This window comes from Oncorhynchus mykiss, chromosome 14 (genome assembly GCF_057628025.1).
Source record: "Oncorhynchus mykiss isolate SJ-2025 chromosome 14, ASM5762802v1, whole genome shotgun sequence".
NCBI classification, from domain to species: Eukaryota; Metazoa; Chordata; class Actinopteri; order Salmoniformes; family Salmonidae; genus Oncorhynchus; species Oncorhynchus mykiss.
In genome coordinates, this window is record NC_143035.1 from 14,577,845 (window position 1) to 14,704,140 (window position 126,296).

A 126,296-nucleotide genomic window follows, 5' to 3' on the forward strand; every position below is an offset into this window, starting at 1 on the left:
TAGTTGTGTTTTGTGACATCACCCTCTCATTCATTCACTAGTAAATACCCATATCCTCTATATATACAAAGTATGTGGACACCCCTTCAAATTTGTGGATTCGGCTATTTCAGCCACACCCTTTCCTTACAGGTGTATAAAATCGTGCACACAGGCATACACTCTCCATAGACAAACATTGGCAGTAGAATGGCCTCACGGAAGAGCTCAGTGCCACCTTTCCAACAAGTCAGTTTGTAAAATTACTGCCCTGCAAGAGCTGCCCTGGTCAACTGTAGCTGCTGTTATTGTGATGTGGAAACGTCTAGGAGCAACAACGTCTCAGCTGCAAAGTGGTAGGCCACACAAGCTCACAGAACAGAACCTCCTCGGATGCACCACTCACTCCCGAGTTCCAAACTGCCTCTGGAAGCAACATCAGCACAATAACTGTTTGTCGGGAGCTTCATGACATGGGTTTCCATGGCCAAGCAGCTGCACACAAGCCTAAGATCACCATGGGCAATGCCAAGCGTTGGCTCGAGTGGTGTAAAGCTCAACGCCATTGGACTCTGGAGGAGTGGAAATGCAGTTGGATCGCAGTGGAAATGCGTTCTCTGGCATCTGGCAGTCCGACGACAAATCTGGGTTTGGCGGGTGCCAGGAGGACACTACTTGCCCCAATGTATAGTGACAACCTTAATTTTTGGTGGAGGAGGAATAATGGTCTGGTGACGTTTTTCATGGTTTGGGCTAGGTCCCTTAGTTCCAGTGAATGGAAATCTTGACGCTACAGCATATAATGACATTCTAGACAATTCTGTGCTAACAACTTTGTGGCAACAGTTTGGGGGAAGGCCCTTTCCTATTTATGTATGACAATGCCCCCATGCACAAAGCGAGGTCCACACAGGAATGGTTTGTCAAGATTGATGTGGAAGAACTTGACTGGCCTGCACAGAGCCCTGACCTCAACATCAAACACCTTTGGGATGAATTGGAACACTGACTGCGAGCCAGGTCTAAATGCCCAACATCAGTGCCCGAACTCACTAATGCTCTTGTGCCTGAATGGAGTCCCTGCAGCAATGTTCCAACATCTAGTGGATAGCCTTCCCAGAAGAGTGGAAGCTGTTATAGCAGCGAAGGGGGGACCAACTCCATATTAATGCCTATGATTTTGGAATTTGATTTTCGACGAGCAAGTGTCCAAATTCTTTTGGTCGTGTAGTGTACATACTAAAGCATTCTCCTGTCTGTCATAATTCCATGGTCCCAGTGATGGGTGATTATCTTAGGAATTTGCCACCCAATATATAATGATGATGTGTCAACACAACACCTTACCTCTGACCTACATGTAGCAATAGTCTCATTCCGAGCCATAAATATATGACTCTGGTCCCAGTAAAAGTATTTTTGTATTTCATTAGTTGCTGCTAAAGCTAAAGCAGCAACTAATCTTCCTGGGGTCGACACAAAACATGACATAATACAGAACATTAATAGACAAGAACAGGACAGAACTACATACATTTAAAATATGACAAACACTTTCACTGCTTATTTCCCCTGACGTGAACAGAGCCGCATACAGTGAGTGTACAAAACATTAAGAACACCTTCCTAATATTGAGGTTTACTCTGCCTTTTTTTTCCTCAGAATATCCTCAATTCATCAGGGCTCTACAAGGTGTCCAAAGTGTTCCACAGGGATGCTGGCCCATGTTGACATCAATGCTTCCCACAGTTGTATCAAGTTGGCTGGATGTCCTTTGGGTGTTGGACCATTCTTGATACACAAGGGAAACTGTTGAGCATGAAAAACCCAGCAACATTGCAGTTCTAGACACAAACCGTGCGCCTGGTACCTACTACCATACCCTGTTCAAAGGCACTTAAATATTTTGTCTTGCCCATTCACCCTTTGAATGGCACACATACGCAATCCATGTCTCAATTGTCCCTAGGCTTAAAAATCCTTCTTTAACCTGTCTCCTCCCCCTTCATCTAAACTTATTGAAGTGGATTTAACAGGTGACATCAATAAGGGATCATAGCTTTCACCTGGATTCACCTGGTCACTATATCTCATGGAAAGAGCAGATGTTCGTCATGTTTTGTCCACTCAGTGTAGGTTCTAAATTCCTATAGCTGTCATGTCTATAGGGGGCACAGGGACATGTGCCCCATCAGATTTGTACTGGAAATCTGTTGTTGTTTCTCTGTAATACTACTAGCCACTTAGCAGTTTTATGAAGTTGGATTTAGCTAGACCAGATAGGCTCCCAATCTCCCAACCTCATAACCAGCTACCAAGAAGCCATTTCAGGCCATCAATTGCTTGCATTTCTAAAGTCTACCAACCTTGTCGCGGCATGCCAACTAAGACAATTAGATAAGCTAGGTACTCTAACTTGATTGATAGCCTGAAATGGCTTATTGGTAGCTGGTTATGATGTTGGGAGATTGGGAACCTATCTGGGCTAGCTAAAGCCAACCTCATAAAACTCAATGTGCGGAATAAGACACATTCCTTTCAATGTTTTACCAAGATTTTAGTAGAGATGCATACTTGTTTAATTTAAAAAATAACTACCAGTCAGGAGGATAGAGAGATCAGAGGTATGCTTAGATATGCAGACAAATAGACATATATTTTATTTTACATAGAATTAAGCATGATGATTATGGCTCTATGTTGCAAGAAAAATCATACGTTAAGTTCTGGCGACGAACGAGTAATTACACATGTAAAAGACGGTAATGAGTGGTGATGAGTCACTCAGCCTCTCTCTGTATGTGTACTAAGCACAACCGGAGGATCAATACAATGTTATTCCTTTGATTTGATTAATTTGATCTCAGTGAATAATTGTCGCTATGATACAATATCATTCAATAGTTGAATGTAATTGGACTTGAGAAAACAGAGGGCATTGTCCCATAGGTCAGGAAAGGATATGCTGAGTAGTCACATGCACACAACTCATTCTCCTGGCTGGGTGGGGTCCTGACCAAAGATACATTTAGGCAGGCCTCACGTTCATTTTGAACTCAAAAGCACTCACCACATCTTTGCATATCTACAGTAGGCCTGCCGCCTATATGAGGCAAGGCTGAAGTGGACATACTGTTTGTTCGGCTGGGTACATTGGTGTTCCTGAATTCAGCAATGCTGCATTTAATATGGTTGCCTTTCAAAAGACATAGTGGTTATTTCTATTTGAATTATTCATATTGTTAATGAACAAAAAGTCTATTCATAATCAGTTTTAGACACCTGGAAAGAGATGCATCTGTTATCAGTTGCTATTAGCTGAACTTTGGATTGACCGATAAGGTTACTACAAATTCTATTAGGGATTGTGGTTTGTACAACCTGTCAAACAGGCTTTTATGTAATACAAATCACATTCAACTCTATTTTGTATTACTTGTGCTATAATGATCATAAATTGACAGGTTGATGTCTTTACAACATTTATCAGTAATAAAATATGTCTGTTAACCAATCAAAAATGCTGCTCATAGGTTTATCAGTAATAACTTTTTTATGCATTTTTCTTACACTATAGATTAAGGTTTAACAGGTGCAGAGTATTGCAGACACTAAAGTCATGGGCAACATAATGCATAAATTTAGTACCTAAACAGAAGCAAGGCTGGGGTTTTGACCATCTTATCCAGCTGTTCAGTGAGAGTAACTTATAATTGTGGCCCAAATCTGAGTCTAAGAATAGCATGAAAAGGAACCTTCTGTTGAAACTGGTGAACGTTTGTGTGCAAGTATTTGCTGTTTATCCCAGAGAAGATCAACACCATAAGGTCATTTCCATTGTAATAGCAAGTATAGCCAAGTCACCACTACTAAGGGAAACATGGGAAAGAATAAATAAATAAATCCTCCAGTGTCAACCTTTTGGGGGACCCAACCAAATTCACATAGAAATGTGAGTTATTGATCTGTCATTATCATTGAACGCAAGTCTAAGTAGTGGTATATCTGTTCTATATGCACTATTTAGATGTTTCCATTCTTAAGTTTTTGCTCTTTTACTCTTGGTTTTGTACATTGGCTTCAAACAGCTGAAAATACAATATGTTTGGCTATGGTGACGATATTTTACAGAGGTTTAGATGGTGCAATGGTTCTCTACACCATGCTTGCTTGTTTTGTCACATAAACTGACATTTGGTGAACGATTAGAATTTTAGCAACCAGGAAATGGCAGAGACATTTCTGCATAGTGCACCTTTAATGGTTTGTTACAATTTCCTCTTGGTTTATGGCGTCCTAAGACTCTAGGCTAATACCTCCCTGAATGGCAATGAATGATCGATTCCATTACATGTTCCAAGTAAGTAAATGACAAGTAATTACATGTTTATTACAGTTGTAGAAATAAGTTGAGGGGGAAAACTCCAAAACGGTACGATTATTTTACACATTATTTCAAAGCATGTAGCGAAATTCATGGAACGATACTATTTGGTTGAAATAGAATAACCTGATCTGGCAGGTTGCAGGTACAGCTGGGGCAGGGGCTGGAGCACACAGCCTCGTGCATTCCTGACGTCACCAGGCATATGTTACATACTGTGAAGAGACCAGAATTGTCAGCAGTTGAGTGGAAGAAGCTGAAGCACTATAGGTATGTTATGGAAATATTTAAACTTTTATAGTAGACCTACTGTATTCATATATTAATGTGTATGTCACTTTAAACGTGCTCATATTTTGTTGCTTCAAACATCAATTAAATTTCACATAAAAGGGGAGTGTTCGGTGAAACTTGCTCTGGGATAACCACTGTTGACAGTAGTAGCGTTTACACGGTCCACATTCTCAGTCAGTGTGACATGCTTTTAGGTTGTTAGTTTCGCAGGGGCTGTACTTGTAAAACGATTTCTGTTTGTTCTTATCTCCAGCATTTCCTAGTTGCCACTGGTGTTTACTGGCAAACGGACGTCATTTGCATTGGAACTTCAAACACGGAGTGTTCTAATTTAGTGCCTAGGCTACGTTATAAAAACGACTTCTGTGGCTGAGAGCTCTTTTTGGAGGGAACATGGCTTCAAATGGGATAGAAAGTATGCAGTTAGGGGAGGATCAGATCAAAATTCTGGAGGAGAATTTCAACAAAGTCAGCAAGCATCCGGATGAGTCGACACTCATGTTAATCGCAGCTGAAAGCGGACTAACCGAGGAAGAGACAGCGGTGAGTGTTCACTGTTCAATTATGTTCTCGATGTTGTTTTAGGCCTAATGATAAGGTTACGCTCTCTAGGAACATATACTTTTTCTATGAAGAATACAATGTTGCGAGGAAATAAACTTTGCTGAGGATGGATAGGCTGGAAACGCTCTATAATGATTGACACCACACACAATTGCCAATACTCTAAATTCAGTTAATATTGCAAATTGAAAATCAACAACAATGTCGACAATCAAATGGCTACCTTATTTATCTTGAACAGAAAAAGCAATTCAGAGAGTTACACATATTTGGGAACCTATAGGCTATAATGTTGTTGCAGTGTGCTTTCCAATGAGTTTTTTCTTCTTTTTTTTCCGCGCACCATTGAACAAATAGGCTGCTATGTAGCAAGCCAATTTTCCAGAGACAATTGGTATTTCACTGAATATGCGTAATGGGCCGCAGATGAGAGTGGTCAGCAGAATGATCGTTGTTTTGATGAGATATTATCGACCTCTATTATGCTACCGAAATATCTAGCCTTTATTTTTGTATTCAGTGGGAACAATGTAAACAGAGAATAGCGTGATACGGACAGCGCTGACTCTGCGCGCGTCCACGCCTCTTTGCGCGCCTCATTCGGCTTGTATGCCATGCCAGTGTCACTGTCCCCGAAATAACACGATGATGACATTTTTAAATAGAGCATTTACCCATCATCACAGGAATTCCAAACATTCTAATAATAAATACGAACACCAGTGGTCCTAATAATATTGGGTTACATAATCATGTTGCCAGTTGGATCAGCTTTGGATTCAGTCAAAACATAAATTGTATTAAGTCAATATTTGTTGTTTGACCTTACTCTTGATCATGTAATAACCAAGCTATTGAGTAATTCTACAGCATGACAGAAACGGATATAAAGTGTCATGGTGGGGCCTATCCTTTGTTTGAAGTTATACAGACATCTCTATCTAATAGAATTCCTCTTATGTAGAGGATAGTTATTCTAATTCAGTATTTAAGCTGTTTTATATCCTTGTTGTAATGCACAGTGTTGTTTATTGTCCTTTTTACATAGCCGACTGTAGTTGATGGAGAAACAATATGTTCCGTTTCAGGATTCACAATACTGCCCTACCAAGCAAAAAGGCAGTAACTGCTCATAGCGTGGAACTGACAAAAAGGCTTTTATTTACCTTGGTTTCACAGTAACTTTATGCAATTACTGCTAGCATAACCCACATGTTCTCCAGAACACAATACAATAGAGGCAGGATACTTGTCCACATGATTAAGTATGTATTTAATGTAGCAAAAATGACATCACAAATTTTCAACCAAAGGAGCAGTTACTGCCTTTTTGCTTGGTAGGGCAGCATACACCTTTGGTGTTGTTTTGGAGGAAGATATGTGAGCTGGGTTCATTTTATAGGGAAATTGTGAGTAGGTACTGTGAGCAGATTTTGTCCCACATATTATTTGCATTAACAAATTAAGGATTATCAAGTACAGGTCATGGCAGCCAGTATGACACATGTTTCTCAAAAGGTTCTCCCTCTCTCCTCTGCAAACCGTTTTGGCATGCTCACCCCACTACTGTTGTGACTGCATGTTTCCATCGTGAGTGCACAAAGATGGGAGATGCCCAGCCAACTTGACTGGACAAATGTGGTTCTGGGTGAAGTGAGTACTTGGCCCTCTGACTTCATTTACAGCGGATGTTTTTAACCACCTACTGTTGGAACATGAATTGGAACATGGCGCTGGCTGTTTAATAGTCATTACAGTACCTTAAGGGAAGGGCACACCCTGTTACCACTCCCTCACTAGCATAAAGAGCATTTCCAACATGTTTCTACCTCTTTACAAAGTGTTTTATACCAGTGGTTCCCGTCCCAACCTTTGTTGAACCGTGGCACATCTTGATGGGACATACTATTCTGCAGCACACCTAAAATGTCCCTGTTCATTTATTAAGTGGTATAATGACCTCTATCTCATCTGATCCATACTGCAAATCATCTATTTTCTGTAACAAACGTTTTTTTTTATAGATTAAATAGGGTTAATTTGAAATATTTTCCTTACTCATGATGGCTAATTTGTAGGTACCCCTTTACGAGCATCCTGCGAATCTGTGCCAGAAAGTAGTTCCAAAATAGTTATTTAGTTTTGAACGGTTTGGGCTATAGTCCAGCGGTTTTCTGCATTGTAAAGGTGTAAACACGGACTCAAAGCCATGCTCCGTTTGTTTCTTCAGCAGAGGTTGTGGTATAGCTAAGCCCAAAACAATATATTCATAAATACAAGTATCTGGCTAAACCTAATCAGACTTCCCTGTGCTAATAGTTTTCACAGACCAAATAAAATGCTACAAATGATTTTGGTCATGATGCGCCCATCAAATGATACAAATGTATCAACAGCCTGAGTGCACTGGACTTCAAACAAAGATACAGATGTAACCATGGATGCAACTTTTACTAGGGATCGAGACGGGACGGACATGCGCCCACATTCTGAAATTGCATTTTTGTCCTCCCCAGTTTTATTATTGGAATGTGATACAGAATCTGTTACGGTGTGCTTTAGGATCATGTAGAGCGGTTGGGTAGGCTGTTTGTAGTGTTTTTACGTCTCAATAAAAAAAAACCATAATAATATATATATATTATATACAGTGCCTTGCGAAAGTATTCGGCCCCCTTGAACTTTGCGACCTTTTGCCACATTTCAGGCTTCAAACATAAAGATATAAAACTGTATTTTTTTGTGAAGAATCAACAACAAGTGGGACACAATCATGAAGTGGAACGACATTTATTGGATATTTCAAACTTTTTTAACAAATCAAAAACAGAAAAATTGGCCGTGCAAAATTATTCAGCCCCTTTACTTTCAGTGCAGCAAACTCTCTCCAGAAGTTCAGTGAGGATCTCTGAATGATCCAATGTTGACCTAAATGACTAATGATGATAAATACAATCCACCTGTGTGTAATCAAGTCTCCGTATAAATGCACCTGCACTGTGATAGTCTCAGAGGTCCGTTAAAAGCGCAGAGAGCATCATGAAGAACAAGGAACACACCAGGCAGGTCCGAGATACTGTTGTGAAGAAGTTTAAAGCCGGATTTGGATACAAAAAGATTTCCCAAGCTTTAAACATCCCAAGGAGCACTGTGCAAGCGATAATATTGAAATGGAAGGAGTATCAGACCACTGCAAATCTACCAAGACCTGGCCGTCCCTCTAAACTTTCAGCTCATACAAGGAGAAGACTGATCAGAGATGCAGCCAAGAGGCCCATGATCACTCTGGATGAACTGCAGAGATCTACAGCTGAGGTGGGAGACTCTGTCCATAGGACAACAATCAATCGTATATTGCACAAATCTGGCCTTTATGGAAGAGTGGCAAGAAGAAAGCCATTTCTTAAAGATATCCATAAAAAGTGTTGTTTAAAGTTTGCCACAAGCCACCTGGGAGACACACCAAACATGTGGAAGAAGGTGCTCTGGTCAGATGAAACCAAAATTGAACTTTTTGGCAACAATGCAAAACGTTATGTTTGGCGTAAAAGCAACACAGCTGAACACACCATCCCCACTGTCAAACATGGTGGTGGCAGCATCATGGTTTGGGCCTGCTTTTCTTCAGCAGGGACAGGGAAGATGGTTAAAATTGATGGGAAGATGGATGGAGCCAAATACAGGACCATTCTGGAAGAAAACCTGATGGAGTCTGCAAAAGACCTGAGACTGGGACGGAGATTTGTCTTCCAACAAGACAATGATCCAAAACATAAAGCAAAATCTACAATGGAATGGTTCAAAAATAAACATATCCAGGTGTTAGAATGGCCAAGTCAAAGTCCAGACCTGAATCCAATCGAGAATCTGTGGAAAGAACTGAAAACTGCTGTTCACAAATGCTCTCCATCCAACCTCACTGAGCTCGAGCTGTTTTGCAAGGAGGAATGGGAAAAAAATTCAGTCTCTCGATGTGCAAAACAGATAGAGACATACCCCAAGCGACTTACAGCTGTAATCGCAGCAAAAGGTGGCGCTACAAAGTATTTTAACTTAAGGGGGCTGAATAATTTTGCACGCCCAATTTTTCAGTTTTTGATTTGTTAAAAAAGTTTGAAATATCCAATAAATGTCGTTCCACTTCATGATTGTGTCCCACTTGTTGTTGATTCTTCACAAAAAAATACAGTTTTATATCCTTATGTTTGAAGCCTGAAATGTGGCAAAAGGTCGCAAAGTTCAAGGGGGCCGAATACTTTCGCAAGGCACTGTATATATCAAAAATAATAATTAGGACCCCCCAACTGTTAAAACAAAAGTTGTGCCCCTGGATGTAACCATGTGCCATTTAATGTATTATCTGACCGGCACAAGTGCTCCCAAGTCAAAATGCTATGTGCACTCCACAGGTCACGTTTATAAACTAGTGTCCCAAAAAATTATCAAGATTAGGAAAAGTTCCGCGGCACACCTGACGGGTTTCCACCACTTCCGAATTTGCCCCCATTCATTTTCAACAGGAGCATGCGGAGCAATGCACAGGGGATTGTGGGAAGATGTGCGGAGCGAACCCTGCTAGTGGAGGGATAGAAAAAGTTTAGCTCTGGTCTACTTTATGCAACTTGCACACAGCCATTAACCAATCAGGTGAGGAGCAAATGTTTGCTTGAAAATCTTCCATTCGTGAAACATAGTTCCACCTGTCATTAGTTCCGGGCAACACAACCAAAAAACATGGAGCTAACAGCAATTGAAGAGGGTGAAAGGATTTCCTACTCCAGCTGTCAGAAAAGGGAGTAGGTGTACTAGTTAGAAAGGACAGGTTGTCGGATGACATTATGAAAATATTTCCCCTAAAGAGGAAAACTATCAAGACAGACCGAGAGATAATAGCTATCTAATTAATAAAATGATGCCTGTTTCTTTGTGATGTCTGGGGAGCTGCGAATGCCTGTCTGCAGATGAAGAGGTCCCAGTGAATGTCCCAAGAGAGACTGCTGGCACATCCTTGTATGCCACGGGTTGTATGTGTACTTATGTTAGCAAATGTTGTATCCAACAATACAGTTAAAAGTCACACACAATGTAGGCTACAAACTCATTACAACTGGAGCACCTTCTCCTGAAGGTGTGCTGGGTGTTCAGGCTTATAAAACCTAATAAGTTGACAATAATGAGTATTATTGCTGGGCTGGAATAGAAGTCTGCTCATCCAGTAGAGAAGGAGTGAAGCAAGGTTGGCCACCTCTGGTATGTTTATTCACCCGAAATTATGCTTTAGTAATAATTGCCTACTTACTAAAATGTCTAACATTTACAAACAAGTTAGATTATTTATAATAAATATATATATATTTTTTTTTCAATGTTGATTCATTGAAGTGAAGTCTTAAAAACATTATACAAGATAAACAAGGGTCGATGTTCATTCATCACAGATCACAATTCTGAAATAAAAAGGTGTGAAAGGAATCTGTCTCTAATTTGTCTCAGGATATAAGGCCATGTGAACCCATTTTGCAGCTTATCATAGTGGCATGCATCACCAATGCAGCCATAGGCCTTCAGTATGATGGCATAACTGGCCTAATGGGCATGTGCAATTAATGTGCCCCTTGTCAATGTACATATGAAGCAGAGAATAGCTAAACACACACATAATTTGCATATCGATGAGTTAGCTATATATTCTCAATTTAAAATGATAGACGTACAGTTGAAGTCGGACGTTTACATACACTTTAGCCAAATACATTTAAACTCGGTTTTTCACAATTCCTGACATTTAATCCTAGTAAAAATTCCCTGTCTTAGGTCAGTTAGGATAACCACTTTATTTAAAGAATTTGAAATGTCAGAATAATAGTAGAGAGAATGATTTATTTCAGCTTTTATTTCTTTCATCACATTCCCAGTGGGAATGTTTACATACACTCAATTAGTATTTGTTAGCATTGATTTTAAATAGTTTAACTTGATCAAACGTTTCGGGTGGCCTTCCACAAGCTTCCCATAAAAAATTGAGTGAATTTTGGCCCATTTCTTCTGACAGAGCTGGTGTAATTGAGTCAGGTTTGTAGGCCTCCTTGCTCGCACAAGCTTTTTCAGTTCTGCCCACAAATATCGGATTGAGGTCAGGGCTTTGTGATGGCCACTCCAATACCTTGACTTTGTTGTCCTTAAGCCATTTTGCCACAACTTTGGAAGTATGCTTGGGGTCACTGTCCATTTGGAAGACCCATTTGCAACCAAACTTTATCTTCCTGACTGATATCTTGAGATGTTGCTTCAATATAACCACATAATTTTCCTCCCTCATGATGCCATCTATTTTGTGAAGTGCACCAGTCCCTCCTGCAGCAAAGCACCCGCACAACATGATGCTGCCACCTCCGTGCTTCACGGTTAGGATGGTGTTCTTCGGCTTGCAAGCGTCCCCTTTAACATCCAAACATAACGATGGTTAGTATGGCCAAACAGTTTTATTTTTGTTTCATTAGACCAGAGGACATTTCTCCAAAAGTACGATCTTTGTCACCATGTGCAGTTGCAAACCGTAGTCTGGCTTTTTCATGGCGATTTTGGAGCAATGGCTTCTTCCTTCCCTGTTTTACTGTGGATATAGATACTTTTGTACCTGTTTCCTCCAGCATCTTCACAAGGTCCTTTGCTGTTGTTCTGGGATTGATTTGCACTTTTCGTACGTTCATCTCTAGGACACAGAACATGTCTCCTTCCTGAGTGGTATGACGGCTGCGTGGTCCCATTGCGTTAATACTTGCGTATTATTGTTTGTACAGATGAACGTGGTACCTTCAGGCGTTTGGAAATTGCTTCCAAGGATGAACCAGACTTGTGGAGGTCTACAATTATTTTGTTGAGGTCTTGGCTGATTTCTTTTGATATTCCCATGATGTCAAGCAAAGAGGCAGTGAGTTTGAAGGTAGGCCTTGAAATACATCCACAGGTACACCTCCAATTGACTCAATTAGCCTATCAGAAGCTTCTAAAGCCATGACATCATTTTATGGAATTTTCCAAGCTGTTTAAAGGCAGTCAACTTAGTGTATGTAATCTTCTGACCCACTGGAATTGTGATACAGCGAATTCTAAGTGAAATAATCTGTCTGTAAGCAATTGTTGGAAAAATTACTTGTGTCATGCACAAAGTAGATGTCCTAACCGACTTGCCAAAACTATAGCTTGTTAACAAGACATTTGTGGAGTGGTTGAAAAACAAGTTTTAATGACTCCAACCTAAGTGTATGTAAACTTCCGACTTCAACTGTATATAGAGCCCATTTGCATGGAACTTCCTTCCATCTCACATTGCTCAAATAAACAGCAAACCTTTGTTTAAAAAAAAACAGATAAAACAACATCTCGTGGCACAATGCCTCTCCCCTATTTGACCTAGATAGTTTGTGTGCATGCATTGATATGTATCAATGTATTATGTTTCATGTTTTGTGTGGACCCCAGGAAGAGTAGCTGCTGCTTTTGCTTCAGCTAATGGGGATCCTAATAAAATAACAAAATACCAAATACTGTGAGCCGACTATTTTGTGTAAAAAAAGCAACAAATGATTTATGCACATCAACTATTGATATCGTTTACATTTATTTGACTCTTTATCTCGACAGATGCATTAAATATTTATAAATGATTCAAAATGTGTGTAATGTGTGTAATACATAGCATAATAAGGTCTGGGTGTGAGACAAGGCAAAACAGTCAAATCCAGACATTAAATGCTTTAGAAAATAAACAAAAGAACAAAATTGAAAGCTGAAAAAAAATGGTGTGTTTTAATGTCTACTGAAAGGTAGAAATGGCGTTGCCTCGAGCAGCACCACAGCTATTGTGAGATGCAAGACTATGCTCGCACACATGGGCACGGGTTGTATCCACGCTGTTACAACGTGGCAGCAGCGGGACCTTCGCTCTTCAACTCTCCTAGTTGTTGCGGAAATTGACCCACTATGCTGTTTATTTCGTGCGTCAACATCGCATTGCTGAGTCTACCGTTAGGGTTGGCGTTGGATTTAAAATCAGATTGTATGACTTTCTGGCTGTGCCAGCTAGTGACTACCCTGCAGATCTGCCTCCTGTACATGACTAATCTCAATACATGCCAACCTGCCCTGCATAACGGAAAACACCTAGGGGAAATTGCTTAGGAATCTTAATGTCATTATGAGTTTGTTCAGTGTATAACATACCATTACTTCTCTTCTTCTGTGACTAACGCTCCAATAATAATGCTATTTGGAACTAATACCTGGTGGAACAATAGCAACAATGCCGTGGTGTGACGTCACCTGTCTCTGACACCTATCTTGGGCTCTTTTTGTTTGTTCCAGAAATGGTTCAGGCTACGCAATGCACGGTGGAGACAGGCGGAGGGCCTTCCAGCTCAACTGGGATCAGTGAAAGACTAAAATTGGAGGGGTGAAGGAAACCTCCCCCTCACCCCGTTGCTTCTGACTGATTTGCCACGCCCTTACTGACCAACTCCCAGGACACATCAACCACTCATACCTTCCTTCCATCATTCTCTCTCCTTTGTATCTAAGCTATTTTCATTTAGTGAATGTGTGAAGTGTAATGCGAGTCAATGTTTTTTTGCCAATATAATTGGCATGTTTACATATAATAATAAATAAACAAACATATATTATAAATGACTTAGACTGCTTTCATGCTGCATGTTATCAGTATGAGGGGCCACATGAACTTAATGAGGAAGTACTGTAGGGTACAATGGCGGAAAGGTTTGGAGGGGGGGACTTTGTTGTAAGCCTTTGTTTTGTGCATCTCTCAGCAGGGAGCGGGATAACATTGGGCTTTCATGGGACTATAAAACATGTGAGGCAGCGCTCATGTTATGACACATTCAACAGGAATCAGCTGGCCCTGTAACAGGGACTTGGGGTCGATGGCTAATTTGAAGGGAAAGGCTTTAGACGTAAGCTGGGATCAGAGCAACCAACTGCCAGCAGGTGATGCCACCTACCTGTCGGTTCAGTTGTCCCTGTTTCTAGGATGTCAGACATCCTTTCTAAATATCTGTCTAGGGAAAACAACAGGCAAAGGAAAGAGAGGGAGACAGAAACCACTGGGCACACACTGGCTGAATCAACGTTGTTTCAACGTCATGTCAATGAAATGACGTTGAATTGACGTCTGTGCCCAGTGGGAAGGGAGTGATATCCTGCCAAAGAACCTCGGGTAATGGTGGACTGATCGTGGGAACTGCCTACATTACAAGCCTGATACCAACTCATCAGGTACCTACTTCTGGTCCTAATACAACTTATCTGACAGTCTGTCTGTTTTACTGTGTGTCGTGACCAATAGCTATTTGGCCTGGCTGGCACACACTGCACACATACACACTGTTTTTGTTCAGCTGACTGTGAAAAAAAGAGTCCCACCCACAGAGGAAAAACAAGAGTGTTTATTTAGAGTTGAACACACCAAATGCAGAACATCATCAAGATTTATTAGTTGAATGTACGGGTTACACATAGTATACACCGTCCAACTAAATGTTTACTTGTAGGTTCCTTCTCGACAATGCAACAACAATAAGAAATCATAAAATATAAAAATACGAACACAAAGTAAATTGCTCAGTAGAGTAAGTATAATACAGTATAAGTATAATACAGGAAGCACCATTTATAGTCCAATATTTACACATGTTTTGTGGAAGGGGGGATTGGGGGGCAATTGTTTAAATTGTGCAGTATTTAGGAATCATAATTAGAATCTGGTAGCAGCAGTTGTAATGTATGAATGTATACTGACCAAAAATATAAACACATGCAACAATTTCAATGATTCTATTGAGTTACAGTTCATATAAGACATGGATGTCGATTATGGCAGCCCCCCGCACCTCTCTGATTCAGAGGGGTTGGGTTAAATGCGGAAGACACATTTCAGTTGAATGCATTCAGTTGTACAACTGACTAGGTATCCCCCTTTATAAGGAAATCAGTCAATTTAAATAAATTAATTAGACTCTAATCTCTGGATTTCACATGACTTGGAATACAGATATGCAACTGTTGGTCACAGATACCTTTAAAAAAGAATAGGGGCGTGGATCAGAAAACCAGTCAGTATCTGGTGTGACCACCACTTGCCTCATGCAGCGCTCGCTATACATCTCCTTCGCATAGAGTTGATCAGGCTGTTGATTGTGGTCTGTGGAATGTTGTCCCACTCCTCCTCAATGGCTGTGTGAAGTTGATGGATATTGGCGGGAACTGGAACACGCTTACACGTTGTACATGTCGATCCAGAGCATCCCAAACATACTCAATGGGTGACGTTTCTGGTGAGTATGCAGGCCATGGAAGAACTGGTACATTTTCCAGGAATTGTGTACAGATCCTTGTGACATGGGGCCAGTGCATTATCATGCTGAAACATGAGGTGATGGCGGCAGATGAATGGCATGACAATGAGCCTCAGGATCTCGTCACAGTATATCTATGCATTCAAATTGCCGTCAATAAAATGCAATTGTGTTCGTTGTCAATAGCTTATGCCTGCCCATACCATAAACCCACCATGTGGCACTCTGTTCACAACGTTGAGATCAGCAACCTGCTCGCCCACATCACTCCATACACTTGGTCTGCAGTTGTGAGGCCGGTTGGGGGTACTGCCAAATTCTCTAAAACAACATTGGAGGCGGCTTATGGTAGAGAAATTAACATTCAATTCTCTGGCAACAGCTCTGGTGGACATTCCTGCAGTCAGCATACCAATTGCACGCTCCCTCAAAACTTGAGACATCTGTGGCATTGTGTTGTGTGACAAAACTGCACATTTTAGAGTGGCATTTTATTGTCCCCAGCACAAGGTGCACCTGTGTAATTACCATGCTGTTTAATCAGTTTCTTGATATGCCACACCTATCAGGTGGATGGATTATCTTGGCAAATGATAAATGCTCACTAACAGGGATGTAAACACATTTCTGCACAACATTTAAGATAAATAAGCTTTTTGTGTGTATAGAACATTTCTGGGATTTTTTATTTCAGCTCATGAAACATGGGACCAACACTTTACATGTTGCATTTATATTGTTGTTCAGTGTATATGTGGGTGTGTGTGTGCGTGAGTGAGTGCATGTGTGATAAGGTGTGGAGAATCAGAGCAGGTCTCAGTCCAGTTCAAGTGTTCAGCAGTCTGATGGCTTGTAGATAGAAACCGTTTCTGAGCCTGTTGGTATCAGACCTCATGCTCCGATACCGTCTGCCCAACGATAAGGGAGTGAACAGCTCGTAGATGGGGTGTGTGGTCTCCTTGATGATGCTGCGGGTATTCCTCAGGCACCGTTTCGAGTAGATGTCCTGGAAGGCCCTGGGGAGTCGTGGATGGGGTAATTCCCGTACCAGGCTGTGGTAGTATTTGGAGAGGACCCGGCATTGCATGCCTAATTTATTCAGTCGCCTTAGGAAATATAGATGCTGTTGCGCCCTCTTGACAAGAGTGGTGATGTTTTTGGTCCATGTCAAGTCCTCGTGATGTGGCTGCCAAGGAACTTAAAACTGCTGACACTCGCTACTGCAGTCTCGTTGATGTGGATTGGGGCATGTTCCTTCCTTTGCTTACTGAAGTCAACAATCAACTCCTTTGTTTTGCTGACGTTAAGGGAGAGGTTGATGTCCTGGTGTATCGGAACATAAGTTGGTCATAGTCATGTGATGAGGTAGCCACGCCTGTTTCTGCCCTCGGCCCAAGAGGGAATTTCCTCTTGGTCTCATGGTCTAAGAAGTTGGTTGCTGCCGTAGGAGACCCGGGTTCACAATGCCAGTTCACTTTACCTCCTCCCTATAGTATGACTTGTTATTGTTGAACCACACCAGCAAACATGATGGAATTGGTGTCATGCAAAGCCACGCAGTTGTGGGAGTACAGCATAGGGCTGACTACACACCCCTGGGGGGCCCCTGTGTTAAGAGTCAGTGTGGAGGAGGTGTTGTTGCATTCCTCACAGCCTGTGGTCTGCCCATCAGGAAGCTCCAGCTGAAAGCATCCCTTCTTGCACGTCACTATTAAATCATATGATTTGTGTTGCAGCTGAAAAAAACATTAGCAAAACCATAAAGAAATGGACAATTGAAAAAAATGATACCTCACCGCTCCTGTATTGATATGTACCGGTATCAGAAAGATAATGCTATATTGCTTTTGACATTATTTCCGAAATTCAATGGAATGAAAGGCTTGCTGGAGTGATTGTTAGCATGCTATAAGAGGTCCATGAGGTGTGTGTGGAAGTTGAATGGGCCCTGGTATTGTCTGTTGCTAAGGAGACTTAGCAGGCCTGTGTGGAATCTGTCACCCCAGGACTGGTGAGCGTCAGAGCCGGGAAGATTCACTGGTCCAGCTGGTCCCAGGAACTGACTCCAGAACTTTCCAAACTGCACTTTCCAGGACTCGAGAAGCTGCTAGACGAATACGGTTCACATGTGCATCAATGTATGAGCGAAGATAGTTCTCATAAGGACTTTTGTTGTTGATATTCACTTGACTTGAAATTCAACAAAAGATGCAATTGAGGACGTCTTGGTTTGTTCTTATTGCTAGATTAAGAGGAAATATGTGTTGAGGATGCAGCACATATTTTGCCAACACACTATAAAAAAGGTTAACAACTCGCAGTGCAACATGAATACTGCCCTTGTCACAGACATTATGTTGAGAGCATGCTAGCTACATATGCTAGCTACATTTCTTTGATCAGAGGGTTTTTGCATGCAGCTTTGAATAGTCAAGGATGATATGACAACATCTAACAAGGCCGATAAGACACAGATTGGAGCATGGAATTTGTTTTCATACTTAGCAATTGAGGCAATGAGTTGTTAGGAAAAATATTTGTGCAGACTGAACTTCATAAAGGGTTAATTGGCAAGTTGTTAAAGTAGCTAGTTTCACTCATTAGTGATCTTCATTCACGTGTTTATAATGTGATATATTTACACACACAACTGTTCATTACCAATGACTAAATCAGTAATGAAATGCCTATAAACTACCCATGCACTGTTTATAAACCCTTTATAAACGTGTTGCCTAATGCGTAGCTTAAAATAGTGTTGCAGTTGTCTGCCAAAACCAGATCAGTCGCACTAATACTCTGCAAGCGTAAGCATCCCATCTAGCCGGCGGGATCCAGACTGAGACAGCCTCCCCACTCACAGCCTATCAGTGTCAGAGCCGGCTGCCACGAACAGACAGATAACCAGCAGCAAAGTTCAGAGCTCCTCTCTAGGCACAGGTGCACCATAGGAACTGAGTCAACTAGCGGGAGCCACCGACAGAGAGATTACACACCCCTCCTTTCTCCTTTGCCTCCTCCACCTTCCACTAACCCTCTTTACCCTACAGTCCCAGGTCACGATCATTGGTGGCTTATCCCAGATTAGGTCCCAGTTGGACGCTTGGATCTGCTTTGAAGTCTAGCCTCTGAGATCCGTACGCCTCTCCACTGGGACTCTACACCCATGGCGGCTACACCAACCCTCCCGCACCGTTCTAAATCCACATGACCCTTTTGAAAGCCATTGTGTCCACCTTTACATAATGCTCATATGCGCCTGTAGTTGAACCAGGATTACGGTGGATTTCAAAGTGAGCTCACGGCGCCCTTTGTAAAGGATACAGTGGTCATACAGCGAGGGTTGGCTGCGACGCTGACTCTTTAGAAGGAATTTGAAGCTCCTGGGGCGAAAATGTTATTTTTGAATCAATGTATGTGATTTCACTTTCTCAAGGAAAACACATGAGGAATCTTTACAACATGTGGTTATGATATAAACAGAGAACCCAAAATGATTGAAATGTAGAAACACATGTGGATCCTTTTATCATACCTTTGCTCTCATTTCAAAAGACGATAACACATTCTTTTGGAACGGGGGCTACTTGATCTTGGAACTAGCAAAGTAAAGAAAACAACCCCAATGGACAGAAAGGAGACAGTTTGGTTTGGCCATTTGCTAAAGACAATGAAATGTAATGCTTCGATTTTGTTCGAAAGAGCTCCAAGCACACGTCTCATTGCACATGATTGCAAAACCAGTGGGGGACAAAGAGGGGCCAGTTTTACCATCTCAGCCCTGGCGCCAAACATATTTTAAAAAGCAGAGACCACTTGAGTCTGTACCCATTTATTTTGCTTTTCGCAGGTGCCATTTTCCTTTGTCCGTTGTGCACCAACATGGACCTTGACGGAGAATCAAGCACATAAAATGGCAGGTCTCTCAGAAGAATGTAGTCCTTATTAAGTCCCTTAGGAGCTGATGGAGGTTGAAGGCGTGAGGTCGCTGTAGCCTGCCGGCCTCCCCTTGACACCTGTTGAGAACGCATGTTTCAGAGAGTCCTTTCCAAGGATCTAGAAAACTTCTATGAAAGCAACCAGTTTTTTTACGTAGCATCTTTTCCCAAATGATCGAGAAGATGAACAATATTGAGGCAATGTTACACATTTCTGGGAAGCATCGTTCTAGGTCTAGGAGCTGAACTGTTTCCCAGCATGTTGTGTGGGTGTCAGTAAAGGTGATGTGCTCACTGGCCAAATGGAGTCTTCTGGACATTTGACTGTCCCTCAACTTGGTTAGCAAGAGCTGGTCCAGCCTAGAAGTGGTCTGGCCAGTTTTGGCAGCACAGGAAATGTATGTCTCCACTTTCTTCAACAAGAAAAGGGTACAGCCGAAGAACCCTTTTAGGTTCTAGATAGCACCTTGTTTTCTAAGAGTGTACCTTTCATTCTAGGCACTTACTGTACCTCTGTTGCTTTTGAAGTTGAGGTTGTTCCCTTTGAGATTAGCTAGCTGTAGTAGATGTGGAGTGGTCTCAGCAGTGTTCACTCTGGGGTCTATGTGCCAGATAAGGCAGATGTACTCATACCACAAAGTGTGAGGAGGCCTGTGGAACCACAGAGATTCTAATATTCCTATTTCTACATGCAGGATCACCGTTAAACATTATGAAGCATCAGGAACAACAAAACACCTCAACATTGCCCTCCATCCTGACCTCAAACATCTCCTCTTTTACGGCCATGCCCATTGGAGAGTGTGACACAGAATTATGAAAACAAACAGGCATATTGTTTTTCATATTTGGTCTGGTGTGCAGGCTTGAGAATCTTTTCTAGGAGGCTTGAGCCCAAATATGTGCTGTTGCTCTTCAAGAATTATAAAAATACTTATGTGGCTGTCTGTGAATGTCCCAGGGGCCAGAGCTTTGGACAATAACCCCTATTGTCTCACCATCGTTTTCTCACTCCCAGAGCCACAGCTCGCTACTGAAATAACATGTCAAAATATTGGCTTCCTAGTCCAAGAAGGAGGCTAATTTTAGATCTGGGCCAAGTGGCATGCTTGCGTATACTCTAGTATTTAACAACATGGACTGGGCATGTTTTGATCACATTTTCCACTTTACTCCATTTCCTGGAAGCTTCGGGACCTGGTCTTTGGTGTTGCCAGGCGGACAATGCGCTCATACTGGGCGGTCTTGGAGGAAGGACGTAGTGTCTTCTTGGAGGAGCTCATCACCCCCTCTTTCCTGCAGGAAAATATGAGCACTTACTGTCCATGTCTTTGGGCTAAAGGATGTCTCATCATGCCAGAGTGATAATACATAACCTCCTCTTTCAATGGACAAATGGAAGGGTTAAATGCATCACTAATGATGCAAGTGTTTTAGAGGGGTGAATAGACAGATCTGACTCTGTTGACCCTGATCAACATGTCAGTAAAGAGTTTTATTGTTTATCGAGATATGGATTATGACACATTGTGAAGGTGACATGCCCACCTCTCTTGCCTACAGGCAGCACCCAGGGAACTAAATTCACTTTTTCTGTAATCTCATGTAGACTTAATAGTTTAGTCATAAACTGCACATTTGAAGATTATCAAATATTTGTCTCCAATTATCTAGTAGGTTTATGTGTTAGTCTGACGACTCACACTAAATTCGTTCTGGCTACATACTTTAGTCTGAGACTGCCATCATTGAAGTCATATGTGGTGACGAGGGGCACGAGGGGCGTTGTACGAAACAAAGTCCTCAGCGATTGGACCAATCACAATTAACTCACGTGTGTTCTGGCTATAGCCAAACCTATTGGTTTCTGGACCAATCAGATGGCCACAAATGTGTTTGCATTTTGTGAAGGATCGGGGAGGTACTCAGATCCAGACTCATTGCAGAGATGAAACTAACGTCCATGGGCGTAGTGTAGCGTTTGTCCGGAGCAGCAAGGAGTCTGGGTAGAGAGGCAACGTAATGTGGTGCAACTACAACCACTTGGAACACTTGAGAATAGTTTTTTTCTGCAGCACATTAAGACATGATTTCAATGAGCACAGAAACAATGATATCAGCTTGCCTGTGGCCACACTGACCATTCAATCTCACTTACTGGCAATTGTTGCCTTCTCAATTCAATGAATGGGTTATTTAACAAGGCAGGGCTTCCTGAAAATAACTTTGATTGGATTATTGGTCTAATGTTCCTTACAGATTTAGCTTGATAGCTGAGAAACAAAAAAGTAAGTAGGTAATCTAATACAGGTTCTGAACCTGACCAACAGATATCTCCTTAATTCGAATGGATGTACCGTATCTGGAGCAGTCACCTCCAATGAGGATGCAGGAAATTGGCAAATAGCCTGAACATCATTTTCAAGTTTCATGTTTTTTTAGTCGTATGTACTGGATACACATGGTATACAACATCCAACGAAATGATTACTTGCAGGTTCCTTCTGGACAATGCAGCAACAATAAGAAATAGTCAATGATAAGAATACGAACATAAAGTAAATTGCTCAGTAGAATAGAATAAACATTTTAGCATAAGTATAATACTGGGAAGGCACAATTTATAGTCCAGAATGTACACTTGTTTTGCGGAAGGGGGATTGGGGGGGGGGGCAAGTGTTTAAATTGTGCAGTATTTAGCAATTCTAACAGGAGTCTGGTAGCAGCAGTTGTAATGTGTGGTAGCATGAATGTGTGTGTGTGTGGATGTGTGTATGTCACTTTTCATTTGGGAGGAGTATTTCCTGCACTTGATAGGAGCTCAGAGCCAAATCTCCTGTATCTGATGCAAGCTTTTAGGACAGACCAATATTTAGACTTAGCAGACATTTTCACAATTGTGTAGTGACACTGCACAATCATATGGTAATGTATGGAGCACTTAAATGCTTTTCTTCTTACAACAGTTGGCTCATACTTTTGATGGAGTCATCAATAATGTTCAGCCTGGGTGTAATTAGTATACAATTCCCTTAGGTGTTTCTCCCATGCTGAGAAGTCTCTTTTGTGCTTAGCTAGGTATTGGCTTATTTCTGCTGGAACTGCTTCCAGCGCTGAGTAAGACAGGGGCTCGACTCCTGGTTGCCCCGAGTAAGCATTGGATTAGATCAATGAGAAAATAGACTTTCAAGGTGTGAAATTCAATAGGGAAAATGGCTCAAACATGTTCACTATGAATGGTGATGTAACAAAATAGTATTTGGTTGAACTTTTTTCCACTGATAGTTTTATAAAAATACAATTTACAAGTCTATATCTAATGTCATGAGAATAAAAATATCTGCAAATACTGATACTCAAAAAGTAGCCTACTTACCAAGGTGTTTTGGACTCTTTGTGTTGTACCAGTTCCAGGATCCTACAAGAATGTTTCAGTTCGTTATCACCTGTTCCAATTTATCCTCACAATACAAAGAAAATCAATAACAACGTAGTAGTTATTGTACCTTGCTTTCAGTTCATAAAGAATTCCCTGATGGGCGAGATTGGTTTTAAAATCCTACAAAAGAGAAACTTGTTCTGAGAATACTATTAAATTGGGTTTATGCCCTTATGATTAAAAGAAAGGGAAATTCTCCATAACATTTTGGATAACATAATGATCAGCATGAACAACATGCCCCGTCAAACGTAGCTGTTTTTCCAGATACCTTGTTTGCCTGATGGAAAGGCTTTATAATGCACCAGGTTGAGTTCACCTGCTGGGTCACAATGGTCTGTGTTGTTGATATGACATTAGAAGTCACATGGCAGGACCGAAGTACAGTTGAAGTTGGAAGTTTACATATACAGTGCCTTGCGAAAGTATTCGGCCCCCTTGAACTTTGCAACTTTTGCCACATTTCAGGCTTCAAACATAAAGATATAAAACTGTATTTTTTTGTGAAGAATCAACAACAAGTGGGACACAATCATGAAGTGGAACGACATTTATTGGATATTTCAAACTTTTTTAACAAATCAAAAAATGAAAAATTGGGCGTGCAAAATTATTCAGCCCCCTTAAGTTAATACTTTGTAGCGCCACCTTTTGCTGCGATTACAGCTGTAAGTCGCTTGGGGTATGTCTCTATCAGTTTTCACATCGAGAGACTGAATTTTTTCCCCATTCCTCCTTGCAAAACAGCTCGAGCTCAGTGAGGTTGGATGGAGAGCATTTGTGAACAGCAGTTTTCAGTTCTTTCCACAGATTCTCGATTGGATTCAGGTCTGGACTTTGACTTGGCCATTCTAACACCTGGATATGTTTATTTTTGAACCATTCCATTGTAGATTTTGCTTTATGTTTTGGATCATTGTCTTGTTGGAAGACAAATCTCCGTCCCAGGTCTTTTGCAGACTCCATCAGGTTTTCTTCCAGAATGGTCCTGTATTTGGCTCCATCCATCTTCCCATCAATTTTAACCATCTTCCCTGTCCCTGCTGAAGAAAAGCAGGCCCAAACCATGATGCTGCCACCACCATGTTTGACAGTGGGGATGGTGTGTTCAGCTGTGTTGCTTTTACGCCAAACATAACGTTTTGCATTGTTGCCAAAAAGTTCAATTTTGGTTTCATCTGACCAGAGCACCTTCTTCCACATGTTTGGTGTGTCTCCCAGGTGGCTTGTGGCAAACTTTAAACAACACTTTTTATGGATATCTTTAAGAAATGGCTTTCTTCTTGCCACTCTTCCATAAAGGCCAGATTTGTGCAATATACGACTGATTGTTGTCCTATGGACAGAGTCTCCCACCTCAGCTGTAGATCTCTGCAGTTCATCCAGAGTGATCATGGGCCTCTTGGCTGCATCTCTGATCAGTCTTCTCCTTGTACGAGCTGAAAGTTTAGAGGGACGGCCAGGTCTTGGTAGATTTGCAGTGGTCTGATACTCCTTCCATTTCAATATTATCGCTTGCACAGTGCTCCTTGGGATGTTTAAAGCTTGGGAAATCTTTTTGTATCCAAATCCGGCTTTAAACTTCTTCACAACAGTATCTCGGACCTGCCTGGTGTGTTCCTTGTTCTTCATGATGCTCTCTGCGCTTTTAACGGACCTCTGAGACTATCACAGTGCAGGTGCATTTATACGGAGACTTGATCACACACAGGTGGATTGTATTTATCATCATTAGTCATTTAGGTCAACATTGGATCATTCAGAGATCCTCACTGAACTTCTGGAGAGAGTTTGCTGCACTGAAAGTAAAGGGGCTGAATAATTTTGCACGCCCAATTTTTCAGTTTTTGATTTGTTAAAAAAGTTTGAAATATCCAATAAATGTCGTTCCACTTCATGATTGTGTCCCACTTGTTGTTGATTCTTCACAAAAAAATACAGTTTTATATCTTTATGTTTGAAGCCTGAAATGTGGCAAAAGGTCGCAAAGTTCAAGGGGGCCGAATACTTTCGCAAGGCACTGTACCTTAGCCAAATACATTTAAACTCAGTTTTTCACAATTCCTGACATTTAATCGTAGTAAAAATTCCCTGTGTTAGGTCAGTTAGGATCACCAATTTATTTTAAGAACATGAAATGTCAGAATAATAGTAGAGAGTAATTTCTTTCAGCTTTTCTTTCTTTCATCACATTCCCAGTAGGTGAGAAGTTTACATACACTCAATTAGTATTTGGTAGCATTGCCTTTAAATTGTTTAACTTGGGTCAAACGTTTCGGGTGGCCTTCCACAAGCTTCCCACAATAAGTTGGGTGAATTTTGGCACATTCCTCCTGACAGAGCTGGTGTAACTGAGTCAGGCTTTTAGGCCTCCTTGCTCGCACATGCTTTTTCGGGTTCTGCCCACAAATTTTCTATAGGATTGAGGTCAGGGCTTTGTGATGGCCACTCCAATAGCTTGACTTTGTTGTCCTTAAGCCAGTTTGCCACAACTTTGGAAGTATGCATGGGGTCATTGTCCATTTGGAAGAACAATTTGCGACCTAGCAAATGTCGGTTTTTATGTCGGTTTTGGAGCAGTGGCTTCTTCCTCGCTGAGCAGCCTTTCAGGTTATGTCGATATAGGAGTCGTTTTACTGTAGATATAGATACTTTTGTACCCATTTCCTCCAGTGTCTTCACAAGGTCCTTTGCTGTTGTTTTGGGATTGATTTGCACTTTTGCACCAAAGTACGTTCATCTCTAGGAGACAGAACGCGTCTCCTTCCTGAGCGGTATGACGGCTGCGTGGTCCCACGGTGTTTATACTTGCGTACCATTGTTTGTATAGATGAACATGGTATCTTCAGGCGTTTGGAAATTGCTCCCAAGGATTAATCAGACTTGTGGAGGACTACAATTTTTTGGCTGATTTCTTTTGATTTTCCCATGATGTCAAGCAAAGAGGCACTGAGTTTGAAGGTAGGCCTTGAAATACATCCACAGGTACACCTCGCCTAGCCTATCAGAAGCTTCTAAAGCCATTACATTATTTTCTGGAATTTTCCAACCTTTTTAAAAGGCAGTCAACTTAGTGTATGTAAACTTCTGACCCACTGGAATTGTGATACAGTGAATTCTAAGTGAAATAATCTGTCTGTAAACAATTGTTGGAAGAATTACTTGTGTAATGCACAAAGTAGATTGTCCTAACCGACTTGCCAAACTATAGTTTGTTAAAAAAAAAAAGTGGAGTTGTTGAATAACTAGTTTTAATGACTTCAAACTAAGTGTATGTAAACTTCCGACTTCAACTGTACTTGAGTGTGGCGGGTTGAAACCGTAGTGAGTCTATCTTCTCTCTCAAGACTTCCGATAAAGAATGTCAAATTCAAAGTGATATCTGAGGTCAAAGAATGACTGAAGTATTTATGGTTAGCTGTATTTTAACTCCCAAAATAAGTTATATGTCACCATAAGCCTATATACAAAACTTTGAGCCGCACAGACATTTACAACAAGGGTTTTTATTTACATCACCAGGTGTGACAAAACAGAAAAATAGTTGCAAAAAATGAGTTTTTTGATGCTTAAATGACAGAAATGGTTTGGAGGTCTGTTGTAGTCATGGCATACAAATGAATTGTTCAGTAGTGCACTTCAAACCTGCTTATTTCTCAAGATTATACCAGTAGTTTTACCAGTGTTAAACATGAAAACAAGAAGCACTTTTTGTGCTTATATGTAGAGTTATTCCTGTAAAAGCTTCAATTAAGTCCAAGGCAAAACATTGTTAGCCAAATAAACATGCCTAGACACATGAAAAATTGTACTTTGGCATTTTTAAAATGCTTCAAATAAATATGTGGATGGATTGCTTTGGTTACATAACAATCAAATTGGGTTTAAGAAAATATAACTATGTAGCAAGTTCCCCTTCAAGACGATATAGTCAATACTTAACTTTTATTATGCAAAATAACAAAAGTAATTCTATGTACCTTGAAAGAGTCTTCAACATACTACCTAGCAGCACTGACTCTAAACATGTAACCTACATTGTGCTCTACAGTTGTAGATAGCACTAAGAGAAGATCTTTGATGACCACAAAGCATTATCAATTAAATCCCTATAGGTAAGGATGTTGAGACCATCCTTGAAATATTGTGTCTGAATGTGAAAAACAAGTACATGATCAACTCTGTGCTTTTGTGCTAATGCAATTAATGAATTAATGTAATTGCCAGTAAATGAGTTTGACCATAAGCACGTTGTCAGCTTTTGGCTTCTCTGGAATCATCATCATTCTACAGATGTGAATGCGACCTTTCACTATCATGGTGTCTGTCAATAGAGCTTGTAACTAGTGCTATCAAAACAAATGATGGCAAGCCAGAACAGGGGTAAAATTAAAGTAAGATATCCCCTCTCAGCCAGCGGGTCATTCATACAGATGTAGAATCTTAATTTGAGCCAGTTTGCTACAACAGGAAAATAATCCTGCAGCAACAGGAAATATTAATTATTATGTGGATTATAATTATACATTTTTATAGGAAGTTGATATCTTTTTCATTAGGGCAAATCAAGTCAAACATTTCAAGTGGAAATTACCAACTTTATAAGCCTTTTTAAAATGAAAAATCCACTACAAATGTGCATTTCCTGCTCTGCAGGAAGATTCTCAGCAACAAAATAGTGATCAAATTAAGATCCTACATCTGTATCTGATGACTAGATGGTGAGTCTATCTACCATCCTGCACCATTTGAATGATCAGGTCCCGTGCGTCCTGCACAGCAGAGTTCACCTCCGTGTCCCCCTTCCTGACATGGGTGCCAATGAGGAAGAGCTTGCGCTGGTCCCCCACTTCCTCCAGGGACAGGGCTTCATGGAGCGTTGTGATACTGCAGGCCCCTTGGTTATCCTGGAGATGGAGGAATAACCGGAACAAACCAGAGGTAAGACACTGGAGCAGGTGCAGTATCTCATAGGGATGGAAAAAAAAGAGGCGATGAGGAAAGGAAATGCCCACAAGACTATTGAGATGCAACCCTTTGCCCTTTCTCAATTGTCTTCCCTCGATTCCTCATGTCCTTTCTGCTTATCCCGTTCTTAAAATGCATTGAAGGAGAAGTTCTAGGGTTACTCCCCTTTGCGTTTTCAATGCGTTTTGAGAAGGAGGCCAGGAGAGAGGACGTGATGAATCAAGGAAAGACACTTGAGATGGGAGTCTTATGTCAGTCTCACCTGCTTGTTGGCTAGTACCACTAAGGGAAGGTAAAGGTCGGTTTCGAGTAGCTCGTGGAGATGCTTCTTAGCCAAAGGGAACTGGGCGGCGTCTGAGGAGTCCACCACAAACACCAGCACCATAGCCTTGCACATGTACCTCTTCCAATAGGGCTGCAGGTTCTCTGTGCCGCCAACTGCAAAATATGCCATGTTTTTTTATTTAATTTCTTCACCATAAGGTATCATAGAAGTCATTTTTGTACATTTGTGAAACAAGAAAATACTATGAATACATATTGAGTGATGAACTCATTTGACATTTTTCATATTTAACAGCTTGAATTAAGGTCTCCACTAATGAGACCCATTTCTTCTTATCATGGTCATCCAGATAATTAACAGTTTCTGTACTCTCATCATTGTTATGTGCAGGTTGCATTCACTTTCTAGGAACTCGATCTGCAGGTCCTCCCTATTGATGGACACAGCGTTAAAGCCCTGTGTTGGGGTCACATCCTGCTCCAGACTCCCCGTGGCAAAGCAGTGCAGCAGGCTGGTCTTCCCTGCCCCTTCAAGGCCGAGCACCAGGACTTGCTTTCCTGTGGGCTTCACCTAGGAGGACACGTAATAACAAAGAGACATCAGATGTAACCCTCCAGATGTATAGAGATCACAATGTTGTATCTGTCTCATTATGGCATCAATGAGAGCATGAGAGCACGGGAAGTGCCATTGAGACCATCTCCATTTTGAAGTAGTCGATTTTCTTCTTATTCTACTACTTCTATAAGTTGGTAAACAAACTGAAAGGGTGCACACTGCCACCTGGAGTGTGTTGTTTGAACAGGTATAAAGCCAAGGTTGGCGATTTACTGCCACCATACTTGCTCACAAGTATAATTGAGTTATTCCTTCCTTAAGCCATTGGAAGTCCCACGAAGTTGACTACTTCAAAACGGCAACATTCCTCAATGGCGATGTCCATTCTAAAACATGCTTTTGGGCACTAGAATCATCTATACATCTCTATGGCTGCTATCCCATAAGCAAAGATAAAGTATATAAAGGCAAAAATGTCAGTATTATCTGCAAGTGCTGATCCAGAGTAATGAGTTAATGTTAATTAAAACCATGATACTGGGACATTCTAGAATCTTGCAAATGTCTACCCACACACTCACACATACTACACTGACACTAACACACACAGCTGCTACCCTGTTTATTATATATCCTGATTGCCTAGTCACTTTTACCCCTACCTACATCCACATACTGTATTACCTCAACTACCTCGTACCCCTGCACATTGACTCCATGTCATCTACAAGACCCTGCTAGGTAAAGTCCCCCCTTATCTCAGCTCGCTGGTCACCATAGCATCTCCCACCTGTAGCACACGCTCCAGCAGGTATATCTCTCTAGTCAGCCCCAAAACCAAATCTTTCTTTGGCCGCCTCTCTTTCCAGTTCTCTGCTGCCAATGACTGGAACGAACTACAAAAATCTCTGAAACTGGAAACACTTATCTCCCTCACTAGCTTTAAGCACCAACTGTCAGAGCAGCTCACAGATTACTGCACCTGTACATAGCCCACCTATAATTTAGCCCAAACAACTACCTCTTTCCCAACTGTATTTTATTTATTTATTTATTTTGCTCCTTTGCACCCCATTATTTTTATTTCTACTTTGCACATTCTTCCATTGCAAAACTACCATTCCAGTGTTTTACTTGCTATATTGTATTTACCTTGCCACCATGGCCTTTTTTGCCTTTACCTCCCTTCTCACCTCATTTGCTCACATTGTATATAGACTTGTTTATACTGTATTATTGACTGTATGTTTGTTTTACTCCATGTGTAACTCTGTGTCGTTGTATCTGTCGAACTGCTTTGCTTTATCTTGGCCAGGTCGCAATTGTAAATGAGAACTTGTTCTCAACTTGCCTACCTGGTTAAATAAAGGTAAAATAAATAAATAAATAAAAAACTCGGTACTGGTACACTTTGTATATAGCCTCGTTATTGTTTATATTGTGTTACTTTTTCCTTCAGCAAATATTTGTCTTACTTTTTAACTCTGCACTGTTGGGAATGTCATAAATAAGCATTTCACTGTAAAGTAGTCTACACCTGTTGTATTTGGCGCATGTGACCAATTAAATTTGATTTGATTGTGAATAGTGGAATAATTTAGGCCAAAAACAATAATGTTTCTTGCTTTATCTTTACTTCAGCCTTTTATAGCATAGGCCTACAGAAGTCAATGAGACTGAACTGTCACATCATGTGGTCAGCACAAGCTGACCCACTGCCTGAGAATAGACTATAGGGCCAGGTTACCACTGTATGATGATACAGTCTGGCAACATTATTATAATGTCAAGCTGACCAAGCGACAATAGTCGTTTCAGCCACTCCAGTGACTAATCTGTCACAGAAAAGAATCTATATCGGAGTGCTTACTTATTACATATTTATAAACATTACGACAGACATATGACACTAGTTTCACAATAGAAATGGTAAAGTTCTTTCAAATCTAGGGTTAGTGCAATTTTGGGACATTTGGGACGTCGCTACCTTAAACCCTAACCTTAAGTCCTATTTTTTATTTTTATTAACAACAAATCAATACAGGAAGTACATGGAGGGAACACAAGTATATATGAATAATACACAAAGAACAATTGGGCTAGGGGCGTGGCTAGGGGCGTGGCTAGGGGGTACAATATCCCATTACACACGGACCATAAGGGACATACATACACTTAGAATTATAAGATTTTTTGTTAGTAGAGTAATTAATTGTCTTAAAATATAGTTCAATTTATTTTTGTAAGGTAAGAAAATGTGTTTTGTTTGGAAATGTACATTTGTGACTATGAAATTTGCCCAAAAGAATAATGAAATGAATTACATAAAATGGTTTCAACTTATTTCTATCATAGATAAAGAATCCAAGCAGTACATCTCTCCACAAAAGTGTAAGATCTACATAAATGTGTTCAAATATAAATCTCCTAATGTCTTGCCACAGTTTCCTTACATGAATACAATGCCAAAAAAAGATGCCACATCGTTTCTGGGTGGTCATTACAAAAGGCACAATTTGAGTTTGTTTTTCCTTAAACGTCTTCATATAGTGATTGGCAGGATAATATTTATGAATAATTTTAAAGGAAACTTCCTTTAGGTAAGTGTGTGGCAACATCCAAACTTTTTTTCCAACAGATATTATCAATAAAACCGTTCCAATAAGGCATAACATAAAGGTACAGGATACAATATCCTGCCAAAACAAGGTTCGTATCGCTCTGTTGTTGAATGGACCAAAAGAGATACAAATATTTCATACTGATGAGTCAACAGGGTTAATGGAAGGTCGTTTCCGAGGGTCAGGTCTCGAAACGTTCCTGAATAATAAAGCAACACCTGAGGGAATGGCATCTTAAAACAATTGCAAAATCTTTAGGTGTTACAGGGATCTTCTAAAATGATAAGAATTCATTATAACTAAGTAACGTCAGAATTGGAACGTCCCAAGAATCCCATTTAGACTTAACCAAAATCGAGACAATTTGCGGTGAGGTTACTTCCACTAGCAACCACAAACATCCGTCATGTAGGCGTGCCTCATAATCCCTGAGGTAGCAAAAATAAATATTTTACAAGCACAAGATAAACAAAAAGTAGCCTACCTCTGTTACTACGACTGTTGGTGTTTGTTTTGCGCGTTCTGGTACTTTTTGTGCAGTTTCATTTCTAGTGTCCTTTTCTATTTTCTCTGGTTCTTGCTCTGGCTTTGGCTTCGCCTTCTTTGCCTTTACCCCCGAAGACACAAAAGTCCAGATGACATACCCAACTCCTCCGGTTACTGCGAGAGTAAAACCTACGACCGCAGCTTCTCTGACACCAGGCATGTTAGAAACAATTTTGCGAAATCTTGAAATACCTGCTTCACATGTCTTTATACATCGTGATAATGGTTATTATCTGGACGTTTGCATCCCCGGTCACAGCCTGGTTCTAATGTCTTTGGTTATCGTTACAACAAGTGGATTAGTCAAACTACCTCAACGCGATAGGGGATATCCGGGCGTTTAGGAGCACACAGGAAGGAAGTACAAGACAAGAAAAGATCATGATAGCAGGATCTAGAATATATGGATATATATATATATAGTATAACACATTTCTTTTAAAATCTAATATTCAACAATTTAGCCAGTTGCTACATTACAAACAAACTTGCTATCTTGTCCACGGTGACTTAATCCCTTCATATACAGTCAATGTTTAATTAATTCTCTCATTTCGGCTCATCAATTTGATGGACATGTAGAGAAACCACCCTATGCACACTTTGCGCATAAAATTGTCATGGCTAGATGGGATACAGCTAATCTCAAATTTCCGTCAAAAAGTTGTGTGTATTTCAGCCAAACCTAACCCTTTTCCTAAATGTAACCTAATTCTCATAACCTGCTACGAAAAGTCAATTCTGACAAACTGTATACTATCTAGTCAAAACTATTTAACATGTCTTGGCTGGGGAGTGGGGGAATGTAGCGTCACAATTCCAAATGTAAGACTGAAATACGACTTCAATGACAGAATGGAAAGGAACAGAAAATGTGCAACACCAATGATGCAGAATTGCATCTGAATGATCGATTCTGTTTAGCATTTCCATAGTAAATCCACCAGGCGGCGCTTGATATTAAAAAGAGGGCACACTGCATACAATGCTGATGAGATATTCCTTGACCATAAATCCAGATAAGACTTTCCAAAGCGAAATGTAAGTTAAAAAAAAAACACAAGAAAGCAACATCAGTTTGTCAGTTGTTAAGGAAGCCTATTTATTAAGACAACAATGGGACACACATTTTGGCAAAAATAGTTTGCTTCCATCATTGTAAACAGTTCCTAAAACAATGTCCTAATTATGTACTGCTAGCCAATAATTAAAAAGGTAGACTCAGCTAAGTTGCATTGCCACGAGCAGCACCACAGATAGAGATGAGCAAGATGCAACACTTCACTCTCACACAGTATCTGTGCACGGGTTCACTTCACGCTGTTACAGCGTGGTAGGTAAGGGACCAAAACAGCAGAGAAGTTGAGCAACGTGCTTCGACGCTCTTAGTTGTTGCAGAAATTGACCCACTTTGCTGTGTAGTTTCTGCATCATATCGCCGAGTCTACATTTAAAAACATACTTTTTACTGTAGCCGAAAACAATGCAGGGATACTTTGACATACACAGCTTGCCTCTTAGGTTGAAAACAAGGTCAAGTGATTGAAATTGAGTGGGCAAGTCAAGGAAATTAGTTCACGGTCAAGGAACTGTGTTCAAATACTCAGGCTCAGGGAGAAGAGAAAAAAGTCATTTTTTTCTGCACAGAAGATATGCATTACAAACTAGTAAGACCCCCACACTAGTAAGACCAACACAAACAAGGTCTCTTAGTTCACAGACATTTGTTTCTGCATCTTAAAAGAAAACCTAACCGTGAACAAAGCATTGGGGCCTTTTACTAAATGTATTGCAACTTATTCAACAACCAGAAATTGGATACCATTATTTGTTCGGTAAAATAAAAAAAATAAAAAATGTTATAACCAACTTTAAAAAATGACAAAGCTCATGATTCTGTGAGTTCCGGGCCATGTGGTGGTGGTCACCAATGTGTTGCTCAATATCTGCAACGTTCTCCAGGCTACCAGCCACCCTTGCCTCCCTTTTTCTTCTTCTGAGGGGCCTTCTTGCGGGCCCCTGGCCCTGCAGTGGCAGGCTTCTGCTGTCGCGGAGGGACAACGTTGCTGGCAGCGGGGACCGAGGTGGAGGCAGAGGCTTGGGCTGACCCTGGCCGGGGGGAGGTGGGGGGACTGTTGGCTGTCTTACTGGCATCCCTGGAAACACAGCAAAATGAAGTGATTACCAGCCAAATGAAACACAGTGCATGAAAAAGGTTGCCAACTGAATGAATCTGGAGTCAGACAGATGTATTAAATGTTCAACTATTAGATTCATATACCTTTTTAGAGCTAATGAAAGTGACAAATGATAAGAGACAAGGATGCGTTACTCACAGGTCGGACGCGGCTCCTGACGTGGCCCCCTGCGTGCCTTTACCCACTTGTTCCTTCTTCTTGCCCTTCTTCCTGCCCCGGTAGTAGGTGCGCTCTCTCATGGGCAGCCATCTCTCCTGGTCAGGGTTCGCTGTTTGGTCGTAGTTCTTGGGCAATTTTCCTAAACAGAGGCGAGAGAAAAATAGCAATTCCCCATCCAAATCAGAGATGTTGACTTTATAAACCTCTTAAGGATCTGCCCCTTTGCCCCCCAATTTTCACCTAAAATAAGATACCCAAATCTAACTGCCTGTAGCTCAGGACCTGAAGCAAGGATATGCATGTTCTTGATACCATTTGAAAGGAAACACTTGTGGAAATGTTAAATTAATGTAGGAGAATAACACATTAGATCTGGTAAAAGATAATACAAAGAAAAAAAAACACCATGTTTTTTTTGTACCATCTTTGAAATGCAAGAGAAAGGCCGTAATGTATTATTCCAGCCCAGGCACAATTTAGATTTTGGCCACCAGATGGTAACAGTGCATGTGCAAAGTTTTAGACTGATATAACATTTTGAATTTATATGCAATGGCTCATTGTACACCGATCCCATGGACGTTATTAAGATATTCACATACAACACAACTTGCAACATGAGGACATACCCTTCTTTTTTTTCCTCTTCTTTTTAATATCCCCCTGGCTGTGGAGAGATAATATTGACAGTGAAAGCCTATGTAAAAAATATATATTTTTGTAAAAAAACAGGTATTACGCAGCTTAATTAACACAGCCTTTAATTAAAAGCATTAGGTCTCCTTACCCTTGTTCTTTGGGAAGGTTGTCTCCCGGTACTTTAGCGGCCTTCTTTCTGACGTAGTTGGCGCCATGAGAGTTCTCCAGCTCATCTACGTCCACGTTAAACGACATGCTTTCAAGGGAAGGGAGGTGCTTGCTGAGGCTGGGACAAAGGACTAAGGATATAATAAAATATGCTTTTCCATTCACTAAAGAGTTCTAGGCACTTTATGATATCCCTGGTAAAATCACCTTGACTGTGAATGAGAACTGGACTAAATCAGATGTATCACAACTTTCAGAACTGCAATGTCTATGATAGTGGCAACGGCATGGACTGCTGGATCAATTGCAAGCATTCGTTCCAAATAAAGTTATTATTTATGTGTAGTTTCAAATACAGAGAGGGAAAAAAAGGATACGACTTGGCTTTATCTTGATCGACCAAAGAATAGGCAGAGATTAGTTGTGCCAAAGTGTGGATGTCATTGGTGTTTTGCCTGTGGAGCAAGGGGATGGATGAGTTGTTACACTGAATACCACACGTAGAGCAAGCAGGACATACACCAGCATCACCACTGCAGAACAACAGTAGAAACAGAACAATCGTTAAGAGCATCACTCACTTCCACAGTTGTTCCAGGTCACTGATGGCTTCCTTTTTCCGTCCATACTTCAGCTTGAAATCGGCGGCCTCTCGTATGAGTGCCAGGTGAATAGAGGAACCAGGCTGGGATGGAGGAAGACAAAATGGAATAGTGGACAATGCAGTGTTACTATAGAAACAAAGAGCAACACACACACTCCAGTATTTAAAAAAAGTTACATTGACTTCTTTATAATGTGCTTGTTGACTAATACCTGTTCAGATTGGTAGTGCTGAATAGCTTGGCTGAAGACATCAATTGCGCTGTCGATGTCCTCTTCGTGGTTGTACATCGTTACCAGAGCTGAGATCTGTGAAACAATTTCAATTTGTTAGGAGTGTTATGATGTAATATTCATTCAGAACATTTTTAATCTATGATTAGATGTAGAACAATAGAAGTGTAAGAACTAACCATCCCTTGTTTGTGCTTGAAATCTTCGATCGACCTCAAGATGTCACATGCTTTGGTAACGTGACCTTTGGAGAAGACACCAATGAAGGTTTATTTACTACTCGGTCAGGTGCTCAAACACCTGAATTCTGACAGAACAGGAGTCACTTGCTCATCAAATGACATGATAGCACAGCACTAGGTATCAATTAGTAAGTATACTGTTAAGCACTAATCCAATTTATCATCTTCAATAGGTAGCCTAGTGGTTAGAGCGTTGGGCCAGTAACCAAAAGGTTGCTGGATCAAATCCCCGAGCTGACAAGGTAAAAATCTGCCGTTCTGCCCATGAACAAGGCAGTTGTTCCCTGTTGGCCATCATTGTAAATAAGAATTTGTTCTTAACTGACTTGCCTAGTTAAAGAAAGGTTCAATTAAAAAAATATAAGCCTATTTTCTGCTTGTTACCAACCGACCGAGCGAGCAAAAAAACTAAACAAAAATGGGGATAGGGAAAGACAACCTTACCTTGAGTCAAATAGAGTTGTGCCATTGTTAATTTGATACCAGATGCACTCTCTGGGTGCTGGTCTGCGAAACACTTTAAAAACAGGAACACACACAGCTAGCATTATACATAGAAGAGCTTTCAATAGCTATTTATGTATTTATACATCAACTACACGTATCTCAAGTTAGGCTCTGGTCAACAGGAAGTACCTGAAGTAGCTCCATGGCTTTGGAGTGTTGCTTCTCTCTGCACAGCTGAGCCACCTGGATCAGAACGGGCCGCGGGTGGCCTGGGTTCTGGGACTGGAGGCCTGACGACAGCTTTCTGCACTGGTCCGCCTGTGGGGTGCACGTAACAACTCAGCAATGACCGTTGAGATTCCCAGTCTAACCTGTTCACCATTCTCCCTGGTCTGGGACCAAAAGGCTCCTGAACGGCTTCAACCCCAAAGCCATAAGACTGCTGAACAGTTCATTAAAAGGCTACCCGGACATTCTGCTTTTCACCCCCTACCTACATGTACTTCAATCAATCACCTAACCAAATCTATATGTACATATTACCTCAATCACCCGAACTACCTCGTACCCCAGTACAATGACTCAGTACTCCTTGTATATAGCCGTGTTATTTTATTTAGTTACTATTTTATTTTGAAATATTTGTCAATTTTCGTACTTTTTAACTGCATTGTTGGGAAGGGGCTCGTAAGTAAGCATTTCATGGTAAAGTCTACACTTGTTGGATTTAGCGCATGTGACAAATAACATTTGATTTGACATCAGTATGTAGTGAAATTGTCAAAATAAAGCTGTGAATAAAGAGTGGAGGATAATTTTAACAATGAGTTAATGCATTCAAATCCGATACCTGGTTAGTGTACATAGCCAACAGGGCTTTGTTGAATTCGATGGCTTGCAGCTGCTTCTTGGCCAGCTTGTACTCGACACCGTCACCATTTGTCAGTTTCACCTTCTTCTTAGAGTCAAACACGTTTTGGTCCTGCAGGAGAAAAAGCATAAGAGCAACAACGTCAGCCCACATGGCTTCAACAATAAGAGAACACAGTCAATAACAGCTTAGCCTGTTTCAATGTTTAGTAGTTCCTAGCAGTACGGCGAAGGTTCATGCGTGTATCTACCTTGTTTATTGTAATGATGTTGTTAGCAGTCACAGCTAGAAGTCCCACATCCGATGGCCTAGGAGTCAACAAAAACAGATTCCACTACTCTCTCGTCATGTGCCTACAATAGCACATACAATTGAATGTAATGGCTCAATTGATTCCACTTTGGAGTAACACTCACTTGAGCTTGATGACTTGGTTATAGAGCTGCAGCGCCACTTCTGTCCGACCCTGTAACTGCATAACGTAGGCCATCTGGGAGTGGATGACGGCCAGCTCTGACTCAATGTCCTCCTCAGTTATATCCTGCACAAACCAGACAAGCAAATTATGATTCACAATTTGAAAGAAATAAGACATTTTTAAATCTGTAAGCTCAGCCATGACATTGTGAACTTTTTTTTATTTCACAGGCATAGAGCACTCACCAAATCCTCAGACAAGGAAACACGACAAAGCTCTGAAAAAAATGACAAACAAAAATTGTCAACATTAACCATGAAAGGGCTGGACAAAACCTACCGCACAGCATTACGAATTAAGGCCATGTCTGTAGAATGCAGAATTGCAATTGTCTGTGGTCCTAACCTTCTGCTTCCTGTAGTTTGTTCATAGCCTCCGTGAGTTGGCCTTGACCAATTAGAGTACAGGCAGCGTTGTAGCTCAGCTCATATGTAGTCTCTGACAGGCCAAGATCATCCTGCAAAAACAGGGTGGAATTAAATGTATTATTCAGTGTTAAATTGAGACTCAGGGAAGACGGCTTCAATAACCAAGTGTCTCAGAAGATCAGTACGAATAGAAGTCTGTTCTAATTGGGTGCAGAAGACCCACCGGAGAAGCCTTCTCCCATGTGCTCATAGCAGCCACCACGGCTGAGAGGTTTGTCTTCCTCTCCTCTTCGTATTCATCCTGGGAGTTCCTGATCAGGTCCGTGTAGACAGCCTTGCACTCGTCATAGCGCTCCATACGGTACAGCTATGGTGAGAACAAAGGGGAGGTCAGGGATCAGTACATTGGGCCAGTTTACTGTGGCTGGCAGGATCATCCCCTGAAGGGTAGACAGGCAAGCAGTGCAAACAGCATCTAATGTAATTTCTTATTTTCATAAAGTCTTACCACTTGACCATAGAGTTCTTTGAGCTTGTCTGTTTGTTCTGAAACACCTTCAATGGTCTTCAGAGCACTTTCAACTCTGTTCAACCGGTACTCACAGTAGGCCTTTTCAAACACAATGAGTTCACTGAGGAAGCACAAAGAAAGTGTTAAACATTGACCTAAGGGTACAGCCAGGAGTTTCTCAAACCAGACCAAGAATTTATAGATTTTGCATTGCTACAAGATTATCACTATAGAACATTATGTTAAAGTCACAAGTCATATTCAACATACCTGCCAAGTATTTTTGAATATGTGTTCATGACATTCAGTGCCTCTTTGAAGCTACCATTTTGCAGCAGGCATACTATTTTACAGTGAAGGGCGGTCACGTCTTCCTTGACTTCATGCAAAACTGTGGAAGAAATGAATAATTGAGATTAAAAGGGGCAAACTGCAGTTCTAACAGTAACAAAGCATACACCCCACCACTGTTTTAGTAGAGTTTAATGACGGGGCTGGAGAAATGTAACCTGTCAAATTCATAGACAGTCCTTGCATTTGTAGCTCTCACCATCCATGAAATAAAAATGATCATTTCAACCATGTTGAAGTTATATACTGTACAACGTTGGTTTACAATTACATTGTTGACAAACATTGGAGTAAAACAAGCTTATATTGTGGGTTCTGATGATGTATGACAGTTAAACTATGAACTAAGCTCATGAGGCATGTATACGTTCTAGTCAAGAATCACTGAGTGTATATAATTAATCTAAAAGTATTTATTTAAAAAGAAAAAGTGATGTAGCAATCGAAGATTGGCCCTTAGTGTAGTTACATGCAAAAGTATAATTTTCCTTCAGGTCAGTCACCACCAACGATAACTTAATCAAATCTCAATTTATGGTGTGCAATAGAGAACTCAATAATGTTCCAATGAAAATGCAAATCTGTGAATCACACTTCCCAGCAGATACAAGGCTGCTAGCTACAGGATAGCTGGAGTAAAACAGTGTAGTTGCTAGCTAGCCAGCTAACTAGCCAGCCAGCTAATTGGGACACGTCACTGTGTTTACAACTCAGATGTGACTGACAATTTTGAAATATTATCCCTAGAGTAAAAATATGCTATTACTGTTCTCAATAAAAATCTACACTATGTTCCAATCATTGGGGGATAATTGCAATTTAACAAAAACTACCTAATTAGTGATTAGCTTGATAATAGCTGCATATTTATTTTTTAGCTAAGAGTTGTAACTTAACGTTAGCTCGCTAGCCAGCTGGATAGTAATCATTCAGCCCTCAAAACAACACAGAGCATCTATTCAGATTTGACAGCTACAAACATGTGAACAAGAGTAAAACCCTACTTTTGTTGACAGCTTTGATGGCCCGAGTAAAATCTCCATTCTGTCCACAACGATTCACTTCTGTCCACAGCGAAGCAACTGTGCCTCCTCCACTCGCCATCTTTCACTCCATGCAGACTGCCAGCGGAGGCACAATTATGTTTCTTCCGGATTGATAGAATCACAAAAATGGCTAAATAAAAAAAGTGAAGAACCCGCATGCATTTAAAAAGACAAACATCATAATTAGCAAACGCATTTAGATACAGGGTGTGTTTCAGCATACACATTGATTAGTCAGATGATCTATTATATGTATTATATGTATCTATTATATGTTCTTCTGACTGATGGGTTTCCGCGCATGCGTGTTGCGAAATACAGACACAGCTCTGTGGGTGAAATCGAATTCACGGACTGTTTGATGCAGTACTAGTTAAGGGTGTATTGTTGTCGTGGACTGTGTGACGAGTTTATGTCCTGCAGAAATGGCCGGGATTAAAGGTGAGGAAGTTGCTGTCTTACTTTTAAATAATACATTAATTGGATTGCAACTAATGTAGTCAATCACACATAGCGAGCCAACTAGCTATGCTTTGACATGGTGTGCTGCTACCTAACACTGCCTGAGTGCTAGCCAGTTAAGCTAACTCCCTTAGCTAGCCAACTAATTTGATGTCGGTTTATTATCTGCTAGCTATGTAACGTTAGATAAATAACTAGCTAATTATATAACGTCAACTAGCAAGGACGTTAACTAGGCACTGTAGCTAGCTAGCTAGCTAATAACTTGATTGGTGTTCTAGTTAGTAACGCTTTAGCTAGCTACAGTTAACGTTTGGTAGCTAGATTAGCACCTGGCTAGTTGTGGTATTGATGATGGGCCATTTAACTAGCTCGTGATGCCATTACGAATCGATAAAATACACGTTCGAAACTAGCCTTGTCCTGCCAAGCCTAATGTTGTATTGTTATGGCTAGGCAATTATGACAAGCTAACGTTAGACCTCGCTAACAAGTGCGTTGTCTCAAACCTCCTTTATCTAGTTAACCATCTAGCTAGCTAAGTCATCATGACATGCAGAAGTTTACAAATCAATGTTCTAACTAGTTAAATTAATACACTTTAATACTAGCAGCTAGCAACTTTCTAAAAAACATATATGATAGCTGAAAATACTCTGCATTCCCTCACCCAATCCATCCCAGCCAGGCCCTGAATGTGAAATCATCTGATTTGTCACATGATTATTTCCTCGTTGGAGCTACAGCATTAGGGTCATGGTCAGATGATCAATTATGACCTAAGGAATTAGTATTGCATGAACACACACACACACACAGTTGCTTAGTTTATTTCCCTCTCCTTTCTAGCTCTGATCAGCCTGTCCTTTGGTGGGGCTATTGGCCTCATGTTCCTGATGCTAGGATGTGCTCTTCCAGTGTATGAGTAAGTATCTCCATCATATTCATGTTTCATGCGTTAATGTCAAGTGCACAAGTACTGTATAATGCCTTTCTTGCAAGCTTTTATAATATGATGCTGCCCACATGAAGTATTTTCCAAGTCATAACTGACGGGAACTTCTCTCTTCACAGTAAATACTGGCCCTTGTTCCTCCTCTTCTTCTACATCCTCGCCCCAATCCCTTACTGCATCTCCCGGAGAATTATTGACGACACAGACTCGGCCAGCAACGCCTGCAAAGAGCTGGCATTATTTCTCACAACGGGCATAGTGGTTTCAGCCTTTGGCCTGCCCATCATTTTCGCAAGAGCTGATGTTGTAAGTATACATCTTGGTGATTTTACTTGTGTAGGCTAAGGGGTGTTCGACAACACTTTGCCCTCATACCTGTGCAGTAACAACATTGCGTTAGCTTTGTTGTTACAAGTAATTGCTTTCTAATTGCATACATTTTTGGTGTTACACAAATGGAATAAGGACCATTCCTTATAGGACTGTTGGGCTACATCTTATAGGCTACCATTTGTGTAATAACAAGAAATGCTCAAATCCGTTTCTAAACAACACTTAGAAAAGGGCTGTGATTTGCTCAGTCAAAACAGATTGAAAGTATGCAATGCAGAATTTTGTAACATATGTTGACTGAATTATTTATGTTTGTTGTTTACAGATTGCCTGGGGAGCATGTGCGCTTGTGTTAACAGGCAATGTAGTCATCTTCGCCACCATTCTGGGATTCTTTTTGGTCTTCGGCACAAACGACGACTTTAGTTGGCAACAGTGGTAAAATTGGGGTGTGGGGGGGGCTAAGTCAGAATTGTTTATTACTAGCATTGTTATTATTATTGTTATGATTGCAATTATTGTTTGTTGTTATTTATATGACTGCCCGTCCATAGACACACGAAACCAGTGCAATAATCTGTTTTAACTGTCATGCGGAATGTCAGACTGACTTCAGGTGGATGTGCTGACTTTAATTTTTTGCTCCATGTTTGTGAGTCTTCTCCCTTCATGTACTGTACAGGCTTATTTTTTGAGTGTTGCGATAAAATATTGTTGAGATCATAAATGCCCATCTAATCTGTGCAAATGCATAAATGTCCACCTGGACTCAGATTGACCTTTGGAAGGGGTCTTTGGCCATCGGTTTGGGATTTTTTTCCGTTGTCTGAAGGTTGGATGCTTTTTTTTTTCTGTGACAAAGATATCTTACTGATAAAAGATATGTAACTTTGGGAGTGTGGGTGTATAGTAGTGTGCTGGTCAGTTTCGAGAGGATAGTCTCCCCCTCCAAGTGCTGACATGAAGCTGAAGCACTGGATATTTTGCATGGAGTAAAGGTTGTTTTTGAAGAGCACATTGAAAGCTGAACGCCTGTGAGTTTCTCTCAGCTTGAAACCATTCAATATGAAGGTAGACACAGCATATATTGATATAGTGCATTATCCAATGCACTGTCCCCCATTCCAGTGATCAAATTCGAATGACTCAGCTATTCACCGACATTCATTTGATACAGGCCTCTTGTGTTTGGTTGTTTAGCGTAGTGTAGCATATTCTGCCCCTTTTGAAAATGGTCTAGAAGTCATTGTAACCCTGTGTCATCTTTTCTCTTTGGAATAGAGTCATCAAAAACCTTGGTCAGACAGCCCAGGATTAAGGCTAGCCGGCGTGAAATGTGGCCAACTTAAGATCTAGGCTACTTATAACCTGGGTCACTAATACCGCTAGCCCTAGATTTACCAGGTATCCAAGAGACCAATTGGTTTCAATACCAGTAATTGGAAACCAAGGCTGTACTGTAGTTATATTTCACAAATAAATGTGGATGAACCCTAGTTTTTACCAAGGCATATCATGTTTTGTTCTATATTTAGTACATCCGCACTAAGATGTTCTCCCGTCCTCTCCCTGAAGGAAATTAATTCGCCGTATAGGTCTAAACTACTTTTAATGTGGTCATTGTATACTTGCATTGGGTGTGCTGATATCATACATTCACTCAGTGTAGTTTGCTGTTACTTAAAGGTGTCAGAGGACTGTGTCCTGAGCTTTGAAGTGTGCTGTTACATTTAACTGAACTAGTTGTAGCTAAGCAAGGTATTAAGCATCCGTCACCCCGTGTGCACTGGCCTGTTTAGCTGGGTGGAAAGGTTACGTGTTTAAGATCTCTTTGTTTTTATTTTGCAGATGGAGCAGTTATCTTTGAAAAGTGGTCTCTGGAAGAGGCCCCAAAAAAAAAGACTGAAATCCATCTAAAAAAAAATCCGGAAGTAATCGGCAGCACCGATTCATCCAGTATCTCTTTCTGTCCTACTCAGATTGTGAGTAAGTTTGTCAACTTCTTATTTCCAGTCTTCCAGAGACCACAACCTCCATGAAGATAGTGATCATAATGAAAACCCTTTGGCACCTTTTGTGAGTTTAGCTGAACTTTTTAAATAATCATTGTTACCTTAATTATCAAAGGTAATGTTACAACAAATGGCTTTTGGTGTTTTTGTTATCCTTTTATGTAAGTAAAGTTTAAACTTTCCATACATCAAAACAAATGATAAAATATACATTTGTGCCTACAGCAATGCACTGATGGCATATCTACAGTTTTTGGACATCCAGGTTAGGCTATTTATAGCATTTTGAACCACAATTGAAGTATTAAAGACTGAGTATTGCTTAGTGAAAGTTTGAGAAATGTACAAAGACTTTCAATACCATTCTATCAAACAAATGAACACACACAAACTGCATAATCAGGTCATTCCAGTCATGGGATGGTTTTGTCACTGATCTCTTTTGTGAAAGATGTGTTGTTTCACACAACGGGAAGAATATTTTATTTATTGCCACTTTCTATCTACAACTGTTGTTTTTGAAGGCAGAGGTCAGCATGGGGGTTTTCTTTTCTAAATAAAAGCCTTTTTTGAACATCCTCTCATTGAATGAATTATGCATAAAATTCCTACAATATCAACACTTCCTAGTTGCATTTGGTATGAGATGTTTGAAGAGACTAAATTATTGGGTTCTAACTTGACTACGAAACCTTCAGATCTCGCAACAGGATCAAACCATTGATTCAATCCAGTTGCTTTGATACGTTCTGCACTGGTGTGTGTGTATAAGGTAGAGAATGACATGTTCATTAACCTTCACACATGGAAGCGGGTAGTCAAGCACTAACAGGAGGAATAGCTGTGTTTTGTCTCCCCCACCTGGCAAGGAACTGATGTGAAACAAGGCCGTGCATAAGCTGTGACTTCTTAATTAAAGGCCTCAGACTCAGTGCAGTGATGTCCCCATTGTTGTGCTCATATTAGCATCAGAACTGTAAATGGATCAATGGTTGTTCAGATGGGTAAAACGTCACAGCCCCCCCCCCCAAACATGTCACTAGATAATTATATAGCAAGTTGAGTCGTGGTACAAATGCAAAGCCGAGGAAATTATCTGCAGAGGAAATACTTCCTCTTTAGGAACGTTTATGGATTTTACTCCCCCCGATATAAGATCCAAAATATAAATGTCAAGTAAAGAGTAAGGTACCTGTTTTAAGGTTGTTTACCAGAAGGTTAGTTATGTAAGTGTATATAGCTCCAGGGTGTAGTTTAGATATGCATCCAAAGGTGCCTGCTAGCTACAACTTGTCCGATTGCCATGTTAGATTTCATAACATTCACAGCCTGAGGGGCATCATTTAGGTAGATTTGCATATAACTTTGGATCCTGTACAAACTAGGCCCTGAAAGGTTAAAATCGTCAATTAAATCCTTAGTATATCCAGTGACACGCACTTTTTGGTATTTTTCCAATTCCGTCTCAATGTTAAAGTGACATAGAAATAGCAATAACACCGATAAAGGCCTAACACTTGACCTATGAGAACGGGAGGAGTTTCTCTCTGTCTTTAGGGTGCCACGCAACTAGAAGAAGCTAGTAAATCAGTGGCTTGTTCCTTTGCATCTGACAGTCATGGAAGCTGAACGATACAGGTGAATCACTGTAAAGGAACGAGGGAAGCGGGAATGAGGAGATTTTTCAGAGCACATAGCTACAGCGATGAAGACAACAGTCAGATCCAGTACCTGACGGCTAAGTGTAACCGCCTGACACATGAAAAAGGTAGGTATTGGTAGTTATTGGGTCATTGTGGGACTGGGAGGACTTATAGATCAACTACTTTGGATTATTAGTCTGTTGGCTATTCACTCAAAGAAGAATGCCTGTCATTGCGCAATGAGCATTGGTACAAATGTCACCATAATCAATTGCAAAATGGGTAAAGTGTAGTTCTACAAGAAAAACAGCAATACATTAACAGAGTTAGCTATTCTCAGGGTGAATGATGTCATGATTTCACTGTTTCTAGTTAAGCCATATAACAGGCACCAAGGATTTTACAGGGTTCAAAGTCCAAACCTACTGTACAGTGACTGAGAGAATCATTTGAATAAGTAAGGGAAAGTTGTCCTCCGATGTGGGGACAATATAACAATTCCAGTCACAGGGCCGTTGTCTTCTTTTGGTACAGTAGTGCTGGAGAGGGAATGCATGGGGGCCAGGGAGAGGGAGAGGAGCCTGCAGAATGAGCTGGAGGCTCTGTCCACACAGCTCTGCCAACAGGAGCAGGTCAACATAGATTTGATGTTCAAACATGATCAAATGCTCGGCAGGGTCCATCATGAACAGGTACTGACGTCTTGTTTCCATCTTTTCACTAGTCAACCATAGATGGCTCTTGTCACTCTGTGAAGCTGTGTACCTACAGTATAATTACAGTGTACGTGCTAATGTAATGTTGTGTAATTGCATGGATTAGATGTCATGCAACTTTCTACATCTTTCTAATATTCTACTTTGAAATGGCAGAATGTAGAATCTCAATGCAAAAAACAATACATTCCAATGCTAGTGAAGCTAAGCAAAATTGCCTTGACACATTCCTTGTCAAATCCTAATTCTGTTCTCACGTGTGGGCTTGCTAGCCACATTTATCTACACAGTGGACTTGCAAAAGTATTCATCCCCCTTGGCATTTTTACTACTTTGCTGCATTAAAACCTGTAATTTAAATGTATTTGTATTTCATGTAACAACATAGTCCAAATTGATGAAGTGAAATGAAAAAAATAAGTTGTTTTAAAAAATTATTTAAAACAATAAACAGAAAAGTGGTGCGTACATATGTATTCGCCCCCTTTGCTATGAAGCTCCTAAATAAGATCCGGTGCAACCAATTACCTTCAGAAGTCACATAATTAGTTAAATAAAGTCCACGTGTGCAATTTAAGTGTCACATGATCTGTCACATGATCTCAGTATATATATATATATATATATATATATATATACCTGTTCTGAAAGGCCCCAGAGTCAACACCACGGAGGACAATTAAATCCATTATTAAACAATTGAAAGAATATGGCAATTAAACAATTGAAAGAATATTGGGGGGGGAATTGTAAGGCAACAAAATAGAAAAAATGCCAAAGGGGGTGAATAATTTCGCAAGCCACTGTAGGTGTTATTGGAAAAGAAGTGTAAAATCTCCAGAGTTCGTCAACTGGATGACATGAATACTAACAGTATAATAGAAGAAATGTAATGAAAATTCCTCCCATTTTTGAGGAAATTCTTACAATAGCATGTGCTGAATACATACAGCATCTGTGTCCTTGTGTTTACCCACGTGTTTCTGTTTGTGTGGACTGTGGCCCTCACCAAGGATCTGGTTGTGTTCTTGCAGCAACGGGTGCATCTTGTGGTGGAGGAGAGCTTCAGAGATGCTGCACTGCTGGGCCTACAGCTGGAACAAGTCAACTCGGAGCTACTGCACCTGCAAAGTTCTGAGGTGCAGCTGGAAGGCCTGGTGGAAGAGCTGCACACGGAGGACCTGCAGAGAGCTGCATTGACAGAGGACCTTCACGTGCAGCTGCACAGGTAAGTCTACTGCCCTGCACTGTGGGAAGGAGAAAGTAAATGGTACTATTGTGTGTGTGTGTACCCAAAGACCCCCTTAATGTTTAAAACATAAGACATACTTTTTTTTTAAAGGCAGCGGTATTTAGCTATTTTTTATCCAGCTGTACAAATGGACATACTGTAAAAGTAAAGTCACTCCAGATAAGGGCGTGCACTAAGCAAATAAACATTAAAATTAATGAAACTCCTAACTTTTGATTACCATCTCCTACAAACATGAGCCAAGTGAAGCCGTCCCAACTCTTTTAAAAACACGTTGAACAGATCTCCAACTAGTCAGGTTGTCACACGTCAAATAAACGTTTGGATTTGTGATTTTTAAGTCTGCAAAAACACACGTGCCCTTAAGCATGCTGTGCTATAACTTGCTGACTTTGAATCCCCAGTTTGGAAAATTGGCTGACAGTCAGAATACGTTATCACATCGTGATTTCAGGGGTAGCATTGCACTAGGGGTATGATAAAGGGGAGTTTAACATGAGCTCAGCTCAAACCCTCAAGCTGAAATTCATCGTTTGCCTGTGAAAGAAAAACTGGGGAATCATGGAGAAGTACGTTTTCATGATTGCTTGTACACGAAAATGACCAGGAGGTTACATGTTGGTTAGATATATTAGCTGTTCATGCAACATTCAGGAGGGATGATGCATAATAGATTTTTTTTAAGACCACAAATTATAAACATTTCTAAGCACCTAAGTTAAGGGTCTCTTATGTGTCTTCGGCTGACAGTAAGGTATTGGAGTTGGAAGAGCTTCAGTGCGGCTACGCTGCCAACACCCAGGAGCTGGAGGAGCTGCGTAGCGCCAACCAGAGGAAGGTGCAGGGACTGCAGCGGGAGAACGAGTGCAGCCTGAAGAAGCTCCAGGAGACTGCCGAGCAGTTTGAGTGGCTGTGTGAACAGCAGCGCTACTGGATGTGCTGTGTCAAGAGGTAGCTATGCTCTACCATCACTCTGTTGTCATTGGTTATTTAGCACAGAAAAACGGTGGATAACACCAGATTTAATCTCTGAATGAAACCTCCAGATTCAAAGACTGCCTGTCAGAGGAGAAGGACTCTCTGGTGCAGCAGGTGAAACGGTTGGAGAAGGAGGTAGCAGAGCTGAGGAAGAGCTCAGAGAGCACCACCCAGATGCTGTGCTGCCCCCTAGAGGACACAGTCAGCCAGCACTGTGACAGGTAACAGCAATTTGTCCTCAGTGACCCGAGGCCTCTACCTATAACAACTTGTCTCAGATCAGTTTGTCTTCCTCAGTCATACCATTAACAGTCAGTTATGTGTGCCACAGCAAAACAGGCCCCATAACAGTTCTCAGACATAGCTAATGTGATTGGTAACAACGGTTACAGACACAGCTTTTTCTCAATCCCACATGTCCATGAGAACTTATTCCCTTCCCTTTCCGATTCTGCAGAATGCCCTCTTGGGAATCCGGTAAGATGGCTGACCTGCAAACCCAGGTGGACAAATGGAGAAAGCTGTATGAGGACCTCTTCAGCCAGTTCACACCCCACCAAGTAAGCATAGCCTACACTAACTTTGACCGAACCAATGGCCACGAGTTGCACATCTCTAGTCTTCAGGGGCTGCGTCTTGCTGTGTGTTGCCAATCAGTGAGTTTGTTTGCTTGCTGGATTTAGACTGACTACAGACGGGAGTTGTGCTTCACTGGTCTAAATGGACATGGCAATAGTAGGATCTGGAGAATCGTATGAACCTTCATTTCTCGGGCATGGATTTCTGTCTGGTTTTCTCAGTCAGTCTGTGCTATGCATGGCTGGGTTCCAGGCAATGGGGTGCTCTTCCAAACCAAGGGAATGAGATGACTAATGACTGGAGGAGGTGTTTCCCAGTGGTCTCTGTGCTTTGTTCCCTTTTGACCAGCTCTGGAGTGCACATTTTGAGATAATTATTCTGATTGAGTGCAGATGATGCAGGCTGCAGTCTCTAGTGAGCCTGAGAGAAGAGGAAGTTAGCCGAAGCAATAGGGACTGCCGGAGGAGACGTATAGGACATGAGACAAGTGACCATGCTAAAATGCATTACCATTTTATGAATTATATGGTTGATTCACACACCAGAGAACAGACTCGTGTTATGACTCTTACATTTGAGGGAGATAAAAACATCATACTCTTCCTTACATGAAGGTTTGGGGAGGGAGCAGATGTTGAATTTTCCAGAATATTCTCACTGTAAATTGTGTAGGCCATGTGTGTGTGGTTTATGTTCATTGCCTTTTGGCCGGACTCACCTATAGTTTACTTTGTATTCTCAGGGGGGGCACGTTGTCGACGGATACCAAAAACCTCCTTGAGGTCAGAAGACCATGAAATCCATCTATTTTTCTTCAACCCAGTGGAGGCACTCCTAACTTTTGGCTGTTTGTCTCGCTACTCAACTGTTGCTGAGAACCACACAACCTCACTGTTCTATTGCTGTCATTGTTTAAATGTCTTGAAACCACTGCATGACCATGACTGTACTGGAGTGTGATATGCCACTTTGTTACAGTCTATTGTCTATATTTTGGTATGAGTATTAGTGTTCTCCTATTTGGACACTTTCCTGTCATTGTCTATTTTTTCAGACACACTGGTGGAACATAGTAAATCAACAAGTAAAAACACCTGAGAATGTCTGTTTTGTTGTTGCTCTGCCAATCCGGATGATGACTCTAGCTGATGAGCAGAGAACCACAACACATGCTAATGTTTTGTCCTGGTGAACATTCCTGACATTAACTCCCATTTACAATTAACCAGATGTGGGATTAAAAACACAACTCATGTAAAATATACTCTCTGTAAAATGTACATAGGTTCAGAACTTTTGTGAAACGGCACAGTTAAAAAATACATGGCAAAATGGAAATCAAACTGGATGCGCTTTAGCGATAGATGGTAGCTGAAGGATGGGATTAAAAACAAACAAGGGAACTATTGTAAAATACGTTGTCTGTAAAGTGTGTGTGTGTGTAGAAGCCTAAGTGGTCTTGTCCATTAGTTTACTCCAATTAGAAGGCATGGTAGGTTTAGGGGGAAAATAATAAAGGAACATATATTTTAAAAAGACGTGTGTGTGTATATATAGTAGCAGTCAAGTTTGGACACCTACTCATTCAAGGGTTTTTATTTTTACTATTTTCTACATTGTAGAATAACATTGAAGACAAACTATGAAATAACGCATATGGAATCATGTAGTAACCAAAGTGTTAAACAAATCAAAATATATTTTAGATTCTTCAAAGTAACCACCGTTTACCTTGATAAAAGCTTTGCACACTCTTGGCATTCTCTCAACCAGCTTCACCTGGAATGCTTTTCCAACAGTCTTGAAGGAGTTCCCACATATGCTGGGCACTTGTTGGCTGCTTTCCCTTCACTCTGTGGTCCAACTCATCCCAAACCATCTCAATTGGGTTGAGGTCGGGTGATTGTGGAGGCCATGTAAACTGATACAGCACTCCATCACTCTCCTTGGTTAAATAGCCCTTACACAGCCTAGAGGTGTGTTGGGTCATTGTCCTGTTGAAAACAAGTGATTGTCCCACAAAGTGCAAACCAGATGGGATGGTGTATCACTGCAGAATGCTGTGGTAGCCATGCTGGTTAAGTGTGCCTATCTGCAATATTAAAGCTGATCTACCCCCTAAAAAAATTTTTGTTGGAAGATGTCTGATTCATTTCTATATCAACCACAACAGGATTCAACGGCTGCCATGTGTGAAGTCAGATGACCTGAAGGTGTTCTGGAACGCGAAGGTGTAGCCAAGGATGAACTATGTGTGGCAGCTGGAAACTAGTTGAATTTGCACATAATAAATAGTTAAGAACTCAACCATGCAGAATCCAACCTGGGTTTATTAATGGTACCATTACAGGTATTACCAGAATAGCATATTTACGTTTGACCTTAGTCACAACCAGGGAAAACACATTATATACATTCAACACCAGGATTTATCCATTAAAAAAGAGAATTTTGTTATGTGTGAAATGAATGTTTGTCTACTGACCTGCTTGTCTAAATATTAAGTCCTCACCTAGGGGTTATAAATAGAAATGGCTGAGTCTGGGAGTTGTTCGATTCTTGTAAAAAGGCCACTTTATAGGTACACAGGGTCCATGTAAGGAATGCCTCTACGTGCCTCCTCAGAAAACACTCGTTCCTGAACTCTGGGTCTAACAAGCCACAGACATACGACTTCTCACAGAGGTTTCTTGCTTACGAAAGAGAAAACATTGCCAAAATGTTGAGTCCTGTTTGATTCTGCACCATCTTACAGATGAGGTTTCACCCTACCCGAGGTGAAGGTTGTTTACTGAAAGTCCATCCATGTTCTCATGTTTGGTTAGACCAGATTGATTACTATGGATGTTTGGGGGAATTTGCTGTTGCTCTCAGAGGAAAAGAGGAACTTGTCGTTTGCTTGTTAATGCAAAACAGAGTGGAATTATGTGGTTGTTTGACACCGTGTTTAGAAGGATATGTAAATGTTTAACGCTGACGTGAGTAAACACACACAAGGGGTTAGGTGTCAGGGTTTGGAGAGGGGCTGCACGGCCAGACTGACGCCCACGCTCACCACGCTTCTATGAACAGGAACATCTCCGCGACACAACACTACCAAAACAAGATGTTATTCTAAATCTAAAACTCACAAGGACATCGCACGAAGTGACAACAGTTTCTCTGGAAAAACAAGTGGCTCAGTCATTTGAGGATAGTTCTAGTGTTGATGTCGAGTGTGCTAGAAGAAGTAGTCCTCCACAACCCCTAACCCTCAGCAGCTCCCTTTGTCCAGCTTCAATGAGCGCTCTCCAAAGGAAGAGGACAGGGGCCCCTTCAGAGCTTCGGGGTGCAAAGGGAGAATGGGTTCGGGTTGGGGGGGACTCGTGGCTCGATGGAGGATTATTGACACACCGTTGACCCCTCGTTGGCGAGCGACAGCAGCTTATTTTACAGCCAACGGGGTGACCAGGGGGTCCAGACGCCCGCTATGTGTCAGGCAGCCAGGCCACAGGGTGCATAGGTGAAGTGACAGAGCTGGTTATTACAACCATCAGCTGGTGGGGAGGAAAGTCTCCCTTTACTGCTGTACAAGATGTATGTTAGCACACCTCCAACTCTTCTAGTGTGTCTGGAAGACAGATGTGCTTTCTACGTTTCACGCAGATTACCGTAGGCCTACTTTTAGCACAATTGGGTATTTACCCTGGCAAGAAGTAGTGCGTGATATTACAGCTAACATGTTTCATTGTTATAAATTGCCAATCTCGCGTATGGTCAGTAAATCACAAGAGAATGTGGTGTTATTTTCGAACTTTAAGATGCCTAACAAAAAGTCTCAGAGGTTATAACCATAGTATAATAGTAGGTTACCAATAGTCTGCAATTTAGCAGGAATGTATGATACATTCCCTTACTTCTGGATTTCTAGTCCTCTAACTTTAGCTTGTTATAATCCTTTTGGATTCACTATGGAGTTGTACCCATCCCTCCATATTCCATTCCAGGCGTTGAGTAACATATGAGACACGTTTGGAACCATGTCTACTACTGTTATGTGCTATGATTTCAACTTGCATTTGAATGTGAAAACAGCAAGGTATCATTCCATCTGTCTGGCACCCATGGAGGATACAAGGTGCACCAGGCTTGAGACATTTCCCCCTGCAACTTTAGGAGCCATCTGTAATCTATTTTCTCACAGGGCCTAAATACCTTAGTGCCAGGCAGCTTCTGAGGCATCATTTCTGCTCAGCTGTGTTTCTTTTCTTTTTATCTTCCCTAGCCTCCCACTCCTGATACCCAACTGGGATTTTTTTTCTCAACCATAAAAGGAGGAATGAAGGGAAAGGCTGCTAAGTATCCTGGGAAAAAAGCTGAAGTTTCTGTCTTATCGCTCCTCTCCTTTTCCTTTTCTTCCTCCCTCTCCCTCCGCTTGTCCATTAAAACAAGTTGAGCTACCTCTCCTACCACCTGCCCTGTCTTTAGGAAAATCTATCATGGTGGTAGTAAGGCCTCTTCTCAGGGCCCGTTAAATCAAGATGGTAGTCCACCAACCTGTGGAGCATTGATGAAAGCAGGAGGATACTGGGTATCAACGCTTCACTGGGATGACACAGAGCATTCACAAGCATTGAATAACCTTTTTTGAACACTGCGCTGTTACACATGCCAAATGTAATGTTGACATAATGTGTACAGTAGTAAACAAGCCTAAAGTTGTTGGTATACTTACGCCTCTGTCTGCCATAGGGCATGAACATTCATTTATGGGTTACTACTTGTAGAAGAGAGCCGAGATAATAGCTGTGATAATGACAATATGGTCAGCCAGGTCGTAAGCCTCAAAAGGACTTCAGTTGAATGGCATGTATGTGGCATAAACTCCATCTGGCTAGCAGGAAAGACATCTGTACAACAACAATACGAGGGGCTGTTCCAAAAATGGTCACGCCAGTAGAGGTCTCTCTTGCACCGGTGTTGCTGTCTGTGGAGCTCTTTGGCAGCCGTTGAGACATCTCTCAAATGTGTCTTCAATTATAGAGCTCTGCTCCACACCATCCACTGAATCGGAATGCCAGTTGAATTCAAGATAACCCAGGATAAGATTTTATTTGATCTCCCTCATAAATATCCAAAAGGTGCAAATTCTATTTGGACATCTTGATACATTTTGTTAAGCATATTCAAACTTATGAAGGCACTATTAAAAACCCTTTTCCCTTTAGCTTACTGATGACGTATGAGAAAACAAAGGAGTTATTTGCTTTATGGAAATAAATAAAGTATGACAGAACATAATATACTTATTTACCCTGTGTACACCAGCTGCCTGATAACCTCTTAGTGAAGTTGAAGAGAAAATTAACTTTGTGCTCTGAGTGAGATTCTTCAGCAACAGGGTGCTCAGATGAAAGGAGGGTATCAGGACACACACACACACACACACACACACACACACACACACACACACCTCTCAAACCCCCATCTGCAATGTTATCACAACATATCCCACCTGTCTACCCCTGTCAGCTGGGTTGTCTGTCTCTCTATGGACGGACACCTTCTCAGTCTGCTATGCTCATCTTTTCAACACACACAGTAGTCTACTCCCCAGCAGTAGAGGGGGCCTTGACTGGCCTGATGACCGTATCTTCCACCACAAGAATGAGGCCTCCCCTTTCGCCCCAAAATGAGGTATGACAACAAACCTTAAAACATTTGCAAAACAATTTGAAAACTTGAGCCTCCCTGAGTCCCTGCATACTTGCACGATGCAGCCCACCCTCTCCCCGAAAGGCATTCAAAGGAAGGCAAGGGAGCCCATTTCCTTTATTGGTCTCCAGAAAACGGGATTCAACAAACTTACTTCCATGCCTTCACACGGTTTCCAAGAAGTATGTTTTGAATAAATCAAATTAGTGGCACAAAATATGGTGCGTGACACAATGACCATGTTAACAATGTGAAACTATGCATGTCATTACAGGGCCGGAGAGGTGGGGGCGGTGGGTGTGAATTCTCCTCCTGTTGCCCCTCTCTGCCACGCAGACGGGGGACTTGAGAATTGAACCATCTGTGTCTTTCTGTCTGTCGGCCTGTCGTTAAGCAGTCTGTAACTCAGCCCAGCTGTCAAAAATGGAAAAGATGCTCTAACCCGATTGGCAAGAGAGGTACAGAAGAAGAAAGAAAGAGTAAGAAAAAAAAAACATGAGACAAGGCAGATGCAGATGTTACTTTCTCTAAGCCATGTTAACTCTGGCTGGATCTCTTCCATCATTCACGTCTGGTACGCGCTGCGTTGACCCAAACAAACCTCTGTAGCAGATGTCAAAATCCTGATCCTTGCTCGGACAAGACAGGAGAGTGTTCAGTTTTGCGGCGGGTAGCCTAGTGGTTAGAGCATTGGGCCAGTAACCGAAAGATTGCTGGGCCAGTAACCGAAAGATTGCTGGATCGAATCCCCGAGCTGACAAGGTAAAAAACCTGTTGTTCTGCCCCTGAGCAAGACAGTCAACCCACTGTTCCCCAGAGGGGTTGGATTAAATGTGGAATAAACATTTCAGTTGAATGCATTCAGTTGTACAACTGACTAGGTATCCCCCTTTCCCTTTCTGTCTTAGACATGTTGACACTAACCGGGTCATCAATAGCTGAGAACATAAAAAAACATAAAACCCTCACCCCATTTACTTCTGAACAGTATTTTGTATCAGGGACTTGGCTAGCCAGTAGTAGAGGTCTTCTCGGGTCCAAAACGTGAGACCCGGACCCGAGGACAATCAGACCCGGGCCCGAGAATAATGAGCCCGAACCCGAATAGACCCGACAACAGCAAGACCTAGACCTGACGGGCCCCGACGGGTCGGGGTCTAGACCCGAGTGACAGAAAAAATAATGTTTGTCAGCCAAGTTGCTCTTCTGGTTAACAAATACGTCTTTATCAGGGCTGGACTACTGCATTTGAGACCCTGGGGCACCGGCTTACTTCCTGCATGTCAACACACAGTGCAGAGAGAAAAAAAAGAATCACTGCTCTTTCAACCATTTAAAACCACAGCAAAATTCAAAATGGGAATACAATGTCCGATGATATCACTGTGCTTCATCTAATAGCAGAACCACATGACCTGGATTGCAGTTGAGATTACATTAAAAGTACATGGTGCTTTGATGCACCTGTACTGACCTCGCCTTCTGGAGGATAGCGGGTGAACAGGCTCAGGTGGTTGTTGTCCTTGATTATCTTTTTTGCCTTCATGTGACATTGGGTGCTGTTGGTGTCCTGGAGGGCAGTGTTGCGTTGGGCAGACTGCACCACCCTCTGGAAAGCCCTGCGGTTGTGGGTGGTGCAGTTGCCGTACCAGGTGGTGATACAGCCCAACAGGATGCTCTCAATTGTGCATCTGTAAAAGTTTGTGAGGGTTTTAGGTGCCAAGCCACATTTCTTCAAGATTTGCCACTTTGCCACTCTGTCTGTGTGGGTGGAACATTTCAGTTTGTCAGTGATGTGTACGCAGAGGAAGCTTTCCACCTTCTCCACTCTGCAGTCCTGTCGATGTGGATAGGGGGGTGCTCCCTCTGCTGTTTCCTGAAGTCCATGCTCAACTCATTTATTTTGTTGATGTTGAGTGAGAAGGTATTTTCCTAGCACCACACTCCCAGAGCCCTCACCTCCACCCTGTAGGCTGTCTCGTCATTGTTGGTAATCAAGCCCACTACTGTTGTGTCGTCTGCAAACTTAACGATTGAGTTGGAGGCGTGCATAGCCATGCAGTCATGGGTGAACAGGGAGCACAGGAGGTGGCTGAGCTTGAGCCCCTGTGTCTGAATCACGCCCTCTGCAACTGGGTCCTGGACTTCCTGACGGGCCGCCCCAAGTGTTGAGGATCAGCAAAGTGGAGGTGTTGTTTCCTACCTTCATCACCTGGGGGCCCGTCAGGAAGTCCAGGACCCAGTTGCACAGGGCGTGATTCAGACACAGGGGCTCAAGGTTAATGATGAGCTTGAAGGGTTCTATGGTGTTGAATGCTGAGCAATAGTCAATGAACAGCAGTCTTACATAGGTATTCCTCTTGTCCAGTTGGGATAGGGCAGTGTGCAATGCGATGGCGATTGCATAGTCTGTGGATCTATTGGGGCGGTAAGCAAATTGAAATGGGTCTATGTGACAGGTAAGGTAGAGGTGATATGATCCTTGAGTAGTCTCTTAAAGCACTTCATGATGACAGAAGTGAGTGCTACGTGGCCATAGTCATTTAGTTTAGTTACCTTTGCTTTCTTGGGTACAGGAACAATGGTGGCCATCTTGAAGCATGTGGGGACAGCAGACTGGGCTAGGGAGAGATTGAATATGTCTGTAAACACACAAGCCTGCTGGTCTGCGCATACTCTGATGGATGTTGTCTGGGCCGGCAGCTTTGCGAGGGTTAACAAGCTTAAATGTCTTACTCACGTCGGCCACGGAGAAGGACAGTCCACAGTCCTTGGTAGAGGGCCGCGTCGGTGGCACTGTGTTATCCTCAAAGCGGGCAAAGAAAAGGTGTTGGTGTCCACGATGTGACTGGTTATCCTTTTGTTGTCTGTGATTGTCTATAGACCCTGCCACACACGCCTCATGTCTGAGCCGTTGAATTACGACCACCTTGTCTCTATACTAATGATTTGCCTGTTTGATATCCTTGCGGAGGAAATGACTACACTGTTTGTATTCTGCCGTATTCCCAGTCACCTTGCCACAGGTAAATGCATTGGTTCGCGTTTTCAGTCTTGCGTGAATGCTGCCATCTATCCATCGTTTCTGGTTAGGGTAGGTTTTAATAGTTACAATGGGTACAACATCTCCTATACACTTCCTGATAAACACCATATCAGTTTATTCGTCAATGTTATTATCGGAGGCTACCCGGAACATATCTGAGTCCGCAAGATCAAAACAATCTTGAAGTGCGGATTCCAATTGGTCAGACCAGAGTTGAATAGTCCTTAACATGGGTACTTCCTGTTAGAGTTTCTGCCTATAGGAAGGGAGGAGCAAAATGGAGTCAGATTTTTCGAAAGGAAGGCGGGGGAGGTGTCACGGGTCCCCCCGGTACTAATGCTCAATCTGTTCACCAGTTCCAGAAGTCTACGTCACCGGCTTTCTAGGCTTAACTGAATGAGATTCCTTATCATGAACCCCGGACTGTCTTGTCTGATTACACACACCTGGTTCCCATTTCCCCTGATTAGTATGTTATAAAAAAGAAAAGTCCTCTCACTGTCAACTGAGTTAAGTTTCAGCAAACTTAACATGCGTAAATAATTGTATGAACATAACAAGATTCAGCAACTGAGACATAAACTGAACAAGTTCCACAGACATATGACTAGCAGAAATTGAAAAATGTGTACCTGAACAAATGGGGGATCAAAATGAAAAGTAACAGTCAGTATCTGGTGTGGCAACCAGCTGCAGTAAGCACTGCAGTGCATCTCCTCCTCATGGACTCCACCAGCTTTGCCAGTTCTTGCTGTGAGATGTTACCCCACTCTTCCACCAAGGCACCTGCAAGTTCCCGGATATTTCTGGGGGGGGGGGGGGAAATGGCCCTAGCCCTCACCCTCCAATCCAACAGGTCCCAGACGCGCTCAATGGGATTGAGATCCGGGCTCTTCGCTGGCCATGGCAGAACACTGACATTCCTGTCTTGCAGGAAATCACGCACAGAACTAGCATTATGGTTGGTGGCATTGTCATGCTGGAGGGTCATGTCAGGATGTGCCTGCAGGAGGGGTACCACATGAGGGAGGAGGATGTCTTCCCTGTAACGCATAGCACTGAGATTGCCTGCAATGACAACAAGCTCAGTCCGATGATGCTGTGACACACCACCCCAGACCATGACAGACCCTCCACCTCCAAATCAATCACGCTTCAGTGTACAGGCCTCGGTGTAACGCTCATTCCTTCAATGATAAACGCGAATCCGACCATCACCCCCGGTGAGACAAAACCGCATCTTGTCAGTGAAGAGCACTTTTTGCCAGTCCTGTCTGGTCCAGCGACGGTGGGTTTGTGCCCGTAGGCGACGTTGTTCCCGGTGATTTCTGGTGAGGACCTGCCTTACAACAGGCCTACAAGCCCTCAGTCCAGCCTCTCTCAGCCTATTGCGGACAGTCTGAGCACTGATGGAGGGACTGTGCGTTCCTGGTGTAACTCGGGCAGTTGTTGTTGCCATCCTGTACCTGTCCCGCAGGTGTGATGTTCAGATGTACCGATCCTGTGCAGGTGTTGTTACACGTGGTCCGCCACTGCGAGGACGATCGGCTGTCCGTCCTGTCTCCCTGTAGCGTTTTCTTATGCGTCTCATAGTACGGACATCACCTTGGCCATGTTCTGTTATAATCTCCACCAGGCACAACCAGAAGAGGCCTGGTCACCCCTCATAGCCTGGTTCCTCTCTAGGTTACTTCCTAGGTTCTGGCCTTTCTAGGGAGTTTTTCCTAGCCACTATGCTTCTACACCTGCATTGCTTGCTGTTTGGGGGTTTAGGCTGGGTTTCTGTACAGCACTTTGAGATATCAGCTGATGTAAGAATCCATTTGATTTAATTGCAATTTATTGCCCTGGCCACATCTTCAGTCCTCATGCCTCCTTTCAGCATGCCTAAGGCACGTTCACGCAGTTCACGCAGAGCAGGGACCCTGGGTATCTTTCTTCTGGTGTTTTTCAGAGTCAGTAGAAAGGCCTCTTTAGTGTCTTAAGTTTTCATAACTGTGGCCATAATTACCTACTGTCTGTAAGCTGTTAGTGTCTTAATGACTGTTCCACAGGTGCATGTTCATTAATTGCATATGGTTCATTTTTTTTAAACATTTGTTTTTAAAATTTCACCTTTATTTAACCAGGTACGCAAGTTGAGACAAGTTCTCATTTACAATTGCGACCTGGCCAAGATAAAGCAAAGCAGTTCGACACATACAACGACACAGAGTTACACATGGAGTAAAACAAACATACAATCAATAATACAGTATAAACAAGTCTAAATACGATGTGAGCAAATGAGGTGAGATAAGGGAGGTAAAGACAAAAAAAGGCCATGGAGGCAAAGTAAATACAATATAGCAAGTAAAACACTGGAATGGTAGATTTGCAGTGGAAGAATGTGCAAAGTAGAAATAAAAATAATGGGGTGCAAAGGTGCAAAATAAATACATTAATTAATTAAATACAGTAGGGAAAGAGGTAGTTGTTTGGGCTAAATTATAGGTGGGCTATGTACAGGTGCAGTACTCTGTGAGCTGCTCTGACAGTTGGTGCTTAAAGCTAGTGAGGGAGATAAGTGTTTCCAGTTTCAGAGATTTTTGTAGTTCGTTCCAGTCATTGGCAGCAGGGTCTTGTAGATGACATGGAGCCAGTGGGTTTGGCGATTGAGCAAACATGGGAAACAGTGTTTAAACCCTTTACAATGAAGATCCGTTGATCGTGTGAGTACCTATGCGTTGGTGCAGCTGTTATGCTGCATGCTTTATATACTGTGTATTACGGGTATTGTGAGTTCAGTGAGGTTTACCCTCGCTCTTTTGTTTGGGTACAGCCCAGTGTCTTTGTATACGTGCTTGTTTTGGGTGTATTAAAAACCCCTATTGTGTATTGTGACCTCGCAATACACAATAGCGGGGTGAACAGGCAGTGGCTCGGTGGTTGTTGTCCTTGATGATCTTTTTGGCCTTCCTGTGACATCGGGTGCTGTAGGTGTCCTGGAGGGCATGTAGGTTGCCGCCGGTGATGCGTTGTGCAGACCTCACTACCCTCTGAAGAGCTTTACGGTTGTGGGCGGAGCAGTCACCGACAGGGTGACAGAGTGCTCCGACAGCCCGACAGGGTGCTCTCGATTGTGCATCTATAGAAGTTCGTGAGTGCTTTTGGTGACAAGCCAAATTTCTTCAGCCTCCTGAGGGTGAAGATGCAACACTGTCTGTGTGGGTGGACCAATTCAGTTTGTCTGTGATGTGTACGCCGAGGAACTTAAAACTTACTACCCTTTCCACTACTGTCCCGTCGATGTGGATAGGGGGGTGCTCCCTCTGCTGTTTCCTGAAGTCCTTGCTCGGATTTCATCAACCTTGTTGTCAAGAGACTGGACATTGGCGAGTAGTATGCTAGGGAGTGGTGCGCGATGTGCCCGTCTCCGGAGCCTGATCAGAAGACCGCTTCGTTTTCCCCTTTTAGGACGTCGTTGTTTTGGGTCGCCGGCTGGGATCCGATCCATTGTCCTGGGTGGAAGGCAGAACACAGGATCCACTTCGGGAAAGTCATATTCCTGGTCGTAATGATGGTGAGTTGACTTTGCTCTTATATTCAGTAGTTCCTCCCGACTGTATGTAATGAAACCTAAGATTACCTGGGGTACCAATGTAAGAAATAACACATACCACAAAATACTGCATAGTTTCCTAGAAACGCGAAGCGAGGCGGCCATCTCTGTCGGCGCCGGAAGTGCTGGAACATTGACCTGTTGTCTGACGCAGCCCTCCAGAGAGGACATGTCTATCCCCTCTTCTATGCCGAGACCGAGGCCATGGAGACCTACGTACAGGAGAGTCTCCAGCAGAGTTTTATCCACCCCTCCAAGTCACCAGCCTCCTCAAGCTTCTTTTTTGTCAAGAAGAAAGATGGGGGACTGCGCCCCTACATTGATTATCGAACACTGAACAAGGTCACTGTCAAGTTCAGCTATCCTTTACCACTCATCCCAACCATCATTGAACAAATGCACGGGGCGCAGTACTTTACGAAGCTGAACTTGAGGAGCGCCTACAATCTGGTGCAGATTCGTGCAGGTGATGAATGGAAGACTGCTTTTTCCACGACCACGGGTCATTACGAGTACCTCGCAATGCCCTTTGGCCTGTCTAATGCTCCTTCAGTTTTCCAGGCCTTCATCAACAAAGTGTTTCTGGATATGCTGGGACAGGGCGTAGTGGTCTATAAAGACAACATTTTGGTCTATTCTGCTGACCGCGTCCCGTATGTCTCTGTTTGTCAGGTCTGTGCCGAGAAGACTGTTGGAGCATGATCTATATGTTAAACATGATACATTTTTGTTTTTCCAGCGGTCCATGTCCTTTTTGGGCTATCTCATCTCCACGGAGGCAGTGGAGATGGAGGAGCAACGCATCAGTTCACCATCCCCAACTCTGTGAAAGCAGTCTGACGATTCCTGGGGTTTGCCAACTATTTCCGGAGTTTCATCCTGGGCTTCAGCACGGTGGTCACGCCTCTTACCTTCCTGCTGAGAGGAGGTGCCCAACGGTTTCATTGGACGGCGGAGGCGGAGAGGGCGTTTGAGACCCTGAAGGCACGTTTCATTGCTGCTCCCGTGTTGACACATCCCCGCCACTCATTCCCCTTCATCATCGAGGTGGATGCCTACGAAGTAAGAGTCGGGGGAGTGCTATCCCAGCGTATCGGAACCCCTCCAAAGCTGCGGTCCTGCGCTTTCTTCTCTAAGCAACTGAGCCCCGCCCAGAGGAACCACAATGTAGAGGACCGGGAACTCTTGGCATTCAAGAAGGCTCTAAAGGCGTGGAGGCACTGGTTGGAGGGATCCAAATACCCTTTCCTGGTGTGGACGGAGGAGAGTTAGGGAGAGGAGACCCCCATCATCTCTCCGTTCCGCATCATCGCGCCAGTGGTATGGGATGTAGACACCGACATACGGCAGGCCCTGCATATGGAACCCGCACCTGCACAGTGCCCGGAGCACCCTGCCTACGTGCCCACAGGTGTGTGGGACCACCTCCTTTCCTGGGCGCAAATGGTGCCTGTGTCGGGGAATCCTGGGATAGGCTGTACCATCGCCTGCCTAACGGAGAAGTACTGGTGGCCCACCTTGGCCAGGTACGTCCGGGTTTATGTCTCTTTCTGCTCCATCTGTGCTCAGTCAAAGACATCCAAATACCTCCATTATGGAAAGCTCCTTCCCCTGCCGGTTCCACAATGACCCTGGTCTCTCGATGGACTTTGTCACTGACCTTCTCCCCTCCCAGGGGAATACCACCATTCTCGTCATTGTGAACCGATTTCCCAAAGCTTCTCACCTCCTTCCTCTGCCTGGGCTTCCGTCGGCCATGCAAACCGCGGAGGCTCTTTTTACGCACGTCTTCCAGCACTATGGGATCCCGGAGGATATTGTGTCACCTCACGGGTATGGAAGGCGTTCATGGAACGCCTTCGGGTCCTGGTCAGTCTCACCTCCGGGTATCGGGCTCAAGCAAATGGGCTGGTTGGAGAGGGTCAACCAGGAGGTGGGCAGGATCCTGCGGTGTTACTGTCAGGATCGGCCGGGGGAGGGGGCAGATTTTCCACCTTGGGCGGAGTATGCGCAGAATTCCCTCCGCCACTTCTCCACTAACCTCACTCCTTTCCAGTGTGTGTTGGGGTATCATCTGGCCCTTGCACCTTGACATCCGAGCCAGTCCGAGGCTCCTGTGGTGGACGAGTGGTTTCGGCACGCTGAGGAGATCTGGAACCATTTCATTTGAAATCAACCAGAGTTTGACATCCTATGCCTATATGTTTTGTCTATTTTTAGTTGAACCCTGTGTTGAATTTTAGCAATAGCTGTTGATGACTTCCTAAATTCTATATAGGCCTAAATAGTAGCATTGATGATATGAGTGATAAAGTATGGTTACATTTAATTTGCTCTGTTGAACCTACCCTTTGGAAATCTTTTGATAGCAACAGTGAATCTATTTGGATATATCAACTCTACAGTAGGAGGTGCTGCCTAGCCTATTGTTTTTTTCTGATAGTAACAATGAAAATCTGACATTGTTTTAAAGGTACAAATTCATTGTATTTTATAGAAGGTTTGTCTATGTTGAAATTTTGTTACCATGATGACATAATCATGTGGTAGAAATTTTACTTTCAAAACAACAGTTTACATTTATGACTTTTTTAAAATCCAATGTGTTTTTCACGTCTATTCCGTGTCACAATACCCTGACAAATTACATTTAAACAACGTTGATTCAACCAGTTTTAGCACAGTGGGTGGACACTAAAAGCGGATTCCCTTGCTACAGTAAATCCTATATGGTTCTGTCACAGAGCCAAGGCCCAACTCGGCAAAGCCCACAAGCTTCCCATACATCTGTGCATAAAGAATATCTATTCAACTGAAGGCCAGTGTATTTTCTTTGTGGCATACCATGGTTTTAAAATTCTCCATGTTAGGCTTAAATTTAGATTCATAAAAGGGTGTTTTCTTTCCAGGTATTTTTGTTGTCAATTAACCTTTATGGATTGGAGTCAAGGGGTTGCGTTTGATGTTAGCCACCCCCTGAGTAGCAGACATGGAGGAGACTTTCAGGCAGTAAAACGGATCCACTGGATGCTGAACAGAGAGATGTGGTGGGATTTGGACTCCATATTGTGCAAAGGTCCCACCATGGTGGCTTCAAACCTTCAGCTTCTATACACACTGAGAAATTGGGTTTGCTGCTGTTGAGGGTCAACACTAGCAAATCTATCAGAACAATATACTCCATGTCTTTCCACAAGAAGACTGGTGTAACAAATTGAAGCCGATTAAAGTTAACGACCACAAGAGGGTGTGTCTAGGGTGCATAGCTATTGTGTGTCAATCTGGTTAGATCATATGACGTCACACCGTTCCAATCCAAATCTGAGCACAGTATCCATTTGAAGAAAACAGTCACTCCTTATTGTTTATTGCCACCATGCATATCGGAAATTATTTTGCAGTTTCCAAAGAAACAAGTGTTTTCCAAAATAACAGTCACACTCCCAAAAACCGAATTCGTGACTATGGAAACAATCACTGATGGTTTGCATGAGGGACAGAATGTAACATATTGAGAGCTGGTTAAGGATGGAGGACATGCTTTGAAGTTACATGTATTGGAATGGACTGAGGTGGCTGCGTTCCCACTGTAAGCCGTGACCTCTGTGAAGGCCCCTGGTTCAGGCGGATCCAGAGATCTCACAGTGCTCCGATCTCTGTGTCTGTCCTCCTAGCGTCTGTCTGTCTGTCTTCCATGTGGGGGGTAGTGGACCCCTCACTCACAAGAACCCAATCTTACCCAATCTCTGTCAAGTATCCTGCTGAGAATGTGGTTTGACATGACAGGAAACTCAATTCTCTATCGAATACACACACACAAACACACACACATGCTCTGACAACTCACAATGCCCCATCATAATTACATACACACTTGGCTGGTGAAACATCTCTGGACAATCTGGAGTGTGCATTTCGAAATCCTTTTTCAGTGACCTAATCAAAAAGCCTGGTAATAAAAGTCTCCCTGAACAAGGAGTGTGGAAATAATGAAATGATCACACAGAAGGCTGTAATGAGAAAAACTGAGTTATAATAACACCAAGCAGGGGTTGAAACTGGTTCAGGGAACAGAGACAAAAACTGGAAAATAATGGCATTTTTTGAGGAACAGAATCAGAACTGGAAAATAAAGGGATCAATACTGTTCCGGAAAATAACCGTTATTATAAAAACATGGGAACCGGTTAATAAATTTATTTTACTTTCCGGGTATTTTTTTCAGTCACACAAAAAACGCAACAAAACGTCAATGCAAAGCCCTTACTCTGTCACTCAGAAACCTATTCCAGTGTCTGCCTGTGAGCAGAAAATCTTTGCCTGTGTGTGTGTGTGTGCCTAGGCAGCCTGCCCCTCCCCCTCCGAAGCTTGGGCTACTATAGCCTACTGACATTACAATTCAGAAATTAGGGAGAGATTTTTTATTAGAGAAGAATGGATTTACTTTTTCAATGCTAGTTATGGATACTATAGTTATCACGTTTCACATTGTATTTTTTAAACTGCAAAAAGGTAAGATTTTTAATTCTGGTGCCGCTTTGCACACACAAGCTTGTTAGCCAGTTAGCTAGCTCTTGTCCAATGTAAGACAATTCTCAGAAGTTCCAAATTCCTCCATCGAAGCCGCTCCTACGTAGGTATAATTATGTAGGTCTAATTCAGATATTGCATGTAATAACAAGATGCCCAGCGCTTCAAGCAAAGCCGACCTGCACCTTCTCTCGTTCTCTCCCCACCCCCACATTTTTTGTTGCATCTCGCGCAAACACTTGTGTGTCCATTGTGCATGTATACAACTATAGCACATACACTATCTGCCGCCTAGGCTAAAACAACTATAGCTTGCCCACTCCATAGCAAGCTGCTCTATCAGCACTGATTGATGAAGTAATTTAATGTTGAGCTAATGTAGAAAACATATTTGTATTTATTTTGCAGGTCTGAACAGTGGAATGGAACGGAGCGGAAAAATTATGGTTCAGTTCAAAATTAAATGATTGGAAAATAATTTTGTTTCCAAACCGTCAACAATTGAGTTCTGCTGTAAACCTGTAGTGAGCAATCGGCATCCTGTGATATTGGACGTAAAGCATCAACCCGGACACCAGATAAGGTGAGAGGTGTGTATACGAACCCCGGGTGGACCTTTCACCTCTTCAACTTTTCCATCGGAGACAACATGTGAAAGCTAGGGGAAAGTCTCCATTTTTCTATCACTTGGAACACTTTGGGTACAGATTCATTTCAGTGTTAATATGCGACTCGATTCAGGAAACTAGGCATATTTCGCGCCTCACTACTTCACAGGAGAGGAATTTTAATGTAAACTATTTTTTAAATCAAAATCCGTTTTTTGTCAGAATTTCCTTCTGGAACATGTGAACTTTCATGTGCCTTAATAACAAACTTGTAAGCCATCTGTAAATAGGAATACAATTGTTAAATTACAAACCTAGTTGGTTTAGCCACGGCAAAAGCCAGGAAGGACCCTTCCCTCTAGCAATAATTGGCTGAGATAATGGATGGGCTGGCAAAGCGTCAATAAAGAACTAAGATTGAATCATACTACACCGACTCTGATGCTCGTCGGATGTGGCAGGGCTTGCAAACTATTACGGGCTACAAAGGGAAACCCAGCCTTGAGTTTCCCAATGACACGAATCTACCAGAGGGGTTAAATGCCTTTTATGCTCGCTTTGAGGCAGGCAACACTGAAGCATGCATGAAAGTGTTTTCACTGACATTTTCAACCTCTCCTAACCCGAGTCTGCAAAACCTACATGTTTCAAGCAGACCACCACAGTCCCTGTGCCCAAGAAAGCCTAAATGACTACCTCCCAGTAGCACTCACGTCTGTAGCCATGAAGTTATTTGAAAGGCTGGTCATGGCTCACATCAACAGCATCCTCCTGGATACCCTAGATCCACTCCAATTCGCATACTGCCCCAACATATCCACAGATGACGCAATCTCAATCGCACTCCACAGTGCCCTTAACCACCTGGACAAAAGGAACACCTATGTGAGCATGATGTTCATTGACTACAGCTCAGCATTCAACACCATAGTGCCCACAAAGCTCATGACTAAGCTTAGGACCCTGGGATTAAACACCTCCCTCTGCAACTGGATCCTGGACTTCCTGACGGGCCTCCCCCAGGTGGTAAGGGTAGGTAACAACACATCTACCACGCTGATCCTCAACACTGGGGCCCCTCAGGGGTGTGTTCTTAGTCCCCTCCTGTACTCCCTGTTCACCCACAACCTCGTTGACCAAACACGACTCCAACACCATCATTAAGTTTGCTTACAACACAACAGTGGTAGGCTTGATCACTGATATTGATGAGACAGCCTATAGGGATGAGGTCAAAGTCCTGGCAGTGTGGTGACAGGACAACAACCTCTCCCTCAATATGAGCAAGACAAAGGAGCTGATTGTGGACTACAGGAAAAGGTGGGCCGAACAGGCCCCCATTAACATCGACGGGGCTGTAGTGGAGCGGGTGAAGAGTTTCAAGTTCCTTGGTGTCCACATCACCAACTAACTATCATGGTACAAACACACCAAGACTGTCATTAAGAGGGCACGACAACACCTTTTACCCATCAGGAGACTGAAAAGATTTGGCACTAGGTGGTGTCAGAGGAAAGCCCCAAAAATGGTCAAAGACTCCAGTCACCCGAGTCATAGACTGTTCTCTCTGCTACCGCACGGCAAGCGGTACCGCCTTTGGACCAAGTCTAGGTCCAAAGGCTCCTTAACAGCTTCTACCCCCAAGCCATAAGACTGTTGAACAATTAATCAAATGGCCAACCAGACTATTTACATTGACAACCCCCCCACCCTTTGCTGCTACTCGCTGTTTATTATCAATGCATAGGCACTTTACCACTACCTACATGTACAAATTACCTCGACTAACCCTTACCCCCGCACTTTGACTCGGTACCGGTACCCCCTGTATATAGCCTCGTTATTGTTATTTTAATGTGTTACATTTAATTACATTTTTTACTTTAGTTTATTTAGTAAATATTTTCTTAACTCTATTTCTTGAATTGCATTGTTGGTTAAGGGCTTGTAAGTAAGCATTTCACGGTTGATTTGATTTGACATCCCGAGAGATGAGTCCAGATTGGTCTGCCTGTCTATAACATGATCTGGTCAGTATGTGTAGATAATCCTTTCTAACGCAGCTTTTTTTAGTTATCCTGTTCTCCCTGTTCACCCATGACTGCGTGGCCAAGCATGCCTCCAACTCAATCATCAAGTTTGCAGATGACACAACAGTAGTAGGCTAGACAGGCTACAGGGAGTGTGTTGCCTGGAAAACAATCTCTAACTCAACGTCAACAAAACAAAGGAAATGATCGTGGACTTCAGGGAGGGTGCACCCCCTTATCTACATCGTCTGGACCGCAGTGGAGAAGGTGGAAAGCTTCAAGTTCCTTGGCGTACACATCACTGACAAACTGAAATGGACCACCCACACAGACAGTGTGGTAAAGAAGACGCAACAGACCCTCTCCCACTTCAGGAGACGAAAGAAATTTGGCTTGTCACCTAAAACCCTCACAGATTTTTACAGACGCACAAATGAAAGCATCCTGTTGGGCTGTATTACCGCCTGGTACGGCAACTGCACCGCCTGTAACCGCAATGCTCTCCAGAGGGTGGTGCGGTCTGCCCAACGCATCACCGGGGGCAAACTACCCCGCCCTCAAGGACAGCAAAAGCACCCAATGTCACAGGAAGGCCAAAAAGATCATCAAGGACATCAACCACCCGAGCCACTGCCTGTTAACCCCGCTATCATCCAGAAGGCGAGGTCAGTACAGATGTATCAAAGCTGGGGCCGAGAGACTGAAAAACAGCTTCTATCTCAAGGCCATCAGACTGTTAAACAGCCATCACTAGCACATTAAAGGCTGCTGCCTATAGGCACAGACTAGGAATCACTGGCTACTTTAATAATGGAACACTAGTCACTTTAATAATGTTTACATATCTGGCATTACTCATCTCGCATGTATATACTATATTCTATACTATTCTACGGTATCTTAGTCACTTAATGTTTACATATCTGGCATTACTCATCTCATGTGTATGTACTGTTTTCTATACTATTTTTGTATCTTAGTCAGTTCCGCTCTGACATCGCTCATCCATATGTATGTAGTCTTAATTCATTCCTACTTAGATCTGTATGTATTGGGTATATGTTGTGTAATTTGTTAGATTATTACCTGCACCAAAGTCAAATTATGATATAACATTGGGCCTGGTCCCACTCTCCCTCTCTGGCGCATGAGGGCACCAGGCTGCCCTTTATTACGCACACCTGTCACCATCATTACGCGCTCCTTCTCGTCTCCAGCATCGATCCTCACAGAATGCTGACACCACTAAAGGAAGCATCAGTGAGTTTTATTTTTTTGTTTCGATTGGTGACGTCTGGTCTGGGTGCCGTCACCGATGGAACCAGGGGTGCCTCTGCAAGCGTGTTGGGCTTCCACACCTTAGCTGGCTCGAGAGGTCTTCTTTCCTCGGTTGGTTCGGTTGGCGCCCACCCTACGTCATGCTTCAGCCGGCCCATCAGGCTCCCACGCCTCAGCCTGGTCGACAGGCTCCTACTCCTCAGCAGGATCGTCAGGCTTTCACGCCTCAGCCGAATCATCAGGCTCCCATGCCTCAGCTGACTCGCCAGGCTCCCACGCCTCTGCCGGCTCGTCGGGCTTCTACGCCTCAGCCAACTTGTCCAGCGCCCATGCCTCGGCCGGCCCATCAGGCTCACCCAGGTGGGACGCAAGTCCCTGTTCCTGTTCTGTTTCATGTCCGTGTTTCATTAAATGTTCACTCCCTGTACCTGCCTCTCATCTTCAGCATTGATCCTCACAGTCACACTCACAACTGTAAGCTATTTTCTGTCATTTGTAAATAATTATCTTGTTGTGAGTTTATTTTCCTGTAATTTGAAGACAAATTAGGTAAAGTGAAGACGTTGTCGGCTACAGTATATGATGTGGTCATTATTTGAACTGGCTAGCCAGCTAACTATATTGTGCCGTAAGTTCAGAACAAAGAAAGACAAACAATACTCCATCAGTAGGTTTGAGGAAAAATAGAAACAGAAACCTTTGACATGGACCACCTTGGAGGCAAATGGCTTTATTTGTACACTGGAGCTGATTGATGCTGGAAACCAAAGTTTGTTTCGTAGGGTTCTTGGCGCACAGGCACTTTGGGAAGATATCTAAATGGTGGAAGTCCACAGCAGAGTAGCAGTCTTATTAATGTGAGAGCAAACACCATTGGCTGTGCTACTGCTGGCTTAGCCAAGGTGGTTGAAGGGGAAAGAACAACATGGCTGTAATAATGTGCATACACTTTCCCCACACAACCTATGTTTCTCTGACATCAACCTGCACTCACCCTTATAGTCCTAAACCATTATGGCAGCGGAATCTGAATTCAGACCAACAGCTGCTGTGTTCTTACAAGGAATACATTTCTCGAGCTTCTAAAGCAATGAACAACAGCTAAATATTAACCAGAAGTGTCAAGAATATGGAAATAGCTATTGCAGACAAAGGAGGAAAGTACTGGTAATATAATGTATGTCTATACTCTTGATGCCATATTGGGCTTTCAGTTTTAACAATACAAGTATCTAATACAATTTAACACAATGCACAAAGCCAGTAGGCTCGGCCCAGTCCGTGCTCTTCAAACAAGCAAGGCCTTTTTTCTCCTAATAAGGTAAGATTAGGGGTTGGATCAGAACTGGCTCTCTGTTAGACACATCTGTGCTACAGAATCTCCAAGATAGATTGATGTCACACCTTGAAGCCTTTGTCAAACAGTGTACAGCATATAGAATCAGGTCTCTTCGAGTTCAGACTTAGACACTTGGTCATTAAGGAAAGGTCTTCGGACACATTAAGAGATGGAAAAAGTGAATGGTCTCTTTTGTTTCATACATGTGGCTCTGCTCTGGACTACGAAACATTGAATTCACTGTCCAAGAACTTGGTCTAAATGAGGCAGAACATTCATAAAAATTGTAATGCTGCCAATTAGTTGAATTGGTACATTTCTGCTTTTCCAAGGTTTATTAATGAGAGCCTATGTAGACCCCTTTATTCTGAATTGTCCAAAACCAACTGGATTATTTTTACCCTCTCTTGAGGAGTGAGGACCCCCAGAAAAATACATAATTGAGCAATTGAAAAACATAATTGAGCAATGTTTCTTGCCAGCCATGTTTCTCAGGATTGCTCTTCTACATTTATTTAGTTTGACTGAACCCTGTGGTTGTAAACCAAGGTCCTGTAATCTTTCCATTTCTAAGGGAGCTTCCTCCCAAAATACACAGCATGGTGGGTCTTCCTGTGTTCCCCTCACCAGACTGAGACTAACTTAAACAGAGAGGGCCCATGTCACCTCACCGTTGACCTGATTTCAGACACAGACATTTCTCAAATTTCACTGAGACAGGTTGAACGATTGTGTGGTCCTAGTGTGTTACCTCATCCTTCTCATTGCCCGGTTACACGTTTGTGTATTCTAAGCCACTGCAGAGACATAGACCTGGACGGTATTTCGGGTGCGCCAGACAAAAGACTAAACGAGTTCAACCCTCTAATAGAGAATTTGTACTAAAAACAACAAACAGACCTAAATACACAGGAGGAAGACAAAATAAGCAACACACGGCAGACACTCGTTAGCTGACAGAAGGGGTTGGATTGACCTAGTTAATCTGCGAGGAAATGTATTGGGCAAGAGAAACAGCTCCTAATGGGTATAAAAAACGTAACTGGTGAAACTGTCTCTGCATAGCTCTCATTATTAAACCACATTTCGAAAATCAGATCAATATGTTTACAACAATTGTTTTGAAATGGACACCCTCATAGCGTTGACCTGGAGAAGGTGTCAGATGCTTATCTTTTCTAAACAGGACTATCACAAAGGGGTCTATCTTCAAGGCTTACCAGATTTCATCAAATTCAATTATCAGCTGTTAATCAGTACTTCCAAAACGAAAGAAAAGTCCAATCAAAACCTCTCATTTTGGATGACTCGTGAGAACTGGAAGAATAAGGAAGAATAGGCGTTCTCTCATACAACATGTACTTTTGTAGGTAGGCCATTCAGAGAACAAAAAGTTGCCAGAGGATTTGGACTTGGATAACCGATTCGGATATGCCTCCCACAGTAGTATGATGTGGATTTGTTTAATGGGTGGTTTGGGAGTCTGTATGGTGGAGGCCACCTAACATAAAATAAACAGTAGCTCAATAAAAAGGCAAAAGTCCTCTGTTTTCTTGTTAGAAGCTGCTTTGGTGGTTGCATAAGAAACACATTGTCTTGTTCTGTTTCCAAAACAGGTTTTGAACACCAACAACCATCATTACCCCTGGCACATATTATTAAGCATAAGTACTCCTTTTAAAAAACGGTTGTGTGTGTACATTTTCACATTAGCTGAAAGCAAGCTATTTTCACTATATCGTTGTGTCGTCTCTATGTCAACAGGCAACAGTGACCTTTGTACCCGGGCAGGAAAAGGGCCATGGCTGAGTTATAGCTTTGGAACTTCAGTAGGTCCAATTCAGCGCAGCTTTTAAAAACAAATAACTGAAGTCCCATGTTCTTTGAACCGGACTGCTCCGCAGACCTCCAAGGGTAACCCACTCTTACTTTGGTATATAGTTTAACATTTGTCGTTTTTATACAGCCTTTTGCTATCGAGGTTATGAGGGGTCATGTCACTCTGTTATTAATTACAGTCAAATAGACATTTACTTTCACACTGTGTTCATTTGAAATTGTAATGATCCATGGACTCTTGCCTATTATGGATGGTCTTCTATTTGAGACAAAAGTGCTACCTATGTGGTACTTCATAGTATACTTCAATACAATACAAAAAATGTAGACCAATTAAGTTATTTCAAGTCCTCAATTACGGTGGGCTTGAATGACTGTATGTGTACTTATTACTAGTCTGTTACAGGATAATTACACTGGTTATTACACTGGTGTAAGGCCTATATTATGTAAAGTGTGTCCCTTTTCCATGTCATAACCCAATCAAATACAATCCTCATTTACAACATTTTGTGACTGCTTTCTGACATCATTAATGCCATTAATGCCATAGTGTACAGACTTGTAAAAATCCTGCAGGCTCTAGTGTTGTGTATGGGAGAGCAGTAGTAGTCCATGGAAAAAGGGTGAGTCATGAATTTATGTGAAATGTTTAGAGGAGAAGTTGAACCACAGCGACGTGTTAGAGTACGTGAGGAAATATATGCTCCGAGGAGGCTTCCTAATAGTGGTTGGTGAAGTCATTATACCGCTGCTTGCTATCAACACTGATATACTACTCTTGGATTGGAAAGTTATTAGGGAGACATCTTGGCTTTCTCAAAGCACGAGATAGCATAGTACAGCATGGGGAATTTTTGGTGGGAAACTGCTCTTAGGTATAACAAATAGCTCAATAACTTTGAACATGTACTTATGGTGAACCAGTACAGCTGCGGTCAGGAAACTGGGGTTATTATCGTGGGGCCTGTTAATGGCCACTCAATCTTGCCATCATTTGTTATGAGGATGCAACGCAGGTGCTCTTCCATCAGTACAATAAAGAACCTATCCGAGGGACTTGAACCAACTCAAGAGGTCCAGAGGGACCTGAAGCTGCAGAGGGTCAGTTTCTCGCTACAGTGCATGTACATCCTGTCTGACTATAGATATAAAATGATTGATAATAACTGATTGATAAATGATTGATAATAACTGACTAATAAATGATTGATAATAACTGATTAATAAATTATTGATCATAACTGATTGATAAATGATTGATAATAACTGATTGATACATTTTTGATAACAACTGATTAATAAATTATTGATAATAACTGATTGATAAATGATTGATAATAACTGATTGATAAATGATTGATACAGCAATAACGGTAATAATAATAACTGCAACGATGATGTACACTATGATTATGAAAGACACATTTTGACCTTTGAACCCTGGCGGAAGTTTATACATCTGACCTCAGTCGCCTCAAAATGATCCTGTTTTCTGCTCCTGTTGTGTGGGCTCAGAAAACCATGAAAGGGCTGGTCTGGATAAGAGGGAAGCTGCGGTACCAGCAAAACCCATCCCATATGGCAAAGACGTGAGGGCTGGAGGATGATTGTAATAATTGAGGGCCAAGACTTTCTAGCCATTCTGTCTGGTTACAATGAAGTGTAGTGGACTTTGCCTGATGCTACCAAAAGATTATCACAAGTCATCCTGTGAGGGCTTTTAACCGCCTGAGCAATTGGTATTGTGCATTTAAAACAACAGTTTAGTCTTCTCTACAAGGCTTAAGAGTGAGGTTATTCTCTGGAGAGTGATGGCATACACGCTTGGGGAAAATTGCCAGGGATCTTCTTCCTGTTTCCCTGGTTCATGTCCTGTTTGAATGGAGGCAGGCAAGGAAACCCACAAGGTGCTCGTATCAGCAAACTCCTCTGAGGCAATAAAACAAGAAGAATAAGGGTCTGCTTATAGCAGTGAGGAGGGTTACTCTGATCCGTTGCAGCTGGGCTTATCCCATGCTTTTGCTCTCACTGCACGGAGGAGCACAAATGTCCCTCGTGCTTTGGGAAGAATTATTCTCTCGGACGATACATTTTGACTGGAAATTGTTTGTAAAAAGAGGTAAATGAGCCATAGGGCAAGTATTGGCATAATTACTTAATTCACACATGGCCTCCCCAGCTCTGTTGAGATTGACCAGTGACTGTACTGTGTGTTTGTGACATGTACAGCTGTTAATGACTGCCTCTAGGCCTGATATCCACAAGCGGAGAGGCTTTTGGCACTGCAACAATTCAAGTTGGTGTGGGACAGAGCCCAGGGACTACAGAGAGAAAATGTATCCATATGATGATTGTCCATTAAGTCCAGACTTCATCTCTCGGGCTTCAGGTATTGCTCTCCAGATTGCTCCTTTGGAATAACATTCAAAATATTGTTGCATTTATACATAGTAAAGGCCAGTTGAGTGAAAACTTTGGACTGTGAGATACAGTATTCACCATTACTTACATTGTGCTAACATCCCGTTTCCCTTAGTTTACGAATAAGGCAGTATCACATTATTGTCGTACCAGATAATGCCTAGGTTGGGACAGAAAAACCCTTTCCTAAGCACTGGCTGTGGGTCACTTGGAGCGAGGGTGAAATCCCTTGTCTGCAAACAGGACATAGTCCAACCAGACCAGCTATTCACCCTTAATGGACACCCCCTTTTAATATCCTCTCCCATTGTCTGGTCTGGCCCTCCGACTGCAATTACACCCCAAAAAAACCACCTTCCTTGCACCTCTCTGGAATCATCAGACGTCCAGAACATGTTCATAATAACGACCTGGCATAATGATGGATGGAGGTCGAGACCAGAGTGTTGGCATGGTGTCTGTTTGAATTGGATCGCCTCTCTAAGTCTGTGCACACAGATTCTACCTCCTAGCACGTTAGCTTTCGCTCTCTCTTTGATCGTTTTCATCTACGGCCACAAATCTATCGGAAAGAAGGAAAGACTGTGGTTGAAAGTGCTAAATTTGACAAATATAGCAGGGAGATTTTTTTGCATCAAGGTAACACGAAACTGGAGTATTTCTTTAGATTTGTGGTTTTGATATGACAAGGCTTGACAATTAAATCACAAGATAAATGAAAACCTCACAAAGAAGGTTTAACATTTGAACTTCATACATTTTTATACATTGCTATTGTGGTAAAAGGGGGAAAGTGAGAGCTATAGAGCACCAATGAGTATTATAAGCAATCAAGAAAGCTGAACTTTGATATTGGATATTTAAATGCCATTTGTGATGTTGATAGGGGTTGGTTGTCTCACAGGTTGGTTGTCACAGTGTTTATTGCTCAAAATTGAGTGGGGCCTCCATGTGGTCAGTTCAGGTCAGGTTCACAAAACATTGAGGAGAGAGGAATATTTCAATTGTTCATGGGTGAAAGTAAATATGAATATGCTTGTTATTTCTGTAATAAATAGTTGTATGATGGCAGTAGCCATAAACAAATACTTGTATTACAAAAAGAAAATGGAGAGCTTCATTTCAAGCCTATCTGTGAGTTCCATAGATCAAGCCATGTGGTAACAAGCGTCTTAATTAGCATTGGGGATGGTTGTCACGTAAATTTTGTTGTTGCTTGTCACAATCTGACAACCATCCCCATGTACCCAGTAAGCTAAACGATGTTGAAAAGACGCATAGAATACTTATTTTCCGGACATTGAAAAGACTTCTATGTTTCACAAGTTTGGACAATACAGTACAGCACAGTACAGTCCAGTATAGTGTAATTGAGCAGAGTACAGCACAGTGCCGTAGAGTACGCAAACAATTTGGGATTTTCAACACATTAATGTTTCTTATAAAAATAGGAATTGATGCAGTCAGTCTCTCCTCAACTCTTAGCCAACAGAGACTTGCATACATAGTATTTATATCAGCCCTCTGATTACAATTACGAGCAAAACGTGGCACTCTGTTCTGGGCCAGCTGCAGCTTAACTAGGTCTTTCCTTGCAGCACTGGACCACATGACTGGATCAAGATTAGACAAAACTAGAGCTGCAGAACTTGCTTTTTGGAGTGTGGTGTCAAAAAAGCAGAGCATCTCTTTATTATAGTACAGTACAGTTGAGTTTAATTCAGTAGAGTACAGTAGGACAAAATGCAGTACATTATACTGTACTCTACCCTACTGTGCTGTACTGTACTGAATACACTCTACTTTTATTTACTATACTGTACTGTTGTCCACTGTAGACTGTGCTGTCCAAACCTGTGAAACAAAGACGTCTATGATTGGTTCAGATTTGGTCCGGACCTGCTTGTCAAAACTGTGTCACGTGACTCCCGACTGAGATTCTGCAGAATCCTTGGTATCCACATCACCAACAAACTAGAATGGTCCAAACACACCAAGACAGTCGTGAAGAGGGCACGACAAAGCCTATTCCCCCTCAGGAAACTAAAAAGATTTGGCATGGGTCCTGAGATCCTCAAAAGGTTCTACAGCTGCAACATCGAGAGCATCACTGCCTGCTACAGCAATTCCTCGGCCTCCGACCTCAAGGCACTACAGAGGGTAGTGCGTACGGCCCAGCACATCACTGGGGCTAAGCTGCCTGCCATCCAGGACCTCTACACCAGGCAGTGTCAGAGGAAGGCCCTAAAAAGGGTCAAAGACCCCAGCCACCCCAGTCATAGACTGTTTTCAGTCTACTGCCGCATGGCAAGCTGTACTAGAGCGCCAAGTCTAGGACAAAAAGGCTTCACAACAGTTTTTACCTCCGAGTCATAAGACTCCTGAACAGGTAATCAAATGGCTATCCGGACTATTTGCATTGTGTGCCTCCTCCCAACCCCTCTTTTACGCTGCTGCTACTCTCTGTTTATCATATATGCATAGTCACTTTAACTATACATTCATGTACATGTTTACATACTACCTCCATTGGGCTGACCAACCAGTGCTCCCACACATTGGCTAACCGGGCAATCTGCATTGTGTCCCGCCACCCGCCAACCCCTCTTTACGCTACTGCTACTCTCTGTTCATCATATATGCATAGTCACTTCCTGTTTCTGCCTTCCAAAGTGTGTCCCCACTGCTACCAGTTGTAGCAGAAACAGGAGCTTTGTGAGGAAAGGTATCACCATATCTACATATAAATACTACCTCAATCAGCTTGACTAACCGGTGTCTGTAGGTAGCTCGCTACCTTTATAGCCTCGCTACTGTTTTTCACTGTCTTTCTACTGTTGTTTTTATTTCTTTACTTACCTATTGTCCACCTAATACCTTTTTTGCACTAAACTCTCAGTTCCATTGCATTACACATAATAGTCAATGGACGAAGGTATCTTCTGTAGGGGGGAGTTTTGTTAAAAGCCCAGTCTGAACATTAACACGCATCACTTGTGGTACGATTTTGGAAGCATCAGGACCTCATCTTTCATATAGGCGAGAAATAATAACAATAAAAAAAGTTTCTATTGATACACATCTTTATAGGGTTAGTGTTCCCACACAGCCATGTTTCCATATGACAGTGCTGGTTTGTGCAAAACAGACAGAAGACAGAGTGGAATACCTGTGCTAATTTGCGCTCTGCGTCTCCAAATGCATGTGTGTAAACGGAAGACAGACGCCGAAACGTGTTGTCACTGAAAAATACTGTCGGCTGCAACTGTGATAAACCCTGTAAGTGTAAGTGTATATTTAGCATTTGTGATATTATTTTGATGTGATATGAAAGTCTAGGGATTTATGTTTCCAGAACCGCACCGCAATTGAGAATCAATTTGTGTTTAGATGGAGTATTTGGCTGTTTATGCTTCCAGTGCCAATTCCCCCTTTAAACAGAACAAGTACGTTCCTTGTACTAAGGAGTTAGGCTGCTTTATTAAAATATTGGGCTAAGCCAAAATAAGTGATCTACAGCACGCAAACAACCTTCTGCTATACCAAGTAGGTACCTTTCCTCACAAAGCTCCTGTTTCTGCTACAGCTGGTAGCAGTGGGGACACACTTTGGAAGGCAGAAACAGGAATTTTGAATAAAAAATGCTATTTGTGGTAAAATTACAGTAGTAGGATTTTGCATCAGATACACATGTAAGGCGTATGGTCTCCTTGGAGCAGGGCTTCTCAGCACAGCACGAGCCAATGTGTTCTTTATACAGCTGCCAAGCCTAATCAAAGAACCAAAGCTCTGGTGTGATCTGGCATTTATTTATGGCTGTATTCAGAGCCAGAATATATCATCCTTCATTCAAAAATTCTAAAAGCATGGTCTTGTCCCTCAATGCTATTGCATGGCTACAATCATCCTGCTACTTTGGACACAACTTAAACATGTGAGCTCATCACAACTGTGGATCTAGTCACGTATCTGGTGATTGCATTGACTGGCTTAGAGCTCCACCACCATGAAATGACCTTGTGAATGCCAAATACTGCCGCTAATACCATTGACACTAGGGAAGTTAAGCGTTTTATCCCCTATTGCACAAGTCAAGTTTGTGAATCTGATACTTTCGGTAATAAAGAAATGTTCAAACATGGTGAGGCCCAAAACTCCCAAATGACCTTCAAATTTAAGTTTAGTCTTAAATATGATGATGGCATATATGATATTCATTTCATGGCTCTTCTAAAATCTATACCATTAGGCGGCCAATTTGAGGATAAACTTTACTACTATAATTTGCATGCACTGAATGTGCAGACATTCACTCTAACCCCATTATAAGCTGTCTCCACAAAAACAGATCTGTAGATTAACATTGTTGATGAGATGCTAGTTTAGGGGGGATGAGTTTAGCTTGCTAGTTCAGCCGCCTTGAACTTTATAAACATAAGACTTGGAACAATAGCAACTACACCCTCATTCTGCCATGTTTTGCATGATTGGTGAGGTTTGATACCATAAAGGAAGTATTGCTGTAACAAGGCATGTGGGCAATGGAAATTAAATTACTACCTCTCACCTCAGCTTCATCACACAACCTGCAAAGCAAAACAAACCAGTCTACTTTTGCTGTAGAGGGAATGTTTTTTTCTCCATAAAGTTGTTTCAAACAATTGCTCCCACTAGGATAATGACTGGACAGGTCTTACCAAGACATAGTCCCATTTTGGATTTCCTGTTGTGGTTTACCAGATTGGGCACGACTTTGCCCCTACTTGACTTCTAAGTCTGTATCCATATTGTATAACAGTACACATACACTCTAGGAAGAGTGTTATAAATAGACATTAAAACAATAAATACATATTTTAGCAGCTGAAGAAGGAGACGAGGAGTTGTTGTTGGAACGATCTCATTTCACAGAAATTTAACTCGGGGACAAAACTTCTGCTTTTGGGAATGTTCCTCCTTACCATAATATGACAATACCTCAAAGAGTAAAATGGAAAAATATATTCATCCTCTGACTGACGTCTCACCCATGCTTGCCAGAATTGTAATGTTAACTAGTCTTTGATGCTAAATTCAGCACATTTGACCACTAAAATATAATTCCATGGCATAAGCCCCAATGTAGCCAATGAAACGCCTGAAAGCAGCCTTTTATTTTGTGAAATCTGTTAAAACATTTGATGATTAATTGCCAATTAATTTGCAGACACACATCTGTTAATTCTTAGTGTGTGTAATATGATATGACCATCTGCTATACGGTAATCTTAATCATCTGTTGATAACCTCTGCTGGCTTTTTCAATACCCCCAAGCTTATGTGCTTTCTGTAAGTAATTAAGAATAATTTCCTCTCTGACTTTATGTAAACCATGTTGATATTCCTCCCTGTTTCCTCTGGAGAAGCGTGCTGGGGAAAAACATGGACTTAAATGTTGTAAACATGAAGAGGAGCCCGTTAGAAGATAATTACAATCATTACGATGATTCATCCATTGTGAAGTATGCAGATCGTATCCATGAACTCAACAACAAAATAATGATACTGATTGATGTGAAGGAATGTTAAGCCTCTTTAATTAATCACATAGACTATAGTAAGGCTAACTGTGTCAAAGTATACGCTGTGGGAGCCGGAGGTAACCAAGCTTCCAATGATGAAAGGACACTTCCCCCTTACTTATGTGGTGCTTACAAAGGCATGACCTCAATATCACATCACTGTGGCACATTCATCTTGTGATCTCAAGAGTATCATTCGGTCAAAGATGCGACCGAGTGCGGTTTGGAATAACAAGATGGTTACTGTGCCATCATAAGTCTGAGGTAGTGCATCTGACTGTAAAGGACTAGTGTCTCACCACACCACATAGTAACCTGCCTTTGCTTCCCCGAAGTGGGGCCCCTATGCTAACCCGGGTCTGTGGCTTCAGGGGTTGTCGTCCTCCCTTTAAAAACGTCATAACTAAGCCGGTCATGTCTGTGCTGTGTCAGGACTTGGAGCCACGTTTCCCATCCCGCGGACCAGGGGCCATGGCATCTTGGCCTAGAGCTGCCTGCTCCCCTCCACAGCACGTCTTTGTTCTTTCAAGGCCGCGTCGGGCCTGCTAATGCAATCAGCGTGAAGCTGAATGTAAAATATAATAGGAAAAGGAGCAGGAAGAGTTATAGGGCTGGGACGAATAGTTTCCCCTTTGAGTTAGTTCCGTCTTCATTCAATTTATTGCCCTCAGCCAGCTCCTGACCAGAGAGTTCTCTGTTTCTGTTTCTGCTCTGAGCCGAAGGGTCCACTTAGTTTGTATCACGGGGAACACATCTGTTTAACTAGACCCATTTTCTACCTGTCCTCCCCCGCCACTGATGTGACTTAGTAGAATCCATTTAATCATGAACACTTCTACATGTTGTCATTTAATGGCCTTACTGTAGATGAATGTACGTCTAAAGGTGTTTCGCTCCATGTTTTGTTCTACATTCAATAACATATGAATTTTGAGATTTCTTCAATGTTTGGATACATTGTTCCAATTCATGGGAAAACAATTTCCTGCAACACGTCTTGTCCAGTTGCCTTCCTTTAGATTGTAATATAAAGGTGCCATTGATGCAATAATGCATGCTGGTACATATGGACTTCTGCTGTCTGAGCTATTCCTCACCCACGGATACATAATTCGATGTAATTTGTTGACAAATCCAAACAAACTGGAAACTTAGCTTGTTTTTACAGCCAGTACTAGCCCAAGACTGTACATTCCAGTTGGCATGACAGCGCTGCAATATATGAACATTTTTAACTGCTAAATGTATTGACTCATACTTAAGAACATGAATAAGCATTACCGGTGTTGCTTTGGAACTCTTCATTATGGAACCATGGGAGGTGTTGCTTTGGAACTCTTCATTATGGAACCATGGGAGGTGTTGCTTTGGTACTGAGAAGGTGTAATAATCATTTGTCCATACGTAAATTATCATTGGCAGAAAATGCATCCAGAAATCCACTTTTGAGCTGAATGCAGTTAAACAACATCTTCTGGCAGAACAGTTAAGTGTGTGATTATGTGCTGGAAAAAAGCGACTGCATCGTTTGGCCTCCTCAGCATATAGATATTGTTTGGATGAGGGCCAACTGGAAGGGGTCACACAGTGACAAATTACCTCAATTGGCTCAGTTAAGCTAACTCAACACATATGCTGATAAAAAAAAAATCCTATTATAAATGACTGTTTGATGTCCACTGCGAGATGTGTTTAGGTGTGAAAACATTACTCACCTCTTAATGTCCCAAAACTGCAAAATATTGTCTTCGGACTTCCGAAACCTACTGGCACTCACTCTCTCTCCGGACCTAATTGGCATAAATGAAGAATGACATCATTAGAACACAAGGGTGCCTTTTGGAATAGGATTCTCTGGTTCCAATCTCTGTGAAACTTTCCATTGAGTCATATAGGCCTAGCCATATTTGAGTGCTGACATAGCCTAGATGTTGCTTCACCAGTTAGCTAGTTAGTTAATTGTTTCAATAGAAGTTACACTCTTGTGTTACTAGCAAGCTTGCTAGTTGTATTTGGCTTGCTAGCAAACAGTCAAGCCATCACCTTGTAATAACATCCCTTAGCTGTGATGCATCACAGGCTCTTAGAACACTATATCACAGGCTCTTAGAACACTATATCACAGGCTCTTAGAACACTCTTAGAACACCTAGAACACATCCCACTATATCACAGGCTCTTAGAACACTATATCAGATTCTCTTAGAACACTATATCACAGCCTCTTAGAACCCAATCACAGGCTCATACAACACTACATCACAGCCTCTAAGAACACTATATCACAGGCTCAGAACAGAATATCACAGCCTCTTGGAACCCAATCACAGGCTCTTAGAACACTATCACAGCCTCTTAGAACCCAATCACAGGCTCTTAGAACCCTATCACAGGTTCTTAGAACACTATATCACAGGCCCTTAGAGCACTATAACACAGGCTCTTAGAACACTATATCACAGGCTCTTAGAACACTATATCACAGGCTCTTAGAATACTACAGTGCCTTGCGAAAGTATTCGGCCCCCTTGAACTTTGCGACCTTTTGCCACATATTAGGCTTCAAACATAAAGATATAAAACTGTATTTTTTTGTGAAGAATCAACAACAAGTGGGACACAATCATGAAGTGGAACGACATTTATTGGATATTTCAAACTTTTCTAACAAATCAAAAACTGAAAAATTGGGCGTGCAAAATTATTCAGCCCCTTTACTTTCAGTGCAGCAAACTCTCTCCAGAAGTTCAGTGAGGATCTCTGAATGATCCAATGTTGACCTAAATGACTAATGATGATAAATACAATCCACCTGTGTGTAATCAAGTCTCTGTATAAATGCACCTGCACTGTGATAGTCTCAGAGGTCCGTTAAAAGCGCAGAGAGCATCATGAAGAACAAGGAACACACCAGGCAGGTCCGAGATACTGTTGTGAAGAAGTTTAAAGCCGGATTTGGATACAAAAAGATTTCCCAAGCTTTAAACATCCCAAGGAGCACTGTGCAAGCGATAATATTGAAATGGAAGGAGTATCAGACCACTGCAAATCTACCAAGACCTGGCCGTCCCTCTAAACTTTCAGCTCATACAAGGAGAAGACTGATCAGAGATGCAGCCAAGAGGCCCATGATCACTCTGGATGAACTGCAGAGATCTACAGCTGAGGTGGGAGACTCTGTCCATAGGACAACAATCAGTCGTATATTGCACAAATTTGGCCTTTATGGAAGAGTGGCAAGAAGAAAGCCATTTCTTAAAGATATCCATAAAAAGTGTTGTTTAAAGTTTGCCACAAGCCACCTGGGAGACACACCAAACATGTGGAAGAAGGTGCTCTGGTCAGATGAAACCAAAATTGAACTTTTTGGCAACAATGCAAAACGTTATGTTTGGCGTAAAAGCAACACAGCTGAACACACCATCCCCACTGTCAAACATGGTGGTGGCAGCATCATTGTTTGGGCCTGCTTTTCTTCAGCAGGGACAGGGAAGATGGTTAAAATTGATGGGAAGATGGATGGAGCCAAATACAGGACCATTCTGGAAGAAAACCTGATGGAGTCTGCAAAAGACCTGAGACTGGGACGGAGATTTGTCTTCCAACAAGACAATGATCCAAAACATAAAGCAAAATCTACAATGGAATGGTTCAAAAATAAACATATCCAGGTGTTAGAATGGCCAAGTCAAAGTCCAGACCTGAATCCAATCGAGAATCTGTGGAAAGAACTGAAAACTGCTGTTCACAAATGCTCTCCATCCAACCTCACTGAGCTCGAGCTGTTTTGCAAGGAGGAATGGGAAAAGATTTCAGTCTCTCGATGTGCAAAACTGATAGAGACATACCCCAAGCGACTTACAGCTGTAATCGCAGCAAAAGCTGGCGCTACAAAGTATTAACTTAAGGGGGCTGAATAATTTTGCACGCCCAATTTTTCAGTTTTTGATTTGTTAAAAAAGTTTGAAATATCCAATAAATGTCGTTCCACTTCATGATTGTGTCCCACTTGTTGTTGATTCTTCACAAAAAAATGCAGTTTTATATCTTTATGTTTGAAGCCTGAAATGTGGCAAAAGGTCGCAAAGTTCAAGGGGGCCGAATACTTTCGCAAGGCACTGTATATCAGAGTCTCTTAGAACACTATATCACAGCCTCTTAGAACACTCACAAGCTCTTAGAACCCAATCACAGGCTCTTAGAACACTATCACAGCCTCTTAGAACACTCACAAGCTCTTAGAACCCTATCACAGGCTCTTAGAACACTATATTTAAAAATATATAAATTTTACCTTTATTTCACTAGGCAAGTCAGTTAAGAACAAATTCTTATTTTCAATGACAGCCTAGGAACAGTGGGTTAATTGCCTGTTCAGGGGCTCTTAGAACACTATCACAGGCTATTGTGACTTATTGCTTTAATAGTACACTTGAAATAAAGGATACATCCCAAATGGCACCCTATTCTCTACATAGTGCCAATAAGGCTCTGATCAAAAGTAATGCACCATATAGGGAAAAGGGTGCCATTTGGGATGCACCCTACTTTTTAAATTCCTGATAACTGCTGTCTTAGTTGTATGCTTTGTTCATTTCTTTTTTGGGGGGGGGGGGTTCTGCATCACTGGCATTTGCACTTTTAACAAAGTTAGTGAAATGTACATACAAGCTTTCTTCCCTTTTTGTTTTCCTTTATCATAGCAGCAGATTATTTACAATAATCACGTAATAGGTTTTAGTCAATGTGCCTGTTTCAACTCAAAAAAACCTTTTGGAACTGCCTTACGTTCTGTTCTGGCTTTCATCACATTGCCCACTCATTCTCTCACTTCCACTCTAATGGTGGGTTCATGTAATCTTTTCAGGAGTCTCGCATCAATGCACTTGGACAGGATTCTCAAGGATTGCGATGTGGAGACACTAACCTGTGCACATAGATTCAGTCCAACACTATTCCATATGTTAATTATGTAAACATAGGTCTGCTCTTACACTTCCTTAACAAAAATATAAATGTCACCATTTGGTAATCATTGAGAGTTGAAATCTTACTTGACGTACTGCACATGCATGTTTAATTTAACTTTCAAAGCAAATTTCCCATTGACATCAATGCATGCAAAGCTCAGGTTCCTCACAAACATCTTGAGTTAGGATTCAGCCCTGAATGGATAACAGTTCGAGGTGCAATTGCCTTCTAAAAAGAAAAGTCTTGACAGTGTTTCCCATTCCAGATTATAAATAGGAAACACTATTTGTTTGGCTGCTGCTGAAGGCAGTCAATTTACAATGTTATTCCCTTGGTGTAACTTTCACCGATAACACCCTTGGTGTTTCTCGCTCTAATAATGAAGTAACACCCCAGGTTACTGAACACACTGCTAAGGGCAGCCAGATGTTTTCCAATAACCTAGTAGACATGCTGTTTTTGTAAGAATGAATGTGTCTTCTACTGGTGACCTCTGGTAGTCGACATCCTCTGGACCATCACTGGGAGCTTATTCGGGAATATCATTGGACACCCTAACAGACTGTAGATGAACATGAATCTACAGGCCACATCTGTCCTGCACTGAAGCTCATTTACCAGCAGATAAATTAGGCTGACAAAAGGCCATGAGAGTTGGTGGGTTGTGTGTGGTGGTTGGGGTCCACAGTCCTCCACTTTTAATAGTCCTCTGTGTCTCAGGCTAAGGGCTGAGTGCTGAGGGCTCACTTTGGGGAAGAGGGCTCTGTGTGCTGGGGGGGGGGGGTGGGGGGTGGGGGTGGGGGTGGATGCATTCCAATGGGGCCACAACCTCCGGAGCTGATTTGGAGTGTGAGCCGTGATGTAACTGAACCAGGGGAGCAGTCGAGAGCAGACGCGTGATCCAGAGCCAGATCGCTGACAAGAGTGCCAGGCAGCAGGCAATTTGCCTTCTAATGCCTGAAAACAACCCTGTATCTTGAAGAGGGAGGCCCTTTCAGTCCCCTGTGTAGTTTTTAACATGCTGTTGTCTTAACATCATGCAAAATATGATATATAATATATTTCTCGACGGGGCTACGCTGCTCTTTGTTGCATGAGAGTAGTGTTCCCAATGCATTTTTGGTTAGCGTTTAGAAGGGCATTGATGATGTCAAACACTGGCGCCATGGATTCATAAAAGCACAAACTGGTTGCCATCGTAGTCATGGACTTAAATGAAAAATCATTCTTCCAGAGAAAGCTCGTACGGGGTCATTAGAAGTATTACAGGGATTATTTCGATGGTCATGGCCTTCCAAGTTCTGTGCTCTGGTCTAAATCGAAACTGAGAAGCACCAGTGAGGGGGGCTCTAAATTACATGACATTTTGGCCAAACTAGGGAGGAGAACACAGCTGCAGACAGGAGCTCACACCATCTCTGCAGGGTCAGGGCAAAAAGTCGAATAGGACACCAAAAGCCTTTATGTCCTGACTTCTCTGAAGACTTTAAAGAGCCAGAGACTTTGTCGTTGACTCTGGCAAGTGATATCTGATTGAATACAGATCTTAATTCTTCCCTGGCTATATGAGGAATGTTTATGATACCAGTGCACCAACTGTCCTCAGAGAGTCAGTATACAGTAAAGACATACTCGCAGCAACTTTCCATGGCCCCAGATGCTTGTGTCAAAAAAATATTTTATTAATTTGTTATAAAAAAAACATCCATTGTCCAACAAGTCCCCTTAGATGTGAAGGAAAGGGAATGGGGGGTTCTAAAGGTTCCAAGGGTATGATTTGGTGCACTGCTAACCATCTAGCTTATTCATGTCATGAATTCTCAGAACTCTAACCTCAAATAGCGTGTCAGTATTACAGCAGTATTATGTGGGTTTTGTGAGGGAGAGTTTGTGAGGTTTCAAATGAAGTGTTGCCAATCACGTTACCTCTGAACTTTCTCTGACTTATCAGAGTCTTTTGGTACAAGTGCTATCATTATCTTACACAGTAGTATCAGCATGACCATCCAATGGCCAATCTGAAGCTATTCTCTCCCACAACTCTTTGAAAAGACAACTGCATTATCAGACACATGCCAGTGAACAGTCACAACAGATAAGCACAGTCTTGAGGCACCCAAAAATGGCAAGCAGAAACAAGTCTCTGGAGGTCTTTGAATATGCAAACTCCTTTTGCAACTAGACCAAAACAAGTAGATTGATGCAGATACATGAAACAGAGTGAGATCAAGACCTATACCTTTAATCAGTTACAGTGGACTTTTCTCATGGACAAACCATTGACGGAACCATGAGCTCCATGGACACACAGAACAACAGAGGGTTTCCATTTATAGCAAACCAATTTCATGGTGGCTGCAGACCGGCAGTGAGAGGGAAACATAGCAACGTAAACACACAGCATTCGCCACAGCACATAATTCCTCACCCACACCTTTTGGTAAACGTTATAGATTAGCTAGATTTAGAGAATTATTTATTTGTTTTTCCCACAATTTCATGGTATCCAATTGTTTTTAGTAGCTACTATCTTGTCTCATCGCTACAACTCCCGTACGGGCTTGGGAGAGACAAAGGTTGAAAGTCATGCGTCCTCCGATACACAACCCAACCAAGCCGCACTGCTTCTTAAGACAGCATGCTTCCAACCCGGAAGCCAGCCGTCGGAGGAAACACCGTGCACCTGGCAACCTTGGTTAGCGCGCACTGCTCCCGGCATGCCACAGGAGTCACTGGTGCGCGATGAGACAAGGATATCCCTACCGGCCAATCCCTCCCTAACCCGGACGACGCTAGGCCAATTGTGCGTCACCTCACGGACCTCCCGGCCGGTTACGACAGAGCCTGGGCGCGAACCCAGAGTCTCTGGTGGCACAGCTGGTGCTGCAGTACAGTGCCCTTAACCACTGCGCCACCCGGGAGGCAGAGAAGTATTTTTTTTAAACGTACTTAGTCTACCTTGAAGACCATCTCAAATGGTTATGCACACATTTTCTGACACAACAGTAGATGAGAAGTATTTACTCTCATGGGCACTCCAACAAGAACAACAATGGCAATGGCACTGTAAACCTCTTCAACTCCCCTTTAAAATATTTGCTGGTTTGGAAAATCTTATTAGGGGTAATATGAGTCGATTAGTTACAATAAACAAACAATAGGTGGAACAGGAGCCAGTTTAGCTGATAAGGATCAATTACTTCCTAGTCGAGAAACAGACAGTAACACTTTAGAAACATCCCAACATCCCAATAGAAGTCAAAACTGGATGGTCTTCAGAGATGGGAGGGGTTGAGGGTAACTGAAGGATGGGATTAAAAACAAACAAAATATAACTAATGTAAAATGTACTGTGGCCATAAAATGTATATGGTATATATAAGCTGGAAGTAGAAGATTAAGTGTTATTGTCCATTAGTTTACTTCAATTATGGGAGGGGTGGTAGGATTAGGGGAAAATAATAAAGGAAAATATATTAAAAATATATATATATTTAAAATAACATATTTATGAAAACAATTATATTGATGGAAGCCACAATCTACATGCAATATTAAAGCTGATCGACCCCCTAAATGAAAATAGATAAATAAAATAACACTTTAGCTGAAACCTTTATGGTTCATAAACCCTAAATAACACTAGCATAAAACAACATGACAGGTGTCACAAATAGCCATAACAGTTGATAGTTGCATTCATGACACTTGATTTCCCACTATCTATATTGACATACAGAAACACAGTTCTGTACACTGTATTCATAGAGCAGAACAAAATCTAACCAAACTGCTCAATATGTTTTTTGTTTTTTTTTAAAGAATAAGCATCGTCTGCATAGCATACGCTTCTTTGTTGACATAATCGCTAGTGTAAATCTGCTTTTCATATGTTGATAAATATCCTCTAGTGGCCAACATTGAGTACACTAAACAGTCTCCTCACCTCCGGGCTTTTTCAAGGAGAAGAATGTATATCTGATACAGTGACCAAATTGCACACTGTTGCAGCAATGGAATAGCAGTAGCCCAGGGCTAATTGTCCATATGCAGCCTCACCAGCAAGTCATACACTGTGCTTTGTGTTGTGCTATCAGTGCTCGTCCAAATAATGCTTTTGTGGTCTGTTGACGTCTTACGGCACAGTTTAATATAAACATGAATAGCTCATTCAGAGTGAATGAATATATATACACTAGCATTAGAAAATAATACAGTGTATAGCAGTCTATGGAAATACTACTGTCAGGTAAAATAAAATCCAATCTAGACATACAGTATCCAGCAATTAGACATGGACATTTAGGACCCATGAAGAACCACAGTGTCTGGAAAATACGGTTCCCTTACACCATCGCAACAATGGAGACTTTCATTTAGCATTGATTCAGCATTTTACTCCCAGACGAAATTGAAATCCTAATCCTGAATGACTTTTTCTAACTGCTGTGTGTCTTTTAGGAGAGTGAAAGTGTTGTTTCATTTGGCATGGTCAAGATCGTTTAGTCTGACTTAAACGGATGATGAGGGTACCTTGTCAAGGGTTTCTCAGGCCAGAAGACTATTGGTCTCCAAAATTACTTTCATAAGCGCTCCGACGAGAGGCGTTCAAATATGCACCCTTGATACACTTCACCACTAACTGCACTCCTTAAAGCCTTTTTTCAAGTTGCGTCACCGATGTTCTCACCTCTCCACGTTGACTACTCAATTCGTCACCCCAAAAAATGTGATGATAATGATGATGATGAAACATGGCCTTTGACAAAATAAAGTAGAATTAAACATGCCTTGAGGTGAGTTCAGGAACAGCCAAGGGAGGACTCCATGATTTGATTGGTCGGAAGACCTGACAGATGAAACAGTGTTGGTCTTGCTGGTTGTTTATAGAAGAGAGGTGCCGTGTCAGAATGGGCAACACCTTCTCAGTCCGTGTTCTTCTAACATCCAATTCCTCACTGTCTGGGTGGATGTGGACCAGCACGTGTGCTCATGCATTGTGAATGTGAGTGGCAACAGCTCAGAGTGAGAGTCTTGCTTGGAAAAAGGCAAACAACTGACTTACTGTAACTTGCATGTTGACCACTTGCATGAAGCTATTTATTTACCATTTGTGGCAGTCGGTATTGTCCTTAGGACATTGGTTCACCATCATATGTAACAGTGATGGAAAAATGTAGTGAGTTTGTCACAAAACATTGGAGATACTTTGCAAGTGGTTTCCATCTGCATTGTAAAAGTCCTGTCTAAAACACATGAGCGAAGCTTTAAGAGGCTCTGATTAAGGGTGTTCTTTCCATTTTTATTTCATTTCCAGTACTGCGTTGTCTTACATTTTCAATCCCAGATTGCCCTTTTAACTACAGTAGTCACCCCATCACTTGTTTTGGTAAATAGCTGAGGGCAGGTGCTTGAAAATGTAACTACTCTCAAGTGCTGTCTAGAACCTAATGGGAGAACCCTTTGGAGATCCATTTTGAGTTCCAGTGTCACGACTTCCACCGAAGGTGGTTCTCGGGCGGTGCTCGGCGGTCGGTGTCGCCGACGTTCTGGGCGTCGTGGGCGTTTATTTATTGTTGTGGACTTGCCTATTAAAATACGCTACTTGGACATCTCTGCTCTCCTGCGCTTGACTCCTACCTCTAAATACAATATCGCAACATCCAGGTAGAACCCTTTCCATACCGGGAGCCAAAGAGTTCTCCTATGGTGTCACCCGAAGAATCATTTTGGAACCCTTTTTTCTTAGAGTGTAGACAGAGCTGTAGATGCAAGGACCTACTGACCATCCATTTACAGAACATGTCAAACAATCTAACTGAGGCAAAGCTCGCCACCATCAGGCTGTCCTCAACACCATCAGGCTGTCCACTCCTCCATCAGGCTGTCCACTCCTCCATCAGGCTTTCCACTCCTCCATCAGACTGTCCACTCCTCCATCAGGCTGTCCACCCCTCCATCAGGCTGTCCACCCCTACATCAGGCTGTCCACTCCTCCATCAGGCTGTCCACCCCTCCATCAGGCTGTCCACTTCTCCATCAGGCTGTCCACTCGTCCAATACCTACACAAGAAACAACTCATAGAATGAGACTGGCCTACTATTCCATTCAGTTATTTCATAGTGATACAGAACTCATTAAATGTCTTAAGCTGTGGTCAGTAGTGTGCCATCCACCCATTTCCAGATCCCCTCAGTAACAGGGTCAGTCAGACCAGTCCAGACATAGTCTCTCTCTCCATCTCTCTCTTTCTTTTTCTCCTCTCTCTCTCTGTCTGTCTCTTTTTTTCTCCTCTCTCTGTCTCTCTTTCTGTGTGTCTCTCTTTCTGTCTCTCTCTCTCTCTCTCTCTCTGTGTGTCTCACTCTCTGTGTGTCTCACTCTCTCTGTGTGTGTCTCTCTCTCTCTCTCTCTCTCTCTCTGTGTCTCACTCTCTGTGTGTCTCACTCTCTCTGTGTGTCTCTCTGTGTGTCTCTCTCTCTCTCTCTCTCTCTCTCTCTCTCTCTGTCTCTCTTTCTTTCTCTCGCTCTCTCTCTCTCACTGACACTCACATACACACACCTGTTCCTCTTGACTGTTGATAATCACCAGGTTTGCTCCTCTCTCTCAGCAGCCCTGGCTGTTTGCGGTCCAGGTATTCTTCTCATTGGAGATGTAGTAACAACTGCAACCACAGCTCTTCCATCCTTGTGGACACTCTATACGTTTGATAGGTATTGCTTTAGTCACTTTAATTCCACTCACATTGAATTAAGCATGCAGTGACTGTCAAACAGCACAGTCATCAGCCAATTTTACTCACTGATCACACATTTCTGTAGCTGGTATCGTTCTGCAGTCAGGGTGTTTATCTGGTCTGTAGCTGGTCTCTCTCTTTGGTCAGGTCATTGTAGCTGGTCTGTAGTTGGTCTCTCTCTGCAGGCAGGGTGTTGTTGCTATTCTGGTCTCGCTAGTCAGGGTGTTGTAACTGGTCTCTAGCCTGTCTCTGTCTTCAGTGTGGTTAGTTTTCAGGAGAGACACAGTCGGTAACAACAGTTTTTCTATCTCATGGATGTTCTTGGCGTAATCTGCAATGATTAAGAATCAATCACTTACAGATAATCCTTTCAATAAATTATTTAAATATATGTGGGTAACTCTTTACTTGATATAATAGTTTATACAGGCTACCACAGTAGTGCTTATAGTTGTTTAAAATAATAGTAATGACATGGCAACAGTGTAGGGTTTCCGTTCGCTGGTAATAGCTAGCTTTTGGACCATGTTGCAGCTGGAGTGAAATGTGATCTCACCTATTTCAACATTTCAAATGAATATTTTCACCTCTGTCACATGTAACCGCTCACAATGGTGTTTTCCCGTTAATTGTAATATGGAATGAACATTTGTTTGTGGCCTACTGCCTTGTGCGCATTGCTGCGCTTATAATGTGAAGAAATAATTGTTTATCAACATTTTATGCTAAACGTTCTGATCTGTTGCATGAGCCTCATTGCTTGCAAGTTTTTTTCATGTGGCCTAGGCCTACTGGTTGTATGAATTTGGGATGTATCATCCCACAACTGTCCCAGAGTCTGTTACGGAATAGGCTATTTCCTTCTCAACAAACTCACCAATAGAACAGGTACATTTTTCTACTGGGGGATAGTAGATTGACATATGCTAGTGATTTTTCCGTTCGTTACTCATCTTGTTGGCTGAGGAAAAGTAAATATGGGCTGTTATTCTAACACAGACGGCATGTGGGCGTTCAAGTTTGGGGAAGCTAATTTTCACCATAAAAAGGCACCTTTATAGTAAAGCATTCCATGCATCCTCGCATTTGCAGACTTATGTAAGATAGCCAACTATTCCTAATGTGATGATGATTAGTTTGGATAGTCATAATTTAGGCTAAAAATACAACTCAGTCACCATATCAGCCTACATTTATTCTCCTTTCTTTGCACAGGAAAATGTTGTCCTTTTATAAACACAGTTTATGCAATTCTACTACATTTGATCTGACGGTAGACATTAGCAGAATCTTACAGGGTAGCCTACTATACTGGCACTGACAAACAGATCAATAAAAACAACGTTGTCTGAACTATGATCCATACATTAGGCCTACGAAAAGGGGACGCACAAATACAATAGGACATCCATGCAACCTGGAGTTGGAAATTATTGTCCAAAAACAATCGGAAGTGACATTGACCCAATGATAAAAACAGTGAATATGCACCAATAAGATAGGCTACTGTTCGCTCAATTAAGTTGAGCATTTTGATAACTAAGAGCCAATTTATGCTTGATCCGAAAAGGTGGTCGGAGACTCCGTATGGAGAGCAATTGCTGAACCACTGGAGACATGCAGAGACCAAATTGAGCTCTGTACCACATTGCTGTGCGCCTCCCAAATTTGGTAACAATGCAGAGGGCTCTGTATAGCTCCGCATTAACATGATTGGTTGACGGTAGGTGAGGGTGGGAGGTTCTGTCTAAACACAAGCTTCCTACCCTTGACAACTTCCTTCACAACGGCTCTGAGCTGCTCTGCGAAGAAATATGAATGTCCTGCCTTTTGCAGAGGCCATATCCCCGTAAATGCGGCACCGCCGATGCAGAATACACATTGACCATGCAGGACCGTTAAAAGACAGACTGAAGTGTTTTCATTGTCTTCTCTTTAAAGGAAAAGCCATTTGTTTTTTAACATTTTTCCACTATTGTATTTTTGAATTTTGCGATATGCCTGGCCGGGTCTCTTTGCTTTTCACTGACAGTCACAACTCAACAATTGTCTATTTGGTATTTTCTACAGGCTCTCACCAAATTGCGGGCCTTTCCAAATATAGGTCATGCGATTTAAAACAATCCACATCTTTAACCCTCCCGTTGTCCTGGTATTGTGTCTAGTCCCCTTGTCCTCCGGGTCACCCTGTCCTGTCCTGGTTAAAGGCCCAATGTGCGCAAGTGTGACAGTAGGCGTGTGAACAGCCTTTGCAGATGTATTTCTTACACCTGCAGCACACCGTGTGTGTCTTGGAGTCCTTCATGGGTGGGCAGAGCTGACACCTCTTCCTCTTACTTGCCCCGGTGGCCGGGGCAACGAGCGGGGCAGCGGCCGTGTCAGCGGCGGGGCCCTGGCGCCGTTAATCACGAGGCGCCGCAGCCGCCGCCGCCGCCGCCGCCGTAGCACTCTGTAGGACTTTGACAAGAGCTGACGCCGCTTCGGTGCGGGGCAGATGCTGCCTTCTTTGGATCAGCGGCTTCACGAGTGCCTTTCCCAGCTGCTCGAGGAACACCCTGTGCTTGTTCCGCTTGCCAGGCATCCAGTCGGGCTTGATCTCTCGCCATATGACAAAGGCGTTGTAGGAGGACACGTCGAGGATGTTGTGGAAGACGACCAGGGGCCAGCGGGCAGTCATCCGTCTGCAGCTGTAGGTGCCCACCACCTTGTCTAGGTTGTCCACGCCGCCCTTGTTGCAGTTGTAGTCTAGGATGAGGGCCGGCTTCCTGTCGCGGCGATCGCTGACGTGGCCCTCTGTGTGCAGCGTGCTCAAGAGTAGCACGTTCTTGTTTCTCTTTGCCAGGTAGGACACCAGAGTGGCGGTGGGCGTGAAGGCGAACCTGGAGGACAGGACCTGTCTGCCCCTGGACTGGAGCAGCGCGGGCGGGAGCTCGGCCTTGTTCTTTCTCACCGTGCCCACCATGGTGAGGTTCCTCTCGAGGAGCCGCTGGCCCAGGTCGTAGGAGGTGAAGAAGTTGTCGCAGGTGACGTTGCGACCGCTCAGGCCCGTTGTCAGATCGAGGACGACGCGCATCCCCTGGTTCTTCTCGGGGCCTCCGCCGGCCGCCTTGCCGGTGTACACTTGCATCTTCCAAGCGTAGCTGGACTTGGCGTCGCAGGCCACCCACGACTTGATGCCGTATTTGGCCGGCTTGCTGGGGATGTACTGACGGAAAGGACAGCGGCCTTTTGGAAACGGGACAAGACACAAGGGCCAACTTTTGTGTTACACACGCTGCCAGCGCTGCTACAGCCACTGCTTGTGCCGCTGCTACGGCAGCACCGCCTCTCTGCATAGACATATAAGCACGCGCGCGCGCGCACACACACACACACACACACACACGAAGCAAGCGCAAGCGCAATCACAAGCACAGTACCTCTGAACGGGACCAGTTGCTCGTCCACCGTCACGTCGGGCCCCGGGTTGTAGAGGGCCGGCAGCCGCGCCTCCCACAGGTCCCAGACCTCCTGTATGGCCGCGAGTTTGTCCGTGGCGAGTCTGGCGGGTCTCGACTGGCGGTCGTCGAATCGCAGCAGCCTCGAGTACCTGTGAAAGACCTTGAGCGGCATGGTGGCTCGGAACACGGTCCTGCCGCTCTCGGCGTCCCACAGGCTGGCCGCGGCCTCGCCCCGGGACCTGTAGACGCCCGCTAGGATCAGCAGCCCTACGTAGGCGCGCAGGTCCGTGGCGTCCATGGGTCGCCAGCCGTCGCCGTATTTTCTGGCCCCGTGCAGGTTCGTCATTTCCACAATTATCCTTTCTATCGCCGGTGTGACAAACAGGTGGAAGGCGGACGCGATGTCGCGGGCCTGTGTCGCGGCATAGGCCATAGGGCCCGGAGTCTGGTCCGGCCCGACGTGGCAGATGGCGAGGGCCCCACGGCGGCGGCCGTAGGCCACGGGGGACCACTCGATTTTGCCGTTTTTCGACAGCAACGGCGGCTCCCGTTGGTCCGGGGCCGAGGAGATCTCTTCCTCGCCGCGGTCCTCGCGCTCGTCCTCGTGCTCGTCCTCAGGCGGCTCTTCCTCGGGCTGCTCTCCCTCAGAAGAGTGAGAAGAGGCATCGTCGACCTCGCGGCGCTCTGGGTTGTATTCCTCCCCGTCTTCGTCTTCCGAAACCTCTTCCTCCTCTTCCTCCTCCTCCTGGCAATCCGAGTAGTCTTCTTGGTCCACGCTGGACAAGATCTGTTCTAGAACCTGCGCGGCCGTAAAACGCGCGGCCATGGCCTCTCGGCTCCACTGATCGGGTCCGCTGAGCTGCGGGCAAGAGCGCACTTGGCACGGGTGGGTGGGGCGCCGGTCACTTTGTGTGTGTGTGCGGGTGTGTGCGGGTGTGTGCGGGTGTGCGCGGGTGGGTGCCGCTGACAATATTAGTATCCTCTCTACGTAGGGCCGGCCGGGCCGGCTTACTGCGGGAGACCGAGACCCGAAAATGCTCGAGGCTCGCTTGCGCGCTCCTGTGTAGCCGTGTGCAGTTGACCCACCCCAGCCGAGCAACGAGAACACTTGGCTGCTCTCTAGCACACGACGACGGAGCACGTCCGGACCTGTGCAGCGGCTGGCAGGGTCGCTCTGAGCCACGAGCGCAACGAGAACACTCGGCTGTCACTCTAGCACACACCGGGGCACGTCCGGACCTGTGTAGCGGCTGGCAGGGTCGCTCTGACCCACAGAGCGCACAGCCTCGCCACACTCGCAGACGCTCTAGTACGCTCCGCGGCAGACGCCTCGCCAGTGGCTGACAGGGTCGCTCTGACTCGCAGAGCGCAGAGAGCAGAGCGCCAGCCCTGGAAACACAGGGCCTGGGTCGCTCTGACCCGCAGAGCGCAGGGCGCAACGAGAACACTCGGCTGCTCTCTAGCACACGGCTGAGCACGTCCGGACCTGTGCAACGGCTGGCTGGGTCGCTCTGACCCGCAGAGCGCAGGGCGCAACTACAACACTCGGCTGCTCTCTAGCACACGGCTGAGCACGTCCGGACCTGTGCAGCGGCCGGCTGGGTCGCTCTGACCCATGAGCGCAGAGCCCAGAGCCCAGAGCGCAGAGCGCAGAGCGGTGAGCCCAGAGCACAGCCTCGCCATACTCGCAGACACTCTACTACGCTCGACGCCACACGCCTCGCCAGTGGCTGGCAGGGTCGCTCTGACTCAGGAGCGCAAGAGCGCGACTCTAACACTCGGCTGCTCTCTAGCACACGGCGAGGCACGTCCGGACCTGTGTAGCGGCTTGCAGCGGTGAGCCCAGAGCGCAGGGCGCAGAGCGAGGAGCCCAGAGCACAGCCTCGCCACACTCGCAGACACTCTACTACGCTCGACGCCACACGCCTCGCCAGTGGCTGGCAGGGTCGCTCTGACTCAGGAGCGCAAGAGCGCGACTCTAACACTCGGCTGCTCTCTAGCACACGGCGAGGCACGTCCGGACCTGTGTAGCGGCTTGCAACGGTGAGCCCAGAGCGCAGGGCGCAGAGCGGGGAGCCCAGAGCACAGCCTCGCCACACTCGCAGACACTCTACTACGCTCCACGCCACACGCCTCGCCAGTGGCTGACAGGGTCGCTCTGACCCGCCAGCGCAAGAGCGCCAGCCCTCCACACACAGGGCCTGGGTCACTCTGACCCGCGAGCGCAGAGCACAGAAAAGGGAGCCCCCCACACACAGGGCCTGGGTCACCCTGACCCCAGGACCACGGGAGGGTTATAAAAAAGAGGAAGTTAATGATCCTCTGTGGCCAAATCATGCTTTCTGGTGTAGTGGCCTATTTTGTAGGATTTGATTTCTTTAAAGACAGGAGTAAGCTAATTAGGCTATACAATTTTGGCAATTTAATTACATTTACTTTCTCTAACCTTATGGACGTGCGTGCCGCCTATGTATTCTAACATCTTCAAACATCTTTAAACACTTGTGCTCAAATGCAGTAACTTCTACTGTTGTAACGTCTACTGTTGTAACTTTTTCTCTTGTAAATTCTACTCCTGTAGCGTCTACTGTTGTAACGTCTACTACTCTTGTAATGTCTACTCCTGTAACGTCTACTGTTGTAATGTCCACTGTTGTAACGTCTACTCTTGTAACTTCTACTCCTGTAACATTTACTCTTGTAACGTCTACTCTTGTAACGTCTACTGTTGTAACATCCACTGTTGTAACGTCTACTGTCGTAACTTCTACTCCTGTAACATCTGCTATTGTAACGTCTACTCTTGTAACGTCCACTGTTGTAACGTCTACTCTTGTAACTTCTACTCTTGTAACGTCCACTGTTGTAACGTCTACTGTTGTAACTTCTACTGTTGTAACTTCTACTATTGTAACGTCTACTCTTATAACGTCTACTGTTGTAATGTCTACTCTTGTAACGTCCACTGTTGTAACGTCTACTCTTGTAACTTCTACTCTTGTAACGTCCACTGTTGTAACGTCTACTGTTGTAACTTCTACTGTTGTAACTTCTACTATTGTAACGTCTACTCTTATAACGTCTACTCTTGTAACTTCTACTCTTGTAACGTCCACTGTTGTAACGTCTACTGTTGTAACGTCTACTGTTGTAACGTCTACTGTTGTAAAGTCTACTCTTGTAACTTCTACTCTTGTAACTTCCACTGTTGTAACGTCTACTGTTGTAACATCTACTGTTGTAACGTCTACTCCTGTAACATCTACTCTTGTAACATTTACTCTTGTAACTTCTACTGTTTTAACGTCTACTGTTGTAACTTCTACTGTTGTAACATCCACTGTTGTAACGTCTAGTGTTGTAACATCTACTGTTGTAACGTCTACTGTTGTAATGTCTACTCTTGTAACTTCTACTCTTGTAACTTCTACTGTTGTAACATCTACTGTTGTAACTTCTACTGTTGTAACGTCTACTGTTGTAGCGTCCACTGTTGTAACGTCTACTCTTGTAACTTTTACAGTTGTAACGTCCACTGTTGTAATGTCTACTCTTGTAACTTCTACTCTTGTAACGTCCACTGTTGTAACGTCTACTGTTGTAACATCTACTGTTGTAACGTCTACTCCTTTAACATCTACTCTTGTAACTTCTACTCTTGTAACGTCCACTGTTGTAACATCCACTCTTGTAACATATACTGTTGTAACGTCTACTGTTGTAACGTCTACTCTTGTAACTTCTACTGTTGTAACATCTACTGTTGTAACGTCTACTGTTGTAACGTCTACTCTTGTAACTTCTACTCTTGTAACGTCCACTGTTGTAACGTCCACTGTTGTAACTTCTACTCTTGTAACGTCCACTGTTGTAACTTCTACTGTTGTAACGTCTACTGTTGTAACGTCTACTGTTGTAACGTCTACTCTTGTAACTTCTACTCTTGTAACTTCTACTGTTGTAACATCTACTGTTGTAACGTCTACTGTTGTAACTTCTACTGTTGTAACGTCTACTGTTGTAGCGTCCACTGTTGTAACGTCTACTCTTGTAACTTCTACTGTTGTAACGTCCACTGTTGTAACGTCTACTCTTGTAACTTCTACTCTTGTAACGTCCACTGTTGTAACGTCTACTGTTGTAACATCTACTGTTGTAACGTCTACTCCTGTAACATCTACTCTTGTAACTTCTACTCTTGTAACGTCCACTGTTGTAACGTCTACTCTTGTAACTTCTGCTGTTTTAACGTCTACTGTTGTAACTTCTACTGTTTTAACATCTACTATTGCAACTTCTACTGTTGTAACGTCTACTGTTGTAACGTCTACTGTTGTAATGTCTCATCATGTAACTTCTACTCCTGTAACTTCTACTCCTGTAACGTCTACTCCTGTAACTTTTATCCTGTAACTTCTACTCCTGTAACTTCTACTGCTGTAACGTCTACTGTTGTAACGTCTACTGTTGTAATGTCTCATCATGTAACTTCTACTCCTGTAACTTCTACTCCTGTAACGTCTACTCCTGTAACTTTTATCCTGTAACTTCTACTCCTGTAACTTCTACTGCTGTTACCTCAGTTGTAGTTTTGTGTCTGTTTCCTGCACTGCTGGGGGCCTGTGTGTGACACAGCCTAATGAACACTTACCACGCTGCGCTTTGGTCCTCCTTTCTTTCACCCGATGACAACCATTACAATGACACTAACCACCACCACTTAAAACCAGCCTTAGTTTATGATTGGTCAGGATGCACGTCCTGCCAAAGGGCACACTTTTTTATTGTATTTTATTATTTTATTATTTATTGAATATTCGAAACATACAATATACTTTCAGTGAAGCCGCTCAATAACTACATCATACCAGTCATCCAACAGATTCCCATTCAGAGCGACACACAGAAGAATCCAGGGGCATGTTGACCGATCTACCACCAGGCCAGAAAACGTGAACCCGAACCCTCCAAGATCCCCCCCACAGCTCCCCAATAGCTGTCCCTCAGCCATTCGAGACCCCTCCCACAGTCCCCCCCCCCCCCCCCCCCCCCCCCCAGGAAGAAAACCTCAGTTTTGTGTCTGTTTCCTGCACTGCTGGGTCCTGTGTGTGACACAGCCAATTGTAAGAGACCGTTTTAACTCTCAAACCAGCATGACACTAACCACCACTACTTAAAACCAGCCTTAGTTTATGATTGTTCAGGATGCAATTCCTGCCAAAGGACACACTTTGTTATTGTATTTTTTAACCTTTATTTACCTTTATTTATCAAGGTGAGTCATTTAACAACAAATTCTTATTTACAATGACGGCCTGAAACACGTACACATGTACGCACATACACACACGCACACACACATACACATACACACACAGATACACACTATATACAAATTAATGACTCCTGCCATCTACACTACTGTAGGTATGTATCCCAAATGGCACCCTATTCCCTATATAGTGCACAACCCATGTACACTACCGATAGGGCTCTGGTCAAAAGTAGTGTACTGCATACACTACCGTTCAAAAGTTTGGGGTCACTTAGAAATGTACTTGTTTTTGAAAGAAAAGCACATTTTCTGTCCATTAAAATAACATCAAATTGATCAGAAATACGGTGTAGACATTGTTAATTGTAAATGACTATTCTAGTTGGAAATGGCAGATTTTTTTAAATGGAATATCTTCGTAGAAGTACAGAGTCCCATTATCAGCAACCATCACTCCTGTGTTCCAATGGCACGTTGTGTTAGCTAATCCAAGTTTATCATTTTAAAACGCTAATTGATCATAAGAAAACCCTTTCGCAATTATGTTAGTATTGTGTTAATAAAACTGGCCTTCTTTAGACTAGTTCAGTATCTGGAGCATCAGCATTTGTGGGTTTGATTGCAGGCTCAAAATGTCCAGAAACAGATAACTTTCTTCTGAAACTCATCAGTACATTCTTGTTCTGGGAAATGACGGCTATTCCATGCGAAAAATTGCCAAGAAGCTGAAGATCTTGTACAACGCTGTTTACTACTCCCGTCACAGAACAGCGCAAACTGGCTCTAAACAGAAAAGAAAGAGGAGTGGGAAGCCCCGGTTCACGACTGAGCAAGAGGACAAGTAAATTAGAGTGTCTAGTTTGAGAGACAGACGCCTCACAAGTCCTCAACTGGCAGCTCCATTAAATAGTGCCCGCAAAACACCAGTCTCAATGTCAATAGTGAAGAGCAGCACCGGGATGCTGGCCTTCTAGGCAGAGTTCCTCTGTCCAGTGTCTGTGTTCTTTTGCCCATCTTAATCTTCTCTTTTTATTGGCCAGTCTGAGATATGTCTTTTTCTTTGCAACTCTGCCTATGTAGATATTCCATAAAAAAATCTGCCGTTTCCAGCTACAATAGTCATTTACAACATTAACAATGTCTACACTGTATTTCAGATCAATTTGATGTTATTTTAATGGACAAAATATGTGCTTTTCTTTCAAAAACAAGAACATTTCTAAGTGACCCCAAACTTTTGAACGGTAGTGTAGGTAATAGGGTACCATTTGGGACCCAGCCCAGGCATATACCCTGCCTTCTTCATTCAGCTACATGAAGTGCAGAAAGTCTTTATTTAACACTTATTAAACACTTTTCCGCCACATTGCATAGTCTCATCGAACTTCAATTGAACCTTAGGTTTAAAGTAATGACGTATTTGACATGATTATTATGTTATCCATCGGAGAATACTCAGCCAGACAAAGCAGGAATGATTGCTGTAAATGTGTGCGAGAAAGAAAACTGCAGATTAATTTCTAATTGAGACCAAGGGGATAGGTGTGACTGTCTGTGTGTCTGCCTGTGCGTGACTGCAAATTCAACCAAAATAGGTGTGTGTGTGTCTGTGTGTCTGCCTGTGCGTGACTGCAAATGAACAGGTTTACCAGGGAATGAGGAAGTCACACACACATTCACGGCCCCAATAACACATGGATCAGCAAACAGTTTCTGCACACTCAGCATAAACATTCATCAGATGGCACGAACTCAAACCCAGGCCTTGCGGGCCTTGCGGGAGCTCGCACACTGAATCTTAAAGACGTCCTCCAGTCATTTTTTAAAACTTCTACACTTGAAAAGCGATATCCCAAGTATAAATACAGCAAAGAACACACACTAAATATTGTTTTGAGTAAAATTGTGTTATTTTAGACCCAACTGCAAACTTCATGTAGTAGGCCATTCAAGGAGTTGGTCTGATGGTGACTTTGTGATGTCATCAGCCTCCCCCTTGCTTGAACAAAAGAGGAAAGCCCCCTCATGACTTACCTGGAATATCTATTGATATGTTAAGTAAGACAGATGAAAGGAGGGTATCAGGACACACACACACACACACACACACACACACACACACACACACACACACACACACACACACACACACACACACACACACACACACACACACACACACACACACACACACACACACAGTGTTGTATAACTAACCTTGTGGGGGGACACAATTCAGTCCATTCAAAATCCTACTTTCCCTTTCCTTTACCCTAACCTTAACCCTAACATTAAGCCCAAAAACCTAACCCTAGCTCCTAACCCTAAACTTAATTATAACCCTAATACTAATTATAACCTTAACCATAAACCCCCTAGAAATAGCCTTCGAACTTTTGGGGACAAACAAGATGTTCCCAGTTGGTCAAAGGTTTGTTTGTTTACTATTCTTGTGAGGTCTTCTGGTCCAAGTATAGTTTAACACATCCACACACACACAGAACAGGACAACACACACGTACATAAAAAGGCAACACAAACACACACACAGCAGGGCAAAACACAGGACTGCTGTGTGCGTGACTGTTTGACTGTGTGTGCATGGAGAGAGAGGGGGGCCTTGTAATAGTGAAGAGTCTAGGTAGACTGGCTCTAGTGTATTGGTCGAGACTTGCCCACTGTATCGGCATCTTATTGCTTGAGAATGAAAGGGCAAAATATCAACAGCAAATTATGCTTATAAATTAAGTTTGTATGTATAAATGACCAATCCAAAAATGACTTAATTTAGTTTTTTAAGTTAGGTCTGTTATTATGAATGTTTTACTTTAAAAACAAGGCAACAGTAAACATGTTGTCCCCCATGAATGAGTGAGAAAGTTACACACACAAATATCATGCCGCCAAGACATGCTAAACTAGACACTAGACATGCTAGACATGCTAACCATGGTAGTATCAACATTTATGTAGAAGTGTTTAGAAACATATTCTATTCTTATTTACAAAACAAGTGACTCCAAATAACACAATACATTATTTACCATTTCATTTCTATTTAATTTCTATTACCATTTAATTATCTGAAACACAACCAAAACAAACAGCAAATGCATCCAACAAATATTTAGTCACAAGCTTGATGTAGTCATTGCGTGCTATGAATAACTTTTTACTATTTTATTACAAATATAAGTGAATTTGTCCCAATAGAGTATGTACAAAAAGTGCTGTAATTTTCTAAACGGTTCACACGATATGGATGAAAATACCCTCAAATTAAAGCTGACAATCTGCACTTCAAATCCAAACTTTTCTGGTATAGAGCCAAAAGAAGAAAAAAAATGTCACTGTCCGAATTATTATGGAGGTCACTGTAGGTAACACATTTCATGATTTAAGGTCAAACGGGGTGAGGTGCGTGACCTTTCAAGTTTGCATTTTCAATCTCTTGTTATAGTGCCACTATCTGGCAAATCAGTGTCGTTTTGTAAATACCGGATCTCTATGGAAAGACATAGAGTTTCGTTACAATCGTGCAAATGCTGTCTGAGATATTGCTCGTATGTTAGTCACACTCAAACAATGAAGGGCGACAGATCCACAGCCCCTTGTCACGTTTTGACTTTAGTTCCTTTGTTTTGTCTTTGTTTTAGTATGGTCAGGGCGTGAGTTGGGTGGGTTGTCTATGTTAGTTTTTCTATGATTTTCTATTTCTGTGTTTGGACTGGTATGGTTCTCGATCAGAGGCAGCTGTCAATTGTTGTCCCTGATTGAGAACCATATTTAGGTAGCCTGTTTTCAATTGTGTTTTGTGGGTGGTTATTTTCTGTCTTTGTGCTACGTGTGTATGTCACCTGACAGGACTGTTTTGTTTCGTTAGTTCATTTGGTTATTTTTGTATTGATTCAGTGTTCAGTGCTTCCTTTAATTAAAATTATGAACACTTACCACGCTGCGCTTTGGTCCTCCTCTCTTTCTCCCGAAGACGATCATTACACCCCTACCCGATTTCATTGTGGAGGATAGTGATATTTCAGAATGACTGGGTAACTGACATATCAAGAAAATCACACATTGTCTGACCGACTACTGCAAATCAAATGGGAAACCCTTGGTTCAGTGTTCCCATGATCCAATCACACTTCACATGATGTATTCTATGTTCTTCTCTGAACTCTAAAAAGGACAGATTATTTTATAATCATTGGTTTTATTTTTTAATTTTAGCTTATTTGGTAAATATTTTCTCAACTCTTCTTGAACTGCACTGTTGGTTAATTTATTGGTGGAGCAGACTGGTCTCATAGACTATTTTTATTTATTTAACTAGGCAGGTCAGTTAAGAACAAATTCTTATTTAAAAATGACGGCCTGCCCCGGTCAAACCCAGACGACGATGGGCCAATTGTGCTCCGCCCTTTGGGACTCCCAACCACAGCCGTTGTGATACAGCCTGGAATCGAACCAGGGTCTGTAGTGACGCCTCTAGCATTGAGGTGCAGTGCCTTAGACCACTGCAGCACTCGGGAGCCACAGAGAAAGATGTAGGCATGTAACATAGTAAACGCAATTCCAGGACACCCATATTAGTATATGTTTTGTTTGATATGGTTACATAAGATAGGTTACTTACGGAAAAAATGAAAGGGTTATAACGCAAATGTCTAGCAACCCAAAGGTTGCGCGTTTAAATATCATCAAAGACAACGTTAGCATTTTAGCTAATTAGCAACGTTACGCTTCTTACCACTTTTTAACTACTTTGCAACTACTTAGCATGTTAGCTAACCCTTCCCCTAACCCTAACTTTGACCATTTTAGATAACCCTTCCCCTAACCCTTTAACCTAACTCCTAACCTTAACCCCTAACCCCAACTCCTAGATGATGGACATCTACAAATTAATATATACCATACCAAACATAACATATGGAATTGAGTGTCTAAATGGAGTGTCTCTGATTTATATACAGAATAATATGAAATCCTCTGAGACTAGGTCAGGGGGTCCAAAATATGGTAGGGTTGTCAAACTTTGTTTTTTTCTTTGGGGATGGTTGTTTAGTTTTTATTGGGCACAGGAGAGGGTAGTGTGTTTTTCCCTGGTTTACATTCACTCTTTTTCAGGTGATACTATATAATGTATTTCATCCTGGACTCATTTCCTCATCTGCTTGCATGCACCACCCCTATATCAAGGTGTTCTGGTACTTCCCTTATGCACTATGCTTTTCCATGTGCTAACTTTAACCTTACCACAGGTCAATATAGTCTACCAGTCTGTCTATCCTGCCCTCTATTCACCATTCATAGTGACAATAGTGGTCCAGATCTGCAATAGGCTAACTAGCAATCAAACCACACATAAAAGCATTCATCAATTTTCAACATGAATCCACAAGAACCAATCGGAATAGCTGGATAGGCAGAGGAGATTCCAGGTGTATCATAGCGCATGAAAGAACAGTGAAGACATGAGACACACAGCTCAAAAGCTTCCATATTGATCTTGTTCAGGGTCAATGCTACCTAGACTAAACTAGCCTACAACACCACAATGCAATGACAAATAATGATGTGAATAATAAATAATAATTTGAATAACGTCGCAAAAGCCCTGTGATTTGAATGTTTCATTCCAGTTGGATCCGTTGTGGGTCGACTCGACAGTTTATAAGGTCTAGAAAGGCACAGTAGCAGGCCAGTCTGACTGTATTTTTACTTCTGATAATGATGCGCTGTCTGTTACAGATCCTAATTCTCCCAAGTCGTCCTATAATAATGTGGCCCCATATACTCCCAGCAGGCCCAGTTATTCAGGAAAGCTTAACTTCTGCTCTGCCTCCTCTCCAACCCGAGCAGCTATTCCTCGCGCATCTAGAACCTAATGCTTCAGTATGACTTTTAAAACCTTTTATAGGTGGCATAAACACAATCAGTCACAATGTTTTAATCTGGTTAGGCTACTTTAAAATTCTCCTGTAGGTATGCGCATGTTCACCCAAAATATACTTCCAGCATCCTCAAAATGGCTTGACATGAACCAGGTTCCCATCCAACCTTTTTATAAAAGTAAAGTAGCCTCTAAATAGTCTGATAAAAAAATGTCACCACATCATGGGAAAGCATACAGTTTATTAGGCTACAGATGAAATACATTATGATGAACTTCACAGGGTGGTGAAAGTGCACCGTGATGAGTTTGATGCTCCTTTACATATATATTATTCTGGTGACATGATGATCGATGCTCAACTGCCATTTTGTCCATTATAATCTCATGTATTTGTATTTATTAAGGATCCAGCAACATTAAGGCAGTTTTTGAATAAGCCTGTAATGTAACAAAATGTCAAATGTCAAGGGGTCTGTGTATATGGGAGGTAAATCAGAACGTTCATAGCACACACACACACACACACACACACACACACACACACACACACACACACACACACACACACACACACACACACACACACACACACACACACACACACACACACACACACACACACACACTATAAATACAAAAGTACGTGGACAACCCTTACAATTTGTGAATTCGGCTATTTCAGCCAGCCTCTTGACACAGTGACCAGGTGAATCCTGGTGAAAGCTATGATCCCTTATTGATGTCACTTGTTAAAACCCCTTCAACCAGTTTAGATGAAGGGGAGGAGACATGAAGGGGAGGAGAAAGAAGGATTTTTAAGGCTTGAGACAATTGAGACATGGATTGTGCATGCGTGCCATTCAGAGGGTGAATGAGCAAGACAAAGATTTAAGAGCCTATGAACAGGGTATGGTAGTAAGTGCCAGGCAGGCGCACCGGTTTGTGTCAAGAACTGCAACACTGTTGAGTTTTTACACTCATCAGTTTCCTGTGTGTGTCAAGTATGTGTACACCCCTTCAAATTTGCATAACTTATAACCACCCAAAGGACATCCAGCCAACTTGACACAACTGTCGGAAGCATTGAAATCAACATGGGCCAGCATCCCTGTGGTACGCTTTCGACACCTTGTAGAGTCCATGCCCCGATGAATTGAGGCTGTTCTGAGGGCAAAATGGAGGGGTGCAACTCAATATAAGGAGTTCTTAATGTTGTGTACACTCAGTATATATACTGCTATACTTTCTGCTGGGGCGCCGTACTACTATAACCCTTTATGGCGGGCACTTTCTGATTTACCCCCCAAGCCCTGTCCTGGGTAAGTTAGAGCAGAATTATGTGAAGCGAATCCCTGGCTAGTGGCTACAGTAGGTTTCACTTTCAGGCATCAGTTACGCTACTAGGTTTGTGACACCCGCCAGAGATTACCCATACCTCCAGTGTTTTCTTGCCAGGACACAATGTTAATTTTCACCCTCAGACTCACTGTTTTTTACGAGGTGCTTCGCAGCAAACAGTAATGCAACATGTCAGGGGTGAGAGTCTAGTTAAAAAAGATGCTTGTTTTTCTTCCACCCACATGGTGGAATCGGTTGCACCCCCTCCCCCACCCCAACTAAGCCAGTGTAATGCACGCATCCCGGCTGTTTTGTTTTCACAGAGGGTAAATGTTAGGGCAGATTTAGGGAGTACCTGTTGCAGGCTGAAGTCAGGTATGCAAGGCTGAGGACATGAGCCCAGGGGCCACCCACACACTCACACACCACCCTCCTGCTTTCATCCACCCTGAGAGAAGAACAGATCTTATGATATGGGAGTGCCCAAGGACCATGCTAGCACAGCAAGATGTTGGCCTCCGCTGGGACACAACTTATAAAGCTGTGAACAGCAATTGAGTGCCATTCCCATGGCCCGTGGTGATACAGATTGCAGTACTCATCTGAGGCAGATTACTATGACGCATGACTTCACATTCAAGTCTCCCTTTGATTGGATCTGGGATAAGCACATGCACAAACAATTTGCAGAGCCTTGAAATCTGGGCCGGGGGCAGAAGTATCGTCTTATTTAAAGTCAACACAGAGAATGAAGAATAGGTCCTTGGTACATGATGCGTTTCTTGGATAGCAGGGTGTTTTAGGATTTGAGGAGATTGCCCTTTCGCTTGACCTAGCAGTTAATAGAGTCTAACCTTTAGGTGGCCTATATGGAATATTATTAAATCTTAGAAGCATTACTCTGAGGGTTGTGTAACGTTGAAAAAAGGCCTACAAGACTATTTCTTGCAAATTAATGGGACTGGCATAGACACACCTCTCACTCCAAGTTATGCAAATATTTTCATGTGGACGTTTGAAAGGGGTTTTTGTTCAAAATGAAAACCCATACAAAATCATATTAAGCACTATTCTTGTTTCATTGATGACATCTTGCGTTGCTAATTCATTAATTGATGATGTCAATAATTTACTTCATCGATGTCAGCGGTTTTTATTTGATTAAAGCCCTTACATTTCTAGACCCTTACATTTCTATACAATTTCACTCCCTGATTTGGAGGGTGAAACCGTGCAGGACAACAAACACTTTAGGAGACCCTCAGATGATTCTCAAATCCTCAGCATAATGTAGAAAAACAACAGCGGTCATGGAGGCCATGCAGGGATCTCATATTTACTCAGTAGATACTAGGCTCCTTTGAGAGTGAATGTTAAGGGGGGTTGAAGGTAGGCTCACAATGCTTGACACATTTATTTTTAAAAATCCTTTTGGATACTGCTTTCTGGGTGGCTTGTTGATCATTTTGTGCGGGGTTTGCGGACAGATCTGATTCACTGAACAAAATGTTTTCTGAAAGTATGTCAAGAAATTACAATTTATAATAGGGCCGTAAGGAATATCATGTGGAGCTCTCAGATTATGAGTCTGTGACCTTGTAACTTGGGGTGAAAACCCCTTGTGGTGCAAAATCACTTACCGTTATGATAAATTGGCTTAACGTTTGCTATTGCACTTATTCTGTTCAACACAGACCTCATTATGTTGTTGCAATTCCATTCAATACATTTTAGAGGCAGACAAAGTTCACATAGTTCCCATCAGGTTTGAATTGAACCCACACTGAATGGCAGGCATGTTGTTGGGGTATGTGTGGTGCCTGATCTTTTTGCAGTCTGGCCCCAGAAAAAAGACTTTACACTTTACCGTACATGCAGAACATTTAAAAACATTAAAATGTTTGCATCTATCAGTTACACATACATGTCAGTACATACCCACAACAAGTGAGGAACCTGCATGTGTGTTAGGTATAGAGCGATCATGACAGCTCATGGCTTGGGCTCAGCTGCTAGCGTTTATGATGGCAGATCTTGGGTTTCAGGCAGCTCTGCTTCAAGCCTGGCAGGGTGGGCGTGGGGTCCCAGCCCCAACAGTAGTAGGAAGAGAGGCCATGCTGTGCCTCTACTGAACTTTGCGAGGTACGGCTTGTCTCAACACCCGAGGACCCCTGTCTGTGTTACATTTCACCATGTAATTAGATTACTAATGTAGTGTGAAATGAAATTTGGGTTATTCGACAAAACCGGCATTCTCGGAGGCGACTACCTTTTCCCCAATGTGTCAATAAAGTACATGGTTTTCTTCAAAGGTGATATTACAATGGAGTCATAAGTGCTGCTTCCAATGTTCATCTGTGTTGCCAGAATAATTACTTTCTATGACCCCCCCTATCTCCCAGCTGCTCTCACACTAATTTCAAGGTTATTTCAGAATAAAACAATTATACATAGAGTGCACATAGTGGTTGTAGGTTTTTTCTAACCTCCCAAGCTTTTCAATAGCTTCCAGCTGCCTCTTTAGGGCACTTTGGGAATATTACGCCTCAGTCACTTGATAATAGCCTTACAGTTGATTAGCGATCCTCCATTCAGAGGTGAAAGATAATTATACACATTCTGAGTTTCATTTTTTAAATAGTTTTACATGTGTATTTCTGTTGACATTACGCTGATTTATTCACTCTGCCTTAAGTCTATTTTAGTAATTGGCAGATTTAAGTCAAGGTTTAATGTATACCATGAAATTAAACAATACATTCAAGATGAAATATATGTGAAGTAGACAGATGGTAAAACATATCCATGCCAATATTCCAAATCTCAAACCAAATTGAGGAGGATATTGAGTTATAAAAAAATTATTGAAAAATACAGGCAGCCATGCAGCGGCTTGACTGAAAACCACCAGCTGTTGGCGTACACTCCTCCAATATGCACTAGAAAAACTGTGAGCAGGCTTTTTGTCAGAAAAATACCAGAAAAAACATTCTAGATAAACACAAATAAATTGAATTTGCTGTGGGTCAGTGACCTAGGGAATGACTAAACCAGACCTTCAGCTGCAAGCCCCTGTAGGTGTGTCTGGAGACATTAGGGAGATGGAATGGCACATCATGTATTTTTCTTTAGGGAGAGTTTGCAGAGGCTCAGGCCCATTTTCACATCACATGTCATGTCTAAACGCCAGATTTCCACCCTAACTTCGTGTCTCGTAAATAACGGCAGTTAATTCGCTTCCTCGATGCGTTTACCAATTGTTGATTTGCAAAGAAGGCATTAAAATCAAACTGTCCTGGGTCTTGTACGCAGACAGGAAGCATACTAATTTCACTTGCCATTAACACTGCGAGCCATTGGCTGTTTCACAGCGAAAAGCAGTCTCTGCATACTCTCACTCTGTCGTATAATATATGATGCAGGGGAGCACACATCTGGTGACAATCAAGGGTATCAGTCTTGACAGCGTAACTGTCAACACGCATCTCCTGCACCAAATCTCTGCCGGCTTTCATATTTTATTCCTCCATTCCAGAAACCATTTCTTTGTTTTCTCCCTCTGCACCGTAAGCCAAGAGCTTGTTTGCACAGATGACTCCATGATCGTGTGTTTTTCACAGCGGATAAAAGACTCAACCCCAAGTGCATTCTTCAGCAGGCAGTTGTTGGAAACAGACTGCACATATTTGGCTTCTTTGGATTAGTGGTATTTGTTCGTGTTTACCATGAACATGCAGTACTTATTAAAATAGAGCGGTAGTGGAAATTCTGCTGAAAGTCAGTTCTCTCTTCCAGTCATTGGGAATCTTTTCTACTGCAGAGCGCAGTGTCATAGAGAGGGTTGGCGCAAAGCCATGTGTGAAGCATGGAATCCTCTCTTGCATTGTCTAGCATCCAGGCTTGACAGAGTACTGCTTGCTCTCAGGGGTTCATAAGTCGTTGAATATCTCCAATGGCTATGTCAGACCAAGGATTTAGATGGAAAGGATAGTTAGCTAATTGAACAATGAGGTTTGATACCTATAGTATTGTGACAAATCTAGCAACTAGCGTCAGTGTGTACATTAAGTTGCTTGCCGCACCTGACTCTGAGAGGTGGAATGAATGCTTGGTTTGAGCACCGCGCCAGTTGGGTGGAGTTCATACCTGGGACACTGTAAAGTCCATGGAGAATAAGAGCACCTCCTCCCAGCTGCCCACTGCTCTGATGCTAGGAAATACTGTCACCACCAATGAATCAACTATAATTGAGAATTCCAATAAGCATTTCTCTACGGCTGGCCATGCTTTCCACCTGGCTACCCCTACCCCGGTCAACTGCCCGGCACCCTCCACAGCAATCCGCCAAAGCCCCCACAATTTCTCCTTCACCCAAATCCAGTCAGCTGATGTTCTGAAATAGCTGCAAAATCTGGACCCCTACAAATCAGCCAGGCTAGACAATCTGGACCCTCTCTTGGTAAAATGATCTGCCGAAATTGTTGCAACCCCTATTACTAGCCTGCTAAACCTCTTTTGTATTGTCTGAGATTCCGAAAGATTGGAAAGTCATCGCCCTCTTCAAAGGGGGTGACACTCTAGACCCAAATTGCTACAGACCTATATCTATCCTACCCTGTCTTTCTAAGGTCTTTGAAAGCCAAGTTAACAAACAGATTACCGACCATTTCGAATCCCACTGTACCTTCTCCGCTAAAGCAATCTGGTTTCAGAGCTGGTCATGGGTGCACCTCAGCCACACTCAAGGTTCTTAACAACATCATAACCGCCATCGATAAGAGACATTACTGTGTAGCCGTATTCATCGACCTGGCCAAGGCTTTCGACTCTGTCAATCACCACATTCTTATTGGCAGACTCGACAGCCTTGGTTTCTCAAATGATTGCCTCGCCTGGTTCACCAACTACTTCTCAGACAGAGTTCAGTGTTTCAAATCGGAGGGCCTGTTGTCCAGACCTCTGGCAGTCTCTATGGGGGTGCCAAAGGGTCCAATCCTTGGGCTGACTGTCTTCTCTGTATACATCAATGATGTTGCTCTTGCTGCTGGTGATTCTCTGATACACCTCTACGCAGACGACACCATTCTGTATACTTCTGGCCCCTCTTTGGACACTGTGTTAACTAACCTCCAGACAAGCTTCAATGCCTTACAACTCTCCTTCCGTGGCCTCCAACTGCTCTTAAATGCTAGTAAAACTAAATGCATGCTATTCAACCGATCACTGCCCGCACCTGCCGCCCGTCCAGCATCACTACTCTGGACGGCTCTGACTTACAATATGTGGACAACTACAAATACCTAGCTGTCTGGTTAGACTGTAAACTCTCCTTCCAGACTCACATTAAGCATCTCCAATTCAAAATTGAATCTAGAATTGCCTTCCTATATCGCAACAAAGCATCCTTCACTCATGCTGCCAAACATACCCTTGTGAAACTGACCATCCTACCGATCCTCGAATTCGGTGATGTCATCTATAAAATAGCCTCCAACACTCTACTCATCACAGTGCCATCCGTTTTGTCACCAAAGCCCCATACACTACCGAACAGTGCGGCCTGTACACTCTCGTTGGTTGGCCCTTGCTTCATACTCGTCGCCAAACCCACTGGCTACAGGTTATCTACAAGTCTCTGCTAGGTAAAGCCCTGCCTTATCTCAGCTCACTAGTCACCATAGCAGCACCCACTCGTAGCACGCGCTCCAGCAGGTCTATCTCACTGGTTACCCCCAAAGCCAATTCCTCCTTTGGTCGTCTTTCCTTCCAGTTCTTTGCTGCCAATGACTGGAACGAACTGCAACATCTCTGAAGCTGGAGACTCTCATCTCCCTCACTAGCTTTAAGCGCCAGCTGTCAGAGCAACTCACAGATCACTGCACCTGTACATAGCCCATCTGTAAACAGCCCATCTATCTACCTACCTCATCCCCATACTGTATTTATTTATTTATTTATCTTGCTCCTTTGCACCCCAGTATCTCTACTTGCACATTCATCTTCTGCACATCTACCATTCCAGTGTTTAATTGCTATATTGTAATTGCTTCGCCACCACGGCCTATTTATTGCCTTACCTCCCTTATCTTACCTCATTTGCACTCACTGTATATATACTTTTTGTCTTCTTTTGTTCTACTGTATTATTGACTATGTTTTGTTTATTCCATGTGTAACTCTGTTTTTTTTGTATGTGTCGAATAGCTATGCTTTATCTTGGCCAGGTCGCAGTTGCAAATGAGAACTTGTTCTCAACTAGCCTACCTGGTTAAATAAAGGTGAAATAAAATGACAAATAAATACCATTGATAGTGCCCCTGCATCTCTCCTGTAAGCTGGAGTGTACAGAATTGAGTTTACCATTTAAATGGCATTAAAATGTTCTTATGGCAAATATCAATTGTATGAATGCACTTGCTCGACAACATTAGAAGTACAGTGCATTCGGCAAGTATTCAGACCCCCTGACTTTTCCCACATTTTGTTACGTTACTGCTTTATTCAATTGTTTCCTTGTCAATCTACACACAATACCCCACAATGACAAAGCGAAACAGGTTTTTAGAAATGTTTGTGACATTTTATAAAAAATTAAATACATAAAAGATTTACATAAATATTCAGACCCTTTGCTATGAGCCTCGAAATTGAGCTCAGGTGCATCCTGTTTCCATTGATCATCCTTAATGTTTCTACAACTTGATTGGAGTCCACCTGTGGTAAGTTCAATTGATTGGACATGATTTGGAAAGGCACACACCTGTCTATATAAGTTCCCACAGTTGACTGTGCATGTCAGAGCAAAAACCAAGCCATGAGGTCGAAGGGATTGCAATTAGAGCTCCGAGACATGATTGTGTCGAGGCACATATCTGGGGCATTGGAGGTCCCCAATAACACGGTAGCCTTCATCATTCTTCAGTGGAAGAAGTTTGGAAACACCAAGACTCTTCCTAGAGCTGGCCATCTGGCCAAACTGAACAATGGGGAGAGAAGCGCCTTGGTCAGGAAGCTGCCCAAGAACCTGATGGTCACTCTGACAGAGCTCCAGAGTTCCTCTGTGGAGATGGGAGAACCTTCCAGAAGGACAACCATTTCTGCAGCACTCCACCAATCAGGCCTTTATGGTAGAGTGGCCAGACAGAAGCCACTCCTCAGTAAAAAGCACGACAGCCCACTTGGAGTTTGCCAAAAGGCATCTAAAGAACTCAAAATTCTCTGGTTTGATGAAATCAAGATTGAACTCTTTGGCCTGAATGCCAAGCGTCACATCTGGAGGAAACCTGGCACCATCCCTACGGTGAAGTAGCACCTTCCAACAGGACAACGACCCTAAGAACACAGCCAAGACAATGCAGGAGTGGCTTCGGGACAAGTTTCTGAATGTCCTTGAGTGACCCAGCCAGAGCCCAGACTTGAACCCGATCGAACATCTCTGGAGAGACGTGAAAATAGCTGTGCAGCGATGTTCCCATCCAACCTGACAGTGCTTGAGCGCATCTGCAGAGAATAATTGGAGAAACTCCCCAAATACAGGTGTGCCAAGATTGTAGCGTCATACCCTAGAAGTCCTGTAGTCATTGTCAAAGGTGTTTCAACAAAGTAGTCACTAAAGGGTCTGAATGCTTATGTAAATGTGATAATTCAGTTTTGTACTTTTAATACATTTGCTAAAAAAAACTGATTTTGCTTTGTCATTATGGGGGATTGTGTGAACAACAATTTAACCCATTTTAGAACAAAGCTGTAACTTAACAAAACGTAGGTAGGGGTCGAATGCACTGTATGTTTTCTCTCAGGCTGTGTAAAACTGATACCATGTCTCTTTGGCCAGTGAATTCTGTCCACCCCAGTATTTCTTTGCCTAATTCTTCCAAGACCAAATTACTTGTAAATGACGGGTAGACTGGCAATAGCAAACATGCTGCCATTTATCACTGAAACTAAATACTTCCATTTTACATGTTGCTGAAGTCAGTCTTTCATCCCTTTGCTGGCATAATGCTTATATTACCCAGTTGTTTGTTCTGCACCGTTAACAACAATTAATCAATTGCCAGCAAACACTTCTGCGGGAAAGGAAAAACTATAGTAATGTATTTCCTTAATTTCCTTAATAGGTATATACAGTATGAATGTTCTGCTTGTTCTGAGTCTGTCTGCCTTATAGTATTACTCTTTATCCAGGTGCAATATGGAATACATATGGAGAGAATACTCAAAGAGTTTTACTTTACATTGTTGGATCAAGGTTTGTGGTTCCCTCAGGCTAACATCCACCTGGCCAGTTGGGGCCCAGGTGGTGACCCTTGGCATCACATGACTGGCTTTTAGTGAAATACCATGTTAGTCCAGATCCAAAGAAGAATATTGTATATACGTATTACAAGGGGATATCTAACACTAGAGCTATTTTAGGTTTTCCAGTGTGATATGCCCTCTCTTTCAGCTATAGCCGTTTTCAGTTCTCAGCTTGGTCTTCCAGTTATTGTCCTTTATTTCTCTGGCACTTTGTAGTACTCATTAAAATATGTAGGAATTTTTATGACCATACGAGTAGGAGTTTAATTTAGGCTGCCTTACAGGTGGAACCCCTGTCTCGGTGGGCAGGGAAATGGTGCAGCATGGAGTGTGGGCTCTGTTCATTTTTAATGGACTACGTCTGCATTTGCCTGCTGAAAATGACAAATATCACTAATGAATGCATATTTCCTATTTTGGTATTAGCTCCATGAAAATGTTTCTCTTCGACATTCTAGCTTAACTAAATACCGTTGAAACTTTACAACTGAACATTATAGAGGAAATATCGACTGGCCTTTTGCAAGATTCCTGAGTTGGCAGTAAAACTCAAGCTCCGTTAAAAGTCTATTAATTGGCAATGAGTGGAAAATTACACATTGGAGGGATTCAGCTGGACTACATTAAATGAAAGCATTGAACGTAGCACACCCTATTTTTTCACAGCACTGTTGGAAAAAGATAAAGATGATATAGGGAAATCTGACTCCCATGCTAAATCTTCACTGTATGTTTTACTAATACCTACTATTACAGCCAGTAACCCTAAACTAATGTCAAATTCCCCCAAGTATTAGGCCCTGTTATTGATGTTGTACTTTATTATTAGTCCTCTGAGATAGACATTAGACCAATCAGATCTAATAAATAAACATTTACCCACTCACCTGTACGGTATCCCTCTTAGCAGGGCCAATAATAAACCTTTGTTAATGCAATAGATCACTGATGTCACATGGTCAAGATGATTGGGGGGAGGAGGTGGGATGGTGTGACCTGCAACAGGGATTAGCCAGGCACAATGAGAGTGAATCAACCATTATTTATTATTATTATGATTATTATTATTATTTTTTAGTGAATCAACCATTTAGCCTATCCACAATCCCTTCGAGTCCAAAAAAAGCTATTTCCTCTCCCAGTGGGTGTAGCCTAGCTGCGGGTTCATATTCCACAGGTTCGACATAGCGCAGAACATTTCTGGAAACATTTGGATTTCTTTCCAGACCTTGCTATTTTTGTAATTGTTTTATGACTTGCCAATAGAGGGGGCATTACATCGGTTTGCACAGGAACAGTGCTGAAAGTATGTTACACATGGTTAATCTCAGCACCGAAAGACCACAACTTCTCACTTGTTCCAATTGGGGTCTTTATTCTTCCATAAAAGGTTTGAAATGGGTCTAAATGCAGAGCTTCATTTGAATGTGATGATGGAGCAGGAGGAACCTTTACAGTGATTTTATTTGGCTGTGTTTCGCCTAACCGTCAGATTGCCAGAGCTTCACTGAAAACACTCATTAGGAAAAATGTGCAGTCCTGAAAAATATTATTGACAGCATTGATTTATGAAACAATAAATAAATAAATGGACAATGACACGTTTCTTTTATAGAATGAAGCATCATTGTGGATATGACGGTGGTCCTTTAAGAGGAGAGACTTGATTGGATTGAAAGCTACTAAAAGTACAATGTGAGTCATCCCGCTATACATCTACTTAAATAAGACAGGCGATCAATTGTCTATCAACTCAGTCCTTTTCATTGGGTCTATTTGCTACCAGCCAACCATCATGTCTGTGTTAAGAGTTCCTTTACAACACACTGAGGCCTTGTTGATGCATAGTACTGTAAGGACACGGATGTACCTTCTGACATGAAACAATGCCAGTCTGTTAAAAAACTATGAAACCCAGAAAACAACTAGGTATATTTGTGTCACCACTGTCCAGACAGTCAGGATGAGGCAGGAAAGGAATACACTGGTTCTCTGGGGCAATGCAAATGGTAGTGATGTGTACATCCTACGGTGTAGGCTCTATTCTGATATTTTTCAAGAGACATTGGGTCATACATACAGTAATACAAAACAGTAGAATGGTAATATGTGCTTATCAAATAACTAGTACACCAAGTCAGAACAAAATGTATAGGTCTACAGCAGTGAGGAATGAATGCAATCTGTGTGTCTCATCATCCATTTATTTGGCAACCGTATACCCATTTGTATCCAGTTAAAACAAAAACAGGAAATGCTTTATAATGCGGTTATTACATTTACAATGAAAATGTTCTGAAAAAAACGGTACTTAACGCAGAATTCCTTAGTTAGCATAAACGACGGCTGTCCCTCATATATATATGCATATATATATATATATATATATATATATATATATATATATATATATATGATCCACATATTTCATCTCGGAAAATGTAGTAAAATAATTAAACCAAGCTGTAAACACGCCTGTTCCCTGGAGGAAATATTATGGGAAACTGATGTACGCTTTTTGAAGCGTATTCATATATCGCCACAAGGACACTGCAAAACAGTCACAAGAAGTTCAGGTTTGCAACATTTGAACTTGACATTTTATCAGAAGAAATGGTAGTGAGTTAGTGACGTTGCAGTGCATTCAGAAAGTATTCAGACCACTTGACTTTTTCCACATTTTGTTATGTTACAGCCTTATTCTAAAACGGATAAAAATATAAAAAATCCCCTCATCAAACTACACACAGTACACCATAATGACCAAACAAAAACGGTTTATTTTTTATTTTTTTACTAATTTTTACTAATTTATTTAAATGTCAGTTGGTTTTTCATAGCATTCAGAGGTCTCAGTACTCAGTACTTTGTTGAAGCACCTTTGGCAGAGTTTACAGCCTTGAGTCTTCTTGGTTATGATGCTACAAGTTAGGCACACCTGTTTTTGGTGAGTTTCTCCCACTTTTCTCTGCAGATCATCTCAAGCTCTGTCAGGTTGGATGAGGAGCGTTGCTGCACAGCTATTTTCAGGGATGTTCCAGAAATGTTAGATCAGGTTCAAGTCCGGGCTCTGGCTGGGCCACTCAAGGACATTCAGAGACTTGTCACGAAGCCACTCCTGGATTGTCTTGGCTGTGTGCTTAGGGTCGTTGTCCTGTTGGAATGTGAACCTTCACAGTCTGAGATCCTGAGTGCTCTGGAGCAGGTTTTCATCAACGATCTCTCTGTATTTTTCTCCGTTAATCTTTTCCTCGATCCTGATTAGTCTCCCAGTCCCTGCCGCTGAAAAACATCCCCACAGCATGATGCTGCCACCTCCATTCTTCACCGTAGGGATGGTGCCAGGTTTCCTCCAGACGTGACGCTTGGCATTCAGGTCAAAGAGTTCAATCTTGGTTTCATCAGACCAGAGAATTTAGCTTTTCATTGTCTGAGAGTCTTTAGGTGCCTTTTGGCAAACTCCAAGTGGGCTGTCATGTGCCTTTTACTGAGTAGTTGCTTCCGTCTGGCCACTCTACAATAAATGCCTGATTGGTGTTGTGCTGCAGAGATGGTTGTCCTTCTGGAAGGTTCTCCCATCTCCACAGAGGAACTCTGAGCTCTGTCAGACGGACCATCAGGTTCTTGGTCACCTCCTTGACCATGGCCCTTCTCCCCCGATTGCTCAGTTTGGTCTGTAAGAGTCTTGGTGTAAGAGCTCAAGTAAGAGTCTTGGTGGTTCCAAACGTCTTCCATTGAAGAATGATGAAAGTCATTATGTTTTTGGGGACCTTCAGTGCTGCAGAAATGTTTTTGGTACCCTTCCCCAGATCTGTGTTTCGACACAATCCTGTCTCTGAGCTCTACGGACAATTCATTCGACCTCATGGCTTGGTTTTTGCTCTGACATGGGACCTTATATATTTTGCTGTGGGACCTTATATAGACAGTTATGTGCCTTTCCAAATCTTATCCAATCAATTGAATTTACCACAGGTGGACTTCAATCAAGTTGTAGAAACAATGGAAACAGGATGCACCTGAGCTCAATTTCGAGTCTCATAGCAAAAGATCTGAATACTTATCTAAATAAGGTATTTCTGTTTTTATTTTTTATACATTTGCAAATATTTCCAAAGCCTGTTTTCACTTTGTCATTATGGGGTATTGTGTGTAGATTGTTGAGGATTTCTATAAAATCCATTTGAGAATAACGCTGTAAAATAACAAAAGTCAAGATGTCTGAGTACTTTCCGAAGGGACTTAATAAATGATTTCCAGAACAGAGGATTGAGAGATCTAAAACAATAGTATAGTGAAATAAATCCAATTAACCAATACTACTCCATATTATCAATCCAATGAACCAATTCTACTCCATGTTATCAATCCAAATAACCAATACTACTCCATATTATCAATCAAAATAACCAATAGTACGCCATATTATCAATCCAATTAACCAATAGTACTCCATATTATCAATCCAATTAACCAATACTACTCCATGTTATCAATCCAATGAACCCCCACTATTCCATGTTATCAATCCGAATAACCAATACTACTCCATATTATCAATCCAATGAACCAATTCTACTCCATATTATTAATCCAATTAACCAATAGTATGCCACATTATCAATCCAATTAACCAATAGTACTTCATATTATCAATACAATTAACCAATAGTACTCCATATTTTCAATCCAATTAACCAATAGAACTCCATATTATCAAGACTAAAGGATGTACAGGAAACCTAACTGCCAGTCATCATGTATGAACTAATCTTATGAAGTGACATTGAAAATGGTCAAATTAGTTGTACATTTTTTTATTATACTTACATGACACAAACATTTACTTCCGTTACAATACATTTATCATACATCCTGGAACAGATGAGCCCCCACATATGAGCTCTGTGTGTTTATAGAGACACTTATGTGTTCACATTAGACTGTATATGACTACATTTCCTAGCATTAATACTACTGATAAAACCACTGAATCTACAAGATTTCAACAAAATAAAAAATACTTGAGGTGCCTTTTACAAATTTCAGACACCTTATATACCTCTCCAATGAATTCCAGAAAAATTTGCTGTTCAACAAAATTCATGGGAACAAGGAGCTCCAACAGAATTGCATGTTATTACTGTAGGTATTGTGTTTATTTTTGACCACTGTTTCTGACATGATTTAAGGACTTTCCAGATTCAGTGTAAAGGGATATGGTATCCTAGCTTTTGGAATTTGTTAGACGGAGTAATACAGTTTAGAGACATATTAAATGAATGGCATTAACTGTTGACATGTCCAAATAAATTAGGTGTTGAGTTCTTGCTCCCCTCTGTCTAAGCTCTCCGACTCTTCTCACACTCACACTGTAACGGTTTTCGGACCAATGCGCAGCGTTGCAAGTGTCCATAATATAATTTTAATGAAATATAACTGAACACAGAAAACAAAAGAATAAGAGAATAAATGGAAACCGACACAGTCCCGTATGGAGCAAACACAGACAGGGAAAATAGTCACCCACAACCAACATGGGGAAAACAGGCTACCTAAGTATGATTCTCAATCAGAGACAACGACACCCACAGCTGCCTCTGATTGAGAACCATACCAGGCCAAACACAGAAATACAACATAGAAAAAAGAACATAGACTACCCACCCCAACTCACGCCGTGACCAAACTAACACAAAGACATAATAAAGGAACTAAGGTCAGAACGTGACACACACGCTCTGTCACTTTCTCCCAGCATGGCCATAGATTAGGACCCAGTCTAGATTTATTTTGGCCTTGTCAAACTGTAATCTTCCGTTAATCAGCGAGACTAACTTATCTTTAAACCAAGCGGGCTCAAGACTCATGCGGACGGATAGATGGCCACTGTTAAGGGGGGATGGGGGGGATCAGATTGATTGTTTTCAGAATTAACGGAGTGCACAAATATTGTGTTTAGGCTGCAACATTGGGTACATGGCAGCGGCAACTGCGATTTGTCAGAGGACGATCCAGGGGAAAATAAGTTATGGCCAATACTGATCCAATTCTTCCAATTCTATGTGAAGTGTAGGGACTAGAGCTTGATGCACCACATCCAAATTTAACTTTGACATACAACTCCTTCAGTTAGTCCTGCACGGTTTTCAGAGATGTTGACACATAATTATTGAGTCGAGTCCTGAGGAAATGATTGGTTCCTCTGAGGTTCCTCTGAGGTTCCTCATCTTGCCCTTGGCATGCTGGGTAATGCCTGCTGAAATGTAATCCTTGGATATACGGTTGAAGTCAGAAGTATACATACACTAGGGTTGGAGTCATTAAAACTCGTTTTTCAACCAAACGTTTTAAATTTTGGCAAGTCAGTTAGGACATCTACTTTGTGCATGACACAAGTAATTATTCCAACAATTGTTTACAGACAGATTATTTCACTTATAATTCACTGTATCACAATTCCAGTGTGTCAGAAGTTTACATACACTAAGTTGAATGTGCCTTTAAACAGCTTGGAAAATTCTAGAAAATGATGTCATGGCATTAGAAGCTTCTGATAGGATACTTGACATAGTTTGAGTCAATCGTTGGTTTACCCGTGGATGTATTTCAAGGCCTACCTTCAAACTCAGTGCCTATTTGCTTGACATCATGGGAAAATCAAAAGAAATCAGCCAAGACCTCAGAAAAATACATTGCAGACCTCCACAAGTCTGGTTCATCCTTGGGAGCAATTCCCAAATGCCTTCATCTGTACAAACATTAGTACGCAAGTATAAACACCATGGGACCACGCAGCCGCCATACCGCTCATGAAGGAGATGCTTTCTGTCTCCTAGAGATGAACGTACATTGGTGCGAAAAGTGCAAATCAATCCCAGAACAACAGCAAAGGACCTCGTGAAGATGCTATCGACATAACCTGAAAGGCCGCTCAGCAAGGAAGAAGCCACTGCTCCAAAACTGCCATAAAAAGCCATACTAGGATTTGCAACTGCACATGGGGACAAAGATCATACTTTTTGGAGAAATGTCAACTGGTCTGATGAAACAAAAATATAACTTTTTGGCCATAATGACCATCGTTATGTTTGGAGGTTAAAGGGGAGGCTTGCAACCCGAAGAACACCATCCCAACCGTGAAGCGTGGGGGTGGCATCATCATGATGTGGGGGTGCTTTGCAGCAGGAGGGACTGGTGCACTTCACAAAATAGATGGCATCATGAGGCAGGAAAAGTATGTGGATATATTGAAGCAACATCTCAAGACATCAGGAAGTTAAATCTTGGTCGCAAATGGGTCTTCCAAATGGACAATGACCCCAAGCATACTTCCAAAGTTGTGGCAAAATGGCGTAAGGACAACAAAGTCAAGGTATTTGAGTGGCCATCACAAAGCCCTGACCTCAATCCTATAGAAACATTTGTGGTCAGAACTGAAAAAGCGTGTGCGAGCAAGGAGGCCTACAAACCTGACGTAGTTACACCAGCTCTGTCAGGAGGAATGGACCAATATTCACCCAATTTATTGTGGAAAGCTTGTGGAAGGCTACCCAAAATGTTTGACTCAAGTTAAACAATTTAAAGACAATTCTACCAAATACTAATTGAGTGTATGTAAACTTCTGACCCACTGGGAATGTGATGAAAGAAATAAAAGCTGAAATAAATCGGTCCGCTAATATAGGACTAGTAGACCCAGTGGACTACTTTTGTGATCTGGATATTCTACACCCTTTCTGAGACATGGCCAAAGGTTCAGAACAAAGGTCAAACAGTGTGAGGGAAAACAACATGGGAAGCATAGATGCATAAATCACATTAAGTCAGCTGTACATTTTATTGATTATCTGCCATTTTAGTAATCCTTCATACTTGTTGGCTTGGTGTCATACTACTGTGATAAAGGGAATGATTTGTGCCACCAGGAACATTGGTGGTAGCTACTGTGACATAATGCTCTTAACTCTTGGAGGACACCTCAGCCTCCCTCTCATGGCCAGTTCATAAATCACCTTGTGAGGCATACCAAGATGTAAGAAGCAGCTGGCTTTTCAAACAGTCTCTGGTTAATCCTCCATTGTTAAATACAAGTGCAGAAGAGATGGAGTAAGTCACTACTGTTAATGCTGACATTAACAAAGGTTTTACTTATGAAAACCCAAGTGTTGTTAATGTGCAGTTTAAATCAATAGTTATATCAGTGTAATTATCATTGCTCCACTCACAGATGAAGTATGTGGTAACACTAGTTGAAACAGCATGACAATACACTGTGACAATACTGTCATAGCCATGACTTAACCAGCATGACACTACACCGTCACAATACTGTCACAACCACGACTTAATCAGCATGACACTACACCATCACAATACTGTCATAACCACGACTTAACCAGCATGACTCTACACCGTCACAATACTGTCATAACCACGACTTAACCAGCATGACACTACACCGTCACAATACTGTCACAACCACGACTTAATCAGCATGACACTACACCATCACAATACTGTCATAACCACGACTTAACCAGCATGACACTACACCATCACAATACTGTCATAACCACGACTTAACCAGCATGACACTACACCGTCACAATAGTGTCATAACCACGACTTAACCAGCATGACACTACACAGTCACAATACTGTCATAACCACGACTTAACCAGCATGACACTACACCATCACAATACTGTCATAACCACAACTTAACCAGCATGACACTACACCGTCACAATACTGTCATAACCATGACTTAGACTGACAGGGTGTTTGTTATGACAACCATTGTCAACGCCCCTCTAACATACTGTACTATGTGGCATTGGAGGTGTTACTCTTGTTGACATTGTCATTGATACAGACACAAAATCAATCCTTAAATACAACATAAACCTAACGTGCTGTGTGGTTCTTATTATCTGTAATTGATTGAATTGGAGACCTACATCCTACTTATTCACATTATCATGGTGAAAATATATAACTTCATAGAGAAAATTATACATTTTTTATTTTGAATATTCACGCTGCGCACCAAATTGAATGTAAAAAATCTATATACTGGTGAAGACTCCTCTTCAGCTGCTGCATTAGGGCACTTTGACCCCAGTTGCTATGTGAAAATTCTGGCAAACAAACACAATTTTCTGGCTCTGTTGTCAGACTGGGTGACTACTC

The 126,296-nt window shown here is 42.5% G+C and overlaps 5 protein-coding genes across 8 annotated transcripts; 3 read left to right on the forward strand and 2 right to left on the reverse strand.

The window, feature by feature from the left end:
- The first annotated feature begins 4,523 nt into the window (after positions 1-4,523).
- LOC110488880 (homeodomain-only protein) lies at positions 4,524-13,901 on the forward strand. The gene is made up of 3 exons (XM_021561318.3): positions 4,524-4,634; positions 4,912-5,201; positions 13,587-13,901. Exons 2-3 carry the CDS (start codon positions 5,052-5,054, stop codon positions 13,662-13,664), a joined length of 228 nt encoding a protein of 75 aa, XP_021416993.1. The 5' UTR covers positions 4,524-4,634; positions 4,912-5,051; the 3' UTR covers positions 13,665-13,901.
- A 12,554-nt stretch (positions 13,902-26,455) lies between these two features.
- On the reverse strand, positions 26,456-32,568 carry arl9 (ARF like GTPase 9). Its single transcript, XM_021561319.3, has 4 exons — positions 31,887-32,568; positions 28,625-28,793; positions 28,200-28,375; positions 26,456-27,876 (listed from the first exon to the last, which is right to left on the reverse strand). Exons 1-4 carry the CDS (start codon positions 32,106-32,108, stop codon positions 27,697-27,699), a joined length of 747 nt encoding a protein of 248 aa, XP_021416994.2. The 5' UTR covers positions 32,109-32,568; the 3' UTR covers positions 26,456-27,696.
- Positions 32,569-33,025: 457 nt separating this feature from the next.
- Positions 33,026-41,469, reverse strand: LOC110488882 (signal recognition particle subunit SRP72). Of its 2 annotated transcripts, none has more exons than XM_021561322.3 (20): positions 41,396-41,469; positions 40,222-40,393; positions 39,137-39,257; positions 38,864-38,987; positions 38,579-38,722; positions 38,333-38,444; positions 38,173-38,204; positions 37,926-38,050; positions 37,760-37,817; positions 37,489-37,620; positions 36,828-36,956; positions 36,636-36,708; positions 36,129-36,193; positions 35,929-36,024; positions 35,694-35,797; positions 35,490-35,567; positions 35,093-35,230; positions 34,935-34,972; positions 34,285-34,444; positions 33,026-34,104 (listed from the first exon to the last, which is right to left on the reverse strand). In XM_021561322.3, exons 2-20 carry the CDS (start codon positions 40,319-40,321, stop codon positions 33,912-33,914), a joined length of 2,022 nt encoding a protein of 673 aa, XP_021416997.2. In that variant the 5' UTR covers positions 40,322-40,393; positions 41,396-41,469; the 3' UTR covers positions 33,026-33,911. The 2 variants fall into 2 exon arrangements, with proteins under 2 accessions (XP_021416997.2, XP_090054567.1); XM_090198441.1 differs by having other exon boundaries at positions 38,333-38,453.
- LOC110488884 (leptin receptor overlapping transcript-like 1) lies at positions 40,326-44,599 on the forward strand. 2 transcript variants are annotated; one of them, XM_021561326.3, is made up of 5 exons: positions 40,326-40,704; positions 41,575-41,650; positions 41,800-41,986; positions 42,339-42,451; positions 43,862-44,599. In XM_021561326.3, coding segments are annotated over exons 1-5 (393 nt in total). In that variant the 5' UTR covers positions 40,326-40,688; the 3' UTR covers positions 43,863-44,599. The 2 variants fall into 2 exon arrangements, with proteins under 2 accessions (XP_021417001.1, XP_021417000.1); XM_021561325.3 differs by lacking the exon at positions 43,862-44,599 and having other exon boundaries at positions 40,568-40,704; positions 42,339-42,594.
- Positions 44,600-44,609: 10 nt separating this feature from the next.
- On the forward strand, positions 44,610-51,320 carry LOC110488883 (uncharacterized). 2 transcript variants are annotated; one of them, XM_021561323.3, is made up of 7 exons: positions 44,610-45,793; positions 46,203-46,360; positions 47,419-47,612; positions 48,387-48,587; positions 48,683-48,835; positions 49,072-49,174; positions 49,936-51,320. In XM_021561323.3, the coding sequence occupies exons 1-7, from the start codon at positions 45,697-45,699 to the stop codon at positions 49,972-49,974; spliced, it is 945 nt and encodes a 314-aa protein (XP_021416998.1). In that variant the 5' UTR covers positions 44,610-45,696; the 3' UTR covers positions 49,975-51,320. The 2 variants fall into 2 exon arrangements, with proteins under 2 accessions (XP_021416998.1, XP_021416999.1); XM_021561324.3 differs by having other exon boundaries at positions 46,206-46,360.
- The last annotated feature ends 74,976 nt before the right edge of the window (positions 51,321-126,296 follow it).

Excerpts from the sequence above, each read along its gene's own strand:
- LOC110488880 (XM_021561318.3), top strand. The coding sequence starts at position 5,052 with ATGGCTTCAAATGGGATAGAAAGTATGCAGTTAGGGGAGGATCAGATC. Across the intron at positions 5,202-13,586 it reads TAACCGAGGAAGAGACAGCG|AAATGGTTCAGGCTACGCAA; the intron begins GTGAGTGTTCAC and ends TGTTTGTTCCAG.
- LOC110488883 (XM_021561323.3), top strand. The coding sequence starts at position 45,697 with ATGAGGAGATTTTTCAGAGCACATAGCTACAGCGATGAAGACAACAGT. Across the intron at positions 45,794-46,202 it reads CCGCCTGACACATGAAAAAG|TAGTGCTGGAGAGGGAATGC; the intron begins GTAGGTATTGGT and ends CTTTTGGTACAG. Across the intron at positions 49,175-49,935 it reads GCCAGTTCACACCCCACCAA|GGGGGGCACGTTGTCGACGG; the intron begins GTAAGCATAGCC and ends TTGTATTCTCAG.
- LOC110488884 (XM_021561325.3), top strand. Across the intron at positions 41,651-41,799 it reads TGTGCTCTTCCAGTGTATGA|TAAATACTGGCCCTTGTTCC; the intron begins GTAAGTATCTCC and ends CTCTCTTCACAG. Across the intron at positions 41,987-42,338 it reads TTTTCGCAAGAGCTGATGTT|ATTGCCTGGGGAGCATGTGC; the intron begins GTAAGTATACAT and ends TGTTGTTTACAG.
- LOC110488882 (XM_090198441.1), bottom strand. The coding sequence starts at position 40,321 with ATGGCGAGTGGAGGAGGCACAGTTGCTTCGCTGTGGACAGAAGTGAAT. Across the intron at positions 38,205-38,332 it reads CAAACTACAGGAAGCAGAAG|AGCTTTGTCGTGTTTCCTTG; the intron begins GTTAGGACCACA and ends CATTTTTTTCAG. Across the intron at positions 37,621-37,759 it reads ACATCATTACAATAAACAAG|GACCAAAACGTGTTTGACTC; the intron begins GTAGATACACGC and ends TTTCTCCTGCAG.
- arl9 (XM_021561319.3), bottom strand. The coding sequence starts at position 32,108 with ATGCCTGGTGTCAGAGAAGCTGCGGTCGTAGGTTTTACTCTCGCAGTA. Across the intron at positions 28,376-28,624 it reads GCAGATCGAGTTCCTAGAAA|TTGGCGGCACAGAGAACCTG; the intron begins GTGAATGCAACC and ends CATATTTTGCAG. Across the intron at positions 27,877-28,199 it reads TGGTACTAGCCAACAAGCAG|GATAACCAAGGGGCCTGCAG; the intron begins GTGAGACTGACA and ends CTCCATCTCCAG.